The sequence below is a fragment of the Adiantum capillus-veneris genome, chromosome 9 (assembly GCF_014529385.1).
Source record: "Adiantum capillus-veneris isolate H3 chromosome 9, ASM1452938v2, whole genome shotgun sequence".
Lineage (NCBI taxonomy): Eukaryota > Viridiplantae > Streptophyta > Polypodiopsida > Polypodiales > Pteridaceae > Adiantum > Adiantum capillus-veneris.
The window spans coordinates 81178907-81323085 of NC_140939.1; the positions used below are offsets into that span (position 1 = coordinate 81178907).

The following is a 144179-nucleotide window of genomic DNA, read 5'->3' on the forward strand; positions in this document are numbered from 1 at the left end:
TTATAATCTTCTCACTCCACTCAGGCATGGTCTCAACTAGGAATAGGGAAGTATTGGGAAATTCATCATCGATTCCAGTGGGGGCTTCACTATTGGGTATACGAGATAAATGATCAGCCATGGCATGCCTTTTACCAGGTCTCACCACGACAGTAAAATCAAAATCAAGAATAATTAATAACCATCGTGTAATTCTTCCCATGGAACATGGTTTGTTTACTAGATACAACAACGCTTGATGATCCACATAAAAACAAACTTGCTGGCAAAAAGATAATAGCCAAAATTCTTTACTACATAAATCATAGCTAAACCTTTCCGCTCTATAGTGATGTAGTTCCTCTCAGCATCATTCAGTTGGCGACTTGCAAAGCTAATGGGGTAGTCCAATTCATGTTCTCCAGGTTGAGCTAAAACACAGCCTGTAGGGCAAAGTTCGATGCATCGATATGCACATGAAGGATTACATTCCAATCGGGCACTCGTAGGATTGAAGCACTTGTCAAGGCCCTTTCTAATAATTCATAAGCATGGTCACATTTTGTTGTCCAGTGAAACTCAATAAGAAGCTTGTACAATGGGCGGGCTATCTCGACAAAGTTTAAAATAAACCGTCGATAATAACCAACATGGCCCATGAACCTTTGAACTCCTTTATAGTTTGTAGGTGGTGGCAAATTGGAAATGGTTTTAATTTTGCTCTCATCTATGGAGATCCCATTCTTGACACTATATATCCTAAAATGACTCCATGTTTAACCCAAAATTGGCATTTGAAAGGATTTAATGAGATGCGATACAATCTTCACCTTTTAAACACTTTTTGTAAACATGATATATGTTCTTTCCATGAAGAATAAACACAAAGATCATTTAAAAAATCTTCGTAGAAATCCCTTAAATATTCCCTAAAAGCAGTGTTTATTAATCTTTCTTGTCCTCTAGCGCAATCGTGATTTGATTGTCACTAGAGTACCCATCTAAAAAGCTATAAGCTTCCTTTCCTGCAATTCGTTCAAGCACATGTTCTGAATATGATGGCAATGGATAGTGATCTCTCCTAATGGCTTCATTAACCTTCTTGAGATCTACACACACTCTGAGTTTCCCATTATTTTTTGGCTCAATAACTATTGGAGACACCCATTCTGAGTGCTTGATAGGGTATACAAATCCACATTTGATAAGTTTTTTGAGTTCTTCTTGGATAATCTTTGCATACTTAGGATTCATTGGGTAGGTTCTTTGTTGGATTGGTTTAGCAGTGCTAATCATTGGAATTGTTTGTTGCCCTACGGAAGGTGGAACGCCCTTCATGTCATGATACTTAGGCAATGAAAACATGTTTTGACTCCTCATCTGGGTCTGGTAACTCTATTTCTTTAACTATCGTCAGACCATCATAGACTCCATTACTTCCATTAGTAGGTGTTCTTTGGGCCTTTGTATACACAACCTTACGCTCCTCCATTGCGTAGGATTTAAAATTATGAATTGTGAGGTCTTGTTGTTTTGTGGACTATGATAATGCTTCCGCTTCCGTTAGTTGTCAAGCTAACTCTCGATTTTGGCATCTCCTTACAATATGGCTCAACTTTGGCTTCTCGATGACCTCTAGCTGTGCAATTTCAAGGGGTTGTGGACTGCACCACATGACGCTTCGAAGGTATTCACCCCAATTATCTACCAACTTTCGATGAGCGTCACATGCCCCCATATAACTGAGCCATTCTGCAGTAGATTTCTTTTCATTTATCCTAGCATGTATATTTGCTTGATATCACCACCTCTTATATCGCTTACTCTTCTTATATAATTTTTGATTATGGCCGATCTCTAGTGCAGAGTAGGCTAGAGTCGCTACTTGTGTCTTCTCCTCTCCAAGATAGATCGTCATCTTGGGTACCACTGGCCTTGAATGGTTTGTCCCCACATTTGTACCAATATTTAACTCAGATTCTTCATCCTAAGATTCAATGTTAACTAATGATTCCAACTCCAAATTATGTGGGCTATAGTCTTCTTAGACGCTACTCGTTCCACTATTAGTCAAACCTTCATGTTGTAGGTCATCAAAAGCTATATGTACTGCTCCTATCATATTTAAAGGTACGAGTTGTGGCACTTCGTCCCCCTCAGGTGTTACGCAAGTCCTCCCTCTATTTCTCCAAGTGTCTATAATTGCCGCTAGGTGGATCCAGTCTACGTTGTGAGACTCAACCATTCCAGGTAGAACATCCATATAAGGGGTATCTTTCCCAACATCAGTGTCCTTTTTACACTGTAACAATACTGCAAGGGGGCTGAGTGAATTGTGGTGTCAGATCGATGGTCAATTATAAATCTGTTCCCTAGAGGATGTGCTTGACCAGTCACAAGATCAACTCAAATGATAGAGTCTTGGAACTATAAGTAGACATGGTTTTTAAACCATTCATGCACCATCTTTTCTTCTCTCATGAAAGGACGTTCTAATATCATCTCAGATGACATAGTGTGCTTGGAAAATCCATAATAATGAAGGTGTGCCTTACCTTGTGTCCAAGAACCTTGATCTTGAGATCTTCCAACATCCCAATAGGTTTAATGATGGTCCCATTGGCCATCTGTACCACTATGTTTGTAGACCCAAGGTGGGTCTTCCCATAGATTCCCGAAAATTTTTAGTTACAATGCTAACCCCAATGCCACCATCAAGGATTCCCTTCACAATTAATCCTTTGGTAGTGATTGGTAGGGTTGCATTGGATTCATCGCCTTCAAAGTATTGTCCCAACTTGTTGACATGTATTTCAAGAATAGAGTTGTCATCCAAGTTAGGTTGCGGATCTAAGGTTCCTCCTCTACTAGCACTTCATTGGACCTATCCATCGGCACAAATTGTGGTAACCCGGCTTTCGGTCCTCCATTGAGGAAAGCTCGAAGAGCTAGTAATAGCTCGGGGTCTCCATATACTTTAGACATTGGTGGTTCTAACTTTTGAAGCCATGAAATCCATCAATTTGGCAATATTTAATGGAATGTTCCTTGAGATGGGGGAAGATGGAATCTCGATTTATTCAATCGGGTCAGGTAATCCCTCGTTAAACATCCTCTCCAGCAAGAAGGGAGTACGCCCACTTCTCAATGACTTAAAGTCAATTTCTTCTTGGATGACACTAGGTATGACTAGTGTTCTATGGTCTTTGTGCGGTTGATTATGTTAGGAAACATTGTGTCTGTAATTTGGATCTTCTTAGGTGTTGGTTCACGCCCCATTTACCAAACTCCTTAATTGCTTGACGCGCTCGATCTCCTCTAAGGGTTTGGGTAAGTTATGATCTTTTTCCTATGTTCCATGGGTTGTGTCCATTGTGGCTCATCATGATCCTCCTTGTTTTTTTCTTTTCTAATGGTCTTTTTAGTCTCCATGGAATTAGAATCAATTCCAACGTCGTTCATATACACGGGGTCGTCACCAATTTCTGTGTTAGTCTTTGAACTAGGGTTTGACTTCGTTCCATTTTTTGATCTCTTCCTTCGTGTGTTCTTCCTCTTCTTGGACAAGGCGATTGATGCCACTTCTCTTTCTTCAAGAATATAATTTTAATTTTGAAGCATCGATCATGTGAGTACATTTACTGGTACCACTGTACTTTGTGATGGCGCCTCAGTAATCTCAATTAAGTTCAATGACGTGATCCTTGGTGCATTAAAATTATTAGGACATTGTGTTGGGGAACAGCTATGGTGGATGCCATCTCATACAACCATGGCGAAAGAGGAAGCTGCACCAAGAGAGTATACGAGAAGGAGAGAGCAGATCGACACCAGTTTTTTTTTTAAAAAAAAAACCACGTTGTATTGTATTGAAAGCCTTACAATATAAAAGGTAACCTTGCCATGCATAACTTGGAGTCCAAGTGAAGTCACTTGCATGCTCCATAAAGGGAATTTCCCATAGGCTAGACACTCAATATAACTGATCGAGCGCTTGAACCCAACAATCCCCCCCTCAAGCCCGAACTAGATAATACCTCTCATGATACCTCGAGTTTTTGGTGTACTCGTCAACTGTGAGTTTTAGGTTTTCTCACAACCAAGGATTTCTGGTGTATCCATAACCTGGTGCTAGAACAGTAACCCCCTCCTTGAACAGATAGGGTGTAGGTCAAAAAAGTTAGCTACCAAAAATGGAGTTTTTGGTTCACTGCCAAACCTTGGGTTTAAGGTGTACCCAGTAACCTCATGAAAAGTGATAACAAAAATGGGCTGAGAACAAATACTTTTTGGGAGGTCTTACCACATGATTGTCATGGCAGTGTCTATAGCCCGTACAAGGCTGTAAGTGACATTTGATAAGCTAAAATAAGGCTTTTGACAGGAAATTTATGATTGTTTTTGACAATAGACAAAAGCATAACAAACCTATGACAACAAAAAGAAATGACAGAGCATGACTTTTGACCAGAACAACTTGATTGAAGAACCTTTGAAGAATATTGCCAGTAGAAAGCCCAAAAAACCATTTGAAAGTCACCGGTTCGAACTTGCTTCTTTTGTGAATCCTTTTCTGTGTGACTGCTTCCTTTCCCTTTGTGCCGATTCTTATAGTCATTCTTGGGATGATGATGATGACGATGATGATGCCGCTGGCGATTTTGGCTACTCGTATGAGATGTGCAAGTACATGGTGGATCATAAACATCTTCAGCCCAAGTGACATGCTTCTGGGGCCGGTGTCCAAGGCCATACTTTTCAGAACCACCTCGTAATGCTGATCTTACCTTAGCAAGACCATGATGACAACCTTCAGTTGAAACTGCAAGCTCTGGCAGCTCAAGAGGCAAAGAGCCTTTGTTGCCTTCTGCATGTAACGACGAGGAGATCTTTGAAAAATTTCGAGCTTCAAAACTAAAAGCTGTATTTGCCGATCTACTACTGAGCATCGAGGGCATGAATAAGCTCTTAATTAAATCCAAGGGCTCAAAAATAAGATGGATACTTAAAACAGTATGCAAGAAATTGCTTGCAGACAGCAGCGCAGTCGACAGCGCCGAACTTGACGAGGTTACACAGGGCTATAGAGTTGAAAATGGGATCAAGCCACAGTGTCAAAACTTGCTTTGCATGCCAGGGCGACCTGTTTGATGGCGTTTATGATGAGATCTGAGCAGGTCGATGTCCCTTTGTTCTCTTCTAGAAGCAATTGTTCCCGCGGATTCGAGTCGAGCACAAGCGTCAAGGTTGTGGCAGCCGGCCTGGGCTCTGCGGCCTGGGCTCTGATACCATTTGTTGGGGAACAGCTATGGTGGATGCCATCTCATACAAGCCATGGCGAAAGAGGAAGCTGTAGCAAGAGAGTATACGAGAAGGATAGAGCAGATCGACACCAGTAAAAAAAAAAAAAAAAAAAACCACGTTGTATTGTATTGAAAGCCTTACAATATAAAAGGTATAAAAGGTAACCTTGTCATGCATAACTTGGAGTCCAAGTGAAGTCACCTGCATGCTCCATAAAGGGAATTTCACATAGGCTAGACACTCAATATAACTGACCGAGGGCTTGAACCCAACACATTGGGCAATCAAATGATTTATGCCACATCGATTACACATGAGTATCGGCATTGTAGATGTGCTCCCTTGATTGGTATGTACTAGTGTGGAACTAATAGGGCACTCATCTACACGATGTGGGCCCCCACACTCGTAGCATTGAAGAGGTGGTCTCTTGGCAGTGAAATTGATATTTGGCCTCTTGTTGCAAGAGCAGCTCTTTGATAGTAGACAGGTTTGACTTGTCGCCAACAATCTTCCATTTAGTATAAAGGACACTCTTCAAGAGTATCCTCCCATAGGCAATATTAGTGTCTATTCCTTCCTCATAGCCATTGAAACAAGCACTAGATGGCTTGCAACCCATATGATTCACATTGGTGACTCTTGAATGTGGGGGCTACGGTCCTAGTACTGGAGGTGGTAGCGGTGTAGCTTGAACAACATTTTGGGCTCTAGGAACCATATGTTGCAACATTTGTTCAACAGGTGGGGCAAGCATCAATGCAGAAACTCGAGGTGAATCTGTCCAGGCCAAAGGTGGTCTATTCACCATCACACGTTTGAACATTATGCAATCCTTAGCTTGGTGCTCGTACCTACCACATGCATTGCAATTCTCTTTGAATTTTACCATAAATGTAGGACATTCACAAGCACTATGTGGACCAAAGAAAATTGAGCACCATTGTTGTTCCCTTCTTGGATACGTATGATTGTTTTGTGGAGCACGATTATCTCTAAGACTTTCTTGAATGACCTTGGTGAGATCGTCCAAATTCATCTCGGATATCTTTGGCTCTTTAACAATAGTCTTTATGGTCATTGGCCCATGCCCTGATGCTTGCGTGCTACTAGAGTTTGGCTCAGAAGACACTCTTTCACCTACAATTTTTCAATTGTCTTCCAATTTGATTGCATTGGTAGTGATTGTCTCCAAAGTAGTAGTACCTCTAATGACTAGGCCATTATAGATATTTTCATGTTGCAATCCTCGAAGGAATCTATCGAGTAGTTGGTTATTGTTGAAACGCTCATTTAAAGGACAATGAGAGTTTAAGTGATTTAGACGACTGATAAAGCCTCTCACTGACTCGCCTTCCTCATGTTCGGCCTTTTGTAGCTAAGATGCTACACCCCAAAGCACACCTTTTTGTATATACTCTTTTAGGAACAATCTCCGAAGAGTAGGGTAAATCGTTTTCTCCTCTATCCTTAAGGTCATATACCAATCCCCAGCCTTCCCACTCAAAGTCAGGCTTAAAGCATTGCACTTATGTAGTTCATTGTGCTCTCCCAGGGAATCACATACTTGTTCAAATACTTCAATGTGCCTTTGAGCATCTTCATCTCCATCAAATTTTTGCATAAGCTTTGCAATTTGTACCGCTTTACTCCTAGGTTCTCTTTCAGGCGCGTGCCGCATATTCTCCGCAATAGATTGACCTATCATTTGAGCAAATGCTGCCGAATCACCTAGTGAGGAGGTATGGGAGGCACTCCTTCTCGAATCATATGTGGGACAGGGGTGGTTACTGGCCATGGCATATATGTAACCGATGTAGGATATGGAATATGCCTTGGCATAGGTCCACTCGGATAAGAGCTTGAGAATGGCACTCGTGGAGTATATGTTGTCGGTACAATCGGAGGTGTAGGAGCCATGTGTGCATAAGTGGCTACATGCACATATGCTCGAGGCCCAGTGGTAGGTACCACGCCACTAGGTAGCGGTAATGCACTAGCCCTAGAGGCCATAGGTGCATTCTCTATTAGGTTCATCACTGGAGTAGGCGCTGCGGTTTCTCTGCGAGGAGGTTAAGCCAAACTAGGAAAACTTAAGTTTTTGTTCGTGGACTCGGACTGCATTCCAGGAAAAACCACATATGAGGGGTCCATGGGACTCATCATAGGAGTCTCCATTTGTGATAGAGTAGGTTGTTTGGCTTTGCTCTTATCTAGAAATCTCATGGGGCCAGTTGAGGGTACATTTACGCATCAATTTTACCTCTCCGAGTGGATGATGCCATGGAAGACATCACATATCAGTCTTTGTTGTTCCTCAATATTAACAGGGTTAGATGTGCATTGTATAATCTCTATCCACCCTACATGGTAGGAGCGGCCAAAGTATAGATCCATAAACATCTCAGTGTGGAGGTCATATCTCCAATTTTCATTAAGGAATACCCCTTCCAGACTTCACGTGTTAGAGGTCCCTTGTGAGGTGGAAGTAATGTTGCTCCCCGAGGTTTTGCCTTTTGTGGTTGGTGCTTTAGAGGGAACTTCCGAGGGAGGTAGCTCGGTAGGGCCTACATTAAAGGAGGTAGGCAAAATATCCACATGGACACTCTTAGGGGTTGTGGGGTCCATGTAAGATGTGAACATAGAATCTACTTCCCCACCCTCTTCCTACACTTCATTGGCCTCGAGTTCGGAGCGAGTAGCTCTACTAAATGTCTCCATAAAACGGCTAAACATGCTAGCACTAGGTTGTGGAGACCTGGTGGATGCGTGTCCTACTTCCTCAGAGTTTTGTATAGGATAACCTTCCATCACGTTCGAGTCAGAGGAAGATTCACTAGCCACTAGGTGGGGGTCTTGAGTAGTACTACCTTGGGTTCTCGCTAAGAGCCTAGAGCCTACTGTGGAGGGATAATCGTGTAAACAAAGGCACTCTCTATATGCTCATGCTCTAGCACATGACCAGAGCGTAGGTGCATGTGACCTTAACAACCGAGAAGTATTGGTGAGTGCCAATGAAGGCCGCTCCCCTAGTTTTTTTGGGTGCTTTGCAAGCCTATTTTACTCTCAAGGTTTTGATTTTATTTATTTTTTGTCTTTTCTTCTGACCAAGCTAGCTAAAAAACGAGCGTCTCGGTTAGAGGGATGTTGCGTGCTTTACAACCCAAGATTTGGTTACTTTACATCCTCAAAATCCTCAAATGGTCTATTTCTCGTTGGAAACTAGGCTTAAAATAGAAAGTCCAAGGGTGCTACTGTAGAGGGGTGGATGGAGGACTTGTCCCACATGCCCTCACTCCCTCTTGTGGGGGTAGACTTTATATATAGGCTTGGGTCTATACTATGTAATAAGGGCTGAGGACTGAGGCTTGGGCATGGGCTTGGGCATGGGCTTGGGCTTGGGGAATGATCCCAATCCTTCTTTTCATATGCACTTTCCTTGTTTTTTATTTGATTTTTTATTTTTATTTTTAATTTTTAATTTTATAAATCTGAAGATAAGGGCCGCGTTGGTGCGAGCTGTGTATGGTTGTGGCCGCACCTTGAGCAACCGCTCGTGGGCCTTCCAAGATCGAGAATAAACCGTGCGAGACAGAACTAAAACAAAGGCTTGGATAACTTGATTGAACAAAAAAACAGAATAGAACTTAACAAGATAGAACAAAACGTTCCTTGATAGACTTACACCAAAAACACACACATGCACCACCTTTCTCTGAACCATGAAATGCCTTGATGAGACTTTATAAGTCAAAATCCAATGGCAGATGCCATGTTTAATGAAATCTCTCTTTTTCTACTCTCTTCCCTCCCATTTTTTCTCATGTGAAGTAATCGCATGATTGGATTTTATGATTAATAAAATCCACAAATAGTTCGTGTGTGTGTGTGTGTGTGTGTGTGTGTGTGCACGCGCACGCGTGCACACATGCATGTGTTGTACATGTGTTTGGTAAAGGTAAGGAAACAAAGTTAGAGAACATAGCAGAATGTTTCAAAAACAATTTGTCCTAGGTGACCATTAGTATCATAGTCACTATGAGCGTCATTATCACCATTGGTAATACTCATACATGTGCTGACGCCATCGGGCGACCCCAAAACCATCAAGGCCTAAGTGTTGGCACCTTTTGTGAGCTCTAGTAGTGGTTCTTAATACGAGTTTTTCGGGGATTTTCTCAAGATTTCACCAACATGCATTCAAGAACTTATTTGAAAACCCCGTGTTTTTAGATTTCTCATAGATATGCCACACCCTTTCTTACTTTAATCTGTGTATGTCTTCTTTGATTGGTACCCTCGTTAAAGAAGACAGGCTATGGTGGGTGCAAGCAGTGAGGCACCATAGCTAGTGAGAGAGAAGCTATAGAGAGAAGGCAGATGTGCAAACTATAAAAAACAAGGGCTTACATTTTCTTATTTAGAAATCCTTTATAATTAGGCTAGACTTCCATGTGGTGAAAGATTTGATTCTTGACCGGACTTGAAGAAGAAGGGTAGATAGTATTTTAGGAGAGAAGAAGAGGTTCACACGCTAGCAAACAAGGTATGCTTATCAAATAGCCATCCCCTTAAGCTTGACTTTAAGCATTTTTGTGACAAGCACTCAATAATACAGTTCTATAATTTTTTGTTGATGGGAACTTTTCAAATATATCGCAGTGGATCTCTTTAGATTTAACACTTCACACTTTCCTAGGATATATCATGGCAATTCTTAGAGAATTCAACAGGTCACAATTTCTTTCATGTGTCCATCACACATCAATAGATTGATCAAGAGTGCAAACAAAGTTTTTCATTAGGAAAGTCTTACCTCCAATTTATTTTGGTCGGGGCAATGTATAACCCCATACAACTTTTAATAGTCATGGAAGGTTTCAGATGTATAATACATTTTCCCTTGTAGATTTTCATCGCCTCTTTATGTTGTATTTTCAAAACACATGCCATGGGATAATATTCCTTGTAGGCATGCCTATGGCACGTAAGAAGGAAACATATCTAGTGAGGTTATATCATGTTGATAGAATTTTCATATGTTAGAAAACACATAAAAAGTGTGATGCTTGATTCATTGATATGAGTAATAACATCTTGGTGAATTATGATGGTTGTGCCTCAAAATAAAAGATCTGTGTGTGAAGGAGACTCAAGTGTGTGAACACACTTCAAAGCAAAACCATGAACCATTATACTTTGGAAATTAAAAAACGAGAAAACTAATGGTGCAAAGATAAGAAAATAGCAGCACCTTGATTTTGGATGACCCTTTATTCCATCTCTCGTGCTAGAAGGATGATGCAAGGTGAGTGCTTGTATATGTTTTGAAGATATGTGGGACTTGATTTGCATAATGGTGGATGGGCACTTGAGGTATGACATGCCTTTTGTGTGTGAGAAAGAGCCTCTCCTTTGCGCCCAAATTTCTCCACTAAAATCTCAACGGTCACCTTTAGTTGTAGCTAGTGTTTGGGAAAAGCATGTCTCAGCTTAATATGGTGCCACTTTGAAGTTTCAAAAAATGCCAATTGAGAGGAGGAGGGAAAGGACATATCCCATGTCCATTTTGAGGAAGATACTGTAAAATTGGTAGAAATAAGGGAATATCTCATGTAGATTTTGAGGAAAATACTGTAAAATTAGTAAAAACAAGGTCAATTTCTCAAAATTCTCTCTTAGAAAATCCATAAAAAGGAATTATATCTAGTTGGCAAAATGATTTTTACTAAACACTATTGTAGTTGAGTTGGCATTCTGTGTGTGTGTGTGTGCGCGCGCGCACGCATGTGCGTGCAAAAAGACTACAACTTGATGATGGTCCTTGTACTTTGTTGATAACACTATTGATTGCCGCTTGCTACTTCAACTCTCCGGTTTGTACTTGGTTTGAAGAATTAATATTGTGTTATTTGAGTGATTTCCTAGCCTTGGAGCTCACATCGTTTTTCATGTAGAAGCTTCAAATCTACTTCATAGCTCCACAAGCCCATATTGGAAGGGCTTCGATACCAATTGAAGAAGATGGGTTATGATGGGTCCAAATGATGAGGCTCAATAGCTAGTGAGATATGGAGAGTATAGAGAGATTTGAAGAGACAGAAGGCAAATGAACAAACTATAATGAACACAATGTGAGGACTCACATTGGCCTATAGAAGGAGACAGAGACATCTTGAAAGATCTTAAACTTTTAGAAGAAGATCTGTTTAAACACTATTCGTGCTTAACTGTTGAATAAGCTCAAAAAACCCTAAGGTTGGTCTAGTTAAATGAATGTGTGAAGATGGTATTTCACAAAGACATCTTAAAATCTAAAGGTTCTAGTAGAAGATAGGTTTAACAATGCCTATCTATTCATGCTTTGTTGCTAGTAGATAAGCTTTTAAAAATCCCTAAAGTGGGTCTAGTTAAATATGGTGAACTAGAAGATAGGTAACAATGCCTTTCTATTCGTGCTTTACAGCTAGATAAGCTTTAAAAATCCCTAAGAAGGTTGGCATGTGCACAAAAGAAGGAAATGAACCAAGAGCCTTCTTCTAGCAAACAAGAAGCCCGCACTTTGCCTCTAGTTAAAATAGCCCACATGCCGCAGCCAAGTTAAGCCTATTGTGCAATCAACACGCTCCAAGAGACAACATCCTAAGAAGGATTCCCATCAAGAAGTTTATGTGCCTTCATGAGGGCACCACAATTGGCATACATATCCATCAAAGTTCCATGAAGCACATCTTTGTCCACCAATAGCCCCTGACTAACAATCTCGCTGTGACTTCACATGTTTATGAAGGCCAGATCCCTTCAAGGTGCAATGAGTGAATGCGATTGGAGTAAGGTCTTCCCTCTGCATATGGTTGAAACCACCCATAGCTTCCTTGCCAGAGCCATCTTGGGAAAAGGTTGCAATCAACATGCTCCAAGTAATGCCATTCCAAAGATGATGCTCATCAAGAACTTCTCATGCTTTCCCAACAATGCCACAAAATAGCATACATATCACACAAAGCACATCCAAGCATGACGAATAGTCTTCTTTTGATCTGTAGTGTGTTCTACGGACACAAAACCAGTGTCGCTTTCAGGATATTCATCAACCATGAAGATTCAAAAAAAGAAGTGTGTGTGTGTGTGAGTGTGTGTGTGTGTGTGTGAGAGAGAGAGAGAGAGAGAGAGAGAGAGAGTGCACCTCATTCGCCAATTGGTCTGGGAAGTTAGCATAGCGCGATCTGAGATTTGTGAAGCCCATCAAGAACTTCTTGTGCTACTGTGAGGGTACCACATTTGGCACCAATGTGATCCTAAATATGCATCTTTTTGAATAGTAAGCATCTTAGGCTAGGTTCAGATGTTGCGGCTAAACGAAAGGGGCAGAAGCGTGTTCTCATGTGGCATGGAGGCATAGGCAAAGTGAACAGATTCTTTCTCTGGAAACACACTCAAAAACCCCCGCCCCCCTTTTTTTGGGAGAACAAGCTAGGCACCTCAGGCGATGATAAATTTTGAGCGCTTCTTCCACATTGAAAATTTAAAGATCAACAAAATCAATGACGACCGCTAGTGCCACATAGACACTAGCGCTCGAAATTTAACCGCACGGGGCGCCTTGTAGTCAGCGTGACTCGTGGGCTGGAGAAATGAACATGGGCCAGGCAACATGAAGCTTCAACGCCATTGGTTTCTATTATTTACCTTGTAGGAGTAGGAGAGAGAGAGAGAGAGAGAGAGAGAGAGAGAGAGAGAGAGAGAGAGAGAGAGAGTGAGAGAGAGGGAACCTAGCCTCCTACTATTTTGAAGTACCCACTATTGCGTGATTCATTGTGTATACTATTGTGCTCTTATAGAAGTGTGGTGCTCAGCTCAGGTTTGCTAAGAAAACTTTGAATTGTTTCCATTGGATGCAACTCGAAGAGTAGCTCTCAACTTCAATGACAAAGGTTCTATCGATAACATTGCATTGGTTACAACAATCAACAAATGAACTTTGAAATAAAAGGGTACGCAAAAGCCTTTTATTTGTTTACACATGACTAACAAAGCACTAAAACAAACACACTAAAATTTGCACGCTGTCATGGGAATGACACATTCCAACGTATTATAAAACTTTGGGGAGGGCTGTGCAAACTCCCCCATGCAAGGAAACTTGCAAATTTTCCTTTCTTTCATACAGAACAATATTTATTTAAAAAACATTAGTAGAAATGATCTAGAGTATTAATTAACGTAAACTACTTTTCTTATTGTTCTTTTGCGAGGTACATGTATCGAGATGGGGCATCACAATTCCAACGTATCAAACATGGTACCAAGTCAAAAACGACATAACATGCTTTGAAGAAACAAAGGAAAATCTCTCTTTCCCTCTCTCTCTCTCTCTCTCTCTCTCTCTCTCTCTCTCTCCATATTCTTCTTTTTGAAGCTTTTTTATTTGAATGTTGAATTGACACAAGCACAAATTAGTAAACATGTTTTTATACGATTGGCATGAATGATCTTGTCTATTACATTTGGTTCGACTTCAACTCAACACGACTACAACTAACACAACACTTTAGTTACAAACTCATATAAATATTGAGTCCTCTCTCTCTCTCTCTCTCTCAAGCTCAACGAAGGAATCAAATACATGAGTTTCTCAATATCCTTATCATGAGTTTAATGTGAGAAAGTACAACATCTCTAAAACCTATGAAACTATGTCAATGGAACTCTTGGACAAAGACAAAGTTCTAAGTTTGTTTCCTCAATATGTATTAGTAAATCAACGAGAGATTCTTGTTGAAGAAGAGGGCATTGATATTATTGAAAGAGGGAAACAAGAAGAAAGGGAATTTTTTGAACATGGTAAAAACAATCCCAAAGACCTGTAGATATATATATGAGAGAGAGAGAGAGAGAGAGAGAGAGAGAGAGAGAGAGAGAGTTTTGTTGTAACACTATTCATAACAATGTAAATACGTTAAAACAATTTCTCAACAAAGAGAGAGAGAGAGAGAGAGAGAGAGAGAGAGAGAGAGAGAGAGGTGTCAATCAGAGCATATGTATTATGGATCTCAATCTTGAAAAAACCTAGGTAGAGTGTAATCTCACCTTCAAATTTTGAAATTCACCTTTCAAGATAAAATTAGTAGGTGGAAAACCTACAAGATTTTTTTGGCAAACACCTCCTAATTTCGGCCAAAAACATATAAGATTTCCTGCTTCACGATTTTTCAAGCTTTTGGAGAAAAGGTTTTTTCGAGCCTTGATTATGATCTATGAGAGAGAGAGAGAGAGAGAGAGAGAGAGAGAGAGAGAGAGAGAGAGGATTGACAATGAGAGCAAAAGTACATACCAAAATCATTTTGTTTTAAATGTAAACATCCTTATAGCTACCATCTTAGCCTCGAGGCTCAATTATGGATACACATTTTACCCAACATTTTTATTTACTTCAACAACCCCGCTTCCTATCATATTTCACAAAAAAAATGTTTTTCCTCTCCTTCTCGCAAGCAAAAGGCATTGCGCTTCTTAGATTCGCCATCATCTTCTTCCTCACTCTCCTTCTCTTCAAAGTTTCTATGGGTTGTTTTTTACTTTCTTAGATCGATTTCCAAAAGTTGATTCCTTTACAATTCTTCCGGAGTTCCTATTTAGTGAGCATTATGCTTTGTTTTGAGAACTAACTAGGGGTGCCACCTCCACGTTAGTGCTACCTTTTCCATGAGAAACTAGGGGTGCCACCTCGACATGAGTGCTACCTTTTCCATGGGTTACACTCGAAACAAGAGAATCCCCTTTTTGCAACAATTATTATAATACAACTAGAGCCCACCTTAGGCCCATGTCACATTGGGACGGGTGTCCCTCGCTTTTGGTAGTGTGCCTGCCCTTTGTTGCTATTACATTGGGCCTAGTACAAAAGACTGCAGATATCCAACAACGAACCTCCCTTGACCAAGTGGTACGACGCCGGGTTTCTCGCTGCCACTCAGAGTTCAAAACCAATCCCATGCGCTCGCGCCATACCTTTTCGCAGATAGCCTCCCATTTCGAAAGTTGGTCGAGGTGGGAAGGCCGCCCCTCCGACAAACCCACGGGCCAACTTTCACTTTTCGGAGAGCCAATGAGAACGCGCCACTTCAACATGGCCATCCTCCCCCCGCCCCAGTGTCAAGTGTGACACACTTTAGCCACGTCTATATTTGATTATCAAGGTAAAGCCTCTTTGCACATTCCCAATCATTCCATGGTGTTCCATACAAAAACATGGGCACCAAGAGACTTAATAAAATCAAGTGTAATCTTTGCACGTAGATTCACGAGGTTTCCTTCTCCATCAATCAAGTATGGTTAGCAATCTAGCACAGATTGGTAACACATATGTGCCTCCTTAATTCACAAGGAGCATGGTTGACTTCGACGTACATCCATGGAAGTAGCTCGTCGTCTCAAACAATGAAGAGTAGGTTGTCCACTTATTGTCAATATAGCAACTACAAAAGGATGTAAGAGCAGACTCACTAATGTATCAAAATCCACATTCAAAAAGAGTGCGTTGTCTACACAGACTAGTCTTTACCAATTTAGTGTTCAAAACATTTCCAAATTCTATACAAGACAGCACTAAAGAGATTGATAATTACAGAGAGACCTAACATTGCCTCAATTGCGAGAATCAAATAAGGAGGCAAATCACGAGATTCCATACTTATACCATGTGTCCTAATTATACTACTCTGACAACACACATGTTCCAACACATTGTTATACCATGTGTCCTAATTATACTACTCTGACAACACACATGTTCCAACACATTGCTAAAAAAGATTTGAAGAAATACAATAAAGCAAAGAACCAATTTGCAATTAGAAATAGTAAAAGTAACATTTGCAAGACATTACATATTTCCAGAATTCCCAAAGCTTTAGCACCAAAATAGAATGCCACATCCGATGCAACATTAAATTATGACAATGGCCAGTTTGAAATGTAATCAAGGCTGCATTTTTGTTGCCCAATGCACATGCACCAGTGGGACTCTCTCACCTGCCTCTCTCGTTTGGCTGCACCCAGCATAAGACTATAAAAGAGGTATCTGCAAAGAAAATGAACCTCGTCAGGATTGGCTATACATGACATCAGCAACAACTTGTGAATCATACACATATTGAGCTTTTTATAATATTTAATCACAAGTCTCAATCAATTCTCAAGAAACTCATTGGGGACAAAGTTATAAAATGTTCAGTTTGAGGTATTTGGGATACATTCACTTATCTGAAAGCCTTTAATTTCTTTGGACTCTTGCTCTTTTTTCTTGTAGATAAAAAATTCACAAATTGATATTAAGACCACACTAAACCTCTAATTTTTCAAGCATTTTCTACAATCAAACCATTTTGGAAATTCCTTTTTGTAGAATCCAAAGTACATTTTTTGCATTACGCTTACTCAAGAAACATCTTTAACACTGTTTCCTTACACTTGTTATCCTTATGATTCTGTCTCTAAGAGGTACGCAAGCTTCCTCGTTCAACCCAAAGTGGTCCACCTCAAAAAGTGTGGCGCATGGATTACATGCACAAGAGGAGTTTAAAAATGGAAATTCGGAAAAAACAAAGTTAAACGGGGTCACTTTATTCATGGTGAAGTATGAGTGTAAAGGAATTTTATACGTACCCCTTGAATGCATGTGTTATACGTATTTTGGGAAGGTGAAACCCCGAGGTAGACGTAGTTTCATCAAAATTCCAAATCCAAATCCTCTGTTGCCTTTTACTTTTGAATAGAGCAGGTCATCTACACGAGTCATTACAATTTTGCCAGAAATATAGATAGTTTCTGCTTGCTCAAATTTAAACAAATAAGGATGGTTCTCTTTATATATACCTAGTCGAATCCAGGATAAGCGGAGATTCACCCTTGAAGGAAAGTGCAAGGTATAGACCCATGGTAGTCACCCACAAGACAATATAACCATCAGCTCCATCATGATAGTATTGACTAAATCCCCACTAACTGTTGGAATTAGGGTTGCAGAGAAATGCACACAGTTTGGAGAAGACGAAGGAAGCTCAAGGCACACAACTGAGTGTGTGTTACTTAGTGTGCAATGGAAAGATAGATAGCCCTCGAGTGATGGGCGTATATACAATGCACGGGGAAAAAACCTCCTAAAGAGGGAAAAAATGCCCCGGCGGTCCTAGTGTGTTCACACACATCACTACCACATGTATATGGTAACAAATCCTCCCTAGAGTGATGCGGTGAACAAGAGCTGGCACATGAGTAAAGGGAAGTGCCATGCCCTGAGGACATGATTAGTCCACGAAGGGGAGTAAGCCCAAAGCTTTGCGGAAAGCTTCGAGCTTCTCACGAGACATTGCCTTTGTGAAAAGATCTGCAAGGTTGTCTTGTGTTGGCACATAAGCCAAGCTGATCTCCCCTACTGAGAGACTCTCCCTGACATAGTGGTAATGCACCTCAATGTGCTTTGTGCGAGCATGAAAAACTGGGTTCCTCGCAACTGCCAATGCGCTCTGACTGTCAGTGTAGATAGTGTTAGTCGTGTCCTGTCCAACACCCAAATCAGCCATAAGGCGTCTGAGCAATACACACTCAACCGTAGCTGTGAAGACTTCCCTGTACTCAGCCTCACAACTAGAAGTGGCCACAATAGTTACGGCTTTTTATCATGCCATGCTTCATATGGAGTAATAGACTGCGAAGCTTTTGTAGGACACCTGTTAAGTATATAAGTGGCACACATGATGGCCTCAAGCCAAAAAGAATGCGGCAAAGCTTGACTTTTAACCATACATCGTGCCATTTCTGTAAGTCACTTGTTTTTCTTCTCAGCAACACCATTTTGCTGAGGTGTATAAGGCAATGTACATTGGTGTTTTATCCCACGACTAGCCAGAAATGCATTAAATTCATGAGACATATACTCCCCCCCTCGATCGGAACGGAGGGTGCCCATAGTACATTTCGATACATTTTCAGCCATAGCCAGAAATTGTTTGAAGCACATGAAAACTTCGGACTTCGCTTTAAGCGGAAATACCCATGCATGCCTGGAGTAATCATCAATGAAAGTCACGAAGTAAAGATAATTTCCAAAGGACAGAGTTTGCATGGGCCCACAAACATCACTATGTACAAGTTGTAACCTGCATGTGGCCCTAACTGAACCATCCTTCGGAAACTTAGAACGCTACATTTTACCCAAAATGCAGCCTTCACACACATGTTTGACAGGTGCTTCAAGAGGCGGCAAAGAAGCAACCATATCAGATTTTTGTAAACGCAACAAACTGGCAAAATTCAGATGCCCAAAACGTGCATGCCACATTTTTGCATCTGAAACATCCTTTGAATCTGCAACTGCATTTGCAAAATTTTGTCCACACTTGTCATACAAAGTGAGCTTATACAACCCACGCCACAAAAGGCCAGATGCAACAATTTCATCACCAAAACTGAGATCATGAACTGTACATCTGTTATCCACAAATTTGACTACAAGTCCAAGTCTAACAAGTGTAGATACAGACAAAAGATTCTTCTGGATCCCAGATACATAAAGTGCATCAACAAGTGTAAAATAACAGCCATTTGCAGCAGTAAGCACAATCTTTCCAACTGCCTGAACCAAATAAGAGGCATTGTTGGCACAAGTGAATGAATTCCCATGAGGAATAGACTCAAGAGAGGTGGACAATTCTCGATGTAAGGTAATGTGCTTTGTAGCACCACTATCAAAATACCACACATGTGAATCTGCAGCAACTAACATGCATGCGTCATGGACAACAGAATTGTAAGTGCACTCTGCACTAAAAGCCCATTCTGCATCAACATCAACGTCACAGTGTCCTTTCACACAAGACTCGACCATGGCTGCATTTGTAGTGGAACCAACATTTGCAGTGGAATCATCCTCTTTCTTCTTAGCCTCTTTTGCCTTCAACTTAGGACACTGCTTGATCAAGTGATCATTAGCTTTAAAATAATGGCAACGCATCTTCTTTTTGCCCTTATCACCACAGTTTCCAAACGAATTGCTACCAGCAAAAGCATTAGGAACAGAAGTTTTGCCACTCGCAATAGAACCATAAGAAGTGGTTGCATTGTTGTTACCACCCTTTATTTGAGAAGCAATAAAAGCCTGTTCAACTGCACGCTACCTAGTCCTGTTTTTTCTGGATAGTGACTCTTGCAACAGCAATGTGCATAATGCATCAAACTTGACAACTTCAGGATTTCCTTGGGTCATAAGTCTGCAAGTACTAGCAAAAGTCTGATAAGAATCTGGTAAGGCATCAAGAACAGTCTGCACAAGGGAACTATCTGAAATGACTTCAACTGCAGAAATAAGTTGCTCATTGATATCCTGACACCAGCAAGGAAAGCGTCCATATCATCTTCCTCATGCATAATCTTCGATTCCAACTCTTTACGCAACAAAGCAATTTTAGCCTCATTGCGGCTTGCATAAAGACCTGCTAGAATATCCCAAGCCTGTTTTGCAGATTTCGCGGAACGAATGTGAGGAGTAATGGTGCGCTTCACAGACAACGCAATCAACGCATGAGCCTGCGCATCTTTACATCCCAACGAGCTTGTTCTGCCATAGGCAAAACAACTCTAATAGCAGCAATCCTTGCAGCAAGACCTGCAACATCCTCAACATCGCCTACATCCTCAGAACCAGGACGTACATAGTGCCTTGCACAATATTCCAAACGCCCTTTGACACAAGAACATGTTGCATCATGTAAGCCCACATAGGGTAATTGTTCCCATCCAATCTGTCCTCAACAACAAACATCTTGAATGCATCTGTGTTGTTGTCAGCGATGGAAAATACTTGCACCTGGTGTGAAAACTGCTCGAAATAAGGAGAAATTGAGTGAGACCAGCACGTGCTATATAGCACAACCCGCAGCAGACTGTATGGGACCTGTTATGCAGTAATTGGCGCTGACAGAAATTATGCACAAAATGACGAAATTGCATGTGCAGACCTGGCTGTAGTAGAAACGGAGGCAGAAATGAGCCCAAATCAGAAATATGAGCAGATTGAGCTCTACGAGTTCTCCCGAAATTTTTGTCGACCTACGAACGCTCGCCAAAGCTCACAGAAATCGGAGAAAATGAGCAAGCGTGTGCTGGAGTTACTGGAGAATAAGCCCGGGAGAACGCAACCTGCTCTGATACCAATTGTTGGAATTAGGGCTGCAGAGAAACGCACAAGCTTGGAGAAGACGAAGGAAGCTCAAGAGAGTGTGTTACTCAATGTGCAATGAAAAGATAGATAGCCCTAGAGTGATGGACGTATATACAATGCACGGGGAAAAAACCTCCTAAAGAGGGAAAAAATACCCCGGCGGTCCTAGTGTGTTCACACATATCACTACCACATGTATATGGTAACACTAACGTCGTTAGTACACAATAGTAGGTGTAGAACTAGGTACTAACATATGCTCCCCAACACAACACACACCATACGCACACACATGAGCATACATCAACACAAAGTTCAGCGTACTGAGTTTCTATCATGACTCCGGAGATCAAGGGCAGACTCGGTCATAATGAAGCCTAGCAGTAAAAGAAGCATTAAATCGAAAAAATTAGCACAAAAATGAGGTGGTTGATAGGGCATACGCACCACAAAAGATAGAAAGAATTAGCACAATATCAACCGGTCGTAACTTGGACGAAAACTTCACAATGTGAAGTCTGCATGTCCGATATACGACTAAAAAATGTACCTAGATGAATCCAAGATAAGCCGAGATTCACCCTTGAAGGAAAGTGCAAGGTATAGACCCATGGTAGTCACCCACAAGACAATATAACCATCAGCTCCATCATGGATAGTATTGACTAAATTCCCTGACATCCCCACTAACGTCGTCAGTGCCCAATAGTGGGTGTAGAACTAGGTACTAACATATGCTCTCCAACACAACACACACCACACACACACACACATGAGCATACATCAACACAATGTTCAGCGTACCGAGTTTCTGTCATGACTCCGGGGATCAAGGGCAGACTCAGCCATAATGAAGCCTAGGACAGCTTACGAAGTGTTATGGCACCCTTGTGAGCCTGTACGCAGGACCTGCATGTCCAGGAACTTTAGATTAGTTGTATACCCTCTTATTGCACATCAGCATAGCCAATGTCTGCGATGTGTAGGCACTCAGGAGTGTTCCCATACAATTGCATTAGTACCTAGACTAGGTATTTATCTGCATGTGAAGCACCTCTTATTAGTAATTCATCAACTTATTAATAAGTGACATTTTAGCATCATTTTAGAAGGTCGTGGGGTTCAATCTGACACTGCTCACCCAGCTATAATCCCCTATAAGTGATCCCAGGGGTCACTTGTCAAGCATAAGTCTGTACTCTCAGTACCAGTACCCAGTACCCGCAGTACCATCAGAATCCATGGCGTTTTTGCATCAGTGTTTTCAGCCATGACCAGCAGACCATCGGTGTTTTCAGCCATCAGTAGCAGATTGCATCGCTGTCAGTTTTCAGCCCTAGCATTTTTCAGAAGTTGCAGATTTCAGCCATAGTCCCAGCGTTTCCAGATTTCAGCCCTAGCCACATCATCAGATCAGACTACCATGTTACATCAGCCCTAGCGTTTTCAGTTTCCAGCCCTTAGCATCACAGATCCAAAGCGTCTACCGCAAGATTCCATCAGCATCTCAGTATCTAGGACCATTGTATCAGCATTCGTGCAATCTAAAGTGAATACCTCTCTAGCGATAGAGAGGGGGGGCCCTTGGAGGGGGGTTGAGACCCCATCTGGTGTTAGTCTTCTCTCCCTCTCCCTGTCTCTTAGCACTCACAAAACCTTCATTCACAGTATCATTCTAGTCTTTGCACATCTCTCATAAAGTGGAACCTTGAGTACGCACGGAGCATTCATCCTGAGCATTCATCATCAATCAAAACCGAAGCACATTACATTCGAAGGTCTGCATAAAGCTGGAAGCCAACAGCAACTGTTCTTACAAAGTGTTAGTAGAGTTCTTCATCGACCTCACCCAGAAGAGTCAAAAGCAGGAAATGTTTTCCGAAAACCTAAAAGATAATGGCACTGAGCTTCCTTAGCCAAAATTTTGCTCATCGTTGTTTTTCCCCCTAAAAGCAAGACAGCAGGCAAGGAGAAACACGCGCTTTCTGTCCCTAATAATAGAGGGAGAACCAAAGATCTGCAAAAGGAGCCTAAGCATGAGGCTAAGTTGAAAGAAGAGGGACAACACAAAAGCGGTGGTGATGGTAGAGATGATAGCAGAAGTAAACACGACACTCATCACGAGGGCAGAAGAGATGAAGATTGAGATCACGGTAGACACGATGATGGAAATCGCAGTAGACATGAGAAAAGGTATTAAAGAGACCATGACAATAGAGGATGAGTACATAAGGGTTAGTAATCACAAGGCTAGTGATTAAAGGACTAACAGAGAGCATCATGATCACAAGGATAAAAACAATGGATATGCTGGCAGTGACAATGATGATGGACGGAGAGACCGGAGCAATCAATTGCTTAAAATTGTTGGGGTGAGACAATGCCGATTCTCCACCATACTTCTAAAAGACACTTTTGTATGATGTGCACTATATGCAGTTTGTAGTTTGTGTCATTTCCTCGTTGCATGATGAAAAGTTAAACTACTCACATGGTTTACTTCTAGCTTGACAAAACAACACTCTCTGCACACTCAAATGAGACACCTACTTGATTATGAGGTCAGTAGTCCAATTTAAATTTTGCATTTCTCCACACTACAATCTACTATATCGAAACATATTGTTTCTAACTCACAACAACACATCTCGCATCAACGAATTTCTTTGGCAAGGCCAACCAAGCAAGACTGGTTGGCCTCTTAGGCTAGCATACTACCTTAAGGACTTACATAAGTACATAGAAATGTGTTTACGTCCTCCAAATACCACATCAACTTGTTGGACAATGTTTATAAATTTTATCATGGCCATTAGTGTCATCATAAGAGAAAATTAACAATTAATGCTCTTCCCTCCTCCTCAACAGCTATTAGAGTTGGCACACTCTCTTCAAGCCAGGTGACACACTTGCACGCTTTCCTTCCTGGAGTTTTGGCAGCAAAGAGTCAGATGGTATAATCGAAGACAATTGAACCATGATTGCGGACACTCTCGCATGCTACTCATTCTTTGGAAGAGAGGAAGCCATGCCTCAAACCACTTTGGACATAGTATTCTTGGGCAATATTATCCTTTGAGAGCGCACGACCGTCTATAAGATTCCCCTCATCTTGTTTATTCTCATAGATTTCAATTCCTCTCTTGCTTGCTCTAGTGTTTCGTTTAAAACATGTGATAAAATCACAAGGCCTGCCTAGAAGCATTGGTCATGAGAAAATTCAGAATGATTCAAATTTTTGAAAGGGAAAATTACCAAAATACCCCTCTAATTTGTGGAAATTCCCAAAATAGCCCTCAAATTTCAAAAATTCCCAACGTACCCTCAATATTTTGTCATAAGTTTCCAAAATACCCCTCAAATTTTCCAAAATTCCCAGATTAAATTTCTCCAAAGATAAATTTTTTGTAGCTTTTAATAAGAAGACTGATTGTCTTTCAATACAAGAAGCTAAAACTAGAATTTGGGTTGATTATGTAGGCTTTGAAGATGGATTGCTTCATTAATTTTAGACGTAATTGCCCTTTTTGCAAGGTAATTTGTGACAAATTACATGCTAACCACTCAAAAATGAATCTCAATTGTCAAAAGGGAATAAAATTAGAAAGTCTTGAACAATTCAACCAAATTAGATACAAGGGTATTTTGGGAATTTTCACAAATTAGAGGGGTATTTTGGTAATTTTCCTTTTTAAAAAGCAACTCTAATAAGTGGGCGTGTATTCATCAGCCACTACATGTGTTCATGGTATCAATGGTTAACGACCTTTACCAGGAACCGGCTAAGAGTGGGTGCGACTCTTACATACTAGACGACATATTTATATCATGGTCTTATTCCATCTTGCCAACTTGTGCATCGTGGCATGATGATGATATCATTATCTTGTATGACACTATATGAAAGAAAAAAAGAAAAAGATAGAGAGAGAGAGAGAGACCCACTCCAGCTAGGCCCAGCTCGCCATTAAGGTTGGAATGCTTCAGCGACAACTCTTTGTATGTGTGCACACAACACACAATACAACTGTGAAGTTGTGAACTTGGCTCTCCCCCCGCCCCCCACACACACGCGTGTGTAAAGAGAGAGAGAGAGAGAGAGAGAGAGAGAGAGAGAGAGAGAGAGAGAGAGAGAGAGAGAGAGAGCTGTCACTGAAGCATTCCAACCTTAATGGCGAGTTGGGCCTAGCTGGAGTGGGTCTCTCTCTCTCTTTCTTTTTCCTTTTTTCTTTCATATAGTGTCATACAAGATAGTGATATCATTCATCATGCCACGATGCACAAGTTTGGCAAGATGGAATAAGATCATGACATAAATATGTCGTCTAGTATGTAAGAGTCGCACCACCTTAGCCGGTTCTCGGTAAAGGTCGTTAACAATTGCTCCCGCCTAATTGATTACGAGCAGCCAATAGCTACCATTGTTTGGCAAAGGTTTGCCTCAGCTTAGCCTAGAGCCGGTTGAGATTGGGTAAAATCCTTTTGCTGCACTAGTCCATCTCTTTGCATCTGCTGAAAACAGCCCAGAGCTTCCTGGCCCTGTCCCTGTTGGGCAAATCCTGCAATCAATAATGCACTCCAGGAGACCACATTCCGGACAAGAAGCTCCTAGAGCAAGAACTGGTGGGGCCTTGACTAACAATATCATCATGAATATTATCAGTGTCACAATAAAATACTATGGAATCCTAAACTACTAGGTATGAACAGCAGCTAGCTGGGATAGCTAGATCACAAGAGATCCAACATCGGTCACTGGAGGATCTCATCAATCTCCTCCATGGTCAGTAGTCTGACCGGGCATCGTGCATGTCGAGCCAAAGTGATCCGAATCCTCTGATGCAGCCTCCGTCGATGCTGTGTAGTCCTCCACAGTCGTGGGTGTCTGGATCTTCCAAACTCAGTCGCTCGGTCGATCAGTGTTCCTCTGGTGTGAGAAGACGAGCTCTGCTGTGGTAGTAACTCCTCCGGGTGTCCAGTGGCAGCTCTAAAGAAATCTGTGATCTGTCTCTAGGACTGGCTAGCCTTCCCTCTCATCAGGCTCTCTCTGTGTCTGCGTAGCTCGAGCAAAAACAAACCCAAGCATCTCTGATCCTCGTACTGCATGACTCTGGAGAGAGAGAGAGAGAGAGAGAGAGAGAGAGAGAGAGAGAGAGAGAGAGAGAGAGAGAGAGAGAGAGAGAGAGAGCTGTCGCTGAAGCATTCCAACCTTAATGGCGAGTTGGGCCTCGCTGGAGTGGGTCTCTCTCTCTCTTTCTTTTTCATTTTTTCTTTCATATAGTGTCATACAAGATAGTGATATCATTCATCATGCCACGATGCACAAGTTGGCAAGATGGAATAAGATCATGACATAAATATGTCGTCTAGTATGTAAGAGTTACACCCCACTCTTGGCCGGTTCCTGGTAAAGGTCGTTAACCATTGTTCCCGCCTAATTGATTACGAGCAGCCAATAGCTACCATTGTTTGGCAAAGGTTTGCCTCAGCTTAGCCTAGAGCCGGTTGAAATTGGCGAAAATCCTTTTGCTGCACTAGTCCATCTCTTTGCATCTGCTGAAAACAGCCCAAAGCTTCCTGGCCCTGTCCCTGTAATCAATAATGCACTCCAGGAGACCACATTCCGGACAAGAAGCTCCTGGAGCAAGAACTGGTGGGGCCTTGACTAACAATATCATCATGAATATTATCAGTGTCTTGCATAGTGCCACATACCTTCAAAATGCAAGCGTGGGTGACTGCATCTGGAGAGATGCCCTCGCTTCTCATCCGCTGAAAACAGCCCAGAGCTTCTAGGCCCTGCCCTTCTTGGGCGTATCTTACAATCAAGTGTGTTCTAAGAGACGACGTTCCGGACAAGAGCCTCGAGCGGGTCATCCCGTTTCTGTATTCAACGAGAGCGGAATCATCGTGCTACATAAGACAAGGGAGAAGGCAAGCTTTCCATTAAAGTTGTGATCACTTGCACCCACTATTTACACACACAATAATTCACAATAAGCTTCAATTCAGCCCCATATCAAATTTGGGCGTCCCCTCTTGCTAATGAGTGGCAAATTCACTTGGAGCTTCCATGTGTCCTCTTTTGAGTTAATTTCCTAGTACCCACCAACTTATAAGTGTCGCGTGGGGCCTAAATGACTTGAACTGAGCCTAGACATACTTTTACTCCTTGGATTTTAGTGCCGACTAACCCAACCATTTCGTGGTGACCTGCCCTTCACTGCTATGGGTGAAACTCTCGACCGTCGGTCGTTTCACATTGGCCATAGAATGTCTAGCCATATGTGACTTCAAAAAAAGGGTCCCAAAAATTAAATTAAATACGAGGGAAAGAAACTAACAAGTAAGGTTAGTGGTTACCATAGCCTTGTGACATATCCCCCTCTTGAAATCGCAAACGTCCTTAATTGCATGCCAGATATACATGCCATAGATGATTTAGTGTGATTAGCACCCTTTTATCATCACATGTATCCGCAGGAAAGATCATACAACATAGATACAAATGACTTAATGAAACCTTCATACTTTTGCCATTTTTACCTACGATGGAAGTGAACGTTATACCTTTAACATTTGTAGAGGAGTGGCCACTTCTATTGCACTGAATCTGTATGTACATCTGATGTGCTGGCTCCATTATTACTGCTCTTTTGAACACGTTGAGTCGGGGCATATGTAGGTTGTAACCCAGAGGCCTCTTGCTTGCTGAACCTGCAAATAATGGTCCATATACCATCATTCCCTGTCGGCGTTCTTGGAAGATCAGAGATAAAATCCATAGCAATACTTTTCCATGGCTTATCTAAATAAAAGGCAGTGGTTGTAACAACCCTGGTGCCTTTTACCTATCAAACTTGACCTTTTGGCAAATCATGGATGCTCGCACACAGGCATCCATATCTCTCCTCAAAGTAGGCCTAGAAAAGAATGTCTCGACCGCTTTCACTGTCGCATCTATACCACGATTCCTTGCATACGGTGGGACATGGCTTTCTACCATAACCTTAAGTCCCAATGACCTAGTGACACATAGTTTTCCATGTATCATCATAAAACCGTCCCCGAGGAGATAGTGCTCATGGCATTGTTGTTAGATTTACACCACTTTGCTGCATCACAGGTCTTGGGCATGCATGTACAGCTAGTGTGCCTCCGAGTTGGCCACCCATAGCATAGGTTGTACCTTGTCCGGCCGCCCGAGTTTGGGGGTGGCCGTCCACTTTGTCCGGGCACCCTTATACTTCACTTGTTTCTTGTTGGGTCGTGGGGGATTTTTCCAGGCTTTGCCCTACCCTCCTTAGGTGCCTATTTATGGGGCCAGGGGGGTACCCACTCTCATCATCTGGTTGTTGTATTGGGTCTTTTGCTCATGGTAGTCGTGAGGGGATTGATCGCCCCCTCTTCACCACTCATAGCGTTTGTGTTCTTTGTGTGTCTCTCTCTCTCTCTCTCTCTCTCTCTCTCTCTCTCTCTCTCTCTCACGCTTCCGCACACTCGCACTCTCACATGGTATCAATCGCCAGTTCACATGGTATCAGCAACTTCTGCTTTCCATGGCCTAGGACCAGCGCTTCATCATCACATCAGGTACCCCTCCCAAGATCAAATCTGCCAGCGTTTTGCAAAAAGCTAGGCAAGTGGCGAAATTTGGAGTCTTTCATCACAGAGTACCCCCCTCCACCTGCGTTTTTGCAGATCAGGCCAGCGTTTTTGCTTTTGGTAGCAAGCATTACACTTTTTGGGCTCTTTCGTCGCGGAAAACCACCCCAACCTATCTGTGTTTTTGGGGAGCAGCTGCGTTTTTGGCAGGCTGCAGCGTTTTTGCATAAGAAGGGGCAGCACCAACATCAGCCCTCTACAGATCTTGTCTATCCTACCCAGCTTGGCATCCAGTGCTTTGCCGGCGACAATCCTCTTTATCTGCTACAGATTCAGTGCTGTTTTTTCTCTGTTTTCAGCCATCTGAGGTTGTGACATTGATTTCCCACCCTCCCCAGACCCTCTGCATTGCTCCAAACCCTGCCGGGAGTGTGCGAGCACGCTGAAAATCGCTGGACAGCAGCATTTTCATCACCTCGCAGTTGCGTTTTTGGGCGGACAGCAGCCACATGGTTTGTGTTTTTCACAGAGGATGAAGTTACCTCCTGCCAGTACCCCATCCGATGGTGGTCCGTACGGTCTCTCAATGACTGCTGCAGTACAGGGTATCTTCGACATCGGCTTGATCATCTACAAGGCGTACGATCCTTGGGAGATCCATTCATTCCAGCCATCATTCGGCGGTTGCGCACTCCAGATGGGGTGGTGACTCGTGGTTTGCTATGGACACACCTATGCACTCATCAAAGGAGTTCACACGAGATATGGCCATGCTCATGGCATATGGGATTCCGACATTCCCAGAGACAACACCACCATCTTGGGTGGACAGACACTTACCACTTGACCTCGACACGTCAGATCACTTGCTTACACATGAGCATCTACATGGACTCAGGGAGAGGATCTTGGATCTCTTCTTGGACAAGTTCATTGCTTGGATCTACAGACTTGAGTGGGACTTCAGTGCTTTTGGACTCTCTTGGAGAGTTTACCTTCAAGATGCGGGAGATCATGCATCATTATGCGACTACATCCGGAGTCACCCGGAGCTTGGCTTGGATGGTAGTGCAGTTGCTCTTCTACACTCCTGATCATTTGGATTGCTACCTTCAGAGTTGCTTACACTCACCCTCGGTAACCTTATAACAGACTTATCTCCCGACCTGGGCAATAGGCCACTCCCATCTCATTCACATTGAGAGCCACATCGAGTTGCGGTTTGGTGGAGTTGTTGGCGTGGATTCTGTTTTGGTTGACACCGGAGGATTGGAGGTAGGAGATAAAGGCAAGACGGCACAGACATCTTGGTCTAGCCACTTCACTTCTCAATGCATACTGCTCAGTCTGGCTTCCCTTCTTCATACAAGATGATTACGGTGCAGACAACTTGGTCTGACCACACCTCTTCTCAAAGGCCCTTCACAGTGCAAACTGTTGAGTATGGCTTTCCCCTCATCTTGGATTACCCTACCTACTGACAAGACACCATCCGGTGGTGGTCCGTGCGGTCTCCTGGTGACTGCTGCAGCTTATGGTAGCTTCTACAGTGCAAACTGTTTAGTCTGGCTTTCCTTGTTTCGGTGGACGTTTACGGCGCAGATTGCTACATCTGGCCTTCCTTGTCACGTGACACATCCCAACCCTATGTGTCCGTGGACAAGCTATACCACAACAGGGTTCAGTCAGTTCGATCAAGTTAGATTAGCAGTGATCTGGCACTTTTGTGAGTCTATTCGTAGACCGTGCATGCCCAGTCACTTAGCATAGATGCATATCCTCCGGTTGCACATAGCATGATCATCGGAATTCCCATCAGAATCCATTAGCATCAGTTAGGGGAATTTTCCAATGCATTTAGCCTATTTTCCTATTTATTGGGATTTCCACTTATTATTTTTAAGTGACTTTCCAACAAAAGTAGGTAGGGCAATTTTGCTAAGTTAATATATAAGCAAACCAAAGTTCACACTTTCTGGCAGAAGAGGCAGCAAGAGCTCCCCGCTCAACAGGCAACTTCTCAGCAGAACCCGCAGGACCCCCCCAACCTTGGCGTTTCCTCTCACAGCAGCAGGTAGCGTTTTGGTTTTCTCCAGCAGTACCTCCACAAGACTTGGCATTTCAGCAAATGCTTCATCGCCATCAACACAAAGCCCTAGCATTTTCACCTATGCATCCTCGCCAACACTCCAGACCAGCAGGAACCACTAACGCCAGGAGAGGGTATTAGCATTTTTCATTTGCAGCCCTAATTGTAGCAGATGCACTTAGCGTATTTGTTTCATCAGCAATTTCAGCAGCAGCATCAGCGTTTTTGATTCTCAGCCCTTACCGCAGAGGATACACGCAGATTTTCAGCATTATGAACAGTAGCAGATTCCCCCAAAGTTGGTTGCAGATGATCCCTCATTTTCAGCCATAAAAACGCAGCCAAAACAGTCATTTTCAGCCACCGAAACAGTCCCCGAATTCAGCGATTAGAAGATCCCAGATTTCAGCCATCAAGTCGTCGTCGTCACCACCGTCGTCGTCATCGGCATAGTCCAAGTTGCATAGTCCATTGCATTCGCATTGTACACCTTTGTGCAATCAAAGTAGACCACTCTCGCCGACGAGAGTGGGGCCTTTGGAGGAGGGTTTTACAGCCTCTCGAGTGTCGTATCTCTTCTCTCTCCTCTCTCAGTCTCATTCACTTGCACGCACAACGTCCACTCACTTTGTTCGTGACCACAACACTCTACAAGACGGAAAGCTCTCTCTTTCCCTAAGAACTAAAAGGAACCTTGAGCAATAAAGATCACTAATCTTGAGAAAATACAACATTCATTCTGTTGCACCTTACATTCCTGGAGTTTTTCATAGCTTAGCTACCTGGCCACACTTGGTTACAGGTTCATGCATTGACAGGCTTCCAGTCATTCTCATGACGGTTCATGGGCTTCCCTATTTTCTCCAGATGGTTTGACTACAGACACCTAGATCCTATTAGGCGGGACAATTGCAAGTCTATTGGCACTTCTTTTATGACAAGGAGTTGTTTTCACACTCAGTTCGGAACCTTTTACGCAGTATTTTCACCCTGTATCGGCGGAGTACAACAGTTTGCTACATTGCTCGTGACAACACTTTACCATGGAGATTTCTTGGCGATCAGGACACCCCAGACTGCTGCAGACATCGCAATAGACATCTTCATCATTTGCCTCACATCTTCGGCTTCATACGGTTTGTTCAAGCATCAGGTGCTGAGAGAGGGTGTTAGATTTACACCACTCTGCTGCTTCACAGGTCTAGTGCATGCATCTACGGCTCGTACGCCTCCGGGCTAGCCACCCATAGCATAGGTTGTACCTTGTCCGACCGCCCAAGTTTGGGGCCGGCCGTCCACTTTGTACGAGCGCCCTCATACTTCATTTATTTCTTGTTGGGTCGCGGGGGATTTTTCCAGGCTTTGCCCTACCCTTCCTTGGGCATCTATTTATGGGGCCAGGGGGGTACCCACTTCCATCATCTGGTTGGTGTATTGGGTCTTCTGCTCATGGTAGTCATGGGGGGCTGATCGCCCCCTCTTCACCACTCATAGCGTTTGTGTTCTTTCTCTCTCTCTTTCCTCTCCTCTCCTCTCCTCTCTCACGCTTCCGCACACGTGCACTCTCACAATTGTCCATCTTGCAATTGTTCAAAGATCCTTGCAAAATCTTCATCAGTAGTAGACTCTTCCTTCATGTCATCAAGCTCATGATGATAAGCAATTGACACAGCTGAAATTTGTGGCTTTCTTGATAACGCATCCAACATTCTTCTTACCTTCCACATGCATAATCTGAAAGTGGAACATAGAGAGTATGTTTGCCCATCGCATATGCTTTTCGGATAACTTTGACTGTGTCAAGAAGTATCGCAAGGTATGATGGTCTGTTTGGACAACAAAAGCAGCACCTAGCAGGTAGTGCTTCCGACAAGAAAGCGCATGAATCACGGTCAATAGCTCTTTCTCATAGATTTGCATAGTCTTTTCTGGCCTTTGCAATCTCGTAAGCTACTACCCGACCATCTTACATTAACACTGCCCCAATACTATTGCCACACGCATCACACTTGACCACAAATGACTTCGTGGTAAGACAATTACCGAATCCGAAGTCATCTTTTCCTTTAAGAGATTAAAGGCCGAAAATCTCTTTTTGTGTCCACTTGAACTTGACCTCTTTCTTTTGTAGAGCATGAAGGGGTGAGGCAATCTCGGCAAAGTTCCTGATAAACCTTTTGTAGTAAGAGCATAAGCCCAAGAAGCCACGGACATCATGCACATTCTTCAAATCTGGCCATGTCTCGATTGCTTCAACCTTGGCAGGATCCATCCGGACACCATCCTTTGACACCATGTGGCCAAGAAAGTGGATCTCTTCCAAGAAGAATTCACTTTTGTTAGGATTGACAAGCAACCTGTGATTGCGTAGCTCTTCAAAGACAATGGTCAATGACACTTATGCTCCTCTTTATTCTTTGAGTAGACTATTGTGTCATTGAAGAATGTGCCAACAAACTTTTGATGTGGGCGGAAGATCTGATCCATCATCTTATTAAACGTAGCAAGAGCATTTGTAAGACCAAACGACGTCACTAAGAACTCATACAGACCAAATATCGTCCTAAATGTCGTCCTAAACGTAGTCTTGTGCACATCCTCTAGCATGATACGAATCTGATGGTATCCACTCTTAAGCTCTATACTGCTAAAAATTGCAGCACCCCCCCTCTAATCGGTCAAGAATATCATCGATCCTTGGAATAGGAAACCTGCGCTTGATGGTATTCTTATTCAACGCACAGTGGTCAATACACATGCATCAAGAGCATAGGGAGCAAAAAAGGGTGAAGAACTAGGTTGAATTAGCCCTTTTTCTAACAGCTCCTCTACTTGCCCCATAATCTCTTTCTACTGAGCCGCACTAACCTTGTATGGAGGCCTATTTGGTGGGCTACAATCTGGCACCAAATTTATTGCATGAACCTCAAGCCTCTTCGGTAATGACTCAGAAAAATAGTCACTAAACTCTCGCAAAAATGTTGACCTTTCTTTATCTAACAGAGATACATTTGACTGACAATTATCTGAAACATCACATTCAAAAATCAAGTACGCAGAAAGATGATTCTCAATTATAGAAGTGATAGCTGAAGCATATACAACAGGGACAGACTCCCCTTTAAGCTTTACATCAAGGATGTGAGTTTTGCTCCTATGCTGAAGGGTGATCTTTTTGTTGAAGACATCCAACACTACATGTATACGGAACATTCAAGCGATTCTCAACAACACATAGCACCCTTGCAGTGGCATGATGTAGAATTCCTTAGTGTCCACATATGACTGAATATGCAGACGCAGCTTTCCAATGATAGGAGTAACACACTCTGAGTGGTCAGGACATGCCAACCTTGCCTCTGCTGTGTACCCCATCTCTTCAACTCTGATGCCCAGCTTGATGGCCAACTCGGGTGAGATAAAGTTTGCTTTAGCACCTGGATCAAAGAAGATAAGTGCAGTCTGATCTCTGACTTTACCCCACGCTTTGGATAACTAATTGGCATCTGATTTTGGCCTATCACCCACCATATCTGACACTAACCCGCCGTTGGTTTAGCTTCTTCCCTTTCCTGTCCTTTGAGGCAGCTGCCTCCTCCTCTAGGGACAATCTGCAGCAAAATGGCCAGATGGCTCGCATGTTAAGCATTTGTTCTCAGCCATTAAAGCCTTATTTTCCTCGAACGACTTGCGCACAAAAAGCTTTCTTTTCTTTTTCTTGGCATGTCCTTTAGACGTCTCGGCTGAGTCCTTGCCTTTACTAGTGTTTTTTGACCCCGGGAACGCTTTAGGATTCACTTTCACAAAGGGCTTCTTTGCTGAAATTTTCTTTTGCTGACCCCCTTTCACGTTGCCCTGAAACCCATTGTCCTCTCCCTTCAAGAAGGCATGACCAGTGTTGGCAACTTCCATAAGCTGCGTATGCGTAAGAGTCACCACTCTGTTCTTTGTACAGTAGTTTCGAAGCCCTTTAGGCAACCCACAACAATACTTCTCAATCTGCTTTGTCAATGGCACAAACCTATAGGAGGTTACTGAGAGCAACGCTTTATAGAACCTCCCATTGTACTCCTCTAGGCTCTTGCAAGTAGGCGCAATGAGTTGGTGCCAATCCGTCATGACATCGGCTTCAAATTCGTTTGATAGCCAAACATTTGCTTGAAGTAAACCCATGTGGCAGGTGTCTGTCCTTGCATCAATAGCGTTGCCCACCATGTACGTGCATTACCTTTCAAGAAAGTGGCAGCTTTCCTAACCTTGGAGGCTTCTATAAAATTCCCCCCTACATAAGCACTATCTGTAATGGAATTTGCCTATTCAATTTGAGAGTAGTGGAATTTAATGAGAGTACTTTCAAGAAATGATTTTGTGAGCATAGCGGGTTGACATAATTGAAGATAGCAACATAATCATAGCAATTAGTTAACTTGGCATAGACAATACTTTTGCAAGAGAGAGAGTTTAGAGAACATGACAACAGTTGAGGACCGGATTTATGTGGAGCCGGTCCCCCCTCCAATAGGCATTTGTATTATGATTTCTCCCATAAAGAGAGACTTGTTACAATACAGTCTTTGTGTTCCTTGTGACCTAGGTGATGCCATGAAGATGGAAGGCTTCATGCATCACAAACATAACATAAACATGAAGAAAGCTTTAACTATCCCAAGCCTCAGTCCCAAGACCTCAAACACCTTCGAAGGTGGAGAGAGCTAGCAGGGAATGAGGGTAGGGAAGAGGAAGAAGAAACATTTCGTAGGAGAAAGAATTAGTTCCTCACTTATCATACTCTTGTTGCTAGCATACATAATAGCATAGTAATGAAGAAGAAGGAGATGGCAAGCTTAAGCATTGAAGCATGGCTCTTGGTTGGATTTGCAATCCATAGCCAAGAGTGTTGGTGTAGGCTCTCAACCTCTACTTGCTTGGAGAAGGAGAGGGAGCTCTTGCACTTTGCATAGTACACAATGAGAGAGCTTGTGAGTGTGTGTGGGTGAGTATACCCCCTAAGCACCCCCCTAGCATGCTTGGGTCGACCCCCCCTTGTAGCTCATGCTTGAAGCTCATTGGACCCCTCCAAGCCTAGCCAATCACAAGCAGAAGCCATTACAAGCAACAGGGATAGCCTTGGGACAAGTGTCCCCCTTTCCCCTTTGAGAGAGAGGACTTGATAAATGCAAAAACAATTAGATAATTCAAGAAATTTATCATTGGACCCCTTTGAAGCCTAGCCAATAGGCTTCAAGCAACACATGAAGGTAACATGGGTAGGGACCTGACATGTGTCCTTGCTGCCTCTTCAAGCTGGGGCTTCCCTTGTGAGTGTGAGTGTGTGTTCTCTCTCTAATCCCTAGGAAAAGGGCTCGCCCCCCTCTTGTAGGGATGCTTTTGACTTTAGGAGCTCAAGCACCTTAGTCATCAAGCATGACAAAGCACTTGGACTAGGGGGTATTCCCACAAGCATCTCACGCAAGCATGTCAAGGCACCTCAAGCACCTTAATCAAGCGGCAAGTCAAGCACCTCAAGCACCTTAATCAAGCACCTCAAGCAGGACAAACACCTCAAGCACGACAAGCACCTCAAGCAGGTCAAGCACCTCGAGCTTGGGCCGGGTTCCCACCTCAAGCTCAGCCCAAGCTTACCTAAGGTCAAAGGACTTTTACACACATTATTGGAGGTCTTCAATGAAGCTAACCCTAAGGTCTTATGCTCCATTGGTTAGCCTTGCTCTTGATAGACCATCTCCCATTTGGGCCCCTTTACTATTGGCCCCGTGTTGAGATAGATCTATAAGCACATATCTATATCTTAACACTTGTTCCCGTTTATTCTCCCACATTAAGTGATCAATTTAATATGAGAAAATCATTTGGGTTGGTTAGATATTAGATTTTATGACACTATCAAACTGTTGGAGGAAAGTGAGAGCCTTCGTTTTATCCTCAAAGCTGCTGAAGGTATCAAACTTCACAACTACACCACCTTCTTTGTATGGTTTTGGCTTTTCCAGCGCTACCAAATGATCATAAGGAAGGGTCTGTAACATTGGCACTGTAATAGGGTTCATCGGTGTCCCTTGGCTATTGACATTCTGAGTCGCTGGTGCCATATGTGCCCGCTGGTCGGGAAAACCAGTGATGCCAAAATTGTCCTGTGGCACCCTAAACTAGCCATGATTGCATTGAAACCCTAATATTACCATACATGGGGTTTGGCATCATGCCTTGCATACTCCCAAAGACTGTTATTGGCATATATTGCTGGTTTCTAGGCGCATAACCAACCATGCTTGGAAACACAAATCCACCCCCAAAATACCCCGGATGTGTCGTGGGTGGGGGAAGAACCTGTTGCATAGCCTGGAAATTGATTCCTTGCCTATTTAATGCAACATTTGGACTCTGAAAGGTGGCCGACTGAAGTGGCAAAGCCTCTGGAATAGGCTATCTAACCACTTGTTCGTAGACTGAAGGAATTTGTCTTGGAACCCCAAGTGACTCCGCAACATGTGAGTGCTCCCTGCCCTTTTGACGCATGAGGGACCTGGGCTTGAGCTTCAACGAGCTCTCTTGCATGAGAAAATTGCCTTGTCTGTTGTGACACTGGTGGCGCTTGCAGAAATTCCATAAACCTAGGATTCTGCACCAAACAAGAAAACACATTCACAGTAGCAACCAACTGTGTTTTGAATGCATCCTCTTCTAGTTGCATAGTCATAAACCCTTGACCTTGTGGAGCATTCACATCAACAAAAGGTACAAACAGGGGTGACCGTGAACTTTTGCCAAGCTCGAACAATCAAGGAGGAACAACCTCTGTCCTGTAAAGAGGAACCCTTTTCCCTGGTGTCATCCACTCTGTCATCCATAGTGTAATTCCAAGTTCCTGTGCTCTGTGTCCTCGTCGAAAACCAACCAAGGCTCACTCTTTAAGGAAAAAGTGATTCTATCCGGGCGACAGAACCATGAAACCGGCTCGTAGGGCGGTGGACTTTACCTTTCACCTGATCTTTACACTGTTAAACCTTATGACACAGAGGAACTTCACGAATAAACGTGTGAATGAACACGGCTTGGGAGCTAGAGTGCTTCCAAGCAAACAACGACACCCTGCAAGCCCCAAAGACTGGCGCCCCTTTCGGTACTTCTTTATTGGCACTGCCGTTAGGCAAGGTCTATGGGGAGGAATTTTGTCGCCATGGCCATAGGGCCTCAGGCCAATGGGGAGTTGTCGAGCAAGGGTATGTTTTTTAGGTGGACGGCATGCATTGGATTGCTATTTTTGTTGTTAAGACTTGTTACCGTGCTGAGCTGCGCTTATCGGCCCCACACCGACTCCTTCCGCATCCACCACGTGGTCATTTTGTACGAACCCCTTGAGTGTGAAGAGTCCTTTAATTGCAGCTTCGACATGATTATCCGCGACGGGGATCGCCTCTTGCATGACGTGGAAGCCGCGTCAGCCAATGCAATGAGCAGCTGCAGCAGCCGGCTCAGCAACTGCATAGCAGGAAGCTCAAGGACTGCATTCAGTGCAGCACATACAGCATTCAGTCGCAGTAGTGTGGATTCTGAGGAGGGCCACTACAGCACGGCGTCCTCTGCAAGCTTTCAGGTAACACCAGGCCGGCAATGCAGCTGCTCGTCTTAAGACAGCTACAGCCAGTATAGCGCAAATCTGTCTGCAGGGCTTGATTACAGTGCAGATACAGATGGCATGAGCGAGATCATTGCAAATTCATGTGATGAGTCTGACTGTTGCGGCCACAGGACTGCAGGGCACAGCTTTGCACAGGCAGATGGCATCGCCGTAGCACAGGGTCATGCTGACAGAGCATGCGCCGAGGATGACGTGGATGCATGCCATGCATGTGACACAGGTGCCCATAACGATGATGATGAGGATGAGCATGTCATGTAGTATGGTGATGCAATGATGGATGCGGATGGCGCAAGCATGGTAGACGAGACATGCTATTCTGAGGACCTCCTGCTAGATTTCTAAGAGTCGATTGAAGAGCTGGTGCGGTGTCACCAGCTGATTGGACAGCACGATGAGCTACATGCATTGTACTGCCGCTACATCCAACTAAATCCTCCAACCGTTCACCCCACCATAGCCCTCGCCTTTTTCCAAGTTTTACAACGTCTTGAAGCTTAATTAAGCTGGTTAATTCCTCTTTGTAACATTATTGAGCCTAAGAGCTTTCTTGTAATGTAAATCTGCACACACCCTTAAATTTCAATTCAATTGTAACTCTTCCATTGAGTGCAAATTCAATTCATTGTGTGGAATAAAGGCGATGCCCTCACCTAACTTAATTATAAGCCTCAATCTTGGTTCTCCATCATGTGAGATTCTCTCCCTTTAGCTAATTTGTCTCACGTATGGTGGTTCATTTTTGGAAGGTCCACCAAGTGCTCACAAAATACATTTTTTTTCCAACCCATGCCCACACCTATCTTAATAAGCCTGCTGCCTCAATCCAGGTTCTCCATTGTCTCATACGGTCCTTCATTTTTGAAGGTCCACCAACTTCCAAGTGTTCACAAAAATATTGTACCAGTTGATCACAGTCCATTTCAAAATAGGAGCAACTCTGTGCACGTTAACATCAATCTGCTTTAGCAACTTTTGACGACCAGTAGAACTCTCATATTACTTGGGTGTTGTACCACTGTGAACACAATGCTATGTCTGTTAAGATCCATCTTTCCTGACTCCAAATCCTTTGCAATGCTTCGCGCTAGCAATACCTTTTGTGGTGCTTGTTCCTTGTTGCCACTACTGTCAAAACCTGGAATGACATCATCTGTCGATCGTCGCCTTTGAATTTCTTTCTCATCAATCGTAACTTTCTCGATCTGGCCACTTGGTCCCAAGTGTACTGTAAAGATAGGACTTGTACCATAACCCCATGTGTCAGAGTCCTCTTTAATTTGTAAGCATCGTAAACATCTTTCCACCAAGTCTTCAAGTTTGTCAATTGCTCTGTGAACTTCGTTGACCCAATGACCACAGAAGCAGACTGTTTAGAGCCTAATACATTCTGGGTTGATAAATGTACGGAATCGGTGGGCTTCTGGCTCACTTTCAGGACCTTTGACTTTTGCCCCTTCACTAAAAACCAAGGCGGGCTTGCATGGCATCGCTGAGCCTTGATTTGGTGATTCTCCATGTTGAGAATTGCCTTGGTTGGTTGCAGTGGAGAGGGCAGTAATGCTACCTACCATCAACTACATGTGAACCAATAACAAGGAAAAACTGACCATCCTCACGAAGGTTGAAATATCTCATTTCAAGCCCTTAAGGCAATGAATCAATACAAAGCAAATGCCTTGAGATTCAGATTTTATGATACCTATTATTCTATGTTAGAATTTGTTCATTTTGTAAGGTGTTTCTTTCGCCCAAAAAATATAGCTCGAGGTTAGGGGACATTCTATACTTTAGCTCAACATGTCAAAGTGTGAGACCATTACACACAGCCTCTCAAAGAGTTCAATACCTCGCGCCTTACGGGACTTGCCTTAAACTACTCGAGGAAAGTTAACTCAGTGTGACAATGCGAATTTCTGCTCATAGGTCGAATCATGCTTGAGTTACAGCAGCCAGCGCAACGGTGACCTTAGTGAACACGTAAAATGATAGGAAAAAGGTTTTCGATTGTAACCCTCGTAATGTGTATTTTTCTTCTTGCTGGGAAGGTTGCAAAATGTTAGGACACAATGCAATAAATAGTCATTTTGCAACACTGTTCTCAAGAAATTCTCTCAGCAAGAGTAACATACAACACCTGAGGAGTGGGTCATATTGGTTCAGATCTTGAATACTTCCTCTCCTGCACCACACTTTTCAGTAAGTTACTACTGTAAACCACATATCTTCCATAACCCAGATCACAATTTATATCATTTACTACTATGAATCGCCAAGCATAATTTAATAACGCTTTGAGCCAGTTAACTTTTACTTTAAGGCAGTGCCCTCGTCTACTGTAGACGACCTTGTTTATTAAACTTGGGAGAAAACCTGCAAATCCTACGAGTTGTCCTACTTTTACTAGACTGAAAATGACCTACTCTAGCCCGATTTTGGCACCATAACCGTAGTAGGAGGGTTCACGGATAAAATCCCCGTGCAAAAGGTGACTTTCCTAGCGCATTTGAGCACTTTCCCAAACTGGCGAGAATCTGCAGCACGCTGAATTCTCTGTTTTCTGCCCAAAAATGCACCAGATCACCCGTACAGTGATCCCCTAGCTTCTCCAAAGCTCCTGGGGGTATTAGGGATCAATTAGGGCCAAAACTGTAATCGGCCTGTACAACGTAGAGGGCGGTACTATTTCAATTACCTGTTAACTTTACACAGAGCACTGAGAAGGGAAGAGAACACAGTTGCGTCCAGCGACTAGAATGTCACTGCGCACACGAGACTGACACCCTGTAGGCCCCAAAGACTGGCGCCCCTTTCGGTATTTCTTTATTCAAATTAAAGTAGACGATCCGACCACTTCGCACAAGCTTTCACAAAGCTGTCCAAACCTAGCGAGGGCTGAAAACGCAGGTTTTCGACCTGATTTTGGCAACATAACAGCGCAAAAACCCCTGTAGGTCAAAAACACCTGTCTAGGACGGATTCCCTCGCTATCTGGAAGCTTTCTGGTGAGCTGTCACAGAATTTCAGCGGGCTGTAATTCCCTGTTTTTCACTGCCGGGTGCCCAAAAGCCTGTACACGCATCCCAAGGCTCTCACGAGGCTCCCCCGATGTTCCCTTGTAGTTTAGGTGCGAAACCCTAAACCTGTAGAAAAACACAGCAGGCTGTAATTCGCTGTTTCGGATCGTTTTTAGCGGAGCGAACACGCCTACGCGTGTCCCAAGGGCTCCCGCACGCAATGGGACAGTTCCCCTGTGAATTGGACGAGTTTTCACGCGAGAAAACTCTCCGAACTCGCAATCTTTCGCGATGGAACTGTGCGTACCTGTGGGGGATTAGCAATTAGCTAATCCGGTTCCTGTTCAGAAGGCTCTTGCCTTGGCAAACGCGCATAAACCCCCAGAATTGTACATGTTCAACTAAGTAGCCCACTAGTGGGGCATAACATATTGTACGTAGGGGAGAAAGAGAGCAGTATGTAGCGTGCGGGGCATCACTCCCGTCACCGTACTGTGCATAGAGGGCAAGGTAAGCATTCCATAGCTGTTGTACCTGCTACAATCCACCTGAGGCTGAAAATGGCGCCCCCTTTGTTGATATGCAACTCGTTTTTGCCTCCCAGAATGGCAGAATCGCTCACAGGCTGACACGTCGCCCAGTTTCCGAGTTTGGGCTTTCCCTGCTAAAAATATCTCAATTGGTGCGTCAGTTGACTTGGCAGCAGAGCAATAAAATGTTCCCCTTGTCATTCCAGAGCTAATGACGCGAACACATTTTTCGGTCAAAAATAGCAGTTCCCTAAATTTTAGGAGATGCTTCCATGGCGTCCCTATCGGTCTCCTGACCATCATTGAAGACTACCATTTTACCAACATCTACAATGTGGGTTAATTTACTAGCCCCTTTCAACTTATAAAGTTGTAGTGACTTGACGAGTGGCCCAGACTTCATTTGGCGCACACAGGCTTCCATACTCATCAGAATTCAGTGCTAACTGGCCCGACAAGTCCCAGACTGACCGACCCAGACTCCCGTTGTGAGAAACCTATTCGGCCACAGCCGTTTCACACTAGCCATGCAATGTCCACTTGCACCTTTTCAAGGGTTCCGGGGAAAACAAGTAAAAATAAAATAAACAAAAATATATAGTACTTATTTACAGAAGGCAACATAAAAAATACACCTCCTGGTGACACACCCCACCCTTGAAATACTGCAAGCGACCTCGCTTGCATGCCAATAATACATGCAGTATCTCCTGATATCACATATATGCTATGATGGGAATCCAAGATATACATGCTTCCGGAAATGTAGCGTTGGACGATTAAACAATCCCACCAACCTGGCTACGACACATATATCAAGCATAGAAGCCTTCTGTGTACTCTGAAGCACAAACTTCTCTAGCTAGATTCTGTATGGAAAGAGTAGATACAATTGCTTAACTACTCTCTTGAGCATCATGAACCATGCTCTTGCCTTGCTCCAAAAAGTCTACATCAAGTCACTGTGGGTTCCATCTGAAAGACTTCAAGATACAATTGCAATAGCTGAGGTGAATCAAGCAATTCAGACTCTTCCATCCATTTGGCATCCAACGATGGATAGTTCTTGAACTTCACCAAATAGCGTCTTGCAACCTTTCCTCTAACCTTTCTTTTTTTATGTGCCAATATTTGTTCAGGAACAAGGATTTCATCCAATTCTTCCACTTCGGGTTGTTCCTCATCAAGCATATTCTCTGGCACATCACCAACAAAGGGTCTTAGAAGGCTGACATGAAAAGCATTATGTATTTTCCAGCCTTCTGGAAGCTTTAACCTGTAAGCTACATCGTTGATCTTTTCTGAAATCTGAAAAGGACCATAATATCGCATACTGAGCTTAGGAAACAAGCGTTCCTTGCCTTTCCTTTTCCTTAACCTGGCCTTTTCAAAGCGCAAAAGCACCCAATCACCAAGTGAAAATACAAGTTCACGACGGTGACGATTAGCAGCTTTCTTTTTCTTAGCCTGAGTCTTCTCAAGAGCAATCTTTATCTTCCTGTATGTTTCATCCATATCTTGGACATACTTGTCTGCCTCAAAAATCTTGTCCTTAGTCTGCAAAATGGGCGGGACTTTCTTCCCTCCTCTGACACATAACATTTGAGCAGGTCCAGAACAGTAGAATTTGCCTCTTCTGACTGTTCATCAGTTTGCGGATGAAACGAAGAAGAGAACTTTAGCGTAGTGCCCATGTTCTCAAACAATGCCTTCCAACAAAGACTCGTCATACGTGGATCCCTGCCACTGACAATTGACTGGGGCATCCCGTGATATTTAAAGATATTGAATATCTTGACCATGTGTTCTGGCTTTATCTTCTTCCTCACAGAAATGAAATGGGCCTGCTTACTGAACCTACAAATGATAGTCCAAATCCCATCATTGCCTATTTGCGTCCTTGGAAGATCAAAGATAAAGTCCATTGCTATGCTTTCCCATGGCCTATCTGGGATCGGCAATGGCTGCAACAATCCCGGTTGCTTTTGTCTGTCAAATTTGACTTTTTGGCATACTAAGCATGATCTTACAAATGTGTCAACATCTTGACGTAAAGTTGGCCAATAGAAGAATGCCTCAACCCCTTTCATTGTCGCATCAATTCCACGATGCCCAGCATAAGGTGGAGCATGACTTTCCATCAAAATCTTTGGCCGTAACTGTTTAGTAACGCATAACTTTCCATGCATCATGAGAAAGTCATTCTTAAGCATATAGTGCTCATGATGTTGCCCATCAACAAGCTGGTCATAGATCCTTGCAAAATCTGAATCTTCAGCATATTGGGTCTTCATTTCGCCTAGTTCACAATGGTACGGAATTGACACTGCTGAAATTTGGGGCTTTCGTGACAACGCATCAGCCACCACGTTCTTTTTCCCTTGTACATGCACAATCTGAAAATGGAACATTGACAAGATGTTTGCCCATCGCATGTGCTTCTCAGACAACTTCATCTGTGTGAGAAAATATCGCAAGGTTTGATGATCCGTTTGGACAACAAAATCAGCCCCTAGCAAATAGTGTTTCCAACTAGTGAGAGCATGAATTACTGCCAGCAATTCTTTCTCATAGACTTGCAAGTTCCTTTCAGTCTTCAAAAGAATTATGCTCTCATATGCGACTACTCGGCCATTCTGCATTAGAACTGCACCAAGACTATGGCCACACGCATCACACTGAACCACAAAAGGTTTAGAAAGATCTGGCAAAATAATTACCGGATTTGAAGTCAGCTTCTCTTTCAAGTGTTTGAACGCTAAAATTTCCTTGGCTGTCCACTTGAAAGTAACTCCTTTTCCTTGGAGTGCATGGAGTGGAGAAGCAATCTCAGCAAAATTTCGGATGAACCTCCTGTAATAGGAACATAAGCCTAGAAAGCTTCGAATGTCATGTACGGACTTCAAGTCTGGCCATGACCTAATTGCTTCCACTTTAGCGGGATCCATGCGTACCCCATCCTTTGAAACAATGTGCCCAAGGAAGTAAATTTCTTGCAAAAAGAATTCACTCTTCTTCGCATTAATGAGTAGCCTGTTCTTACGAAACTCATTGAAAACTGCAATCAAGTGATCCCTATGCTCCTCTTCGGACTTCGAATAGACAATCATGTCATCAAAGAAGGTACCCACGAAGTTTCTATGTGGTCTAAAAATTCTGTCCATCATTCTATTAAACGTGGCAGGAGCATTTGTGAGACCAAATGGCATGACAAGAAACTCATAGAGAACAAATGTTGTCCTAAACGCAGTCTTATGGACATCTTCTAGCCTAATGCGTATCTGATGGTACCCACTCTTTAGGTCTATTCTTGTAAACAATGACACTCCCTCAAGCCGATCAAGAATGTCATCTATCCTCGGTATGGGGAACCTGTTCTTGATGGTATTCTTATTCAAGGCGCGATAGTCAATGCACATGCGCCATGAACCATCCTTCTTCTGCACTAAGAGTACAGGCGAACAAAAAGGGGATGAACTGGGCTGAATCAGCCCCTTCTCTAAAAGCTCGTTGACCTGACTCATAATCTCTTTCTGCCGGGCTGCACTAACCCTGTATGGTGGTCTATTCGGTGGACTAGAACCTGGCACAAGATCTATAGTATGATCCTCAGGTCTCTCAGGAGGTAACTCCCCTGGCAAAGAGTCCGAAAAACAATCACTGAAACCACTCAAAAAAGTTGACCTGTCTTTATCTAAGGTAGACAAATTAGATACAACTTGAGGTACTTCTTTTGCAAAGATCAAGTACGCAGAAAGATGATTCTTTATTACAGATGAATTAGCAGAAGCAGAAACAACTGTAACAGACTCGCCTTTAAGCTTTACATCAAGGACATGAGTCTTTCCTCTATGTACAAGGGTAATCTTTTTGTTGTAAGTATCCACCATAGCATGCAACCTGTAACACCATGGGATACCCAGTAACACATCACAGCCCTCAAGTGGCATAATATGAAACTCTTCCGCATCGACATAACTCTGAATGTGCAGACGAAGCTTTCCCAGAATGGGAGTAACAAGCTCTGAATGTCCTAGGCATGCCAAACCTGCTTCGCCTGTCATACCCATCTCCTCTGCACGAATGCCCAACTTTGATGCCAATTCTGGTGATATGAAATTTGCACGGGCTCCTGGATCAAAGAAAACCAGCACTGTCTGGTCTCTAACTTTGCCCCAAGCTCTGCACAGCTCCGTGGCATCTGTGTTTGGCTGGTCTCCAACCAAATCTGGAACAAGTCTTGCACTTGGCTTTGGCTTCTTCCCTTTATGGTCTGACTTGTCATCCTTATCCTGTGACTTCTTCTGTGGGCATTCATTTGCAAAATGTCCTTCCTGTTCACAAATGTAGCATTTCTTGGCCTCTCTAAGAGCTTTCCGTTCTTCAAAAGTTTTGCCAGAAAAATGCCTCTTTTGTCCTTGTCCTCGTCCCGAAGAAGATTTAGACTGCTTCTTGGACATATCACCTTCTTCAGTGGAGGGTTTCTTTGTGGGAGGCTCAGAAGGCTTTGCTGCAACATTGCCCTTGGCTGAAAACTGTTTGCCCTGGGACCCTTTCTTGTGGCTATTAAATCCATCGGAATCTCCCTTTGACAGATTGCTGGCCACTCTCGCATTCTCTATCAACTGAAACATATTCATGACAGTAGTCTTTGTGCAATAGTCCCTGATTTTCTTGGGCAATCCGCAACAGTACTTCTCAATTTGTTCTGACAATGGCACAAACCTGTAAGAGGTGACTGGCAACAGTGCGGCCCAAAACTGTTTATTGTACTCTTCCAAGTTCGCACACTGTTTAGCATTCAACTCGTGCCATTCTGTCATCACATCCACTTCAAAAGTGTTTGTCAACCATGCAAGCGCAAAAAGTTGTTTGAATTGGACCCACGTTGTTGGGGCTTGACCCTGGTTCAACAATGCGGTCCACCATTGAAGCGCATTCCCTTTCAAGAAAGTGGCAGCCTTGCGTATCTTTGAAGATTCCGTGAAGTTTCCTCCAGCATAAGCTGCATCGAACTGCTGTATGAAGGTCAAAGCCTTCAATTGATCCTCAGTTCCTCTGAAAGTTTCAAACTTCACTCCCTGCCCACCTTCCTTGTAATCCTTAAGTTGAGTCAAAGGAGCCACATTATCATAAACAAGTGCTTGTAACAGTGGTGCTCCATGAGTGTTCATTCCAGCACTCGCATCAACTGTTTTCCCTGTCATATCTGCATTTTGTACGTATGGCTGCGAAAAACTAGCCATACCAAATTGTGTTCCAGGCACTCGAAACTGGCCATAGGCACCCTGAAAATTTGGTTGGACACCCATGTTCGCGTACATAGGGTTACCCATGCCTGTTTGCATTGTCCCGAACACATTCCCTGGCATATAACCTGTGGAAGGTCCAGCCATAGCTTGAAACACTGAACCACCTCCAAAATAACCAGGATAAGTATTAGGTAATGGAAGGGTCTGACGCATAGCCTGTTCATTGCTCCTTTGACCATTCACAAAAGGTTCCTGTCCAGCTAAAGCAAGTTGCTTTGGATCATTGGACACCGCTAGTTGCTCAACCACATGGGCTTTCCCTCGAGCATCATGAGTCCTCTGCGCATTGGAAATCTCCTTTTCTTGCAACGGCTCAGTCATGCCCTGTGTAGGAGGCTGAAAACCCTGTGTCGGAGCCTGTAAGAATTCCTGCATCCTTGGGTTGTTAGCCAACTGCTGAAACATGTCCATGCAACAACGCAGTTGAGTTCTAAACAACCTGTCCTCTTCTTGAAGAGTCGAAGGAACTTTCTCCGTGCCATGTGAGGAAGATCCCTCTTCAGGTACTTGGTCTCTCTTCTCTGCCATAACGACAAGCTCTGTGTTGCTTTCACCCACAACAATCCACGCTGCACTTTTTGAAGAAAAAGTGACTATCCCGTCGATGGAACCATGTAACCGGCCTGTACAACGTAGAGGGCGGTACTATTTCAATTACCTGTTAACTTTACACAGAGCACTGAGAAGGGAAGAGAACACAGTTGCGTCCAGCGACTAGAATGTCACTGCGCACACGAGACCGACACCCTGTAGGCCCCAAAGACTGGCGCCCCTTTCGGTCTTTCTTTATTCGAATTAAAGTAGACGATCCAACCACTTCGCACAAGCTTTCACAAAGCTGTCCAAACCTGGCGAGGGCTGAAAACGCAGGTTTTCGACCTGATTTTGGCAACATAACGGCGCAAAAACCCCTGTAGGTCAAAAACACCTGTCTAGGACGGATTCCCTCGCTATCTGGAAGCTTTCTGGTGAGCTGTCACAGAATTTCAGCGGGCTGTAATTCCCTGTTTTTCACTGCCGGGTGCCCAAAAGCTTGTACACGCATCCCAAGGCTCTCACGAGGCTCCCCCAGTGTTCCCTTGCAGTTTAGGTGCGAAACCCTAAACCTGCAGAAAAACACAGCAGGCTGTAATTCGCTGTTTCGGATCTTTTTTAGCGGAGCGAACACGCCTACGCGTGTCCCAAGGGCTCCCGCACGCAATGGGACAGTTCCCCTGTGAATTGGACGAGTTTTCACGCGAGAAAACTCTCCGAACTCGCAATCTTTCGCGATGGAACTGTGCGTACCTGTGGGGGATTAGCAATTAGCTAATCCGGTTCCTGTTCAGAAGGCTCTTGCCTTGGCAAACGCGCATAAACCCCCAGAACTGTACATGTTCAACTGAGTAGCCCACTAGTGAGGCATAACATACTGTACGTAGGGGAGAAAGAGAGCAGTATGTAGCGTGCGGGGCATCACTCCCGTCACCGTACTGTGCATAGAGGGCAAGGTAAGCATTCCATAGCTGTTGTACCTGCTACAATCCACCTGAGGCTGAAAATGGCGCCCCCTTTGTTGATATGCAACTCGTTTTTGCCTCCCAGAATGGCAGAATCGCTCACAGGCTGACACGTCGCCCAGTTTCCGAGTTTGGGCTTTCCCTGCTAAAAATATCTCAATTGGTGCGTCAGTTGACTTGGCAGCAGAGCAATAAAATGTTCCCCTTGTCATTCCAGAGCTAATGACGCGAACACATTTTTCGGTCAAAAATAGCAGTTCCCTAAATTTTAGGAGATGCTTCCATGGCGTCCCTATCGGTCTCCTGACCATCATTGAAGACTACCATTTTACCAACATCTACAATGTGGGTTAATTTACTGGCCCCTTTCAACTTATAAAGTTGTAGTGACTTGACGAGTGGCCCAGACTTCATTTGGCGCACACAGGCTTCCATACTCATCAGAATTCAGTGCTAACTGGCCCGACAAGTCCCAGACTGACCGACCCAGACTCCCGATGTGAGAAACCTATTCGGCCGTAGCCGTTTCACACTGGCCATGCAATGTCCACTTGCACCTTTTCAAGGGTTCCGGGGAAAACAAGTAAAAATAAAATAAATAAAAATATATAGTACTTATTTACGGAAGGCAACAGAAAAAATACACCTCCCGGTGACAAAAACCCTAAACTTGCAAATACATAGCAAGCTATAATTTACTGTTTTGGGCTCCATTTCACATGTCGGTCACATTTGTAGCAAGCCCTCGAGCTTGGCACTTGTAGGGCTATTTGCCCTTTGAATTGGACGAGATTTCTCGCGTGAAATCTCTCCGAGTTCACCTGTACCTATGGGGGATTAGCAATTAGCGATCCAGTACCTGCGCAAGAGGCTCTTGCCTTGACAATCGCGCATGAACCCACACAATTACTGTACACGCAAATGAAAATCCCGCGGGGCATCATGTTTCTATATTCAAAGGAGCAGAGAGGTGCACGAGAGCGGAATCATTGTGCTACATAAGACAAGGGAGAAGGTAAGCTTTCCATTGAAGCTGTGATCACCTGCACCCACTACACACACACAGTAGTTCATAAGGAGCTTCAATTCAGCCCCATATCAAATTTGGGCATCCCCGCTTGCTGATGAGTGTGGCAAATTCACGTGGAGCTGCCATGTGTCCACTTTGCCTCTTTTGAGTTAATTTCCTAGTACCCACCAACTTATAAGTGTCGCATGGGGCCTAAATGACTTGAACTGAGCCTAGACATAATTTAGTCTTTCACTGCTCGGATTTTAGTGCCGATTGGCCCGACTATCTCGTGGTGACCTGCCCTTCACTGCTGCGGGTGAAACTCTTGGCCGTAGGCCGTTTCACATTGGCCATACAATGTTCGACCATTTGTGACTTCAAAAAGAGGGTCCCAAAAATTAAATAAAAATCAAGGAAAAGGAACCAAAAACTAAGGTTAGTGGTTGCCACAGCCTCATGACATCGGACTTGTCAATAGGAATATAATGATGTGCATAGTCCCTCTTTCTATTGCTTTATTGACGAGCAATGTAACGATAGGAGTAAGGGTTCCTGCTATGTGGATGGTGTGCTCGCTCTATAATTCTCCTCATGCATGGCTAATGTCTACGCCCTGAAGGAGGAGAATATTTTCTTTGGAGCTTTGTGTGCCCTCATCTACAAGGAATGAAATTTCTCTTTGGAGCTTTATGTGGCCTCATCTAGGAGGGTTTTTGGCCTCCCCCAAAGGGGGGAGGCCCTAGTGATGGTTTCCCTTTTTGCTAATGAAAAAGAGAAGATTTTTTAAAAAAAATATAACATTTTATTTTTAGATGTTTTTGGCCTGCCCAAAGGGCTAAGGCCATAGTGATGTGTTCCCTTTTTGTTAGTGAAAAACGTTATATGTATTTTAAAAAATAAAATATAAAATGAAAATGTTTGATTAGTGAGTGATGTAGTGAGCATGAGAAGGTTACGAGTGACAGTTAGTCATGTTTTCTCTCAAAAGATATTGAGATAAGATTTTTCCAAGATTTTATTATTGAATGTGGTCATAATTTGAGTCTGGCTCCTCTTTTCTCGTGCAACCTCCATGACCAAGTGTCCGGTTTGTAAAAAGTTTAGAGGTTTTCAGTGATTGGTTTCTTAAGTTCGTGAATCGTGCAGATAGAGATAATGTCGAGCGAATGATGGAGGGGGACAGCAGTTAAACCCGAGGAGGGGGCAGACTGTTTCCCACTCGAAAGGAAAATCTTTAATCTTTAATCTCCTGTTGAGGTGCACTCTCTCATGTTGAGTAGTTTGCACCATGTTTGGATGAGGACCGAGGTGCTTCTTGTGTCGATCGTTGCCCTCAGTTTCATGAAGCCAGGGGACGTATGCAAAGCATGAGCAAGGAGCAGCATTAGCAGCAAATGGAGCTGTGCATGCAGGAGCACTAGGCAATGTGGCAGTAAATGGTCCACAAGGGGGTCAGAGCAGGAATGATCCATAGCTGAAGGCATACTATAATGACTGTTAAATTTATTAGCAAGAGAGAAGCCGAACCACTTGCTATCGATACTAGGTGAAGTAGTAGCCGTTATAGTAATACCCTGAATTTCTAGCTGCATCAGACTCACTTCTATAATGTTGTGCAGGCACTGACCTCGATCTTACACTCAGCGAGCATGGCTCATGACGATTCACGCAAGGGCTGAGCCTGTAGATTCTATAACAGGCAGTACTATTACCTAATTGTTGTATAAGCAGGAGTAGTATGCCAATGGATTACGGGGCATCTGCCTTGGACTTCCAGGTTATATTCTCTCGAGTCTCGCAGTCTCCATTTCTAGAAAGGGGGGCCTGGGCCTCGGCCACAGCTGCCTGCTAATTCTATCAGTTTGTTGGCGCCGACGCTCCTGATCCTATATAGCCACCCGGCCTGTACCAATGATCTCGCCTCTGATCCACACTTAAATGGGCGCCTCTGCCTTGCGATAATAAATTAGGGCCTGCTTAATTTTCTGATTGCCTTTCTTTTCCCTGCTTAAAAGTCCCCTCTCACCCTTCTCTCTTTTGCGATTTCTTCTTGCAGGCCAGGGGCAGCAGCAATACGAAGAGAGATGCACTCACTCTTTATAGAACCGTTGTCTCTCTCTCTCTCGCATGGTTGATCTCCGACTCTCCGGAGGGGATGCAACGTCACTTAGATGCTTTGCATAGGTTTGCCCAGGAAAGTGGTTTGTCTGTCAACCTTGGTAAAACCAAGGTCATGGTATTTAATACCACCCCACAGTGGATCAAGAGGTCAGCGCCCGCATTCACATACAGCCAGGAGAAAGTGGAGTATATAGATGCTTACACTTACCTTGGAGTGGTTTTTAGTGGGCCATCATTTTCATTGAGGAGGAGAGCAGAGTCTAGATTGACCAGAGCCCATGCAGCATTGGGTAGATTGGAAAGGATGTGTTCACAGGTTCAGTTTCAGGAGCCTCGGACGAAGCTCTGGCTCTTTAACACTTTGGTGGCTTCTACATTGCTTTATGGAGCTGAGATTTGGGGACCTTCATTGGATCATCACGGGAGGACAGGCCGCACTGATGGATGGTGGGACATGGAGAAGCCTCTGGTCTCTATGATCTCGCGGCTCATTAGAGCTAAGGCTTCAGTACCACGTGCTATTGTCCGAGCAGAGCTAGCTGCCCCCCCACTAGTGGTTGAGGCGCTCACCAGATCTGTCTCCTTCATACACCGCATGTGGGAACTTCCCAGAGACAGATATGCCCGCCTTGCACTTGAGTCCTCTTGACAGCTAGCCATGCAGGGAGATACAGCATGCTGGTATGGGGAGATGACATCATGGTTTCAGGCGCATGGGTTCAGCATAGACAGATTGCCTCCCTTCCAGTACTCACTGGATGCACCCTCTCTGACTCTTACACAGTCCGAGATCACCAGGCTCATCCGCCAGGACCTGACTCAGCTAGACACCAGGAGGACATGGATAATGCCAGCACAGGAGCTGGGCACGAAGATGGCTTTCTACAGAGAGCATCTTCTCCAGCTTGCGGAGGACAGTTTTGTGACGAGGCCCAGATACATGGACAACCACTTGTCTCATGGGATACGATGTGCTATTGGCTAGATAAGCACATCTTCACACCAGCTGCGAATCGAGACTGGGAGATACAGCGGAGTACCAGCAGAGGCCAGGACATGCCCCCTGTGTGACATCGAGCCTGAGACAAAGTTGCACTACACATGCCACTGCCCCGTCTACTACGAGATGCGAGGCCGCTTCCATTGCTTGTTCAGAGAGGGCTTTGGACCAGTCTCCAAAGTCATGTGGTATGAGGATCAGAGATGCCTGGGTTTGTTTTTGCTCGAGCTACACAGACACACAGAGAGCTTGATGAGAGGAGAGGCTAGCCAGTCTCAGAGACAAATCACAGACTTCTTTAGAGCTACCACTGGACACCCGGAGGAGCTACTACCACAGCAGAGCTCGTCGCCTCACACCAGAGGCACATTGATCAACCGAGCGACCGAGCTGGGGAGATCCAGACGCCCACGACTGCGGAGGATTACACAGCATTGACGGAGGCTGCATTAGAGGATTCGGATCACTTTGGCCCGACATGCACGACACCCGGTCAGACTACTGACCATGGAGGAGATGATGAGATCCGCCAGCAACCGATGCTGAATCTCTTGTGATTTTGTCATCTTGTTACTCTGACTTTGTATCAGATCCACCACATTGTAACTTTTTGGTCTCATAGGTTACTTTGGCCTTTTGAAGACGTTAATATAACATTTCATTTCATTTCATCTCTCTCTCTCTCTCTCTCTCTCTCTCTCTCTCTCTCTCTCTCTCTCTCTCTCTCTCTCTCTCTCTCTCTCTCCGTGTCTGTGCTTTAATCTGGCAATTCTATCGGTTTCAATTTTAATCTACCTAGCCTAGAACCTGCGCACGAATTGTTCCACGATTTAATTAAATGGCCCGTCGCATTGATGAGACCACACTCAAAGAGACACTGAACCTAGGACACATCACACCCAGCTAAACCAACGCTCTAATGCCGTGCTTGTTTGCCTCTTGTAGGCTTGGGATGGATGGGCTATGTTTGTGTTGACTCCTGGCCCGGACCTGGATGGTTATGCGGGAGGAGTATTAAGAAGTCTGAGCAATGGTTACTCTTAGCACCTCCAAACGATGCAGGCTACGGTCTTGGGGGGCGTTTGGTTGTAAAAGGCCTCTATATCTCCCGGCCCGGACCTTTTTAGGTTATGCGGGAGGAGTGATGAGGGAGTCGTTGAATATCTCCCAGGCCGAACCTTGTTAGGTTATGCGGGAGGAGTGTTCATCGGCGATTTATGTTTCTATGTCTTCTAACATGCATATGTAAGCATTTGTGTTGCATTGTGATGTGCCCGCTACTACTGAATATTCCTAATTGGATGAGATTGCCTAGGTATGTAATTTTTTAGTGCATCAAGACACCCGTGGAACATCAGTACGGTCTGGGTGTGATGGCTAATTTTACTACGCCGGAATATCAAGTGTAACAGACTTGGACACTCCAAGTCAAGAATCAATCGCAACAGCACCAAATAACCACTTCAAAACAATTCACAGATCACAATAGATTTGCACTGGCCCGGCGGAGTTCCGTGCCTAGAGATATTGGCCCCAAAGACTGGCGCCCCTTTCGGTATTTCTTTTTATATTAATCAAATCAAAGTACAAGAGTGTGGCTAGGGTTTCACTCTCAAACTCTGCATCCAGATGCCCTGAGAAGTGAAGCCCTCTCCACATATTTAAAGGTACAAGGGGCGCCCAAAAGCAGAGCCCCAAAAGCTTTCAAAATCAAAAGCATCAGTTCTCTCTCTTAGAGAGAGTCTCTTTTTTTTTTATAAAAAAAAACAAGTTCTCTCTTTTTCATGCAAAAAGCAACGCCCAAAAGCTGCCAACGCAAATTGCGGCGCAATTTGCGGAAAATCCGTACAGCCCTGCCACGTGGCACTGGCGCTAGAAATTAGGGTTTCAGCCAGCAGTTAGGGTTTCCAAAAATTAGGGCTTGCTGCGAATTAGGGTTTCTGGCAGATTTTAGGGTTTGCAGGAATTCTAGGGTTTCTGGCAGAAATTAGGGTTTCTGCTGTCCGCCATGTCATCACTTTGTGACATACCCCCCTCTTGAAAGCATTGTAATCGACCGATTACGCCTGCAAAACCGACAAAAGCCATAAACCGTCTTAGCAGACACTGACTGTTAGTACCTACGTACTAGGAACACACATCTAGCACATGTACAAAATCGACAGTCACATCACAGGACATCACCAGACATCAGAGGACATCACATGACATTCAACATTCACTCGGATCTTAGACCATGATTTATCGGCAATGTAGCTAGCAATCACATCTAGGTCCAATCGGGACCTCATCGATGTCCGATTGACTAACCCCTATTGCAACCATGTCTATTCGAGATCAATCAGACCAAAATGCTGCAGTCATTTCGGCTATCAGTTCTTGCACTCACAAGAAGTCAAGAACAAATCAGTATCATTATTAGGAATTCCATTTCATAAAGCATACAGCAAAATACTGTCAGCTCTCAGTATCCCTGAAGCTCAAAGAGACATCAGTGACTCTAGTATCTAAACCAAAGCATCTGTTGACAAAGGAGTGGAGTGACTCCCCTCTTGTGCATCCCACTGCACCAGATCTCCGACCAAGCTGAATTCTGGGTTCCATTTGGAGTAGACTATGCTAAACCAAAAGCATCGAGGTAAAGTTTCACAATCTGAGGAGTATCTGCTAGGTCCTCCTCCTCCATCCACTTGGCATCAAGTGCAGGATAATTCTTGAACTTAACCAAGAACCGCCTTCGGACTTTACCCTTATTCTTCGTATCCTTATGTGCCAAAATCTGTTCAGGAACAAGGATCTCCTCGTTTTCTTCCACTTCGGGTTGCTCATCAGGCTCCCCATCATCAGGCACATCACCTTTAAAAGGTTTCAAGAGACTCACATGAAATGCATTGTGAATCCTCCAAGTATCTGGCAGTTTCAGTCGGAGACTTCATTTATCTTTTCAATAATCTGGAAAGGGCCGTAGTATCGCATACTAAGCTTTGGAAAAAGCCTCTCCTTTCCCTTTTTCTTTCGTAGGCGTGCCTTCTCAAAACGTAAGAGCACCCAATCATCCTCCTTCAATTTCAAGTCGCGACGATGGCGATCCGCTGCCTTTTTGTGTCGTTCTTGAGACTTCTGCAAAGTCTCGCGAACCTTGGCAAAAGCCGTATCCAGATCTCGCGTATATTCATTCGCTTCAAAGATCTTATCTTTCGTGCTCAGGAAGGGTGGAACCTTCGCAGCACCTTCAACAATCTCAAATGGCACCTTCCCCGTCGACGAGTGTATCGTGTTATTGTAGGCAAATTCCACCAAAGGTAAATATCTTTCCCATTGAGTCTTCTGATCTGAGATATAAGACTTCAATAAATCTAGAACCACTGAATTGGCAATCTCGGATTGCCCATCAATCTGCGGGTGGAACGATGATGAGAACTGCAACCGCGTGCCAATGTTCTCCCAAATTGCCTTCCAAAACAAACTTGTAAATCTGGGGTCTCTGTCGGAGACAATTGTCTTAGGCATGCCATGTAATCTGAAAATCTGGGCCACAAGCAGTCTCGCTAAGTGATCCGGCTTGACTGTTTTCTTCACTGGAATGAAATGAGCCTGTTTGCTAAATCTGTCAATAACAGTCCGGATACCATCGTGACCACTCTGTGTTCTCGGGAGATCAAAAATGAAATCCATCGCTATATTTTCCCAAGGGCGGGTGGGTATGGGTAAAGGCTGTAACAATCCCTGTGCTTTAGGCCCGTCAAACTTGACCTTCTGGCATACCAAGCAACTGCGCACAAACTCTTCCACATCTTTCTTGAGTCTCGGCCAAAAGAAATATCTCTCTACCCCTTTCATGGTGGTAGCAATGCCGCGGTGACCCGTAAAAGGTGGACAGTGGCATTCAGTCATAACCTTCTCCCTCAACGGCTGTGTAACGCACAACATAGTCTTTTTCATCAAGAAGCCTTCCCGAAGGGAGTATCCAGCTACTGTCTCTCCATCCCGTAGCCGTGTGAAAATATCTCCAAAATCTGTATCTGTGGCATACTGATCGACCATATCCTCGAAGCTCCTATGATGTATCGCGGAAATAGCCAGAACCAACGGTTTCCGAGACAAAGCATCTGCCACCACATTCTTTTGTCCCTGCACATGGACAATCTAGAAGTGGAACTGTGACAAGATGTTCGCCCGCCGCATCTACTTTTCCGAAAGCTGCTTCTGTGACAAGAAGTAGCGCAAACTCTGATGGTCTATAAAGACAGTGAAATCCGCTCCGAGTAGGTAATGCCGCCATTGAGTAAGAGCATGGATAATCGCCAAAAGCTCTTTCTCATAAATCTATGCTGTCATCTCCGGCCTAGAGAACAAACGGCTCTCGTAAGCTATGACATGGCCTTCTTGCATCAAGACCGCACCCAGACTACGACCACAAGCATCACAATATACTTCGAATGACTTCTGCAAGTCCGGCAAAGTCAAAATAGGTCCTGTAGTTAATTTCTCTTTCAATGTCTGAAAGGCAGTCACCTCTGTGGGTCCCCACGAAAAAGGTACTCCTTTCTGTGTCAAGATATGCAAAGGGGAAGCAACCTCTGCAAACTTTCGTATGAACCGCCTGTAGTACGAACATAGTCCCAAGAAGCTTCTAACTTCATGGACATTCTTCAAGTCGGGCCAATCACGGATAGTCTCTATCTTGGCCGGATCCATTTGCACTCTGCTGCTGACACAATGTGTCCCAAAAAGTGTATCTCTGGTAGGAAAAATTCACTTTTCTTTGCATTAATCACTAACTTGTGATCTCGTAATGCCTGAAAGACCTGAAGTAGATGATCTCTGTGTTCTGCCTCATTCTTGGAGAAAACAATGATGTCGTCAAAGAAAGTGCCAACAAATAGCCTGTACTCTCGAAAAATCCGATCCATCATCCAGTTAAATGTCGCAGGAGCATTGGTTAAGCCAAAAGGCATCACCAAAAACTCAAATAACCCAAAAGTCGTCCGAAAAGCTGTCTTGTAGACGTCTCCCGGCGCTATCCTGATCTGATGATATCCACTCTTCAAGTCAATCCTGCTAAAGCACGAGGATCCCTGTAACCTGTCGAGTATATCATCGATCCTAGGAATCGGAAATCTGTTCTTGATGGTGATTTTGTTGAGAGCTCTATAATCGATGCACATTCTCCAAGATCCGTCTTTCTTCAAAACCAACAACACTTGAGAGCAATACGGTGAAGTACTAGGCTGGACAAGACCCTTTTCCAAGAGGTCTTTCACTTGGTTCATAATCTCTTCATTCTGTGCTCGGCTCACACGGTAGGGTGGCCGGTTCGGTGGTGTACTACCAGGTATCAGATCAATGGTATGATCTTCAGGACGAGCAAGTGGTAACTCTCCTGGCAGACCTCTTGAGAAGCAATCGGCATGAGAGTGTAGAAAATCTTGGCGTTCTTTATCAAGTTTAGACATATTTGTCCGATCATCATCACTCAACTCTTTCATAAAGATCGAGTAAACAAACAGACTGGATTTCATTAATTTTGAAATGGCCGAAGCCGATACAATAGGGACAGACTCGCCCTTCAGTTTAATATCAAGTACAATTGTTCTGCCCTTTTCTGTAGTCAAAGTCGCTTTTCTCGCCCGATAATCGACCACGGCGTTGTTCTTGTGGTACCAGGGAATCCCTAAGAGAACATCACAACCCTCCAAAGGCATTGTGAAGAAGTCCTCATGCCCCAAATACCCCTGACAATGCAACCGAAGTTTGCCAATGACAGGTGTAATGGCTACGTCCCTGCCGGGTGCCGCTAGAACTGCCTCTGCAAGTGGTCCCATCCAATCGGGAGTAATCTCAAGCCGCGCCGCCAATTCTCGTGAAATGAAGTTGGCCTTGGCTCCTCCATCAAAGAAAATCAAGGCCTCTTGATCTTTCACTTTGCCCCAAGCTCAGCAAAGTTCTGTACTTTCATCCATGGTGTCGGGATCAGTACCCACACAATCTGGAGCCAGTCCTGTTTTCATCTTGCCTTTTCGTACACGGTCCTCAGCTGCTCTCGAACTCTCAGGCCTTTCGTCGTCCTTGTCATTCTGTTCTTTCTCTCCCTTTTTAGGGCACTTCCCGGAGATATGTCCAATTTCCCCGCATCCAAAGCACTTCCCCTCCCTGATGTAGCGAGTCCGCTCCTGAGGAGTAAGTCTAGGTCGTGCATCCTTTTTCTCTGGGTTGCTTTCTTTTTCTACTTTCATTCCCAGAAGTCTGTCCGGTTCGTTGTGTCGTGACCTCATCTGTGGGGTAGGTCAGACTGCCAAAGTGAATTGCAAAGCCCCGCTTCGCATGACTCATCAACTCCTGAATAGAAGCTGACTTCTGTTCCAAGCAGTGGTCTCGGATCTCTGTAGGTAGACCCAATGTAAACCGCTCAATCTGTTCTCTGAACGAGATCTTCTTGAATGAAGAGGCAGGTAGAAAAGAGTTCCAAAATCTTTCACAGTAAGAATTCACTGTATCACTCTTGGTCATCCGGAGATGGTTCAAGCAGCTCGTATATCTCGCTCAAACTCTTGAGTCAACCAAGAAGAAATAAAAAGCCTCTTGAATTTCAGCCATGTAACTGGCACAGTCTTGCTTAATAGAAGCGTGGACCACCAAGTGCGAGCATTCCCCTTAAAATAAGAGGCAGCTCTCCGAATCTTGGAGTGCTCTGAATAGCGTCATCCCGCGAAAGCGATGTCAAACTGCTGTATAAAAGACAAGGCCTTCGAAGCATCGGAGTATCCCGAAAAAGTATCAAACTTAAGTGCTTGACCACCTTCCTTAAACTCTCGGACTTTCTTGCTTTTATCTTTGAGAAAGTCATAATGGTTGGCTTTGTAAAGATTCTTCTTGTTCACATAAAAGTTCCCATTGTCAGAGTCTGAACTGCCCATAGACGAGTCCTCTGTAGAAGTGTCACTCACTGGGCGAGACTTAGACTTCCTTGCCTTTTTCTTGCCCTTTCCGAAGCGTTGTCTTGCTTCGCTTTTTGCTTTTCCTGTCTTCTTCGCTCGAGTCTGAAGAGCTAGAAGAACTGTCAGAAGAAGAAGAAGAAGAAGAATTGGGTAGGCCTTCAAACTTGACACGCTTCTTCAGTTTCTTTGCCTTGTCGAATGTCGACCGACGACCCAAATATCCCGGGAAGTCAGTGCCTTTCTTGTGCTTTTTGCCGTGCTTTTTGTCCTTCTTTTGCACGTCGAAAAGCTGAGCAATTCGTGCATCAACCACGTTCTCCAGTTCCTTCTCCGTATATTTCTTGGAGACAAAAGATTTCTTGAGAGCAGGCTTCGGGAGTGGTGTTGTGGTTCTTTGCCACTCTGTCTGTACCTCTTCCAAAGAGGTCTGGTTCATATATTTTGCCATCTTCGGGTCCCTAGCAAAATTGAGCATCATCTTTGTTGCATCATCAATCAATTTTCGACGCTCCATCTCTTGCTGCTCCGCTGGAGTAGGCCTAGGCGGGCCATACTCCGTGCCGGAATCTTCGTTGTGATCCCTGCCCGCATCTCTAGATGCATAGGGAGTCGACTGATCATTGCCTGAAGCCATAGGTGCTGCGGAAAAAAAATTCGGGGATCGGATTTCCCGTAGAAGAGAAATCGGCCGTGCTCTAATACCACTGTAACAGACTTGGACACTCCAAGTCAAGAATCAATCGCAACAGCACCAAATAACCACTTCAAAGCAATTCACATATCACAATAGATTTGCATTGGCCCGGCGGAGTTCCGTGCCTAGAGATATTGGCCCCAAAGACTGGCGCCCCTTTCGGTATTTCTTTTTATATTAATCAAATCAAAGTACAAGAGTGTGGCTAGGGTTTCACTCTCAGACTCTGCGTCCAGATGCCCTGAGAAGTGAAGCCCTCTCCACATATTTAAAGGTACAAGGGGTGCCCAAAAGCAGAGCCCCAAAAGCTTTCAAAATCAAAAGCATCAGTTCTCTCTCTTAGAGAGAGTCTCTTTTTTTTTATTAAAAAAAAGCAAGTTCTCTCGTTTTCATGCAAAAAGCAACGCCCAAAATCTGCCAGCGCAAATTGCGGCGCAATTTCCGGAAAATCCGTACAGCCCTGCCACGTGGCACTGGCGCTAGAAATTAGGGTTTCAGCCAGCAGTTAGGGTTTCCAGAAATTAGGGTTTGCTGCGAATTAGGGTTTCTGGCAGATTTAGGGTTTGCAGGAATTTTAGGGTTTCTGGCAGAAATTAGGGTTTCTGCTGTCCGCCACATCATCACTTTGTGACATCAAGAGTTCCAATCTGGACGAAAGGAGAAGCTAACTCCTTGATCAAAGGAGCAGAAAGGAGAAGCTAACTCATTGATCAAAACAGCCGAAAGGAGAAGTTGACTCCTTGATCAAAGAGCAGACAGGAGAAGCTAACTCCTTAATAAAAAGAGCAAATCGATTGTCCCTCGTAATGTCCCTCGGAAATTTTTGAGGTAATTTGAGTTGTTTTGCAGATATGCTGTAATCGCGGACGATTACTCTCTTTCAAGAAGGGGAGATGTAACAAACTGCTGACGTGTCAAAGCCCTGAAGTTGCAAATGTCAGCCGAGGGGCCTAAACCCTAAGAAGAACAAGTAACAGAAGAAGAAGTCCTACCAACTTATGGAGACCCTCTTCAATGGGGCCCCAAGTGACAGATTAAAATAAAGCAGGACCTACACACACATACACAAATTGATGACATGGCAGATTTTTGAAAATTGCGCTGACATGATGATGTGGCAAGTTGTACAGATTTCCGCGTTTTGCGCTGCTGATGACGTGGCAGGCTGTACGAATTTCCGTAAATTGCACTGGCAGCTTTTTGGCTTTGCTTTTGGACTGGATGCTTTTAAGTTTGAAGGGTCTTCACAATAATTGCTTTTTAGGCCAAGGGCCTTTAAATATGAAGCTAGGGCTCATTCTTTGGCATGCTTCCTGGAGAAGATGCAGAGTCTGGAGTACCGGCTTGAACTATGTTGATGAAATATAAAGAAAGGGGCACCAAGGTTTGGGATCAATACTCTCTGGGGTGGAATTCCGCCACTCCGTGTCGCGTGTCGTCTCTCTCTCTCTCTTAGTTCTGTATTTATTGAAGTACTAAAAGTCTGTTCAATCTGTTCTTTTCTATCGGCATGTGGTGCCCGTCTTGTCTCTCCAAGATAATGTCCAACTCCTCTAACAATGCACAAATACCCCTTAGGAGATGATAGAAAATTTATTTGCAAGTTAGTGTGCTTGGATGCGATTCTTTTGTTATTAATAATGGGAGAGAGAGAGAGAGAGAGAGAGAGAGAGAGGGAGGGAACACTTTCTTTCTTAGTGAAGCTCCTCTTCACAATCTTTAGTTGCTTTGGAATGTTTTTGAAAACCTTTGGAAACCTCCAAAGAGAAATGCCCTTGTTGACTTGGATGCGCTTCCTTGAAGCTTGATGTAGCTCCCCTTTGGATGGCTTTGAAGCTCAAATGAAAAGACCGTTGAAGGATTTTTGAAAGAATTGGTTGTTCTTTGACTTCTCAGCTTATGGGAAGAAGTTGCTAGAGGCCCAAGGGAAATGCACCTACTCTGTCATTTCTGCCTGCTGCTAGCCGTGGGAAAAAGGCCCTTATATTGCCTAAGCTTTTGGGGAGCTCCAACTCTTGGGGAGAGGTTGATGGCCATGGGAAGGTAGCCTTAGCAAGGATGATTAAGTGCCTCTTGAGCCGAGCTGGGCCGCGGGAAGGGGGGCCTCTCTGAGGCGGACCCGAAAAAAAATGAGTTGACTTTACGGCCGCATTGAAGTCCGTCAGTGCCTCAAAAAGGTTGTGATGCCGCAGAACTGCACCCCTACGGACCCGACCGAAGCAATAAACCCATTTGAGGGAGTCACTACACGTCTACCCACGTTGCCCTCCTTCCGAAAATTTCGGTTGGGGGATTTGAACCACCCTCCACACTCCCAAATATAGTGTGCTAGAGCTAGCCACTTGGACCCAACCCCTTGTGTGGAAATAGCCGAAGACAGAGATGTATTAAATTATGCAGAGGCACTCACACACACACACAAAACTCTACACACATTTAATAATAGTAAATCAAATTAGATGGGCTCGGAATGGGGCAATCGAGGGCTCTATGGAGAGCTTGCGAGGAGACCTTCGAGATGAGATTATTAATGTTTGATGAATGCAAGAAGGGAAAGACTAATTGAATGTGCAAGCCACAAAAAAAAAACACAAAACAACCTAAATGCAAACACAAAATTGGATACTAATCCTCTCCCTAACCAAGCCTACCTAGCCATGGAGGGTAGTGGCCTCTTGGGTGTGCCAAGGACATGCCCACACATGGCTCACATAGCTAGATTAGGGCTTAAGTAGTGAGAGATGCAACTAGTTATGGACAATGCCAATAGACAGTAACGATGATTAAGAAATACGAATTACTCTAATGAAGGTTCTAATTACTAACACACAAAAGCATAACAACAAACCTAGCTAGCACACCATAGCTCTGATACAACTTGATGGATGGGAGCGTGCTAGCTAAGGTGGGTGATAGAAAACATTGTGCACACAAGTGAGTGTGTGTAGGCTAGATTGTTACTCAAGCAAATTAGGTTCCAAGATAGATTAACCTGGACTCATAAACACGATCTTGAGTAGTTTGCTAACCCATCACAAGCTCACCATAAACAAGAGACATGTAATGCAAACTTGGAATGGTTTTTTATTCATGAAAGGAGCTTTAAGTAGCTCTACAGGCTCACACCTTTACATGTGGGATAATTTCGCCTCTTCTCTCATTCACTTACACTCTAGTGACTCTAGGACAAAGCTCATACCTTACATGAATATACTCTTTATTAGATGAAATTTTTCTAGAAAACCAACGACCCAAGATATCAAGAGCTCCAATCTGGAATGAGACTCCTTATTGGATGAGATTTTTATGGGAAGCCAACGACCCAAGATATCAAGAGCTCCAATCTGGATTGAGAAAACTGATTGTCTGTCAGATTGTCCCTCGAAACGTCCCTCGAAAATTTTTGAGCTAACTTCAGTTGTTTTGCAGATATGTAGTAATCGCGCACGATTAAATTCTTTCAAGAAGGGGGGATGTCACAAACTGCTCTCGTATCAAGCCACTGAAGAACGGAGCCAACCTACAAATCCCGGTCGAGGGGTCTCAAGCCTAGAAGAAGCAGAGCATCAGTAGAAGAAGAAGTCCTACCAGCTTATGGAGCCCTGTCTGATGGGGCCCACGGTACCTAAAGATATTAAAATAAAGCAAGACGACCACACATAGACACTCAATTTCTTGCGAGCAGATAATGATGTGGCACTGCTGTACGGACGCTCACATTTTGCGCTGACAGTGCCACATGGCAAACTGTACGGAATTCCGCAATTCGCGTTGACATGCTGACATGGCAGTTGTATGGATTTCCATATTTTTCGCTGACTGATTTGAGCGCCAGCTTTTGGACTAGATGCTTTTGAGTTTGATGCTTTTCATGTACTGATTTTCATAGGCCAAGGGCCTTTAAATATGAGCCAAGGGCTCATTCTATGGTATGCTCTTCTGGGTAAAGGTGCAGAGGATGGAGTGCCGGCGATGTACTGAGTTCAAGCAATATAAAGAAATACCAAAAGGGCGCCAACATTTGGGGCTAGTGTTCTCTTGGGAAGTTGGGATGGAACTCTGTCACTCCCCATCTCATGTGTTGTGCATCTCTTTCTGTCAAGTTGTTATTTGAAGTGCTTAAAGTTGTTTAGTTTGTTCTTTCCCGTTGGCACATGGTGCTCGTTCCCGTGACAAATCCCATGTCCCTTGGGAGTCAGCTAGGTCCTTAAGGACTCGTTTTCTAGTTTTATAACCGAGGATATTGCTGAGCACGGCAATTAAAAATAAGGGGGAAGTGTTACGTCCCCAGACATCAAGATGGGTGCCTACAGTATGTCCGGCTAGTGTGAACCTGCCCTTTGATTATGAAGTCCTATAAATAGGACATGAGTCTCATTTGTGACACATCTTGTGTGATCACCACACTTGGACTCTTGGCCCTTGGCAGCTCTGCCCCAGGGTTGTCCACGTTCGACGTACGGGACGTTCCGTACTGTACCGTACGACTCGTACGTTCCGTACATGACTCGTCCGGGGGGGTTTTTTTTTTTTTTTTTTTCGGGGGCGATTTGTGGTGGGGAATTGTTTTGCATCTCGACTGCATTTGACCAAGAGCCCAATGGCTGCATTGGCTCAAACAATCATGACCTATGTGCGGCGAGGCTCGGGTAGCGTATCTACTATGGCCGCCACCACTTTGGAGATCATGATTCTTCTTTCTTCAAACATTGCCGTTTCCAATGTCTATGGACAGATCTTTCATGTTCTAATTTGTAAGACTTAAGTTATAAGTATTTAGTACTAAGTAATAAGATCTATCATCTATGTCATGACTCATATGATCTATCATGTTCTAACTTCTGAGTATGAAAACTTCTTGGTTTAGTCTCTCTTGTAGTGTGTAAGATGCATGATTTTCTTTTTGCATCGTACGTTACATCTATCATCTATGTCTATGGACAGATCTTTCATGTTCTAATTTGTAAGACTTAAGTTACAAGTATTTAGTACTAAGTAATAAGATCTATCATCTATGTCATGACTCATATGATCTATCATGTTCTAACTTCTGAGTATGAAAACTTCTTGGTTTAGTCTCTCTTGTAGTGTGTAAGACGCATGATTTTTTTTTTGCATCGTACGTTACGTCACCATACGTCTAATTTTTTTTAGTTTGATTAGTACCGCACGTCTTCGTACGTGTACCCATCGTACGTGACCGTATGTGTCAACCCTGCTCTGCCCGCACACCCATACTAGTGTGGGCTTGGTGATATGGGACATTGGCCCTTGTGATAGAGGCTTGCCCGCTTGGTTGCACGCTCGCGGGAGAGACCATATTGGCTCTATGGCTGGGAAGTGAGACTGATGTCCGCTCACTACGTATCTTTAGTTGTGAGTTTGGCATGTGTCATGTCATGTGTGTAGGATGGATCCGGCTAGGGACTAATCATTACTTTATGTGCAAAGGGGAGAGAGAGATGCACGAGAGCAAATCATCGCGCTACATGAGACAAGGGAAAAGGCAAGCTTTCCATTAGAGCTATGATAACCTGCACCCACTACTCACACACACATTACAGTTCACAATGAATAAAAATCAGCCTCCTCTCTCAATTTTGGGCGCCCTCTCTTGGGATAAGATATTCTGGAGTGTGTGTTGGCCTGCAAGTTGCTCTCTGTCTATCGTAGAAGTGAGCATTATACACTTTAACACTTGTTAAGCAATGTACACTTCTATTGCACTGAATCTATATGTACATAAGATGTGCTAGCTTCAGCATCACCCCTCTTTTGAGCACATTGACTTGGGGCATACGCGGGTTGCAAACCAAAGGCTTCCAGGTAAAGCTGCAATACATTTGGTGACACTGCTAGTTCACTTTCTTCCATCCACTTTATCCTCTGAGCGAGTTGGTCTCTTCTTTTGTGGACAATCTGCAACAAAGTGACAGGCTGCTCGCAAATAAAACATTTATTCTCAGTCATTAAAGATGTCTTCTCTTCAAAAGACCTACGCACAAAAGGCTTCTTCTGTTTCTCTGGGAAGCTTTAGGAACCGCTTTTGCAAAGGCCTTTGTTGCTGAATTTTTCTTTGATTGGCCCCCTTTCGCGTTGCCCTAGAATCCACTGTCTTCTCCCTTCAACAAAACATGACAAGTGTTGGCAACCTCCATAAGTTGAGTAAGGGTAGCCACTCTGTTCTTTGTACAATAATTCCTAAGCCCTTTAGGCAGCCCACAACAACAATGGTACAAATCTGTAGAAAGTTCCGAAAGCAACGCTTTACAAAACTTTCAATTGTACCTATCTAAGTTCTTGCAAGAAGCCGCATTGGGTTGGTCCCAATCTGTCAGAGATCAACTTCAAACTCATTTGATAGCCATGCAAATGCAAACATCTATTTGAACCCATGTGGGAGGTGTTTGTCCTTGCATCAATAATGTCGTCCACTATGAACGCGCACTTCCTTTCAAGAAAGTCGCAGCTTTACGGATCTTTCGAAGCCTCAATAAAATTCCCCCCTGCATAGGCAGTATCAAACTGTTGGAGGAAAGTGAGAACCTTCGTCTTGCCTTTGAAACCACTCAAAGTGTCAAACTTCATAGGTGCACCACCTTCTTTGTATGGTTTCGGCTTGTCTAGCACTGTCATATTATCAATAGGCACGTGTCTGTAACATAGGTACAGTGCTAGGGATCATCTGTGCTCCTTGGGCATTAGCATTGTTTGTGTGGATAACTTCACTTATACTTATCAATGGCCCGAGGTAGCAGAGTACAAGGATCATCACCAATAGTGATACATGTGAACTTCACCGAGATGGTCTACCTATGCAAGCGAGGGGTAATCAAGTGCTTGTTTGATTTTGTTTGTCGGTGATTCCATGCTGAAATTTTCAGTCTATACATTGATTGAGAGAGATATATATGTGTTTAGAGATATAGCAAATTAGTTGCGTATAGATGTGGATAACTTGAGAGACTAAGAGAGATAAATTAGAGAGTTAGGGAGAGAAGATTGGGAGTGACACAATGTTGACCCGGAACGGCTGGCCCTTTGACATTCTTCTACCATGAAGTATAGTTACCACTCACTACACTCCACTTTGTAATTCCTCTAGGAGATAGGCCCATTGAGCATCCCATAGCTTCATTTTCCAAAAAAAAACAGCTATTTTCACGGCCATTCTATCACTATATCATCCAGCAACTACATACAAAAGCAATCCTCTTTCTGTAAGTGAGTTTATAAGAGCTATTGGCAATTCGTCTGTTTACAAAAAAAAAAAAATCATGCATCTTTCAAAAGTGAATTAGCCCTTTCTTATCCTTCATTACAGTTTCTAGTTTCTGTAAACAAACTCATTCAGTTTACAGAATTTGCAGTGAAACACCATAGAAACAGACACTAGGCAAAGAACAAAATGAGGAGGCCAAACATGGAGCCTCAGGCAAAAAATGGAGCCTTAAGACAGTGAAGTCCAAAAATCACCGTACTCGGAGGCATCCAGGAGTATGATTCCCCAATCAAATGCATCCGGAAAAAAACTATGCTCTCTGTAACTATCTAATACCACCTGATGTCTTCAAGTTTTAGCAATCAGAGTAACCAAGTACAAACTAAGGCAACACAGAGACATGGGTGACAAATCTTGCAAAAGTTAGCACGTCAATGTCGTGAAAGCCAATCCTGAGCGAGGAAAAGATTCCTAACCTGTCTCAGAATAAAGTGTCGCAATGCCGGCCACCCGACGTAGTCGGTTGTAAGCCTCTGACGTTTGAACTCCTCACTTCTTTGCAACTTCAGCTGCCACGTGCTGAAATCTCACGCGTTCCTCAGAGCACGCATCCGACGCAGCCGTTGTAGGTCAGTTTGTTGTAGAGCAACCCAGGCACAAGCTCACAAGCAGAGTCACAACAGTTTCCTCCAATATCTCATTAAAAGTTAACTCCCCGGCTCCTATTCCAATTGGCATAGTTGGGGAGTTGCATGCATAGTAGTACATAGTTATTTACGTGTGACCATTGTACAACTATGCGTCATGTCACCATTGCCTCACTAAGTCCCGAAAAAGCTAACCAGTGTGTCCCACTCTGGCGTCCAAGTCGGTTTATAGATACAGAGTTGAGGGACAAAAACAAGGAAGATATAGATCCTAATCTTGGATACATAAACACATGAAGGACCCAAACGTACACATGCAATTTTCATTTCATCTACCTCGCTTCCCATGGTGTTGCATCTCTACATAAATACTATTCCCCTCCCAATCTCCTTGCTCATGTCTTGTAAGACTCCTATATAGTGATGATTCCATAGCCTTACAAAACATTAGCTCTTATCAACCGGCATGTGACATTAACTTGTACTCTTTTTGCACTACGACTACTATGTGTGTGTGTATGTACGCACGTGCGGGCGCTTGTGTGCACATGATCTATGTATGTTTTAAATAAAATACTTAAACACAAAGGAACCCCACGTTCAAAAGACAGTTGGCTCCAGACAACAAAGAATTATCTACACAAAAACACCTATGTATTAAAAATCTTTTTGTATATTTTAGTCAATATGAGGATTCATTCTAACTATTGTATAGATTAGGACAAGAAGTAGGTCATCATCAAGGTCGGATTACAATTAACCTAAAAATCTTTAAGCAAGGATAGAACTCTTACTTTCATCCATATAAACAAGACAACAGATTTATTAGCTTTAGATAGGTATTACAAGTCTCAAAGAGCCTATTAGTTGTTATCCATGTCATCACTTAAACATAACTAGTTTAACTACTATTCTGCGAGTTTGTGAAATTTTAATTTATACATAGTTATTTACGCGTGACCACTCTCGAGGCATAGTTATCAAGCCAAATGACTGACAACTATGCATGGTCTCACCATTGCCTCACTAAGTCCCGAAAAAACTAACCAGTTTGTCCCACTCTGGCGTCGAAGTCGGTTTATAGATACAGAGTTGAGGGACAAAAACAAGGAAGATATAGATCCTAATCTTGGATACATAAACACATGAAGGACCCAAACTTACACATGCAATTTTCATTTCATCTACCTCGCTTCCCATGGTGTTGCATCTCAGCATAAATACTATTCCCCTCCCAATCTCCTTGCGCCTCTCTTGTAAGACTCCTATATAGTGATGATTCCATAGCCTTACAAAACATTAGCTCTTAGCAACCCGCATGTGACATTAACTCGTACTCTTTTTGCACTACGACTACTATGTGTGTGTGTGTATGTATGCACGTGTGCACGCCTGTGTGCACATGAGCTATCTATGTTTTAAATAAAATACTTAAACACAAAGGAACCCTACGTTCAAAAGACGGTTGGCTCCAGACAACAAAGAAGTATCTACATAAAAACACCTATGTATTAAAAATCTTTTAGTATATTTTAGTCAATATGAGGATTCATTCTAACTATTGTATAGATTAGCAAGAAGTAGGCCATCATCAAGTTTGGATTACAATTAACCTAAAAATCTTTAAGCAAGGATAGAACTCGTACTTTCATCCATATAAAAAAGACAACCGATTCATTAGCTTTAGATAGGTATTACAAGTCTCAAAGAGCCTATTAATTGTTATCCATGTCATCACTTTAAACATAACTAGTTTAACTACTATTCTGTGAGTTTGTGAAAAAGTAATTTGTAAGAGTAAAGGCCTAAAGAAAGGTAGGCAATAGCCTCCTCAAAATTCCAATGAGCTGTTTTTTCTATATCATTCTTTTTCTTTTTTTCATATAGTTTCAAGTATTTAAGAAAAAAAACCTCTTGGTTTCCAGCAACAGGCCATGACCCCTTTTGATGCTCAAGGCAAAAATTTCAAAATTTTATGTTCAAAAAAGGTATTCTAACATAAGTAATTTTAACAAATTCTTGAGCCATAACACCCTTTTGTAGACAAAAGGACCTAACATAATCATAGCTAATGGCATTCCTAATGGCTTCAAAAAAAATTAATGCACTACCTTACACTTACATGGTGCAAGGAAACTAAATGCTTAATAAAAGGTAAGGATGAAGAAATGGATACTAGGCCAATTCTTTATATGAATTTATATGGAGATGAAAAATCTTTTGACTTTCCATTTCCATTGGAATTTTCATTACCTACTCACCTTTCACTTATGCATTTGAGATTTTTTGAAAGTATTTTTATTTTTCTGAGATTGGGAGACCCTACTCAAGCTTACCACTATTCCCCAAGCCAAAAGGAATCAACCTATACATTTTTGGCACGCTAAAGGCCTTATATCCATGTAGGTGAAGGTCGTCCAAATTTATTTGCTTGACATTTGTCCCTTTTAGAATTGAAGAGAAAGAAAGCAATTCCTTTCAAACACTATTTCCCAAAGCTGCTTTCATTTTTTTGGCATGTCGAAAAAGACTTCAAAGAACAAAGGATTAAAGAGTATTCATAGGAGTTCGATCCATAATATGACGTATTGATTCACTATTTTTTGGCCTGCTAAAGGCCTTAGTATCCATATGGGTGAAGGTCATTCAAATTTGTTTTCTTAACACGTGGTCCCTTTAAAAATTGAAGAGAAAGAAGGCATTTCCTTTCAAATGCTATTTCCCAAAGCTACTTTCATTTTTTTCTTGGCATGCCGAAAAAGACTAAAGAGCAAAGGGTTAAAGAGTCTCCGTAGGAGTTTGATTCATATATCATGTGAAGTATTGATTCATTTTTCTTTTAATACTCTCACTTGTGAAGAGTCCTTTTCTTTAAAAACTTCACCAAGATTATTTTTGTAATTCATGGAGTACAAGTGTTTGAATTGCAAGGTACTTGTTATTGAGGTCTGAATTGCAAAGTACTTGTTATTGAGGTCCACTTAGTACAATCAATAGTGATGTATGTATGCTTTCACCTCTATGTGGAGGCTATGGCAGCTTGTTGAGATTGTTATGTTTATGGGCCAACAAGTATGTCCTCAAGTTTTTAGTTTTGTGGATTCACAACCATTGTCTTTAAGTAGTATTGTAGTTGATGTGCCATGGTAGAGTGGGGGAGTGGGAAAGTGGCGATGTGCTTTGTGTCCCACAGAGGAACACAGAGGGATGTGACCTTCTTGCATGCATTTTGATGATGTAGACTTGATGTCTCATGGCATGCAAGTATTCTTTTGGTAGTGGAATAAATAAGTCCCCATCAGCCTTCATTGTAAGTGAATTTGATTTGAAGGTACTATATAGTACAAGGGAGCTATCCCATGGTGTGATATTTAAGATAGGAAATTTTACAAAGTAGGAGTGGCTATCTATGGTGAGCTCTATATGGGGATATGGTGTGTGAAACAACCCTCCATCCTTCTCTCACTAGGTGGTGGTATTCCAAGGGGACAGCCCCCTTATGGACCTAGTGCCTTCCATCTAACAAGTTGTGTCAAGGGACGACACACGCGAGGAGGGGGGGAATGTTAGCAACAAGCAAACATGGACACCATTTTTTGGAGTTCTCTTTGTAAAACAATTATTATTTTGATAAATCGGAAATATTGTAACTCCTATTTTCTCGGATAAACTTTGTAATTAATGAGCCGGGGCTACAAGCTTCCAGATTGTATCAGCAATTCATTTCCCAACTTTGGTAGAACTCCAGCTTATTAGTTTTGACCACCCAAAAACCTTGGATAAGGTATAAAAGCCAATTTTTGTAAGTTTTTTTATAAGTTTTGGATAAGAAATACACAGCGTGAGCTAACGGCGCTCACTTCTCTCCTTCTCGTGCTTCCTACTCCCTCTCCAATTGTCACATTGCGATTGCGTTTGTTGCCTTGCAACCGCAGGTAAGAGCTCTACGCATTGACGTAAGCCATTCACAGTATTTTGTAGCTTTTGGCATCGCCGACCCGCGGCCTAACGACCCGCGGCCTAATTTCATCATAACTAAGAATTTACACTTTTAAATCAAAAACTAAGCATAGGTGGGGTATTGGGGCATCATTGCTAAGCATTTAGATGCATTCTTGGTCAAAAATGACTAGGTCAAAAATCCACTGCTGTTAATAATCGCGATTTTGGAACTTGACCTAAAGTGGGATTTGAGACCATAGGCATGTGTGCTTAGGTCTTATAAACTTGTCCTAGAAGTTTTGTTACATTTGGATGTCATTTGATGTTGTAACGGATGTGATTTGTTTGCCGATGAGCGATTGGCTTTTCGTGATTTCAGTCACTTGAGTGTAGCTTGAGTTAGATGCGAGTTGTTAGTTGTTTTTCGAGAGATTGACAAGCTCTTGTAGCCTCTATGCACTAGTCGAGTCAGCTTCATCCCATGGTTTGACAAATTAATCGTGGTTCTCACTAATACTGCAATAAGATAGGATGGTGAGGTTAGACATGCGTCCCACAATCCTTCAGTTTGAGTGTACCATTCGTAAATATGCAATCTACCTCATATGGTCCTGACCATGCTATTTTTAGATAATGTTTATTTGTGCCTTATTTCAACTAATATTGTAAGACCAAGTCCCCTTTCTTGAAGTCCTTGACCTTTAGATTACTGTCATGCCAATATTTTCTTCTCGGTTTGACCACTTCTAGTTTTAGCATTGCTCTCTACCTGATCTCATCTAGCTTTACCAACTCATCTAGCCTCTTCTTTAGTGTTGAATTGTAGTCCATATAATGTTCAATGGTCATTCTGAGGCTAGGAAAAACAAATTCCATAGGCACTACTGCCTTTGTGTCATGCACCATTTCAAATGGAGTCATCCCAGTTGTGATCTCATCCTAGTCTCATCCTAGTTATGTAGTCTTTTAAAAATTATCTTGGTTGGAATGGTCTTTATGGTCTTGTCACTGCTCTCAGCATGTCCATTGCATCTAGGATAATATCATGTCAATTTTCAATGCTTGATTGCAAAAATCTCATTTAGAACTAGATTGTTTCATGGATAAAATGGGTTCCTTGATCTAAAACTATCTCACTAAGACAAGACAACCATACCTACACACAACTTGCTCAAGAACCACAATGTTGACTTTGCTGTGTTGTTGGGCAAGGCCTTCACCTCCACCCATTTGTGCTAACATAACATGTGGCCATCACTATGTACTTATTCTTCCTTGGAGTCACCTTCTGGAATGGACCGATGAATTCTAGACCTTGCTCCATGTGGTTTTACGGTTGTTAGAGGCATTATATCTATTCCCATTGGTCTACTCATCCTCTGTCCCAAATCAATGTTTTGCAAAAATCCCTAACATCTATCATCACACTCTCCCAACCTACTTGTAAGATTTTCTTGTAAGTGATGTCAGTGGAATTTCAGAATCCAGTTATGATAGTGCTTTTAGGCTCTTAATGATTAGTGCTTTCTTGCTAGACTGGGACCATTCCTTTGAAAAAAATCCTTTGAACTAAAGAAAATCAAACACATTGTATCACTTTGATATGGCCCACCCATTTCCTTAGTGACATAGATGAAATTCCTTCATTACTTTTGGACAAGAAGTCAACACTTTTGAACAAAAAGTCAACCCATAGTGAGTCTTCTATTGCTCATGGAAGATCTTAAAGTCAAACTCCAACAAAAAGAACATCCATTTGATTAAGCGCCCTGAATCACCACCAAAAGAGATCTGCTTGATGATCTATATAAAGGCGGAATAATTTTCTCAAAAAATAATTTTTGAACTTTGTTGTGCTAAAACACCATATCCAATGTATCCGATCTTAGTCATGGAGTACCCTTGCTTATCTGTGGGACTAGCAAAATATAATGGGTAGTTTGTCTTTCCATTAGGTTGAGCCAATATTTCTCCCATCACCATAGCCAAATGTATTGAATCTACGGGACTAAATTTGCGAGATTAGCAAAATATACTGGGTAGTCTTTCGTTCCATCAGGTTGAGCCAAAATTGCCCCCATCTCCATACTAAATGCATCCACATGGACATGGAATGTAGCTTCCCAATTACTCCAACAAAGAATCTTCTTGCTAATGCCCTCTTTCAGACACTGGAAATTTAAATCTACACTAAATCTACGAGACTAGGAAATTATACCGGGTAGTCTATCTTTCCATAAGGTTGAGCCAAAATTTCCCCCATCGACATACCATATGCATCCACATGGACGTGGAATGTAATCTCCCAGTTAGTCTAACAGAGAATTGGCTTCCTGCTAATGCGCTATTTCAAACACTGGAAACGTGCCTCACATTTTGGAGTTCATACAAACTTCACTCACTTCTGGGTCAATTTATATTGTGGCATTGCCTTTGTTGCTCCATGAATGACCTCAACTTAAACACGTTCACTAGTGATCTTGCCTATTGGATGCATTAGTCTTTGTCTCTTCAACCATTTTAATTCCATTTCTAGACACAATATGCCCCAAAAGTTGTCCCTTCCAAACTATAAAATTTGATTTTTCTTTACATCTCTCAAGCACCATTTCCAAGAAGACAAGATGCATACCTTCAGTTGAAAACATAGTGAAGTCATCTACAAATATCTCCATAAACTTGTATAGAAGCTTATTGAAATTTTCCATAATGCATCAATGAAAGGTTGTTGGTTTTTTAATACGAATCGCATAATCAAGTACATAAAAGCTCCCCTTTAGTGATAAATGTCATTTTGGCTATGTCTTGTGATGTTATCCTTAACTAATTGCATTAGCCACTTTATCCATCTATGAAATTGTACATTCATCCAGCATCATATCAAACAAAAGAGGAAATGGATCATTGATGGTCTAAGCATTGAGCTTTTGATAATCAACACACACCCTCATCTTCCCATTCTTCTTTGAGACAACCATATTGAAAACAACTAGTCCACTTCTCGCTACTTCATTGATGAATCCCACTTTAAGAAAAAAAAATCTTTCTTTCTTCCCCTTCGTAGCATAATTCAGATTTATTATGTACCCCTAGAGCCTCATTGGTACTATGTCTGGTTTCAGTAGAATGATTTTCCTTTGAGCATCTGTTTGGTCCATTTTGCCATCTCCTGCTTAATAGAGTTTACAAGTGTGCCTTCAAATTTAAACTCTAATGGTCATTCCATTCCAGACGTATTGGGCAGATTATGTGCTACTTTTGTCTATTGGCATAGTCCTAGAGAGAAGACTATGAATTCCCGCTAGGATGTGGAGGATTTTATGATAATGTCTATTGTAATCTTTACTTTGATAGTTTCCCCATCCTTGGCAATAGTTCTTGCTTCATCATTGTATTAAATGAAGCTCATAAGCTCATGGGCTCTTTGGAAATCCATCCCCCATGTTGGCAATTTGAAGTACTTATCTAACTAAACCCTCTTGATGACCTTGAGCGCCTCTTTCAATGGGTGTAGCAGCTACAGTTCTTGAGGGAAAATGGTTGCTTTGACCATATTTCCATCTTTGTATTTGAAAGGGCTAAGGTGGATTAGCCAATGAAGCATTCGTACTAATTGCATAAGTAGGAGCATAGGAATGCTATAATCACACAAATAATCAATGCACATAAGAGAACATTGTAAGCATACAATGATTATTTTTTCATTATTGAGTGTATACACAAGCTAAATTTATAGCCTTGAGCTAGGCATATTTGCACACACAGGTGACAATGTCACAGAGATTTCCATGTAAGCTATACATTGGGATTTACCACATGGTTATTACATGGTTTGTCACATGCCATAAGTTGACTAGGCTTCCACATGTAAAAGGGCTTACACACATTAAGTGCTACAAAACCTGCACACTAGAAACCCTCCTTGTGTGGGTTTTGTCTGCACTAAAGCACTCACACTACCTTCCCTCAAAACACACTAGGGGTAGGTACGAGGTAGGTACATAGGATGCAATCCTCCCCTTAAGGGAAGGGATGCATAAAATCCCCTAGACACAAGGTGGATTACACAAAATAGCTCTTCATCTAATATGTGGGATTGCTCATGGGATATAAGACTTTGGCCTCTTATGGAGTTGCTTTCCACTCCCTCTAAGCTCTAGTCTTTTGTAGAGGCATCCTAAAATTTCAAGAAGGCTGTCAAAACCTATCGCAAAGTAGAGTATGAACTAATATCTTTGCAAAATATTTGAACCCTCCAAAAATAAGAACACAGTCCTACAAAGCTCCTTGCATCATGTACATTTTACAAAGGTGGAAAATTGTAAATAGCAGGAACCGTAGCTGGATCCTTGCTAACACCCTCACGCATAACAATATGTCCCAAGAATTGTATCGTGCACATAAGAGGTCACTTTATTGCCTTTGAGCACCACCTATATGCTTCCTTAATGCTCATAAACTTGTGTTAGATGCTCTTAGTACTCTACTTTCGGCACGTCGTAAATCAAGAGCAAACACACATCAAAACTTGAAAACTATCAATACTTTAACTTTAATTCAAATTGAGTCAGGACTTAGCAAGGCAAAGATCTCTAAATGGATGCACTAAACCCTAAGTTGGGCTCCCCTTTTGGTATTTCTTTTATATTAATCAGTCACAAAGCACAATTGTTAGGGAGTCCACTCGACAACCACACAACCATGAATAGATCCACCATAGACGACCCCTAAGGCACACTTATATAGGATTTGGACCCAAAAGCAACTAATTACATATCAAGCACCCAAAAGCAACAACTACTAAAAAACATGGCCCGTCCGAGCACTCTATAAAAGTTAATTGCTCTAAGAATCAACAACTCAGCCTGCCACGTTAGCACCCAAAAGAAGATAATGCATTTTGTGGTGGAATTCTTATATTCATGCAGTGTCACATCGTCATGCTTGTACATTCTCATGTCATGATCCAATCGGTCCATCTCTCTCTCTCTCTCTCTCTCTCTCTCTCTCTCTCTCTCTCTCTCTCTCTCTCTCTCTCTCTCTCTCTCTCTCTCTCTCTCTCTCTCTCTCTCTCTCTCTCTCTCTCTCCCCCCCACAAGAGGTTGTGTGCACTTGTGACGTTTTTAGCGACAAAAATACATTGGGTTTTTATACTCCCTGGTGTCGCTAAGACCATCACTAATAGCGTCGCTACAGGAACGTGCTATATGCATCTCTATTTGCATCACTATTTGCATTGCTATCTTCATCGCTATATAGCAACACAGATAGCGATGATTGCAAGCTTCCTATAGTGACGCGCTTAGCGACGTTGCAGAGCCTTATATAGCGACGCCCGAGAGTAAAATTTTTTGGGTGGCAGGGCATTCACCCATCAACCGTATTGAATGTTTCAATAATAGAGTAAACCTAAATGAATCCAAGATAAGCCCAGATTCACCTTTGAAAGAAAGTGCAAGGTATAGACCCAAATTAGTCACCCACAAGACAATATAACCATTAACTCCATCATGCATAGTATTGTTTGAAGAATATGTTGGAATTAGGGTTGGAGAGAAACACACACAGCTTGGAGAAGACGAAGGAAGCTCAATGCACACAATAGAGAGTGTGTTACTTAGTGTGCAATGGAAGGATAGATAGCCCTAGAGTGATGGGCATATATACAATGCTCGGGGGAAAAAACCTCCTAAAGAGAGAAAAAATGCCCCGGCGGTCCTTGTGTGTTCACACACATCACTACCACATGTATATGGTAACAAATCCCCCCTGGAGTGATGCGGTGAACGAGAGCTGGCACATGAGTAAAGGGAAGTGCCATGCCCTGAGGACAGGATTAGTCCACAAAGGGGAGTAAGCCCAAAGCTTTGCGGAAAGCTTCAAGATTCTCACGAGACAATGCCTTTGTGAAAAGATCTGCAAGGTTGTCCTGTGTTGGCACATAAGCCAAGCTGATCTCTCCTGCTGAGAGCCTCTCCCTGACATAGTGATAATGCACCTCAATGTGCTTTGTGCGAGCGTGAAAAACTGGGTTCCTCGCAACTGCCAGTGCGCTCTGACTGTCAGTGTAGATAGTGTTGGCAGTGTCTTGTCCAACACCCAAATCAGCCATAAGGCGTCTGAGCCATACACACTCAACCGTAGCTGTGAAGACTGCCCTGTACTCAGCCTCACAACTCGAAGTGGCCATAGTAGGTTGCTTCTTGCTCAACCATGATATACATGAACTGTCAAGCATGAAACAAAAACCACTTGTGGACACTCGCGTATCAAAACAACCAGCCCAATCTGAGTCCGAAAAAGCATGTAAGTCTGGCGGCAATGATCCCCCCTTGGGATAAAACAAGCCAAGATGTAAAGTGCCACTAAGGTAGCGGAAAATCCTCTTAACAGCCTGCCAATGCTTAGACCCTGAAGCTATGCATAAACCTGCTCACCTGTGAGACTGCAAACTGAATATCCGGCCTCGTGTTGCATACATGAATGAGGCAGCCAACAACAATTTGGTAAAGAGTGACATTAGCAGGATCGCCAGCATCATGTAGACTCAACTTCAAACCTGTTTCCATGGGAGTGGCAATAGGTTTGCAGTCCTCAAGTCCAAACTTCCATAGCAATGTCTCTATGTAACTTTTCTGACACAAGGAAATACCACCATCCCACTGCTTAAATTGTATACCCAAGTAATGATGCAACAGTCCCAAATCTTTCATCTTGAAAGTAGCATTCAAATCCGTCTTAAATTCAGCAATATGTCTCTCATTTGGTCCAGTGATCAACAAATCATCGACATAGAGAACCACAATGAGAAATACATCATCCTCACGTTTTACATACAATGTGCTTTCTGTTGGACTGTCATGAAATCCTCGTTTAACCAAATGAGTGTCAGCTTTCTCATACCAAGCGCGAGGAGATTGCTTCAATCCATACAAAGCCTTCTTACATTTGCACACTTTGTCCTCTTGTCCTTTTATGACAAAACCGCGAGGCTGTGTTACATAAACTTCCTCAAATATGTCACCATTCAAGAAAGCAGTAACAATGTCTGATTGATGTACATACCAACCAAAATGAGCTACCAATGCACATAGAAAATGCACAGTAGTCATACGACAAGTGGGAGCAAAAGTCTCTTCATAATCTATGCCTTTTTGCTGTGCATAACCCTTTGCAACAAGTCGAGCCTTATGGCGATCAATCTCACCATCCGGCTTGCATTTCAACTTGTAAAGGCACTTCGTACCAATGGCCTTTTTTCCAGGAGGCAAATCACATAAAGTCCATGTGTCATTTTCTATGAGTGCATCATATTCTGATTGCATGGCAGCCATCCAATTTTCTAAATTCTGTGCTTCATCAAAAGCCAAAGGCTCCTCAACATCATGTAAAGTAGACACAACCAAAGCATAACAATCTGATGCATAAGATGCATGGCTAGAGCCTGAACGAGTACGACTAGACAAAGGTGCATCCAATTTACCAGCCATTTTTGCATACCTCTAGCCTGCTCATTTTCAGCCCTTTCCTCATCAAGTACATCATGTACATCTGCATCAGTAATAGGCTGATCTAAAACATTTTCAGAAACCCCCATAGGCTGTACATTTGCCTCATTGGAACTTACATTCGTATTTTCACCACTGAAAAGAGGCAACAAAGTGTCATAAATGTCCTGTGAGCTTACATTACTGTCCCTAGTACATGACAGCAAGGGCTGAACAGAATCTTCCACAAACACTACATCCCGAGAAACCAGAATACGTTTTGTTTGTGGATGATACAACCTGTAACCTTTGCTTTTAGCACTATAACAAACAAAAATACATTTGACAGCCTTATCATCCAATTTTCTGCGCTGCACTTGTGGCACCAAAGCATATGCCAAACAGCCAAAAACACGCATGTGCTCAATAGAAGGCTTTCTATCATGCCATGCTTCATATGGAGTAATAGACTGCAAAGATTTTGTAGGACACCTGTTAAGCACATAAGTGGCACACATGATGGCCTCAAGCCAAAAAGAATGCGGCAAAGCTTGACTTTTGACCATACATCGTGCCATTTCCGTCAGTGACCTGTTTTTCCTCTCAGCAACACCATTTTGCTGAGGTGTATAAGGCACTGTACATTGGTGTTTTATCCCACGACTAGCCAGAAATGCATTAAATTCATGAGACATATACTCCCCCCCTTGATCGGAACGGAGGGTGCCCATAGTACATTTCGAGACATTTTCAGCCATAGCCAGAAATTGTTTGAAGCACATAAAAACTTCGGACTTCACTTTAAGCGAAAATACCCATGCATGCCTGGAGTAATCATCAATGAAAGTCACGAAGTACAAGTAATTGCCCAAGGATGGAGTTTGCATGGGCGCACAAACATCACTATGCACAAGCTGCAACTGCATGTGGCCCGAACTGAACCATCCTTTGGAAACTTAGAACGCTACATCTTACCCAAAATACAGCCTTCACAAACATGTTTGACAGGTGCTTCAAGAGGCGGCAAAGAAGCAACCATATCAGATTTCTGCAAACGTAGCAAACTGGTAAAATTCAGACGACTAAAACGTGCATGCCAAAGTTTTGCATCTGAAATAGCCCTTGAATCTGCAACATCATTTGCAAAATTTTGTCCACACTTGTCATAAAAAGTGAGATTGTACAACCCACGGCACAAAAGCCCAGATGCAACAATTTCATCACCAAAACTGAGATCATGAACTATACATGTGTCATTCACAAATTTGACTACAAGTCGAAGTCTATCAAGTGCGGATACAGACAAGAGATTCTTCTTGATCCCAGGGACATAAAGTGCATCAACAAGTGTGAAGGAGCTGCCATTAGCAACAGTGAGCGCAATCTTTCCAACTCCCTGAACTAGATAAGAGGCGTTGTTGGCACAAGTGATTGAATTCCCATGAGGGACAGACTCGAGAGAGGTACACAATTCACGATGTGAGGTAACGTGCTTTGTAGCACCACTGTCAAAATACCACACATGTGAATCTGCAGCAACTGACAAGCATGCATCATGGACAGCAGGATTGTAAGTGCACTCTGCGCTAAAAGCCCATTCTGCATCAACATCAGCATTACAGTCTCCTTTCACAGAAGGCTCAACAATGGCTGCATTTGTAGTGGAACCAGCATTTGCAGTGGAACCACCCTCTTTCTTCTTAGCCTCTTTGGCCTTCAACTTAGGACACGACTTGATCAAGTGATCATTAGCTTTACAATAATGGCAACGCATCTTCTTTTTGCCCTTGTCACCAAAATTTCTAGACGAATTGCTGCCAGCAGAAGCATTAGGAACATAATTTTTTTCACTCGCAGCAGAACCATAAGAAGTGGCTGCATTACTGTTACCACCCTTTCTTTGAGAAGCAATAAAAGCCTGTTCAACTGCACGCTGCCTAGTCCTGTTTTTTCTGGAAAGTGACTCTTGCAACAGCAATGTGCATAATGCATCAAACTTGACAACTTTTGGATTTCCTTGGGTCATAAGTCTCCAAGTACTAGCAAAAGTCTGGTAAGAATCTGGTAAGGCATCAAGAACAGTTTGCACAAGGGAACTGTCTGAAATGACTTCTCCTACAGAAATAAGTTGCTCATTGATATCCTTGACACTAGCAAGGAAAGTGTCCATATCATCTTCCTCATGCATAATCTTCGACTCCAACTCTTTACGCAACAAAGCAATCTTAGCCTCATTGCGACTTGCATAAAGACCAGCCAAAATATCCCAAGCCTGTTTTGCAGATTTTGCTGAACGGATGTGAGGAACAATGGTGCGCTTCACAGACAACACAATCAATGCATGAGCCTGCGCATCCTTAACATCCCAACGAGCTTGTTTTGCCCTAGGCAAAACAACTCTAACAGTTGCAATCCTTGCAGCAAGACCTGCAACATCATCAACATCGCCTACATCCTCAGAATTAGGACGTACATCAATGCGCTACACAATGTTCCAGACACCCTTTGACACAAGAATATGTTGCATCATATAAGCCCACATAGGGTAGTTGTCCCCATCCAACCTGTCCTAAATAGCAAACATCTTGAACACATCTGTGTTGTTATTGTCAGCCATGGTAAATGCTGCACCTGATGTGAAAACTGCCCGAAAATAGGAGAAACCGAACGGGAACAACCTGTGCTATGTAGCACAAACCGTAGAAGACTATAAGGTACTTGTTATGCAGAAAACGGCACTGACATAAATTTTCAACAAAATGACAAAATAGCATGTGCAATATTGCTTGTAATGGAAACGGAGGCCAAAATGAGCCCAAATCAAAATTCTGAGCAGACTGAGCTCATCGAGCTCGCCCAAAATAGCTATTGACTTGCGAACGCTTGCCAAATCTCGCTGAAATCGGAGAAAGTGAGCAGGCGTGTGCTGGAGCAGCTGGCGACTAAGCCCGGGAGGGTGCAACCTGCTCTGATACCAATTGTTGGAATTAGGGTTGCAGAGAAACACACACAGCTTGGAGAAGACGAAGGAAGCTCAAGGCACACAATAGAGAGTGTGTTACTTAGTGTCCAATGGAAGGATAGATAGCCCTAGAGTGATGGGCATGTATACAATGATCGGGGGAAAAAACCTCCTAAAGAGGGAAAAAATGTCCCGGCGGTCCTAGTGTGTTCACACACATCACTACCACATGTATATGGTAACAAATGAATAAATATACAAAATTGGCAAAAGTAAATTGACGAAAGTAAATCAATGACAATTGTACACATCATAGGCAAAATCACTTGATTGTTAAGCTTTGCAAATGTAATAGTTACAACACCATTGTCATTATTTACAAAATACATGGTTTTCCAATAGTTACAAAAAGAAGTACACACGTCATCTCATTATACATGCTATGACAAAAGGAAACTAATGCTATCTGGCTCGGCTAAACTGACGTCGTCTAATCAAATGTCTCATCGCGTTGGTGCATCCAATTTGTGTCGACAAAGGGAGAAGCCAGCAGCAGGTGCACGACATTAGGCAGGTTGATGGTATCGAACTTTGGCAGGACTCAGGTCTCACAGTGCTGTGTATGCCAGATGTGGAAATTAACAGGTCAAGCAGTGATTTTTGGTCTCTAATAGTCGAGATGTTTGCAGGTACATGAAGTATGGTCTCCATTTATTCTATGACTCGGTTATTGGGTTTGTCACTCAGGGTTTTTTTGGAGGTTCATTTCAAATTGAAGCTTGAATGTGGTCATCTATCACGATCGCATCGCGTTTGAGGTGGCCAATGTTTGGTGCGGCCGCAATTATTGGTAAATATTAGGGCGCCCGGGATCAGATTCTTGAAGGGTCAATTGTGCCTACGTACGATTGTGAAGGCGTTGGTTCGAGAGCATCAACTTCAAGTCGTGGTAAAGTATAGGGTGTCGGCAGCGGATCACGTCCGATGGGAACGTCGGGTAGATTGTAAGTTAATAAAAAATTAAACTTCTAAAATATTGCCATGCTAAAAATACTATGGTGAGCGACTTGCAATCCTGAGGTAATGCGCCACCTGTTGTGATCAGAGAACAAAGGCATGCACAGGGCGGCAGGGGACAGTACCAAAGAAGGCAAGATTGACCACGTGGTGATATGCAAATGATGATAACACGAGGTCAAGTTGCCAAGGCTGCAAGGTGCATAGGGTGCTACTGAGAACACGAGAAGAAGGGCCAATTGAAGCCATGGGGCAGTCATGCCGTGAGCAGGAGACTAAGCCAGGGCGCCACTTGCTGCTGCATGGAGGATTGCCAGAAGGGGTTGTTGGAGGTGCTAAACAAAGGAGGGGCCGCCGGGGGCGGTGGATAAAAGACAATTGGAGGCGGGTTGCCTTTATCTTTTTGGGTTGCAGTTGGTGAAGGCACATAGCCGCCAGGTCGTAAAGGGAGAGGGCAGGCCAAGCCAATGGAATGGTTGGTGCAGAGCTACAGTTTTCAAGGGGTTGGAAGCCACGAGGTGGCGCTGCTTATAAGAAATGCGCCTCAAGAGGGCAGTCACATAGCATGAAAGTGGTCGCCAAATGTTGGCCGAACAGGGAATTGCATAACGAAAGCCAAGGGCAGCCGGGAGCCGGCAAAGGGAGGAGACCAGAGTGTTTTCAAAGTTCTTTAACACCGCCATTGTACCCCAAATTCGTGTTATGCAATCATTATGGCTTTGTTGGAATCTTTGGTGTAAATTTGTTCCCTCGTCTTATCTGGTGCTAGTCCGTGGTAGCGTTGGCTCCGGACCACATGGGTGTGTGTGTGTGCACAGAGAGAGAGAGAGAGAGAGAGAGAGAGAGAGAGAGAGGGAGAGAGTCATTGTGGTTGCAGATTGGGTGTGGGTTTGTGTGCGGTCGAGGTGTGTGAGGCCTCCCGATGTGAGTGTGTTTACAAGATTTGGTGAGGGTATGCATTAATGTGTGGGATACGGGGTGATGGTTTGTTGATGGGTCTATTGTGCTGAAGTGCTCATGTGTGAGTGTGTATAGCCGATGGTGTTCAAAGGCGAGTAGGTGCAATTGTAGTTTGTAAATTGTGTATCGGTGTGTGTGATTTTGTGTGGTTAGGGGTGCGGGTTAATCCCTGGGCTATAGAGAGGCAAGCTTGGAGTGTGCTGGGTTTGTTCCCCCTTCCCCCTTTCCATCAGTGGTGTCCCCATACTAATTGCTCCTCGGCGAAGATTTAAAGCTTGAAGATGATGCACGATATCAAATTGGTGCTTTCTAGAGAAGAAGAGGCTGAAGATTGGTTTTCCGATCTGGAGCTATACCTATTGCAGTTGAGAATTTTTGGAGATGAAGCCAAATTGAAGGCACTACCATTGGTTCTACAAGGATGAGCCAAAGCTTGGTTTGAAGGATTGAAGGTTGCAGATCTAATCGTTGAGGGAGATTCGCAAGCGGTTTGTTGAAGCTTTCGAGAAGCGGGTTACTCCATCGAACTTGGGTGAACAATTGAGCAAGCTGAAGCAGGATGTAAGTGAAGATTTTGCTTTGTTTTTGGATAAATTTGAGTCTATTTGGGAGAGACTATCTGATGCTACATGTGTGTGAAATGGAGATCATTTCAAGCGAGAGCAGTTTCTAGCCTCCTTGCATCCACGAATCAAGGAGAAGGTTGAGTGTGGTGGTGCAGAGGACTATGTGCAAATGGTTTGCTTGGCGAGGGTAAAGATAAGGAAAGCAAAGAGGAAGCTGGAGATGGGCTTGTTAAAGCCTGCAATTTATGGGTATAGCTCGACAACGGAGCTTCATCATGTGCCAAGAGAAAGGTAAGAGTCAAAGAGGTAGCTGCTTTGCCATTGGTAAGCCATTTTGGTCATTCGTTTTGATTTGTACCTCCAAATTGGTGTGCTATTGTACAAGAGTCTATTAGCTTGGTTAGCAAAGATGTGGTCCTAGCCAAAGTGTGTATGCATGAAGAAGCAAATGAAGATGTGAAAAGCTCACAGGACAAGCTTGAAGTTGTTGGCAAAGCGATGGTCGAAGCTGTGCAAGGAGAAGCTAGCGAGGGGGTTGGGCAACCGTATCCAAAAGATTGTGTTGAAGAGCGGCAGTGCATTCCAGAAGGTGGGGATGATGTCAACATACCAGAGAACGAGGTAATAGATCATGGCTTTCTCTTTTGCTTTGCAGATGATATGGTTATAGAAGCGGTCCTAGAAGAGCAGGTTAATGTTCAAGCAAAGGTGGTCGAGCAATCCGATTTGCTCTCGCATGAAGTGACGAATATTGGCATGGTGAGTCAGGTATGGAGTGTATGCCATTTGAAGGACCTACAACAGAGGGTATGCTTGAGAAGTAGGTAGGCTTGGTTCTCCAAGAAGAAGCACCATTGGAAGACATGTTCCCAAAGGTTTGTGCCATGTTGCTGGTGGTCATGTTTTTGACGGTTGCTTTACAAGCAGTTTTGCACCGTTTGCAAAGCTGTTTCGATGCAGATTATGGTATAGAGAACCCTCTAGCAGGTAAGAGCATAATGATGTATGGTGCAGATGCTTTGGAGGTGGGTGAATAGACTCATTTTGTGTACCAGGAAGGCTTGTGGATCTAGATTGTTCAAGGTTTATGGTGCGACAGCTACATGCATGGTTGGCTTACATATTTACAGGTGCAAAGCGGGAATGGTTTGTATATGTTTTACAGATGGGTGGTAATGCTCAAAATCATCAATTTGGCCTAGGAGGGGCCTATGTAGCTGATAAAATCTCTCTCTATCTATCTATACAGTTGTACATACTACATATAGCTTCTTATTATGCTATCATGTTCTCGCTTCTTATGCAGTTTTCTAATACCTAAATAATGCTATGGTTGAGCACGAATGCTCAACGAGGGGGTGGGCAATGATGGTGCACCCAATTTGTGTCGACAAAGGGAGAAGCCATTAGCAGATGCACGACATTAGGCAGGTTGATGGTATCGGACTTTGGTAGGACTCAGATGCATTTTGGAGCGGGTCTCACAGTGATGTGTATGCCAGATGTGGCAATTAACAAGTCAAGCGGTGATTTTTGGTCTCTAATAGTCGAGATGTTTGCAGGTACATGAAGTATGGTCTCCCTTTATTCTATGACTCGGTTATTGGGCTTGTCACTCGAGGTTTTTTTGGAGGTTCATTTCAAATTAAAACTTGAATGTGGTCATCTATCGCGATTGCATTCGGTTCGAGGTGGCCAATGTTTGGTGCGGCCGCCATTATTGGTAGATATCAAGGCACTCGGGATCAAATTCTTAAAGGGTCAATTGTGCCTACATACGGTCATGAAGGTGTTGGTTTGAGAGCATCAGCTTCAAGTTGTGGTAAAGCCTTAGGGTGTCGACAGAGCGGATCGCGTCCGGTGGGAACGTTGGGTAGATTGTAAGTTAATAAAAAAATCAAACTTCTGAAATATTTCCATGCTAAAATTACCATGGCGGGCAACTTGCAATCCCGAGGTATTTCACTGCGTGTTGTGTGATCAGAGAACGAAGGCATGCAGAGGGCGGCAGGGGACAGTACCAAAGAAGGCAAGATTGACCGCGTGGTGCTATGCAGATGATGATAACATGAGGCCGAGTTGCTAGGGCCACAAGGTGCATAGGGTGCTTCTGCTGAGAACAAGAGAAGAAGCGCCAGTTGAAGCCACGAGGCAGTCATGCCGTGAGCAGGAGACCAAGCCAGGGCGCCACTTGCTGCTGCATGGAGGATTGCCAGAAGGGGTTGTTGGAGGTGCCAAACAAAGAAGGGGCCGCCAGGGGCGCTGGATAAAAGACAGTTGGAGGCGGGTTGCCTTTGTTATTTTGGGCTGCAGTTGGTGAAGGCACATAGCCTCCAGGTCGTAAAGGGAGAGGGCAGGCCAAGCCAGTGGAAGGGTTGGTGCAGAGCTGCAATTTTTGAGGGGTTGGAAGCCACGAGGTGCTGCTGCTTATAAGGAGTGCACCTCAAGAGAGCAGTCACATAGCATGGAAGTGGTCGCCAAAGTGTTGGCCGAACAGAGAATTGCATAAGGAAAGCCAAGGGTAGCCGAGAGCCAGCAAAGGGAGGAGATTAGAGTGTTTTCAAAGTTCTTTAACACCGCCATTGTACCCCAAATTCGTGTTATGCAATCATTATGTTTTTGTTGAAATGTTTGGTGTAAATTTGTTCCCTCATCTTATCTGGTGCTAGTGCGTGGTAGCGTTGGCTCCGGACCAATGGGGGTGTGTGTGTGCAGAGAGAGAGATGGAGAGAGTGATTGTGGTTGCAGATTGGGTGTGGGTTTGTGTGCAATCGAGGTGTGTGAGGCCTCCCGATGTGAGTGTTTTTACAGGATTTGGTGAGGGTATGCATCAATGTGTGGGATACGGGTGATGTTTTGTTGATGGGTCTATTGTGTTGAACTGCTCATGTGTATAGCCAGTGATGTTCGAAGGCGAGTAGGTGCAATTGCAGTTTGTAAATTGTGTATCGGTGTGTGTGATTTTGTGTGGTTAGGGGTGCGGGTTAATCCCTGGGCTATAGAGAGGCAAGCTTGGAGTGTGCTGGGTGTTCCCCCTTCTCCCTTTCCAACGTCCAAGCGGTGTATTTGTCGGATTCTGCAAAAAAAAACAATAAGACTTTTTGTAAGTATAAACATATAATTTACAAAACAATCTATTGTCTTAGCTTATCATTAAAATACAACAAATGTAAAAGAGTAAAGTGAAATACTAACCATGCCGCCACGAGAACTCAAAATGTCCATCAGGGCGTTTAATCGCTTTTTGCCTATGTACTCGCGCTCGTACGGTGTGGGGTCACGTCCTTTCATCAACCACTGTTCAAAACATACAAATAATCCATTATGTTAGAATTTAAAAGTACAAATAGAAGTAACTACCAAACCTAAAGAGCAATGCAAAAACACTTACAAAATCGGCCTCAAATGATGCCCACCCGCCGCTCCCCAAATGGTGTGAGCTCCCCGCCTCTACTCGCGCTTTGGCTGCCTCCTTTTGTTGCTTCCACTTTTCAGGATTCTCACGTGCTTCTCACTTCACATTCTTCCAATCTTCTTTGACCAGCCAATCTGTTATATTCCACCCATGCTTTATTGCTTTTTGTACTTCAGAATGCTTGTGCTTGCAGTATTCGCCCATTCGAACCTTCATCAAGTCTTCATTGAAGCGCTCATCCCGACTTGACACAGGAAAATCGTCATGTAGCATGCTGATGACTCTGTCTTTTAATTCACTTGGCACTTCACTCCAGGTTTTTAGTATGTAGTGTCTAAACACCTGAGAGCAAAGACCACGCATGCACGAGATCACCTTCTTGCCTACGTCATCCAAGATATTGCCACCGCTGATGTCGACCCCGAGTACGGCAAGCCCTCTCGCCTGTGACGCGTGAACCTGTGTGTCTCAACAAGGGTCTCTAACAACGTCTCGATGGGGGTACGGACGTCAGGTGTCTCCACTGGAGTCTGGGCCCCGAAGCGAGGAGTGTCAACTGGGGTGACTCTCGGAGGAGTAGCTAGTGGTGTGTAGCCAGGATAGGCCGATAATCGCACAAAACCTGGCATAGATGGCGATGTCGTGGCTGGTATGGGGACGGGCAAAGAAGAGGAAGGTAAGGAGACTTGTCAAACACGAGGCACTGTCGAGGCATCAACGGTGGCATCCCCATAGCAACTGCCACCACCATCACTAGAGCGTCGGTGCCTAGACGAGTGTGAAGATCGTCTCCTCGACACCGAAGCTTCAGAGCGTGCTGAATACTCCGAAACAGAGGGAGATGCTGAAGGAGTAGAACGACATGGTAGTGCTCCAGAGCGATGACGCTCCTCATACCACCTCCACTGTTGGGGTGACAAAAAGGAAAGAAACTCATCATCATCCATACCTGCATTAAACACACGAACATTTAATCTTAATATTGAATGGAGAAGAAAACATGGACAAGTAGAGAGAGAGAGAGAGAGAGAGAGAGAGAGAGAGAGAGAGAGAGAGAGAGAGAGAGAGAGAGAGAGAGGACTCATAAAGGAGGAGGGATTCGTGTGTAGAGAGATTCTTGTGAAGTTCTTGTGAATTTGTCTCCCGTGTGCATTCTACGTATCTTGTAAAAGTACTGCGCTCCGAGTGCAATGGAGACTGAGGCTGCAATCGCGAAGGAGGTGATCCGTCTCTGCTCATAGATGCTGCTCGTCCCTCCACTAGATCTAGTTGATCGGGTGAAAGAGACGCTAAGAAAAATTAGTAGTGATTCTTAGTGTCTCTTTCACCCGATCAACTAGATCTAGTGGAGGGACAAGCAACATCTATGAGCAGAGATGGATCATCTCTTTCGTGATTGCAACCTCAGTCTCCATCCATCGCACTCAGAGCATAGTGCTGCGTCAGCGTATCAGACTTTCATGAGACACCGAGGAGTGTCCCTGCTTGTGAGAACATACTTGGAGCATACGTACCTGGAGTGGACACAATGACGATTAAACACAATTTAAATTTCTCAAGTATAGTATATAGACAGGAATGGACAAAAAGCCACGTGAATACAATATATATTATAAAACGGAGCAAAATTGTTCAAAATACAATGTTTATGGATTTAAGAGGTCTCTCTCTCATCCTCACATAGCTCAACATAACTCCCTATATCTATATAGAACTCTCCATTTAGGCAGATGTCCTCCGTTTCATTTTGTAGATCCTCTGCATGCACCCCATAGAGAATAGCAGCTTGATCGTTGTCTGGAACCACCTCAGCGACTTCTGATTGAGTATCTTCTCCGATCTCCTCCATTGATGCGGCTGTGATTGGCACATGGTAGCCCTCATACATCCATGCACTACGAGGGGCTACCTCTATGACGTACCACCAATTTGATGCACACTTTGTAGGATGAAATATCTGCTGCCAAAGCCACATAACTTACTGAGAGCTTCCAAGCACATAACTTCTAAAATTGGATGTTAACTATTTACATACTTACTTGTTCACAATGCTCGGGTAGTACGAAAGTCTAATTAGGTCGGTCCATTTTTTAGTTGAATCCACCTCAAGGAAACCAGACTCTCCTCTACGCATAGTAGCGTTGCGATCCTCCATGTTTATCTTGAGCCATTGCACATCGAACAAGTCGACAAAAAATCCTCTATAATTGATCCTCAAAATCTCTTGTAGCGTGCCGAAGTAAGTGAGTTCCGCCACCACAGGATCTGCATCAAAGGACCGTCATTGACTAGACTGTTCAAATTTTGCCACGATTCCACAATCTTGGGTAAAACGTTTTTTGTCGATCCGTTCCACCCTAAAATGTCAACCTTTACACCATGCTACTGTGTATGACTTATACTACAACCAACAAAGATTATGAGTGGCCGTTCAAACATCTAGAAAGTCGCTAGTCGTGCATTGCAAACTTACCTTGATCATGCAACCCCGAGATTGCTCCCACTCCTCCTCAATCACTTCTTCATCGCACTGTTGTGCACTTTTCAATTGGTTGTGTGACCATCTTAAGCTCATGAATGTTGGTAGGCTCTACAGACCCGCCGGATAATGCATCGACGGTCGTCTTTCCCATCTCCACTCGATTCGTGCCCTTTGTCACTATTGCTTTGCATCCTCGTATTGTGAAATCCACTTTTGTATCACTGGATTGTGAAGCATGCAAAATCGGTTGATTTTAGCCTCTAGATCTTCCGTCATTTTCTTCTCAACACCGAGATTGCACATGACAGTACCAGATATGCGCTCATCATCTATGGTTCGCCACAGCGTATCCCGGGCTTTATCAAATCCGTCTAGCCACTCTCCAATGTAAACTAGGGACTCTGATACCAGCCAACCTTCTGCCATGCTACCCTCCGAGCGTGCCTTCTGATGCACATATCCCTTGAGCGTTTCCATGAAAGGTTCTGAAAAGAACATCCATCTTGAATGTACCGTGCCAGCTATTTCCACCTCATCAACTATGTGAACAAGAAGATGCACCTGAATGGTTAGCATGGTAGTAGGAAAGTGTTTCTCAAACATGCACACAACCTCCGCAGCGTTTAGTTTGGTGAATGATATGGAGTCTACATTGATCTCCTTGTGTGAGATTCATTGCACCAACTTTGCAAGTTTGTAGATTGTGTTACGGACGTTAGGAGATAACCATCCCTCAATGGCCACCGGTAAAATAAACTACAAAACACGTCTAGCAATGATATTAAAGTCCACACACAAATTTGTTACGTCATTCCCACTATGATATATTCCACTTTAAACATACCTGACACATTTTATGCTAGTCGTCTTTAGTGAAACACATTCAGAGCGAGTGCATCACGCCAGTGGGGGTCCGTGCAGATCGAATGGTCTCTTTTACTTTGCATTCTTGGGCTCCTATCAAAATCCATGGCGTTTTAGAGAGTTTTATCAATCCATCGGATGCTGTCTGCGACCAATATTGCTCCATACGATCCACATTTCTTAGGTCAACCCTGACTCTCAAAGTATCTTTCTTGCTGGTCAGATGGTCGCACAACAGATTACCCACATTCTTGAATATGTGCATTGAATTGAGCAAGTGATTGATCATGAGTCTGGGCCAATATGGTAACTCATATCATAGAGAGAGTCTCTTCATCCCTAGGGGCAAACCGTCATCACACATCTCCTTCTCCTCTAACCATGCTTGTTCAGACATCCTCGGTGGCTCTCTTCCCAAAAAGCCGGAGCGTAACACATGATTCTCTAGAAGATACACTTTATGACCTTCATAGATTTGCTTCTTCAATGAGGGCGCTCGACGTGCATTAAGTCTAGGTCGTAATGTGACACATGCTCTGTATCTGCTTGTTTGAAGCCCTGCATGTATACACATGACAATACATAAGCTTGAGAAAAACCAAGATTTATAGTGTTTGGGTTTGAGTGTAAATCACCTGAGCATTCTGTTAGTCCGGGATAGTCATGCATGGTCCACATTAGAATGCCTCTGATCAAAGCATTCCGTTGACCTGTGTATCGGCTCATATCCACCACTTCTATGCCAATCCACAATTGTTGTAACTCTTCCAATAGTGGACGAAGATACACATCCATATTCTTCACTTTATAGCGCCCCAACACAATCAGGCTTAGCCACCATAGGTGCCCCTTCTTAGTAGTCAACCACGGGGGAATATTGTAGTTGACGATGACAACGGGCCATACACTGTAAGACATAGCCAGGCCTATGCACAAATTTTGAGCTTCCCTGGCAAAATTTGACCATGTATTGTCTATATGTTTCCAGGCTGCGCAATCTGCAGGAATTCGTAGCACACCGTTCGAAGATCTATTCTCCTCGTGCCATGATGCTAGGGCGGCCATGGACTTACATTTGAAGAAATGCTTGATGCAAGGAAGCAGAGGAAAATGTCGCAAAACCTTTTGTGGAATTTTTGTTCCGTGGAGATCTACTCGATATCTCTCGGAATCACATTTCGGGCACTTCTCCATGTCTATGTATTCCCCTTTGAAAAGAATGCAGTCGTTAGGACAAGCGTGAATCAAATTGTAAGCCATCCCCAAGTTTCATAAGATCTTTCTTGCTTTCTCTCTAGAATGTGGCATCACATTATCAACTGGCAGTATGTGCTCTTTGAGCAATCTACACAGCGAAAAAAATGTGATACACTTGTGTAAGTAATCTATCAGATCATATACATCTATAGTTTTTATTGAAGTAAACACATTGTAATAGATCACCTGAAAAGAGCTATGACGCTAGTGTCACTCCATCCAAACTTTGCCTGCATGTTGAGAGAAGAACCAGGAGCACCTTCAATCTAGACACACGTGGTCCATCATACAATGGCGTATCGGCTTCACTTTTCATATCATCATAGATAAGCCTTTCTGAATCCATGATCATCTCGATCATTTCATCGATCTTGGGCTCAAACATTGCCTCATTGGGAATTGGTCTGCATGATCATCCTCCGAACTGTCAGAGGCTACATCTTGTGGCCTCACATATGCTACTTGACCAAAGCGCCTGCGAACACGTTTATTGGGTTGCAAGATTGATGCTTATTGGCCAGCGTCAGAGTCCGACGAGTTATAATTGGCAACAACTCGATCTATAATAGATGGATCAAACACGCCAAATTCGCGAACGTGCTGTAAAGAAATGCGTCTTGTCCGTCACACAGCATGCTTGCATTGATTACAAGGACATAAGATCCTTGTTGAGAGATATGTGTTTCGGTTGGACGGCCCCACATCCTCATCACTACTAATAATGAATGTAAAAACCTTATAACCTGGACATAAATTTAATCTTCTATTGGCATCCTCCGTCTTTTCTCTCTCTCTCTCTCTCTCTCTCTGTCCACACTGTAAACTACCTCACATTCTCTAGTCATGTCCGATCCCCGCACACCTTGGTCTAGAGGTTCACGGAGATCAGAACCACCAGGTTATAATCTCGTCTTGATTGGTTAATGCTTATATTTGTGGGTACGATAAATCTACACACCTACGTCTACATGATAGTGCATGTAGTGGACAAAACCCCTTTGCCTCTTCTCTAGCTGTAGCAATTCACAACATCTTAACATCTCTTCACAACAGATCTTTGTTCGAGGGATTTCTTAGCACATTACATGTTGGCCTCCAATTTGAGTATCATAATGTTGTAAGCTTTCCAACTTAAGGTCGCATCCGTAGAGAGGAAGAGAGGGATCACCGTTCGCCTCACTCTAATTTTTTTTGTAATCCCGAAGGTAGACTTTAATATAAAAACTAAATCCAAAATCTAATCTTAAATCTAACCTAATTGAACATATGGTGATTCTGAGCTAATTGAACATGGTTAATGGGTGAGTTAATAGGTGTCAGATTCTAATGGGAATATACATATTGTTGTGTAACTAGTGTTTGCTCTTTGGACAAAGCTTCATTGACATGCCCTAAAATCTAACCTAAATCTAATCTAATCTAATTTAACCTTAAATCATAAATCTAGATCTAATCTAATCTTAAACTCAACATAGACTTAAATCTAATTTAATCTTAAATCTAACCTAAATTTAAATGTAATCTAACTTAAATCTAAATTTAATCTAATCTTAAATCTTGTCTTAATTTTAAATCTAAATCTAATTTATTCTTAAACTCAACATACACCTAAATCTAATCCAATCTTAAATCCTAAACCTAAATGTAATCTAACTTAAATCTAATCTAGCTAATCTTAAATCTTGCCCTAATTTTAAATCTAACCTAATCTTAAACTCAACATAAATATAAATATAATGTAATCTAACATAATCTTAAATCTAATTTAAATCTTAACCTAATCTAAAGTCTAACTTAATTTTAAATTTAGCATAAATTTTAAATATAATTTAAATGTAATCTAACTTAATCTTAGATCTTAATCTAACCTAATTTTAATTTAATATAATTTTAAATCTAACCTAACCCTAAATCTTAATATAACATTTCAGTTCATATTTTCTCTACTTTTTTAATCTATCTATCTCTCTCTCTCTCTCTCTCTCTCTCTCTCTCTCTCTCTCTCTCTCTTTGTTTTCTCCCCTTACCTCTCTCTTTGTCTTCTCCCCCTCTCTCTCTCTCTCTTTGGTACTTCATCCGAACTCCGATTTGGGTGATCTATAGCCTCAATCGAAGAGCACGAAGTCCTCTACGCATTGATGCAAAGACAAAAACTTTCAGAGAGTTTCAGAGTTATGGAAGGCGTTTCTGTAGCAGCATTTCCGAAGTGAACAGGTTCAACAAAATTGATTCTCATCTCCTATTTTACATACAATGTCTTCCGCCACTCGCAAGGGTTCTTCTTCTTCAACAAGGTCCACAAGCATTGTGGAAAATGATCCAAAATCTCCTAAGTGTGGAGATAGCAACACAACCACCCAACCAACGACATCGGAAACCATGATCATGACGTACTTGGTATCATTGCAAGAGACCGTAAACAAACAAGGCGAAGACCTACGAGCACTTGCAATGGAAAATGGCACACTAAGGGTACTTGTGGTTGAGAATGAGAATCTCAAAAGGACACTTGAGATGCAAACAACACGTTTGATGCAACTTGAAGAGGAAGTCAAGGAATGTAAACGCTCTCTTGTGGACTTGAATGCTTTGAAGGAGCGGATGAGCAAAGTAGAGCATGACCATGTATTGAAAGAGGAGAAATTTGACACTATGAGCCGGGATGTATGCGACATGAAAAATGTATGCACAAACAAGTCTTGGGCTGATGTATGTGGTAGCAATGTGGTTTCTAATTCCTCACTCATGCAAGCTATGGTTCAAACAAAGAATGTTGAGAATGTGGATGTGAAGGAGTTGAAGGAACGGGAGCGACGTTCCAAGAACATTGTTATTCGTGGAATTCCCGAAGAGAAGTTAGAGACACCTCCTTCTCTTGCCATTGTTATTGAAGCATCCGAATGGTGTGGTGTGCTAGTGGTTTTGGTTTTGTCCAAATCATGTCTTGCATTGCCACATAGTAGACCAGAACATTGAGCCGCAACCTCAACATCCACCACACATTTGGCTCGTGCATGTGGGTACCAACCTGTCTGAGGATGGGGTGAAAATATTGCACAAAGGGGGGTATCAAGTGGAGTTTAGGAAAGAAGGTATCTCTATTGTAATGTCGGTTTTTCCTACACAAAATACAACCAATTCTCCTTTGAAGTCAAAAGATACATCCACTCCTCAAGGCAGTGCATGAGCCACATTGCGAGATGGTGTGCGTGTACGATACCGGACTTCCATTTTCGCTGCTCACAAGATTAGTCTAACGCTAGCGCTGAGAGCTAAGGTCGTAGAAGAGATATCTGGGGAAGATGGTGTTGTGAGGTCTTCAAAGTAGAGACCAAAGGTGAAGATGGTCATATCGGGTTGTACAATGTTTGTATTTGCAACCAACCATTGTGTACATGTCCAGACTTCATGGACCGGGTGACAAAGCAAAAACCATATCTTGCATATAAACATTTGTATTTTATTTATCTGCGTGTGCTAGGGTTAAGCCAAAATGAGAACATGTTTATCCATCAACCAATTTGGGCAGATGCTGATATATTCAGGGCACTGAGCCGAGGCAGGACCTATCCAAGCATGGATGCATAGCGTTCACCATTTGAATTTTTTGTATGTCAGTTCACAAAATGGACAATACTACCAGGCTCTAATTTTATCTTATGATGGCCACATTTCGGTGCATTGTTTTGCAGTTCTTTTCAAACAATTTTCAAATTTGGAAGGCGATTGTTTATGTGTCACATCGTGAATAAAGAAATAATTTAATATTCCCACAATTGCTATAAATTGGTATTGCTTTTATTATTTTTGTGAAATCGTTCACTAGCTACCGTAGCGCACTTCTCTTTCTTTTCACGATGACTGACGATCTTGAGAATAGAATGAAGTTTGTGGGGGATTCCATGGAAGCCTGTGCACGTATGTCGCACATGTCAATGCAAGGAACTTGCCGATACACTACGTGCGAGCCACAAATGGCTCCAAGCACACAACAAGCCTAAACTAGCAAGCTCAAAGATGGCGTTGGTGTGTCACTCACCGCTCTACGCTTCCTGTCGCGGAGGATTCCTCGCCGCGAAGAAGAGGGAGACGCCGCTACGCCACGCTCAACCGTCGTGCCACCGCAATGCTCGATCGCACTCTCTCTCTCTCTCATGCATACACACACACATACACACAAGGAGATGATAAAGAAGAAGATGGAGATGGAGCAAGAGCGCTCTTCAATTGAACAAATGAGAGAATGAGTGAATTACTTGGGAACCCATGCTTAGCCAACTAATCCCTTGAATGTTCCAGTTAGAGTATGCCTCTCATGGGCGATCTCTCTTACCCTTTTCCTATTGGACCGACAAGCCCGGTACCTGACTCTACCAAGTAAATAATACAACGTCCATCGTAGGTGATATGGTGTCCGTGAGCTGTAGCCCGTGAGGGTTAACATGTCCCCCTTCCTGATGTAGATTCCATCCTCGGAAGCTATTGAGTTGAAGCTCATTCGTCGAAGTGGAAGAGCATTTGAGATGAATGTGCTTAGCCTTCATCAGTCACTGCAAAATCAAACAACATTGGCACAGTAATTGCATTCTCATATAGAATTTAAAAGCATATGCAGTTGTAGGCAGACAATGTGATTGGTAACATAATTTTAAACCATTTGTCAACAATAAACATTAAATTGCAATATAATTAAATGCATAAACAGATGTAAAGGTAAAAAATTAAACAAGTTTGGGGTCGCTAATTTAATGGTCGAAAGGCACCAGAGATTGACTATTAATACCATGGGTAAGCTTCTTAATTTTCTCTGGTCAATTAAGTTGTTTAATCGCGAGAGCCAAGTATTTCATGTTCGAGGACTGACTAGAGGCTATACCTAGAAGACCTTGTAGTTAAGCTACGATAAAAGGAATTTCTCATGAAATCATCGCCTGACTGATTACCTTTTCTTTGACCCCCCAAAGTCGTTTCACAATGATTCAATTTTGATGTGTGTGCTTATTTTGTATGCCTTGGGTTTTTTGCTTTTCAAGGAAAAGCGCCCACACTGGGAACCTCTAGGGCTCTAGTACCATAGGCGATACATGTGAGTGAAGTACCAAATCAAGCTGAGATTTCTCTTCCAGCTTAAGATTTTACATTGTGGCATTTTGAATTTTTGTTTGTTCGTTTTCAGCATTTTAATTTTGTAACTTTAGGGGGTCATATAACACTGTTACCCTCCCCAGGCTCATCACACTAGTAAACTCCCTTTATAATACTTAAGCTAAAGATTAATAGGGACTAAACCCACTAGAAAGCCCTAGTACATTTCACACAATGCTGCCTGAATCGGATTAAGAACCTAAGTAACCATTGATTATTAGGAAGGAATTCCCCAGGGTATTAAGAGAAGATCTGTAACACCTAGCTTGGTCAAACTAGCTTAGTCGGACTGCTTGATTGTTAAATCTAGACAAGTGATTATGACAAAAAATTACATTGAATTTAATGTTGGTACTAAGCAAATGCGATGAATATTATGCTACCAATCACAATCAAAGCAGACAAACATGGATGCAAAAAAGATAAAGGGCAATGCTAATTGACAAGAAACACCTGTTTGTGTTGATGGTCGCACTTGATTTGAAGTGTGAATGAGAGAAAGATTCCATGAAGGTCCAAATCCTAACCACAGCAACACGTTCCTATACACACGAGAAAACACAAAGAATACCTCTAGGAGGCACATCAGTGGGAAAAGGTACTTTGCTAATCACTAAACTCTAAAACAGAAACACTCCTATCGTACTAATCTTGCCTACCCTCCATTACGTGAGAGATGAGGATCAAAGGTGTTTTATGACATAGGTTTCTGTTTCAGTGTACCGGATGCGAATGTGTAGGTCTGAGTCAATGTTTTGACTTTTATTGTGCATACTTGTTTGCTAATTGCTCTTGCTCTTTATTATTTTTGTTTTTTGTGAGTATAAGTCTTTATATATACATTCCCTAAGATTGGGAGATTGAGAGGTCAGGGAGGAAGGTTGAGAGGGGAGTAAGTGAATGATGACTGTCAGCAAACACTCCCCCCTTTCTTGGGTAGATCATATCATTTGAAATGTGTTGGTCACCCTTTGAAACCACTTGTTCCAGTTGGTACTAGGTGAGGATTTTTGCCAGTAGTTTTCTATTACCTTAGGTGCCCCGTCGAGTTGCAAGGGTGGTAAGGTACTCTCCCAGGATCGAACCTGAAGTGGTTCAACAGGTGATTCTTGAAAACTGGGAGGTGTGTATTCCTTTGAGCTATATGGAGGTCCACTATTGTAGGTGGAGGCTCTGGAGAAGCTTTTACCTCTATGGATGCATTACATAAGGAGCTAGAAGCTTCATGGGACTCCCCCTTTCTGAGCTAGGTGGAACAAATTGTTCTTTCTTCTGTACCCAAACTAGCTCTGGAGCGGGTGTATAGCATTCTATGATTTTTTTCTTTCCACGATAGTTGATTTGTTTTGGAGCTACGGGATTGGGCTCACATGGGTCAGGTGACAAGTAAGAACACAATCTACGTTCTGGCACCCAGATTTGATCATTTCCTTTATAGTAGCCTTGGGCTTCCAATAGTCGTTTAGGAATCCATCGCAACATTTTCTTACTTTTCTTGGAGCGAGTGGTATGTTTATTACAAGACTTCTATTTTTTAGCACTAGCTATGGTTGCTAAAGAAGATTTAGGGACCCACTTGTATGTTTTCTTTGTTATATTAGGATGAGTCTTGTCAAAAGTTATATGCATTGCTTCTAGCATATTTAAGGGTAGAAGTGGTGGCATTTCATCCCCCTCAGGTTTTACCGAGGTTGTCCCCCTATTTCATCAAGTGTCTATGGTTGCTGCTAGGTGGACCCAATCCACATTGTCCGACTCAGTCATCCCAGGTAGTACATCCATATAAGGAGAATCTTCCCCAACATCAGTGTTCGCTTTACACGTGTAACAATACTGCAATGGGGCCGAGTAAACTATGGTGTCAGATCTATGATCAATTATAAACCTGTTCCCTAGAGGATGTGCTCGACCCGTCACAAGATCGAATCGAATGATAGAATCTTGGAACTGCAGGTAGACATGGTTCTTAGACCAGTCATGCACCATTTTTTCTTCCCTCATGAAAGGACGTCCTAAGATCATCTCCGATGCCATAGTGTGTTTGGAGAAATCCATAACTATGAAGGTAATCCTTATTTTATGTCCAAAGACCTTGATCTTGAGATCTTCTAGCATCCCAATAGGTTTAACAATAGACCCATTGGCCATCTTCACTACTATGGTTGTGGTCACAAGGTGAGGTCTTCCCATAGTTTCCCAACAATTTTTAGTCACAATGCTAACCCCAGCGCCACCATCAAGGATTCCCTTCACAGTTAATCCCTTAGTAGTGATTGGTATGGTCGCATTGGATTCATCACCCTCAAAGTATTGTCCCAACTTGTTAACAGGCATTTCTATAACAAGGTTCTCATTTAGGTTGGGTTGTGGATCTAAGTGTTCCTCCTCTATTGGCATCTCCCCAGCTCCATCCATCTGTGCAAATTGTGGTAGCCTAAACTTCAGTTCTCCATTGAGGAAGGCTCGAAGAGCTGAGACTAGCTTAGGGTCTTTATATAGTTTGGACATAATGGTGGTTCTAACTTCTGAAGACATGAAATCCAACAATTTGGCAATGTTTAACGGCACCTTTTGGCCTTGAGTCCCTTGACGTGGGGAAGATGGGATCTCCATTTCTTCGATAGGATCAAGTAGTCCCTCTGTAAACATTCTTTCCATCAAGAAGTGAGTACGCCCACTTTCCCATGACTTTAAGTCACTTTCTTCTTGGATGACACTAGGTATGGCTAAGGGTCTATGGTCTTGGTGAGGTTTTTGTTGCGTAGGGAACACGGTCTCTGTAATCTGGATCTTCCTAGGTGTTGGTTCTAGATCCCTTTGGGTATCTTCTACCAAGCTCCTTAATTGCTTGACTCGCTCGATCTCCTCTGTAGGGTTTGGATAAGTTCCTATCTTCTTCTTGGATCCTGGCCATTGTGGCTCATGAAGATCTTCCTTGTTAGTTTCTATCTTAGTGGTCATTTTGGTCTCCATGGTTTCTCCTGAATCCGAATCCTCTTCATCGTCGTTCATATATACGGGGTCGTCACCAGTCCCTATGTTGGTCTTTGAACTGGGGTCTTACTTAGCTTCTTTTTGCGATCTCTTCCTTCGTGTTTTTTTTTGTTTTTGATATTGGGCAATTGATGCCGTGTCTCTTTCCTCAAGAATATAATTTTGTTTTTTGGCGCATCGATCGTGTGAGTATGTTTACTAGTACCACAGGTGTACGTGGTGATGGCTCCTCGGTAACTTGAATCAAGTTTAATGGCGTGATCTTTAGTGCATTTGGATTATTTGGACATTGGGCAATCAAATGATCTATGCCACATCGATTACACATGAGTATCAGCATTGTAGACGTGCTGGCTTGATTGGTTTGCATTAGTGTGGCGTTCTTTTGTAGTCTGATAGGACACTCGGCTACACGATGTGGGCCTCCACACTCATAGCATTGAAGAGGTGGTCTCTTAGGGGTGTAATTGATATTTTGGCCTCTTACCACAAGAGTAGTTACTTGATAGACAAGTTTGACTTGACCCCAATAGTCCTCCATGTAGTATTGTGGACTTTCTTCAAGCACATCCATCCCATAGGCAATGTTAGGATCTATATCTTCCTCATAGCCTTCCAAACAAGAAATAGATGACTCACAACCCACTGGATTCACAGAAGTGATTCTCGGATGTGGTGGTTGCGGTCCTAGCACTAGAGGTGGTAAAGGTGTTTTTTGAACAACATTTTGGGCCCTAGGGACTATGTGTTGTGATTTTTGTTCAAGAGGTGGGGCGACATCAATGTAGGCACTCGAGGTGTGTCTGTCCATGCTAAGGTTGGTCTATTGGCCACCGAGCGCTTAAATACTATGAAATCCTTAGCTTGATGACCATACCTCCCACAGGCATTGCGGTTCCCATTGAATTTTACTCTAAAAGTAGGGCATTCACTGGTACTATGCAGTCCATAGCATAATGAGCACCATTGCTGCTCCCTTCTTGCATACATATGATTGTTTTGTGGAGCACGATTGTCTCTAAGACTCTCTTGAGTAGCCTTGGTGAGATCTGCTAAAGTGATCTCAGATATCTTTGGCTCCTTAGCAATAGGCTTTAGGGTCATTGGCTGATGCCCTGATGCTTGTGAGCTAATAGATTTAGACTCAACAGACACTCTTTCTCCTTGAATCATTAAATTATCCTCCAATTGGATCGCATTGGTAGTGACTACTTCCCAAGTGGTGATACCTCTAATGACTAGACCATTGTAGATATCCTCATGTCGTAATCCCCTAATGAATCTATCAAGCAATTGGTTATTGTTGAAGCACTCATTTGGATTACATCGAGAATTCAAATGCTTCAAGCGACTAATAAAGTCTCTCACCGACTCTCCTTCCTCTCGTTGGGCTTTCTGTAGCTGAGAGGCTACACCCCAAAGTACTCCCTCTCGTATGTATTCTTTTAAGAACAGTCTCCTAAGAGTAGGGTAAATCGTTTTTTCTTCCACCCTTAGGGTTCTATACCAATCCCCAGCCTTTCCACTTAAGGTTAGGCTTGAAGCATTGCTCTTGTGTAGGTCATTGTGTTCTCCTCGAGAATCGCATATTTGTTCAAACACTTCGATATGCTTTCTCACATCCCCGTCTCCACTAAATTTTTGTGTGAGCTTTGCTATTTGTACTGCCTTACTTCTAGGCTCTCTATCAGGCGCGTTACGCATATTCTCAGCAATAGACGTCGGATGTGACATGCTAATGCTAGCCGGTATAGTCCCATGGAAATAAGAACTTGGGTATTGTGGTTGTGGAGCATAGGTTGTTGAAACAATGGGAGGAGTAGAGACTACATGAGTATGAGGACCCATGGGTGTATACGATTGGTACACACTTGTAAGTACTGTTGCAGGCATTGAGCTACCATGTAGCGGTGCTTTACTAACAAATGAGGTCCATGGCGTGTTTCTCGGCATGCCCATCATTGGGGTAGGCATGGTAGCCGTGGTGTCATCAAGGGAAAGATGAGCTAGACTTGGAAAGGTGAAGCTATCACTTGTGGGCTCAGATTGCACTGAGACCCCTGAAGAAACAACATATGGGGGATCCACCGGACTTACCGAGGGAGTCTCCATTTGCGATAAGGTCGGTTGTTTAGCCTTTCCCGTATCTAAGAATCTCATGAGACCCGTTGAAGGCATGTTGATCCCCTTGTTCTGTCTCTCTAACTCAATGACCCTATGGATTGACCTCACAAACTCTTTGTTGTTGATCCTCCACACTAGTAGCACCCATTGTGGATTGTAGGACATCTAACCAACCCATGTGATAGGTGTGACCTGTGTATAGGTTGGTCAAAGTTTCCGTTTGTAGTTCGTACTCCCAGTTCTCATTTAAGAACACTCTATCTAGGATTGAGGTGCTAGGGGTGTCCTTAGAACCAGATGCAATGTGGCTTTCTAGGGGTTGGCCCTTAGCGGTTGCTAAGTCAAGAGCACTTGATTGCTCTCTTAGCAAGGATATTGACATAGGGGCTTTCGCTTTTAACTCTCTTCGTTGCTCCGCCTTGCGTAAGCTCTCAACTTCCTTTTCCCTTGCTGCAAGGATATATCGCTCAACCTCTTGCACTTCGGCAAGGCTTCTACCATCGGGTAATATGACCTCGGAGGGAAATAACTCTGAAGAGTCAGGAGGTGCAGTGAACGATGTATTCACATGCACATTGTCTAAGGGCATAGGGTCTACGTTGGTCACGAATGGAGAATTTACTTCTCCACCCCCCTCATTTACATCATTAGCTCCATGTTCGGAGCGAGTGGCTCTACTAAAGGTTTCCTTCAGGCGGCTAAGCACGCTCGGTCCGAATCGAGGACCCATGGCATGCATGTCTTGGCTTGAGCTATCAAGATTAGGCATTGGGAAACCCTCCATGACGTTGTAGTCAGAGGAAGAGACTAGCAGCTATGTTCGGGTCTTGATTTGTACTACCTTGGGTCCCCGCCGAGGGCCCGGAACCTAAAGTAGGTGGATATTGAGAACTCGCGTAAGTCAAAATTCTGTTTAGTTGCTTCGTCTCTAGCACACGACCAGAGCGCAGATGCATGTGTCTTTGACACCCTACAAGCGTCGGCGAATAACTTCGAAGGTTAACCACTTACTTTTTTAAGCGTCCGTTTTCACTCATTTTTTTACATTTTTAATGTTTTTTAATGTTTGTTTTTTTTGATTAAAGTGTGTGATAGCTCAAAACGAGCATATCATTTAGAGGGTCTCCGTGTGCTTTACAGCACAATTTTCGGGCATCTGAAGTTCCGTTGGGCCTCAAAAAATCAATTTTTAGCTACGTGTGAAGCTAAAATTCGTAATTTTAAAAGGCGACTGAGGCCTAGGCCTGAGCATGAGCTTGGGCTTGGGTCTGGGAGATATTCGTGATCCCGGTCCTACCTTTAAATTTTTTTTATTTTTTTTATTTTTATTTAATTAAAAAAAAGGATAAGGTCACCGCGGCCTGCGCGAGAGCACACACACACACACACACACACACACACACACACTCTATCTACCTACTGTTACACACTAACACACTCTATTAGATCTCATAGATCTACTTCCTACTTACTGTACACAAAAAACTAACAACCTTAATACACAGAGAATAAACACAGTAACTTTGAAAACTCCATTAACAAAAAAAATACACAGTACAACACCAAATCCTTCTTCTCAATACACACACACACACACACACTCCTTCCCTACCTTTCCTACAATTGAAATTGCACCACAAAAGAAGCACAAAGTGCCATTCAAGCTTAGTGTATGGCATCCCTCGGAAACGGAGCCAAAAATGTGCGCGTATGTCGCACGTGTCAATGCAAGGAACTTGCCGATACACTGCGTGTGAGCCACAAATGGCTCCAAGCACACAACAAGCCTAAACTAGCAAGCTCAAAGATGGCGTTGGTGTGTCACTCACCGCTCTACTCTTCCTGTCGTGGAGGATTCCTTGTCGCGAAGAAGAGGGAGACGCCGCTATGCCGCGCTCAACCGCCTCGCTGCCGTCGTGCCGCCGCAATGCTCGATCGCACACTCTCTCTCTCTCTCTCACACATACACACACACACACACACACACACATGGAGATGAAGAAGAAGAAGATGGAGATGGAGCAAGAGCACTCTTCAATTGCACAAATGAGAGAATGAGTGAATTTTAGGTTTAGTTGACTTTTATATGAGCTCACCCCATTCACACTTGGGCGCCCATGCTTAGCCAACTAATCCCTTGAATGTTCCAGTTAGAGTGCGCCTCTCATCGGTTACCCTTTTCCTATTGGACCGACAAGCCCGGTACTTGACTCTACCAAGTAAATAATACAACGTCCATCGTAGGTGATATGGTGTCCGTGAGCCGTGAGGGTTAACAAAGCCATTCCCAACGGAGAGGCATTGTATGGAGCCGAATGGTTTAAGGAGGCTCTGAAGGCAACAATCAATGTGTATCACCTCTATCATTGCCACACAAACCTCAATATGCGGTCCTTGCGCAGCTTGAACGAGAAGGGACGATTCGCTTTCTCTTGTTGGAAGAAGATTCGGCTCATAATAGAGGAGGATGAGGAGCGAATGACGAAACAGCTAGGGAACGTGGTGAATCTTCTTTTGCCACTTGTGGGCATCACTACTGCGACTCCTGGGCCTACCACCCGCCTACCAAAAGATGAACGCTTCATGCCTATGTAATGCAAGTGCAATAAAATGTCACCTTTCTATGATTAGTGGATGTTCTTCTTTCAATATCCCCCTTGACAACCCACCTTGGCTTAGTGCAACCTATCCCTTTTGGGCCCAGGTCACGTCTCTCAAAAGTCATGTCTTTGTCAACCTTTGGTCTATGGAAACTGGTTTTGAGTATCCTAAAAGTTTGGAATTAGGAAACCTAAAAACAATTGGCTTTAAAACTAAAACAAGCTTTCTTCTTGGATTTACTTGACTCGATTTGGCATTGTGTATCAAAAGTCAGAGAAATTTTGGTGAATTGCACTTGAAACAACACTCAAAATAGTCTTTAAACTAGGAAACATGAATTTTTGCTAGTATCTTGGTCTCTAAAAGGTATTTTTAGCTCAAAATTGAGATTAGAGATGTACTCAAGTATATCTATAAGCTCATCAGGTTAGATACCATACTCAAGTATATCTATAAGCTCATCAGGGCATTGTGTATCAAAAGTTAGAGAAATTTTGGTGAACTGCACTTGAAACAACACTCAAAATAGTCTTTGGACTAGGACACAGGAACTTTGGATGGTATCTTAGTCTCTAAAATGTATTTTTAGCTCAAATTTGAGATTAGAGATGTACTCAAGTATATCTATAAGTTCATCAGGTCAGATACCCCCACAATGAAGAGGTACATGGATAACGATCCATGTTCCTCTGTCAAAATTTGACTCCAAATTCTGACAATATCTCGAAAAGGTCATGCACAAGCTCCGTACCAATTTCCAACAGTTTCTGAGGTTGGGGTACATGGATCGTGATCCATGTTCCACCACTTTTGGACTTGATATCTGGGGATCTTGTTACACTCTATGTTCACAAGGTATATCTCAAATCTTTTTGGATTTGGAATTGTTTTGATAGGTCAACTGCCCAACCCTAGGTCTGCTCTTCGATTTTCAATCTATCTTCTATTTTGATGCCTTTTGACCCAAATTTCTTGATTTTTTCTAAAATTGAGCTTGGGAATATGTTTTGTTACGTATGCACTACAGTCTGGGAAAGTTTCAAGTCAAAGGTGTCACCATACATACATGGATCTAATCCATGTTTGGATGCCAAATTGACTTTTCTTGGTACCATTAGGATCAACATGACTAGTAGATGCTATGGTAGCAAATTTTTTGGGTTTGGACCTCTCGATTAGAAACTCAATGTTTGAACTTGCTTAGAGTACTAGGACAATTTTGGGCTTTTGACTTGGTATTTGATGTTCAAATGAGATGAAATTTTGGGATTAGGCAAGAAATAACATATAGAACACAGTGGCTAAGTTTTGGTTTTGAAATTTGCAAAAGGTACATGGATCACAATCTATGTTTGGAGAGCTTTTGACTCCAAATTTGAACCACTCCTAGATAAAGGTATTTCTAGGTTATCCCCAAAATCTTTTTGGATTTGGACAAGTTTTGGTAACCAAAAGTGAAACCCTAGGTTTGTTTTAGCAATTTTTTGTTGGAGTATTTTTGGCCCTTTTGACCCACTTTTTGAACTTTTTTGAGAACCCTTTTTTTGAAAGTTTTTTTCATAATTGTCTCTGCTATAGGTTGGTATAGTTTCTGCCTCAAGACTCTGATGAGGTACACGGGTCGCGATCCATGTTCCATCATATCTAGAGTGGAAATTTGGTGAGTTGAGAGATTATGACATTTGTAGCCTGCTCTCGAAACCTTTTTGAATTTGGATCAATTTTTGCCTACCAAAAGTGAAATCTTGAGTCTATTGTGGCAATTTTCTACAATGTTCTATTTTTGGCTATTTTGACCAATTTTTTCAACTTTTTTGCCAATGAGTCTTTTAGGAAAAGTGTTTGGATCTCAAAATCTCAAGATATGTCCAATTTTGTGTGTGAAACCTCTATTTTGGTTGTATTTGTCGTATCAGCCAATATTGATGTGATTTTTAAATTTTTCTTGCACACAAATTTTCTCAGAGTAATGTTTTTCTGATGCACAGTGTCACTAACAACTTTTTTGCAAAGAAGGCCAGATCGCAATCTATGTTCCTCCACAAATTGTGCTCAAACTTTCCAAATTGCTTTTAGTGAGTTTTCTGAGGCCCTTGGACACCAAATTTTTGGTTTTGGATCAGCTTTTAGGTCTCTACCATCAAATTTTTAGAATTTCAGAGTTATGGTCATTTCGTTTAAATTATGGTTTTCAACAGTTTTGCCCTTGATCTTTCAGCCCAAATTTGATAGTATTGATTTCTACTTACCCTACTCATATGTACTAAAAAGAAACTAGAAAAAAAAATAAACAAAACAACGTAAATGAAAGTCATAGCGAAAAATAAAACAGCACTCTGAAAGCATAGAGAAAATCAAAGAATGAAATGCTTTTGACTATCTCACTCACAACTCTCTTTACCTATACATAATAGATTTAGCAAGTCCTTGACCTCTAGACTCTATCAAGCACTAAACCCCGTGTCTAGCTGCTTCACTGCTAAGGTGTAAATGGAATGGTTTGGAAAAGAACGCTCTAAACGCGCACTATTTCACTCACCGTCTAAGGGTCATTCTCGGACAACAACACCAATGTTAGTGGGTCGCCGTGATCAGACGTCTGTAGCATAGCTGTTTGGCACTAACATAATGTCAATACTCAGGGAAGAGACTCAAATGGGGCACGTAGACTCTTTGAGGTTGTCAGTCCTCAAGAAGTGTACCTAACAAGCAAACACCACTCAATGATTGGAAAATCGGCCTATGTCCCTTCTTACTGCTCTAGGTCATCACGCCATTTCATTGACTAAACAGACTTGAATCGTCACAAAACTTTGAGGGAAGCTTCCCTAGGCCTAAAGGGACAAGTCTAAGTCTCATCCAATTCTGGCAAGTACATGGATCGCGATCCATCATGACCCAAGTCACAAAAACTGCAACAAAATTATCCAAAAAGGTCGCCCTAATGTCTAATAACACTCTCCTATGGTCAAAACGTCAAAAAACAATGATTTAAGCACTCAAATACGAAGAGTAGGCTTGTAGACACATAGTCATGGACCACAACAGAATCTGTAATGCTTACACTAGAATGAAAGAGCAAAGAAAGAGAAACACAATGCAAGTTTTAGAGTCCAAATCGGATTACCCAATCACAAAACACGCTGATTACAAGTTGGAGATGAGAAGCTGCTTGAGCGTACGTACAATAGAGCTCTTTCTTCTCCAAAAGATAAGCTTCCTTTCACATTAAAGTTATTGTCTTTTATACCTAGGACTTTCTAAATGGCCAATGGCTGACTCACATGGGCCTTTACAGATATCATGACTTAACTACAACTTAGGGAGTCGACTGCTACTATGGAATCAGGATTTACACCCAATTGAGCTACAATAGATCTGAAAAATAATAGAGTACAAATGCATTAAAAGCGTGTTTTCTAGCTAGGTGAGTGCCCGTTTAGTGAGTCCACCAACAAAGTGCCAATAGAGTTGCATGAGACAGCTGGGCAACACAATTGGAGATAGAGATCACCAAAAGAGATAGAACCTTAGCACATGACTTGGACAAAAGATAGGGAGAAAGAGTATGGGGAATATGAACATGGGAAGAACTTGGAGAATGTTTGTCTATTCCACCTACCATGGAGGAATTTCTTTACAAATCCACTAAAGAGTTCTTTATAATTCATAGCAAGGCAAGAAGAGTGGCAACAATACATCAAGCAAAGGATGCACAAATTGTGTTAATCACTTTATGCAATATGCTAGATAAAAAATTTGACCCAAAAGTACTTGATAAAAGTAAAGGTAGAAAGAGATATGCCATTGTATAAAATAAAAAACCCAAAGTAATTGATCAAAGTAAAGGTAGAGAGAAAGGGCTGATTGGAAGCCAATAATCAAAAACTTATGAGAGTTGTTTATGGTTGCCTCCCATTGAAAAGTACATGATGACAAGGGAGTTTATGGAATTAACCACATTGCAGAATGCATAGTTACGTATCATCAAGGGAGTATGGATTGATTTTAACCACCTACCCTTGTGATAGAAGGTGCTCATGGTATGATCATGAATATGCTTTGAGGGCCAATCCTTAGGATATCAGTTTCCCAAACATTCCCCACCATTAGGGGAGCCTTGTAGTCGACATCCAATAATCATCTTTACAAATATTGTAGAAGTTCATGAAAGTGCTCTACTTTATGATAAGCTTTGAGTATGTTAGGTATTCCCATCCTAAAATCTATGGATGATTGCTTGCTTTATGCCTATTTTTTGTGGTGCATGTATGCGCCTATGGGCTACATTCGAAGACCTAGGAAAAAAGTTAGAGTTTCTGTTTATAATGATACTTGGGGGAGCCAACGCATTCAACCACACCTCTCTTCCCATGTAAAGGTACACAGAGCATGGGCAACTAGCTGATGCCATGCCTATTGCTTTATGGACATAAACTCCAGATCGGACACAAAGATAGAAGGAAATATGAAGGGCCATTTGTAGCTCTTGAAAGAACATGCCTGAAGTAGTCCAAGTGTCAACACTTGTAGTCCATGATATATAGTCCCATTTTATAGAGGCAAGGTAGGAGTACACTAGGCAAGCAACCAAACATTAATAGAATCATTCATCCCCCAAGACCTCTTTACCTGCCTTATCACCAATGGGGTCAACAATGAGGTTGCAAGTGGGGTGGGCATTACGCAACCTCTTGAAAAAATAAAAGAAATACCACAAAAAAAGTGTCTAAGGATGGGGCACCAACTCAATAAGGGGGTTGTGTGGTCAAGAGAGGGAGTGAATAGGGTTGGGGAATTGGGGAAATATCGATGTACATTGTGATTCCTATTCTTCTCTCTTATGTAGAAAAATATGATTTCCGTAGCTAATCGTACGATCACTAGCCTTGCATTGAAAATCAAAGGATGCACGCCAAATCCAATGGTGCTATGATGCATGGCCGACAACCCCCTAGGGAGGGATGGAAACAAAGAGAGAAGAAGAACAAGCAAAGTATAAACATTGTAGGAAATAAATTGGGCTTGATGGATAACCTTGGCTATCTCCCGCCTATGATCCTACTTTCCTTGCTTTTGAAAGGTTCTTAACACTTAAATGGCCCATTATTTTGATCCCACGAGCCTTGTCAAAATCTTGGAGGAATGTTGAGAAGCTTGTGAAATTTTTGTATGACTTTTGGCATTTTCAAAGCTTTGCATTACCCTTCCAAGTAGATTCATTGCTAAATTGCATTTTTTTTAGCATTTCTCCTTTTATCCCAGACCGAGCAACTCATACTGTAAGGTCTACACCAAAGATGGTCTTCTTTGTTACAGGCTATCAATCACTCACCAGAGCTTGTGCCCCCCTCCCCCCCTTTACTATGAGGCAAGATTCCCTTTTGTAGACTCTTGGAGCCCCACGCTTTGTCAAGAAATAGATCTTCACCCCAGCCTTCTTGAGCACATCTTTGCTAGTAGGTAGGATCTAGGAGCTAGTTGCTAGGCTGGAACGCCAAGGTGGGGCATGTAACGTGGCACTAAATGACCCCCTTGATAACTGAATGCTGGGGAATTGGGCTTCATACATTGCACATGGGCTATGGTGATGGAGCCGTTGCTCTCCCTCCAAAAATGATAACTATCCGAACCTATCTTCTACACTACCTTATATGGGCCAAACTAGGGATGCTTGTGTTGAGGATTTTCCTTTAACACTAGGTTGGTAATGGGACACTTTTATGTCGTGTTAAGTGACCATTTTTCTTGAATTATGTCAAGAGTTTCAAAATGGATTTTGAGGTGCTATCTGTCTACAAAGTTGTCTCATGAGCTGAAAAAAACTCGACATTTTTTTGGAATATCAATTCCATCTTTAACCTTGTCCTTTGCACAACATTTCACAACCTAAACTGTGTGAAAAAACGGGTCCTGTTTTTGGCTTTTTTCAATTTTTTGTAGCTATACCACTCTAGAATTCATGTTTGTGAGGTCTATAATGCTAGAGAACTATCTTTAGTAGTCCTCAACATGTCCTGATGCTTCTAGGGAGAAATAAATGTTAAAGTTGTAAGTTATGACCAAATTACAAAAATTGTCAAATCCTGTTTTTTAGCCAATTTTAGCTCTTCTATGATTTTTTTGGTGGCTTTCATGATATTTAAATGCATTTTTTATTTTCTATGTCGCATATTGTAACATAAAGCTAATATTCCTTGAGTTTTGGGGCACCTAATACCCTATTTTGCATAGTAGACAACGATGGTTGATTTTTTCAAATATAGAAGAAAACAAAACATTCTAGTATATCAAGTATAGCTTTTTCAATATTGTTAGTTTCTTGTGACAACTACATGCATTTTTGTAGGTAGTAACCATATCTAGTCATAAGGATCAAATTTAGCTAGATACTGAATAGTTTTTATGGGATTCTACAACTCATAATGTTGAACCCAGTTTTTTCATGTTTGCTGTATTTAGTACTTCATCTTTGTCCCCAAGATTCCCCTTGGTAAGATATGTATTATTCTTTTGACATGCTCCATGGCTCCTTATAAACCTAAAGGACAATAGGGAACTGAGAAAACATGCATATATTATTTGTATTGAGCGTGGCTAAAGAAACTTTGATAATAGGTTTGCAGAATGGTAAAAATTCAACTTTTTTGTACCTATTTATTTTGGCAAAACAAAAAATAGTGAGTGAGAAGCAATCATATATTCTGATCACCAACCCATTGAAGTTAACTAGGGAATTTATCTCAAGTCCTACAAAAATCCCTAATCTTATTTTTATGCAACGAAACGTAGGAAATTACTGTTTTGATGAAAATGTACTGGTCCATCAACTTTGGAGGCTTGGTGTGACCAAAAGATGAGAAATTTTACAAGTTTCTTATTTTTTCCATGTGTAGTAGGCCTTGAACTATAACCTCATGAAAGGATTTTACAAAATGAGTGGATCTACTATGGTTTTGGAGGTTTTTTTCAAAACCGTGAAAGGACACTTTTATGTCCTGTTAGGTTACCAACCTAGTGTTAAAGAGGGTAGTAAACAATGACCTATGCATAATCTCGATAATGAAAATGACTGCATCTCTCATTATAGGAGGCATGTGTATGAGTCAATAACATGACCTCAACTAGGCTAAGGGGGACTTTAGGATCTCTACCATACAATGCTTTAGACGTGCTTATTCTTGTAGAGGATTGAGAAGATGTATTGTATGCATGTGTTGCATATGGTAGGATTTCATTTAGTGCTAATTCAATGGGACTCAACATATGCAACAACGACTTAAATTTGATTGTCCTTACGAGTATTGTGAGCCATTTGTTTGGGTTGATAGGGAGATGTGAAGAGCTATTTACTAACAAATAATTTTGTAAGTAATTGCATCACTTCACTCTTATAGCAATTGTTGGTGATAGATGTGCCTATAGGCTAGGGGACTTTAGGATCTCTACCATACAATGCTTTAAATGGCTTTATTCTTGTAGAGCATTAAGTAGATGTATTGTATGCATGTGTTGCATATGGTAGGGTTTCATCCCAATGATAATGCAATAGATCAACATAGGCAATCGTCACTTATTTAATTGTCCAATACAAGATTTTTGTGAGCCCATTTGTTTAGGGGTGATAGGGAGATGTGAAGAGCCATTGAATGCCAAAGCATTTTGTAAGTAATTGCATCATTTCACGCTTCTAGCAATGTACGTATGTGTACCAACCTTTGAATGCATGCCGCCCTGAATGTTACCGCCTACGTGCATGCGTAGTCGGAGCTAGCTTCCACACACAACATGCTGCCTTCTAGGCTTGCCAATATGTGATATCATGGATCCACTCTGTGCCACCGTGTTGCACCTGTCTGGGCAGCTTCTTGTTGCCCCTGTGCGGGTTGTTGCGTGCCACACCTGCATGGGCTGGTGTAGGGCGTTGCACTACCTCTACCCTTATTACTTGTGCCTAACACCTTAGCATCACCCAAAATTATGGGAGATCTTTGCTACTGCTCAACATGCATGAACCACAAGGTGCAGCGTGTATGAAAGTATCCCATATAGCCCTATTTTGCACCCGTGGCTAATCACAATAGAAGACTAACTCCATGGGCTACAATAACAAACACTAGCTCCATGGGCTGCAATTCCCTATGGCTAGCATTTAAAAATGGAAAAAATGGCCCTTTTTTAGACTCGACCCAGAAAACACACTCCAAAAAAAAATCCTTCTCACTGCAACACACACACTTGAAGGTGCTACCCTATTTGTGGAGTGATAACTCCCAACGAGACTATCCTAGCACAACTGGCACTGGAGAGGATAAGATAACATACAAAACATCTATGTGACAAAAACTAGCATCAATCTCCACACACAAGAATTTGGACAATAAAATTTCACCATCGATTCCCACCATCGGCTTGCATGTGCCCCCCTTGCGCTCCTCTCTTGCTAGTAGCATCCCATACCACCCTATGCGAGAGGGTAGAGAGCATGTCAAGCTAGGCCATCATGGCCTCAAGAGCTCTAATGGATTTCTGTATGCTACCATGGCATCTGTATGACCAAGAAGAGGACTAATACTAATGTTAGTCCCATACTAGATCCATCCTGCACACATGACATGACACAATCCATACTCATGCATAACGAGTGTAGAGAGAAGACATCTGATTCACCTTCTAGCCAAAAAGACAAGATAGGCTCACCCCCAAGCCTAAGAGCCTATAGCTAATGAGCTAGCCTCTACACCAAGGACTTGATGCCCCATACCTCCAAGCTCACACTAATACGGGTGTACAAGTAGAGCTCTCAAGGGCCTAGAGTACAAGTGTGGTCATCACACAAGATAGCTAAAAAATGACCCTAGGGTCTTATTAATAGTATTCCTTAATTGCCCTAACCATAGGGCCATGTTCACACTTGGTCGGACATAGCTGAGGTGCCCATCCTGATATGTGTGTACATAACAACTTGTGTGGTCAAGATACGAAATGATGAGGGTAAAGAAATGTTGATATACATTGTGAGTATGTCTTAGCTTCCTATCCTTCTTTTTGTAGAAGAGTGAAAATTCCATAGCTAATCATATGGTCACTAGCCTCGCATTTACAAATGAAGTATGCAGGCTAGATCCAATGGTTCTATACCACCTGGGGAGGGATAGAAACAAAACGGAGAAGAAGAAGAAGAAGAAAAGTATAAACATTGTAGGAGGAAAATTGATCCCACGAGCCTTGTCAAAATCCTAGAACACTGCTTAGGAGCTTGCAAATCTTTTGTATGACTTTTGGCTTTCCCAAGCTTTGCGTTGTCCTTCCAAGAGATCCATTGCTAAGTTGCATTTATTAGCATTTCTCTTTTATCCCAAGGCCATATTAGAGTACGCAGATTCTTGGAGGTTGGTGACGAGGGTGATGTGATTGTGCCTATAAGCTCCCAAAAGTCTCCTTTATCTTGTTGTTGTAAGGTGGCTTCCTATGCTGTATATGCCATGCATGTGATAAGCAATCAGCGACATAGTTAGTGATGCCCTTCGATATTTGATAGTGAAACCACACTCTTGTAGTGCTAAAAGCCAGCTAGCAGGTGGGTGTGATTTGTTTAGCAAAGGAATGATTGGCTGGTAGTCAGCTTTGACCTGGATTGAATTGCCATGAAGGTGCAGGCGGAATTTTACAAACGTCCATACAATTGCTAGGAGCTCTTTCTCTGTGGTGGAGTAGTTTAGTCCAGGCTTGGTGGGAGTGCGACTAATAAAAGAGACCGGTTCCTACGTGTTTTCTTCATCTTGTTGCAGTAGCATCAGTCTGTACTAAAAATGGCTTTTGAAAATTTGCGTAAGCGAACTTGGTAGGCCTTTGTATTGGTATTTTCAACTTTGTAAAACTATCCTCACAAGCTGTGTCCCATTGGTACTTAACACCTTTAGTTTTGTTAGAGGTGCTGCTAAATGAGGGAAGAATCCCAACGATAAAGTGAATAAACCAAGAAAACTTTGTAAACTTTTGAAATCGGTTGGTGCAAGGTATGCTTGTTTTGCCATGACCTTTGCTGAGCTGATATGATATGATACATCCTAGGAACTTGAGCTACAGTGGCTCCCCATTCACTATTGCATTGTTGACTTTAAGGAGGTTCCTCGACTGTTAAAAAAGAATGTCAACGACAACCTAAATCTTGAGCCTTAGGTACCAATTGGTGGGAGGGTTTAGGCAAAAGCGTAGGATCATGGTTAGGCACCTAATGATATGCATTAGGCCATAAGCGTGAGAAGGAATTGGTGGATATACTACGGCAATCAACGAGGCTGGCATAATCATTCCATACACAACAACGAAAGTGAGAAAGGAAGCCGAAGAGAATATTCCACTAATAACTGCCACATGTGAAGTGAGGCGACGCACGCTACCAGTATATCCTATAAGGACACTACAAGAGGCTATTCATATTAGCGACGCTCACACAGCGACGCTAAAAAAAAATATTCCCGGCGTCGCTATGAGCGTCGCAAATTTCTTTGTAAATTTGCGACGCTCATAGCGACGCCGGCTGGGCTAAAAAAATAACAGAGCGCGCCCAAAAACTCAGATCTGAGATCTGAGTTTTTGGGCGCCCTCAAGCAAGGAGCAGGTAACGCTCTCCCTCTCTCTCTCTCTCTCTCTCTCTCTCAAAAACACTATGTGTGTGTGTGTGAGAGAGAGAGAGAGAGGGAGAGAGAAAGAGGGGAAGGGAACATGAGAATGAGAAGAGGGAAGAAGCATACCTGGCTCTCCTTCCTCTCCTCGTGTGTGTGTGTGTGAGAGAGAGAGAGAGAGAGAGAGAGAGGGAGAGAGAAATAGGGGAAGGGAACATGAGAATGAGGAGAGGGAAGGAGCATACATGGCTCTCCCTCTCTCTCTCTCTCTCTCTTTTTCTTCTCCACACACACACACACACACACACACACACACACACACGAGGAGAGGAAGGAGAGCCAGGTATGCTCCTTCCCTCTCCTCATTCTCATGTTCCCTTCCCCTCTTTCTCTCTCCCTCTCTCTCTCTCTCTCACACACACACATACACACACACATAGTGTTTTTGAGAGAGAGAGAGAGAGAGAGAGAGAGAGAGAGAGAGAGAGAGAGAGAGAGAGAGTACAAACATAAACAAAAATGCACACACACATACATAAACAAAGAATGCACACACACATTGAGAGAGGAAAAGAGAGAGAGAGCATGCATAAACAAAAAACGCACGCATTGAGAGAGGAAAAGAGAGAGAGAACATGCATAAACAAAAAACGCACACATTGAGAGAGGAAAAGAGAGAGAAAACATGCATATGATCCAAAAAAACGCACACACATTGAGAGAGAAACTAATTTAACATCGTAGGAAACTAATTAAAATTAAAAGACCTAAAGATCTAGCCGACGAGGAGTTGAACTCAAGACCTATTATTCAAGAGGGAAACGGCATAATCAATCTATCATACGTGGCATGGGTGATAGAAAGGTTATACCATTTATCTCTTTTTATTGGCACACACATCCACACACGCGCACACACACAAGAAGAAGAGAGTTATAACGTCGTAGGAAACTATCCTAAAAGACTGTTAAAGATTAGGTTAGATGTAGACTTACGTTAAATTAGATTTAGGTTTATTTAAGTTAAATTAGATTAGATTTAGGTTTATTTTTAATTAGATTTACGTTTATTTACGCTAGATTTAGATTTACGTTATATTAAATTAGATTTAGGTCTCCATAGACTGCGATGCCTGCATAAAGCGGGTGAAGAAAGCCCTCAATGGAATATAGGGTATTGCTGCCTTCACTCATGGTGGGCTCCGTCGATCCAAAAGTATTGGTGAAATGTTCTTATAATCCCTGTTAGTTTAGTTCTTTGTTTTTAATATAACATAATTTACGTTAGATTTAGATTTATGTTATATTAGATTAGACTTAGGTTTATTTAGGTTTACCGACACACACACACACACACACAAGAAGAAGAGAGTTTTAACGTCATAGGAAACTATCCCAAAAGACGTTAAAGATTAGGTTAGATGTAGACTTACGTTAAATTAGATTTAGGTTTATTTTTAGTTAGATTTACGTTTATTTAGATTTACGCTTATTTACGTTAGATCGAGTCCACGCAAGAATTACTTACGATTTAGGGTTTAGAGTTAGACGAACAGTGAAAAGATCTACTGTGAAAAGATGTTAAGATGCTGTGAAGTGCTACAGCTAGAGAAGAGGCAAAGGGGTTTTGTCCACTACATGCAGTATCATGTAGACGTGGGTCTGTAGATTTCTTGTACCCACAAATATAGGTATTGACCAATAAAGACGAGATTATAACCCGGTGGTTCTGATCTCCGTGCACCTCTAGACCGGCACCTCTAGACCGAGGTGTGCGGGGATTGGACATGACTAGAGAATGTGAGGTAAAGAGAGAGAGAGAGAGAGAGAGAGAGAGAGAGAGAGATAAGACGAAGAATGCCAATAGAATATTAAATTTGTTGTCCAGGTTATAAGATTTTTATCCTCATTATGAGTAGTGATGAGGATGTGGGACCGTCCAACCGAAACACCTATCTCTCAACGAGGGTCTTATGTCCTTGTAATCAATGCAAGCATGCTGTGCGACGGACAAGACGTGTTTATTTGCAGCACGTTCGCGAATTTGGCGAGTTCGATCCATCTATTATAGATCGAGTTGTTGCCAATTATAACTCGTCGGACTCTGACGCTGGCCAACAAGCAGCAATCTTGCAACCCAATAGACGTGTTCGCAGGCGCTTTGGTCAAGCAGCATATGTGAGGCCACAAGATGTAGCCTCTGACAGCTCGGGGGATGATCATGCAGACCACATTTAGGGTTTAGGGGAATACATAGACATGGAGAAGTGTCCGAAATGTGATTCCGAAAGATATCGAGTAGATCTCCATGGGACAAAAATTCCACAAAAGGTTTTGCGACATTTTCCTCTGCTTCCTCGCATCAAGCATTTCTTCGAATGTAAGTCCATGGCCGCCCTAGCATCATGGCATGAGGAGAATAAATCTTCGGATGGTGTGCTACGAATTCCTGCAGATTGCGCAGCCTGGAAACATATAGATGGAACATGGTCGGATTTTGCCAGGGAAGCTCGAAATTTGCGCTTAGGCCTGGCTATGGATGGCGTAAATCCATTTGGTCAAAGATCAACATCTTACAGTGCATGGCCCGTTGTCATCGTCAACTACAACATTCCCCCGTGGTTGACTACGAAGAAGGGGCACCTATGGCTAAGCTTGATTGTGCCAGGGCGATATAAAGTGGGGAATATAGATGTGTATCTTCGTCCACTATTGGAAGAGCTACAACAATTGTGGATTGGCATAGAGGTGGTGGATATGAGCCGACACACAGGACGACGGAATGCTTTGATCAGAGGCATTCTAATGTGGACCATGCATGACTATCCCGGGCTAACATAATGCTCAGGTGATCTATTGACACTCCTCACTCAGACACTGTAAATCTTGTTTTTTCCCATAGTTGATCTATTATCATGTGTATACATGCAGGGCTTCAAACAAGCGGATACAGAGCATGTGTCACATGTGGACCTAGACTGAATGCACGTAGGGCGCCCTCACTGAAGAAGCAAATCTACGAAGGTCATCAAGCGTATCTTCCAGAGAATCATGTGTTACGTGACGGCGTTTTGGGAAGAGAGCCACCAAGGATGTCTGCACAAGCATGGTTAGAGCAGAAGGAGATGTGCGATGACGGATTGCCTCCAGGGATGAAGCGACTATCTCTATGGTACGAGTTACCATACTGGCCCCGACTCATGATCAATCACTTGCTCGATCCAATGCACATATTCAAGAATGTGGGTAATCTACTATGGGACCATCTGACCGGCAAGAAAGATACTTTGGGAGCCAGAGTTGACCTTAGAAATGTGGATCGTATGGAGCAATATTGGCCGCAAACAGCGTCTGATGGATCGATAAAACTCCCTAAAGCACCATGGATTTTCACAGGAGCCCAAGAACGCAAAGTAAAAGAGACCATTCGATCTTTGCGGACCCCCACTGGCGTAATGCACTCGCTCCGAACGTGTTTTACTAAAGAAGGAAAGCTTACCGGTTTGATGTCACACGATTGGCATAAAATGTGTCAGGTACGTTCATAGTGGACTTTAATATCATTGCATAAAATGTGGACTTTAATATCATTGCTGCACATACTTTACAGTTTATTTTACCGGTTGCCATTGAGGGATGTTTGTCTCTCGACATCCGTAACACAATCTACAAACTTGCAAAGCTGGTGCAATGGATCTCACAAAAGGAGATCAACGTAGACTCCATACCATTCGCCAAACTAAATGCTGCGGAGCTTGTGTGCATGTTTGAGAAACATTTTCCTACTACCATGCTAACCATTCAGGTGCATCTTCTTGTTCACATAGTTTATGAGGTGGAAATAGCTGGCACAGTTCATTCCAGATGGATGTTCTTCTTAGAACGTTTCATGAAAACGCTTAAGGGATATGTGTGTCAAAAGGTACGTCCGGAGGGTAGCATGGCAGAAGGTTGGTTGGTATCAGAGTCCCTAGTGTACATTGGAGAGTGGCTAGACGGATTTGATAAAGCCCGGGACACGCTATGGCGAACCATAGATGATGAGCGCATATCTGGGATTGTCATGTGCAATCTCGGTGTTGAGAAGAAGATGACGGAAGATCTAGAGGCTAAAATCAACCGATTTTGCATGCTTCACAATCCAGTGATGCAAAAGTGGATTTCACAATATGAGGATGCAAAGCAAGAGCGACAAAGGGCACGAATCGAGTGGAGACGGGGAAGACGATCACCGATGCACTATCCGACGGTTCTGGAGAGCCTACCAACATTCATGAGCTTAAGATGGTTGCACAACCAATTGAAAAGCGCACAACAATGCGGTGACGAAGTGACTGAGGAAGAGTGGGAGTACTCTCGGGGTTGCGCGACCAAGGTAAGTTTGCAATGTACGACTAGCAAGTGACTTTATTTATAAACGTTTGAACGGCCACTCATAATCTTTGTTCGTTGTAGTATAAGTCATACACAGCAGCATGGTGTAAAGGTCGACATTTTAGGGTGGAACGAATCGACAAAAAGCGTTTTACTCAAGATTGTGGAATCATGGCAAAATTTGAACAGTCTAGTCGACGACGTTCCTCTGATGCAGATCCTGTGGTGGCGGAACTCACTTACTTCGGCACGCTGCAAGAGATTTTGAGGATCGATTACAGAGGATTTTTTTTCGACTTGTTCGACGTGCAATGGTTCAAGATAATCATGGAGGGTCGCAACGCTACTGTGCGTAGAGGAGAGTCTGGTTTTCTTGAGGTGGATTCTACTAAGAAATGGACTGACCTAAGAGACACTTTCGTACTACCCGAGCATTGTGAACAAGTAAGTATGTAAATAGTTAACATCCCCCTTTTACAAGTTATGTGCTTGAAAGCTCTCATGTAAGTTATGTGGCTCTGGCAGGTAATATTTCATCCTACAAAGTCTACATCAAACTGGTGGTACGTCATAGAGGTGGCCCCTCGTAGTGCAAGGACGTATGAAGGCTACCATGTGCCAATCACAACGGCATCAATGGAGGAGATCAGAGAAGATGCTCAATCAGAAGCCGCTGCGGTGGTGCCAGACGAGCATCAAGATGCTACTACTCTATATGGGATGCATGTAGAGGAGCTACAAAATGAAACAGAGGATATGTGTTTAAACGGAGAGCTCTATATAGATATAGGAAGTTATGCTGAGTTATGCGAGGATGAGAGAGAGATCTCTTAAAGCCACAAATATTGTATTTGAACAATTTTGCTCCGTGTTGTAAAAGCTCTGGCTCTCTAAGTACCTTCCATGGTGTATAACGCTCTTTTCTACTCGCGCTCACATCTTTTGATTGAAAATTCAGAGTTTTCGACTTGCCTCTTCTATCACTCAATTCATTGCGTCATTGTATTTATATGCGTCATTACGTCATTGTATTTAATGGTCTTTGCATCATTGTCTACTCTATTCATTCAATATTAAGTTTAAATATTCGTGTGTTTAATGCAGGTATGGATGATGAGGAGTTTCTTTCTTCTTTGTCACCGCAGCAGAGACAGTGGTACGTGGAGCGTCATCGCTCTGGCGCATCATTGCGCGTTCCTACTCCATCCGCATCTCCCTCTCTTTCGGAGCATTCGGCGCGCTCCGAAGCTTCGGCGTCGACGAGACGAGCTTCACACTCGTCTAGAAACCGGTGCTCTAGTGGTGGCGGTGGCAGTTGTTGTGGGGATTTCGCCACCGATGCCTCCACACTGCCTCGTGTTCGACGAGGCTCTTTACCCTCCCCTTCTTTGCCCGCCCCCACACCAGCCACAACATCGCCATCTACGCCAGGTTTTGCACGGCTGACTGTTCCTAGCAGCTACACACCTCTACCTACTCCGCCAGGAGCCACCCCACTCGACAGTCCTCGCTTCGAGGCCCAGACGCCGGTGGAGACACCTGACGTCCGTACCCCCATCGACACACTGCTAGAGACCCCTACCGGGACACCCAGGTTCACGCGTCGCCGGCCAGAGGGCTTGTCTTACTCCGTCGACTTCAGCGGCGGCATCATCATGGATGATGACGGCAAGAAGGTGATCTCGCGCATGCGTGGTCTTTGCTCTTAGCTGTTTAGACACTACATACTAAACAAATGGAGTGAAGTACCAAGTGATTTAAAAAACAGAGTCATCAGTATACTTCATGATGAGTTTCCCGTTCCAACATGGGATCAGCGCTTCAATGAAGACCTGATGAAGATTCGAATGCGCGAATACTGCAAACACAAGCGTTCCGAAGTGCAAAAAGCAATCAAGAATGGGTGGAACAGGCCAGATTGGCTGGCCAAAGAAGATTGGAAGAATGTGAAGAAAGCAGCACGCGAGAATCCCGACAAGTGGAAGCAACAAAAGGATGCAGCCAGAGCGCGAGTAGAGGCAGGGAGCTCGCACCACTTGGGGAGCGGTGGATGGGCATCATTTGAGGCCGATTTTGTAAGTGTTTTCGCATTGCTCTTTATGTTCGATAGTTTAGGGTTTATGAGTTTTTTAATTCTAACATAATGAAATCTTTGTATGTTTTGACAGTGGTCGATGACAAGACGTGATCCCACACCGTACGAGCGCGAGTACGTAGGCAGGAAGGGATTAAACGCCCTGATGGACATTCTCAGTTCTCGCGACGGCATGGTTAGTATTAGGGTTTACTCTTTTCTATTTTTTGTATTGTTTTATAAATGTCGTTATATGTTTATACTTACTGAAAGCTGTCTTATTGTCTTTTTTTGCAGAATCCGACAGATACGCCGCTTGGACGCGATGAGACGTCTGACTAGACGACGTCAGTTTAGCCGTAGCTAGATAGCATTAGTTTAGGGTTTCTCATAGCTTATGTATCATGAGACGGATTTTATACGTCTTTTTGAACCATGTATATTATTACATTTGTCACCGCAGTTCCTTTTGCCAATCAATTCTTTATGCCTATGATGTTGTACAATTGTCATTATTACATTTTTCAATCAATTCATTTTGCCTATGATGTGTACAATTGTCAATTTTGCAAACAATGCGTCTTGTGGGTGACTATTTTGGGTCTATTATCTACCCTTACACTTTTTTTAAAAAGTGAATCAAGTACAATATGGTTGATGGGTGGCAGGGTATTCAATGCCCTGTCACCAAAAAAAAATTCTCTCAGGCGTCGCTATAACCGTCGCTATTTATGGCTCTGTAGCGTCGCTATGAGCATCGCTATAGTCTTCTGTGTAAACGTCGCTATAACCGTCGCTATGAGCGTCGCTATATAGAGACGCTTATAGCGACGCATATAGCGACGCTCTCGTAGCGACGCTCGTAGCGACGGTTTTAGCAACGCCGGGGGTTATAAAAACCCAGTGTATTTCCGTCGCTAACAGCGTCACAAGAGCACACAACCTCTTGTAGTGGGAGTGCCTTTTTCGGGCGCACGTATATAAAGCGGCGCGGGCGGATGGGAAGGCATACTTACCTGGGTGGGGTCAATCGGTGAGCAAGAAGGCCGATGGCCTAGGGTCGGCCCCTCCATTGCTCTGCGGATGTGGGCCGCACCCTAGCATCTCCCTCTGCGGGAGAGTGCATGTCATAATTTGTGGCAGCGGGGGCTCGCGTTCGCGCGGCCCCCATTTCAATCTTGAGTAACGTTTATCGTGCGTAATGTCTGTGCCCTACAGATGTGTCTATCCCGCGCAGCCCCCTAGGTCTCCGCTCATCGATCATCGTCTGCATGTGTTTGCGCTGCAGGTTTGTCGTTCTCTCTCACACTCCCCTCCACTGAAAGATTTGAAGTTTTAAGTCTGCGCTCTGTAGGCAGATTGTGAAACCTCCTGACAACATTTAAGAGCTGCAATCCTGGAATTAGGATATGTGATTATGCATGAGCTTGCAACTGAAAGGTGGGTTAATAATCAATCTACCATCACCAACGTCTGAAAAAAACCGGGGTTGTGTGTAAAATTACCGGCTAGAATTCACTAAAACCGGGTCTCGTAGGACCTTTTCTTTAGAGCAAACCGGTTAACAAATAGGGGAAATCTTTAAAATACTGGTTTGAAAAAAAGTGGGCTTTGAGATAAAGTTTTACACTAGGGATAGGCTTAAAAAGAAAAAAAGGAATATTAGATATATAAGGAGATATATATAAGTGGTTTGTGACTCTGTGGACTTTGGAGATACGTATAAGTTATAACTTTATAAGTGTTTGGAAATCGAAATAGGCAAAGGGCCATTAAGGCCCAACTTTTAAGTGGCACGAGGCAGCAAGAAATTGGAATCAAATTATCAAACTTCCAAAATGGTCCTTGGGGCTTGGCGGAGCAGATTCTAGAAATTAACACATAGTATGATCATGCACCTAATACTTCTGGCTCTAGTCTCTGACTCCTGAGTATTAACTGTGAGCTACTTGCATGCAAATGCATGCCCATTGCCGCGCATCACATTCATCCAAATTCCACACAGGCACGCACACACACTCACAACTCACGCGTCGCACACTGCCACAAACACTCTCGTGTGAACACTGAGCGCAATACACAGTCACCCACCAATTTGATGCAAAAAGGTTCCGAAAGTTCGAAGTAGAAGAGGAGGAAGGGCATGCAGGAGAAGCCCTAAGCTTCCGTTGTATCTGCATGATTGGAGAGCCAGCCGAATCTGCAGATTTTGGTGCACTCACAACAAAGAGGCCTCAGGCAACAATCAACTCCAGCTTGCACACCATTAGCTCTCGATATTCCGTATTCGCACGAAAGGACAAAGGTGAGGGTCTCTCCTCACTCAGAACTCACAAAGACTTTATTTTTTAAGGTATGTGATTGAGATTAACCAATATGCGATCTCTGTTATCGGCCCTTCTTGTGGTTGATTTATGGCTTTTAACAAAATTTTAAAATGGAAGTTGTGTGCCGCTCAATATGTTTAAGAATCAGGATCATGCTCTTCTTTACCCAATATGTTTGTATGTATTTCTACTTCTATGAATCTAAATGTACAATAATGTTTGGGAGAAGTCATGTTTCTAACGACACACAGTTCCTTTTTAAGATTTTGGAAAAGGAAAACTTAGCCATGGAGTGGCTGTAAATGTTTTTGAACTTATGTGTCTCAATTTTAGAGGAATTTTTTAAATCCCCTCTCTTCCAACAGGCATTCTTGAATTTTGAAGTGGCATAGCTTTGAGGTAAGATACTTCTTTGGAAGGCTCAATTATACAATGTTCATGCATAGTTAGAGGGGATATTTTATGTATGTGCACACATACTTTGCGTGTGTGTGTGTGTATGTGAGAAGAGAGAGAGAGAGAGAGAGAGAGAGAGAGAGTTATGATATCTTATTAAAATGATTTCTCTTTTATGCTAGGATGTCTCAAAGAACGTTGTTTGCGATGCCACGCTTCACAAGGGAGCAACCACCTGTCAAGAAATCAAAGAAGAGGCGTCGTGCAAAAGACGGTTCCTCTATTGAACAAGTGGTGGAGCTTCAAGTGGAGGACAACATAACAGGTAGTAGTAATGATGGCTCTAATGCTTCCAAGGTTGTTGACTGAGGTAAAAAAGGAACTTCGTAGGCTTGCATGGAACCCTTCTTGGGCTGGAAGTAGGGGTGCATTTGAATGGGCTGAATTTGATCCTGTTAGTGCTAGGATGTTTTGTAAATATTGCAAGCAGGTCAATAACTCGCGCAGTGAGTTTGGTAAGAACGGATCTGCTAATGTCCAGCATAGTGCCCTAACTGAGCATGCAGGTACTAAAGCACATCGAGATGCACACTATATGTTTGGAAAAAATAAGATAACCATCGAAGATGGGGTTGAAAAGTGTCAAGATGTTGCGATGGTAAGTAGTAAATGACTGTTTGTTGCTAGCAGCCTACCATGTTGCCAAGGAGGATTTGGCTTTTAGTAAGGTTACTTCTACTCTGGATTTACTTGAGTTTTGTGATTGTCCAAACTTGGTGAGAGATTTGTATCAAAATGATAAAGCATGCAGCTCTTTTGTGCGTTATATTAGTGAGGACTTGCTGACAAAAAATATTGTTGCATCTAAATGCTTCAAACTTTTATAGCATAATGATGGATGAATCAACAGATATAGCCACAGGCCAGCATATGATTGTCTATGCGTCCTTCATCGAGGATTCAGATCTTGTTACAGTTTTTTTGGGACTCTTGGAGGTTGCAGAAGGTACATCTGAGCATTTGCATGAACGTGCAAGTTTCTTTTTGGCTGAGTTGCAACTTGATAGATAAAAAATGATATGTATTGGGACCGATGGTGCATCTGCAATGATAGGAAGGCACAATGGGGTGGTTACTTGTTTTAAACGAGAAAACCCTTACATGACTTCTATTCATTGTATTGCACATTGAGCTAGTCTATGCTTGGTTGATGCAGTGAAAGGCAATGCTTATGCACAATATATTGATCAAATTGTGAATGAGATTGCATCCACCTTTAGTAAGATCTCGATTAGAAGTGCTAAATTGGCAGATCTTGAAGCTGAATTTGGATGCGCAATGTTGCAAATGAGCCGCATTCATAAAGTGCACTGGTTAAGTAGATCTATGTGTGTGCACAAGGTATGCGAGTCTCTTGAAGCGCTACTCGTCTTTTTGAAGGAGAATAACTCTTCTCTCTTTGACAAGGTAAAAGATTTTCAGTTTGTATATAGCTTGCACTTTATGGCTGACATCTTGCAGCGGTTAGCGATGTTGTCAAAGATATTCCAGAGCACTTTTGTTGATATAACCGATGTAGTTGGTTTGATTGAAGCAGAGATGCGGCTAATTACTTCACAATTTATAGAAGTTCCTGTCATTGATATTAATGCTTTTGTGCTTGATGGCTTGGATTATCCTATGATTCCAGATTATGGACCGCGTAATGGACAGCTTGCAGCTCTCCGCGCCCTATTCGGGGAAACATGTATAGATCTGTTGAGCTTGAAAGAGAAAAATGTGGTAAGGATATGGATGCTGCTATTTATTTTCAAAAGCAATTTTCAGAATTCATTGTTGCTAATTTGCGACAACGCTTTCCCGATATGGGTTTATTGAGTTCTTTCAAAGCTTTATCTCCATGTTGTTTTCCAACTGGCATTGCATATCGGAACTTTGGATATGATATGATTGATAACCTTTTGTCATTTTATGGTGAGCCAAAGGTCTTGCACGGGGAGATTATAGACCCTCTAGTTAGTAAAGTAAATGAAAAAAGAGAGTATGATGTTTTTAGAGAGCAAGCACCTTATGAGTGGAAGGGCAGGGGTTTAAAATATGTATTTCTCTCTATTGGTAGAAATCCTACCACTAGAGAGAAATATCCAACCCTCTTGAAACTAGCAGAGCTTTCCATGCTACAATGTGCAAGTACAGCTGCTTGCGAACGTGGTTTCAGTGTCTAGAATCTTATCAAGACTCGATTGCGTAGCCATTTGAGCACTCGCAACTTAGACGCTCTAATGCGCGTATCCATTGAAGGGCCACCATTGAGAGCTTATGCATTTGAGGATGCCATTAAGTTGTGGAGAAATGGAGCAAAGACAAGTCGCCATCTCTTCAGCGAGTCCAAAAGGTAGTGTCTTAAATGTGTTCTTGGTTATTCACATACGTGATCAGCTAACAACGTGCATTGATTGAACCAATCTTACTATCCATTGTTCTTATGTAGGATGAATGGAGTGTTTATGGAGGATTGATGCATATCTCTTGGAGGTTGATGCTTCATTGTTTGTGAGATTGCTTGTCATGGTTAGTTTTGGTTATTCCAAGAAACTTTATGGTTGGACAATGATGGTTATGTATGACTCCCAGTGTGTGGCAGCTTATGATGCTTTATGGCAGGTTTTTGTTGGTTAATCATGTGGTTAGTTTTGGTTATTAGAGGAGAATTTATGGTTGGACAACCATGGTTATGTATAACAAAGCGTGTGGTAGCTTATGATGCTTTATGGAAGAGTATGTGGCAGCTTTTTGTTGGCTAAACATGTGGTTAGTTTTGGTTATTTCAGGAGACTTTATCGTTGGACAACCATGGTTATGTATGGAAAAGCGTATGGCAGCTTATGATGCTTCATGACAGAGTTTGTGACAGGTTTTGGTTGCTTAAACATGTGGCAGGGTATGGTTTGGTTTGGTTTGTGTTCATGGTTTGATGATGCATGCACAAGATGATGCTCACTGCTTATCAATATTACGACTGATATACAATATTGTTGGTCATGGCTTGTCATGCGTATGTGCAAAATTGGTCATATTGAGGTTATGGTGGTTATGACTTCGCATGAGCAACATGATTTTGGGATTTTGTCACGGTTGGTTATAAGGAAGATGATGCTGGTTATTAGTGGATATATGTTGATGATAGTTTCTTATGGATAATAGCTTGTTATGGTTGCCATATCAAATAGGTAGATGCAGTAAGTTCAATGTTTTTTAAATTTGTTTTACTTATGGAATTGAATTTTTTCATATTCATACTGATGTTCTGACTTGTTTGTTTGGGGGGAGGATAGCTGGCTTCCTCTTTTTGCACATGTCTCGATTGAGCAATCAAAGGGAGCCAGCTATCTTCTTCCCGTAGAGAGCTCGGCTTAGCCCATGGATTTGTGTCCATGGTGATGGGGTTCGAATCCCCTACTCTCTTCTTACTTGGTTTGGTTGTAGTTTATGCAGGTTGACATACCAAGATCAAGTGGTCATTCAAGGTGCAAGTATTTGTTACTTTTCTTAAGCTATGTGGTATGAATGTAAATCTTGGCATTTGTTTTGATAAATTGTCCATCTAGATGACTTCTTTCAGAATGAGCAACGATTCTAGTGATATAATTATGAGCAATAGGTCAAACCAATAGAGGTATGCATTTAGTTTCTTGTTTTTCCATTATAAAACATATTTTTGTGGTCCATTTTCTCTATTTTGTCTTGCTTTAAAAAAAACGGTAATTTTTTTGGGCTTCTTTAAAAAACCGGTTAATCTTTCTTCTTTCCCTTTGAAACCGGTTAGAGATCTCAAAAACTGGCTAAGATTTTGGGACGCAGGTATTTTAGTTGGTTTACATATAGGTTTTGCGCAGACCCTGACCATCACCCACACCTTACTTACATCTTTGCAATTACATCTTGGAACAAAGAGGAAGAGGTTTCTTCTGCCCTTGCTTCTACGGGAAGGATCCCTCTCATCCTATTCTAGGCCGCTCAACACTCCTGTCAAGAGCAAGGACATGTTGGAAGAAACAGGCATGATGGGGGACATTCAAATCGATCGCATTTTGTTTAGCGCAGGGATCATTGGCTGGTAGCCAGTTTTGACTTGGACTTGAAGGTATGGGACGCTATGGGCAACGAGAAGATGTGGCAAGTGAGCCACAGCAAGAAATGGGACTGGGGTTGCTCTCAAATGGTATGCTCGGTTCGCCGAGCCAATGGCTAGAACGCGGGCTTTGGTAGCTAGAATCCCTATGACGGTCTCATGATTCAACAATGGGCGTTGAGAATGAGCGACACGGTGGCAGAAGCCGTCAGAGTCCTCGCAAGCCAGTTGCTTTTGGGCCACGATGCCTATAAAGCGTGCCCATGGGGTAGGCTTGCTATACGGTTTGACACTTTTTTGGTTTGGGCTTCAAGGATTCCCATCCAGCTCTTGCTTGCATACAACAGTTTGCACCACTTTCTTTGGGGGCAACTTCTTTCTAGCCTGCAAGGTACAAAAGGCAACATCTCTTCTCCAGGGCAATGCTCATACACCATAGTAAAGCTCTAAAAACATGAGTAAAGTTCAAGAGAGCGTTTACTTTGGCATGGTTGACTGAGCACTATGATCACGACGTGATTACGGCTTGGAAACATCTAAGGATGCGGAAAGACGATACCCTGGCTACAAATTGTCAACGATTTTGGGACACTTTTTTTCCTATTGCTTCTCCCTTTTCTGGAGGGATTTTGTAGCAGATTGTCTAAAGAGGTTTGGAGATGCAAGAGCATCCAGAACAGAAGCTCATGGAACACACAAATGATAGTTTCTTCATGCATTCATGCTCCTTGACTTACCCATCGGACAAGCCACTGTCAAAGTCAACGGGGAAAGAGTCTTCCAAGGAGAAGCAAAAGTGCAAGAAATAGAAGAAACACATGAAGGCTCAACCAACGAATACAATTTTCCGCCAATCAAGTCAAAGACCAAGATGAAGGATAAGTCAAAGACTTGCAAGCACTCAATTCTCCAGTTGGTGACAGAGTTAATGAAAGAAGCAGCATGTGATGGACGTGGGGCATTGGCTGAGCATGCGACATGAGAGGTTCCCAGCTATGTGGGCGCTTTGGGTCTTTTGATGCAGATATTGGTGCGTGTGGCCGTACAACATTGGTAGGGGTGCTTATAAACCGGTGCTTTTGGACATCACTACACTTGGATGACATGAATTGGTATCAAGCCTGGCATGAGGCATAGATGGCCGGGCAATATGAGCATGCCGTGGATGGAAAGCCACTATCTAATAGTTGGGTTGAGTTCAAAGACAAGCTCAAGGCTCATTTTATGCCACCGCAATACCTTGATCGCTTGAAAGAGGATTGACAAGGCCTCAAGCAAAATGGGATTTCTGTTATGTCTTTTTATTGCCGTATTTTGTAGATTCATGTGAAATTTAAATGAGAATTGCTAAGAGGCTTTCCTCTTTGGTTTGGACAAGTACATCAAATACGAATTAGAAGTCTTAGACCCTACTGATCACAATGCCACCGTCAGGATAACTCTTAAGCAAGAAACGAAGCACAACAAAGGTAAATCAAAGGAGAACAAGTCAAGTATCTTATAGAACAAACAAACTTAGCAGAGTGGTAAGAACAATGGTAAGAACCACAAGTCATCTCCTTCTCAATCTTCAACTACACCTAGAGCATAGAACTCTTTACCTAATAGTGATAAAAAAAACCTTCTCACTTTTGCACTACACCTAGAGCACATAACTCTGTACCTAATAACTTTAGAAAAAGGAAAGGCTAAAACTAAGAACCCCCCTTGTTGGGTTTCAAGATCTTACTATTGGGTCTACACCATGGGAAATACTCTTGTGATATATAGATATACACACCACTCCTTTTGTGATTCATGTATGCAAGTTGGAGTAGCTAATTTTAGTCGTTACATAATGTAAATGATTTATCAAGAAAAATATAGTGTGTGATTTGCTTTGAGCTATTGGGAATAGCCCATGGGAAACAGTCTTGTGATAGATATATATATATACACACCACTCCTTTTGTGATCCATGCATGCAAGTTGGAGTAGCTAATTTTAGTCGTTATATATTGTAAACGGTTTATCAAGAAAAATATAGTGTGTTATTTTCTTTGCGATCGGCCTCTCTCTCTCTCTCATTCTATTTCTTCTACTCACCCTCCTCTCATGGCTAAGCTTCACTTCCACCCACCATAGCCATGCCCCCTAATAGTGGTATCAGAGTGCTAGGTCGGTGGGTCCCTTGGTCGTCTTATTGGCAACAAGAATTGGTGCAACAAAAGCATTCTAAAACACAGCTTGATAGAGATTGCAACAAAGGTCGAGCATGGCAAACTAATATGAGCATGGCATTCTAAAATGCTGCAAGTTTTGAAAGTGGTGGCGGTCTTGCAAGAAGCACTGCAGTTGGTGGACTTGAAAGTATTTTTTGCATTCCAAAAAGCTGTTGCTTAAGCTCCAATAGAGGCAGCAAATCACATGAAGGCTCAACCAATGAATACAATTTTTCGGCAACGAAAAAAGGATCAAGTCAAAGACCAAGATGAACGTTAAGTCAAAGACCAAGATGAAGGTTAAAGCAAAGACTTGCAAGCATTCAATTCTCCAGTGATAGAGTTAATGAAAGAAGCAGCATGTGATGGACACAGGGCATTGTCTAAGCATGCGACATGAGAGGTCACCCTTTCCCAGCTATTTGGGTGCTTTGGGTATTTTGATGCAGATATTGGTGTGTGTGGCGGTACAACATTGGTAGGGGTGCTTATGGACCGGTGCTTTTGGACATTATGAGACTTGGATGGTGGTGCCAATGGAGCGAGGATGAAAGGGCCCATGTCAGGGATTATAAGGGGCTATGCCATGCATGTTAAGGATACTCTATATAAGGTATACCTTAAGTGCACGATGAAGGGATGCCTCCAATTTTTGGGACATCTTTTGATAGTGAGGATAACCACCTTATTACTTGCGTATGTATGATCATTTGATGCCTTGGAAGACAAAAAGGACTTTAAGGAAGGAGGCCAAAGGTCTGACAAGCGATACGCTTTCTGGGCTTTGAGGTGCAAGGAAAACTAAGCTTTTATTTAGCAATTTGATAAAGTTTATAACAAAGAAATTCTAGGTAAGATCCCAAAGATATGAAAGCTGCTTCTTTTCTGAAGCGGAATGCACAACAATGGTGGTCAATCTTCCTTTTATGTGGACAAGCACTCGTACCTTGGGTGGGGCCAACTATGGTAAAAAGCAAAACACTTCATGAGAGCTACTCAATTTGAAAACTTGAAAAAGAAGAATAAGAAGACCAAAGTGTTCAAGGATGCGGTCAAGCAATACAGTTTGATACTTTTTTCGGCTTCAAGAATTCCCATCAAGCTCTGGCTTACATACATTAGCTTGACACCACTTTCTCTCGGGGCAACTTCTCTGAAGCCTCCAAGATACAAAAACAAAAATGTTTCTTAACGTCAATGCTCAAACACAGTGGTTGAGCTTGCTTGTACAAAATCTATCCTATATATAATGCAACTTAAAATTTTAAGGAAGGAGGGGCATCCATGTGTCATGCGTTGGTTGACTTAAAAGAGAACCTTACAAAACCTTTCGTCTAAAATGCTAAGAAGAGGAATTGAAAAGACTTGGTAGTGGCAAGTCAAAAAACTTTCTCCTTTAAAGTGTACATAAAGTAAATGTACCAGCATAAGTGCACATAACAAAAAATGGTCAATTTTGATGGACCTTGATGAAAATCTTATTTTTGAAGATTTATTTCTCTTTATATTTTCAAAGGGCTTTTTTAAAGACCAATATTCATTTTTTTAAAAAAATTGTGCAAGTTTATATTTTAAAATTTTAAAAATAACTATAAAGAGGTGCTTCTATACCTTTTCTTAAAGTGCTTGAAAAATTGTTGAACATGAGGCACCTCCCCTCCCATTCATCGATTACTTCATTGAGTGTCTGTACGTACGTGCACATGGCAGACACTAATGAAAACTCAAACATTGAGTATGTTTTCATGAAGAGAGGGGCTTGCCTACTTATGACAAATTTGGGCCATCCATAGGCTAGCTCTAGATGTAGCTCAAGTATGTCAGGAGTGGGAAGAGAGAGAGAGAGAGAGAGAGAGAGAGAGAGAGAGAGAGAGATTAGAGGGGCACTGATCAACAAGAAGAAGAGAGTAGAGAGAGGTTATGTCTATGTGTGTGTGCATGTGCGTGTGAGTGAGTGAGTGTGTGTGTGTGTGTGTGTGTGTGTGAGAGAGAGAGAGAGAGAGAGAGAGAGAGAGAGAGAGAGAGAGAGAGAGAGAGAGATCAAAGAGGCACTTATCAATTAAAGGAAGATAAGGGGAGAGAGAAAGAGAGACACAAAGATCAAAGAGAGATCGGTTTTCAATAACTGTTCATGTCAAAGTATCCTCAGTTCTTAGAAAAGCTGATAACTAGGATTTTCCTTGTGATGAAAAAGTGGGTCAACTACACGCATAGATAGATAGATAGATAGATAGATGGAGGGAAAGAGAGAAGAAGAAAACAAGTTCTACCTTCAATAAATCGCAAATGTTGGACCTTTTCCTTAGAAGGAAATTTTGATGACCATTCTACTACATTTGGACAATAAAGGGATTTTTAAATCTGTGTCATGTGTGTGTGTGTGTGTGTGTGTGTGTGTGTGTTGGACGGATACGGCGCGACGGACGTCAGCACAACAAGAACTCACCTAACAAGATTTGTCAGCTAAGGACGAAGCTCAATCCGTAGGTGCGTGGAAGCTAGCATAGGGTGTTAACCTACACTCAACCGACTCCTAACTAATTCCTACAGAGGTCTCTGCCCAATGTCTAAGTCACAGCCTTCAAGAGTGCATAAGAGGAAACTTCCTACAACGCTTTCTAGAGCCGAATACACATCAAACAATCTCGAAACACCACAGAACTTGAAGGAGACCCTACTAACACCAATAGGTCGCTCTCCCTAAGGTCTATGAACCAAAATCCCAACCCAAAACACCTGGTGCAAAATCACATAGGATGTCTGGCCGAAATTTATAGGTCTTCATTTCCGAAATCTAAAGTGCCGAATGTGTATCTCTACTCAATGCGAACACGTGGATATGCTGCAATGCAAAATTGGACAACGTATGCTCACCGAATCACCTGATGAAGCTCGTAGATGGAGCTCGCAAAATCGGACCGTTCGCGCGCAATGTAGGTATTGGCGTGTAGCTCTCATCGGGGGCAACACGCTGCACTTCTTCGCACTTGATTCCGACCACCGGTGCACGCGTAGCATCAAGATGAAGCTCTCACTCTCTCTCGTACACAGTACGCTCACTCACAAACTTCAAAAACTTTTTTTACAATGACAAAAGGTTTTCCATTAACGTCAAAAAGTGGTATAAACACCTTACAATTCTCAAACCCTAATGTTCCAATTTAACCATCTACTCAATCTAAATGTCAAAACTGGGATACAATCTAGAAACTTCTGTAAGCCCCAATATTTACAAGGTGAAATATCAAATTTTTCTCAATAAATGAATAATTACAAAAAATAATAATCTACCGAGCCGTCATTTTCCGTAGGGTGTGTCCAGCTTCTAACACTCCCCCCATCCTTGCTCATGTCGTCCTCGACATGGTTGTTGAGCTGCTTCTTCATCTTAGGCTTTCTCTCATCTTGAGCAGCGACTTGTATCTTGCATGTTGAGCCAGTAGTGTTGGGCCAAATATGTCAGAGCTGATTGTGAAGAAGCTGGTGTAGAAAGCTTCTTCAAAGGCCTAGAGGTGGTAGGATGGCAAAAACACGATCCTTTGATACAATGCATGTATCACCTCCTTGGAAGGCTGACCAGACAGATTGTATGCACATCTGTATGTATCTTGAAAGAAGAAGATATTGTCTGTTGCCTGGCCTGGCTTGAACGTCTCAAAGACTGCCAAAAGGGTTTTGCAAATCTTTCTCATCATAATGCAAGATAGGCCAGGCGAGCCAGTGAACAATTTGATGGCGCCCGTTAGGGTTTTCACCATGTATTGAACACTTATTCTCTTGCCTACCTTCAAGCCTGGCAACTTCAGATAGTTTAGCCAAGTAGGTTGGCTTCTTTGTAGTAGCTCCTGGGCCTTCCACATCCGCATCCTTGGTAGAGGGTAGAAACTTAAGTTATCTCTGATGACTTTTGGTGCCTCTACCAGATGGATTAGGTACTGTGGATACTTTGTCAGCCATGACTTTTGGTGCCTCTACCAGATGGATTAGGTACTGTGGATACTTTGTCAGCCATGCCTTTCTCCACTTGGGCTAGGAGTCGACTACCAACTTTATCCCTTCAGGCTTGGAAATGTCTGATGTGTACAGTGGTACTGTTGTCTCTTCTCTGATTCTTTTGTTGATCGTGGTTGCTTCGTACTTTAGCAAAGGATATGGGAGAGAGGGCTGTAGCCATTCACGCCGAAGGTTGCTGGCGTCTATCTTTTGAATGGTCATTGATTTAAAAACCCTCTACTTCCATTCCAAGGCTTCTTTGGCCATTTCTCTGATTTCCGCTTCTATGGCCTTTCGCAACTTCTCTTCTTCTTCTTGTGTCAGATCTTGTGGCTCTTGAGAGGGTCCTACAAGGATTTCCTCTTGCATGGGTGTGTCCACAGGATCTGCCACATTCTCTAGGTCTATTCCTTCCATGGCTGCTGGCCCTGTGCTTAACTTCTCTTCTGCTTACTGGCCTCTCAGCTCTTCTAATTGCTTTTGGAATGTCTGATTTTTTGCTTCAGCTTGCTCTCCCATATTCACAAGGAGGTCGTTCAAATCGGCATTGATATTTTTTTCTTCTTCGAGCTTTCTCTTGATGTTTTTCAGCTCATCCTGCATTGCCTTGTGCTCTTCTTCCATGCGGGTTTGCATGACCACTGACCCCTCGGCCATCATCAGCCTTTGCTTCTTCTCTAAGGTCAACTCCTTCTGGAGCTCTTTCATTTGTTCTTCATAAATCTGACTCTCGGAAGTGGTGTGAGTCGAGCTAGTAGCTCTGACTCTGGCAGGAGATGCCCGTAACCGTTGGATGGTTTGATCTTTAACTTTAAGCTAGTCCTTGAGCTCGATGACCTCATCCTGGCTAGCCTCTTGCTCTATCTCTGCCTTCTCTTTGGCATTTCCCATGGCTTCCACTTCCTTGGACTCTTCAGCAAGTTGTAGGGTTAGGTTGTCCCTTTCCCTTTCTGCATCTATCAATGTTTTGCTGAGTTTTTTGTACTCTTCTTTGGCTTCTTGCAGTCTTTGAGCTGCTGCCTGATTTTCTCTTTCCATCGCCTGGCATCTTTGCAAAGCCTTTGCCAGACTGGCTCGCAGCTCTGCTTCTCTCTCTCTATGCCTTTGTCTTTGTTTTTGTAAAGTGTCGACTTCAGACTTGATCTGCACTTCAGTGGCTTTGAGAGTAGCCATTGCACTTTTCGTGGCCATTGATTGTGCCCTAAGCCCGGTTAGCTTGGTCATCACCACATCCCAATCATCAGTGGGTGGCTGATTTCTGCAGGTCCACTGTATCAGTGGCCATCTCTTTTAGCTCCACTAACCGCAGGCTTCACATCTGCTCTTTGGGCCCTGTGCTTGCCAAGTCAAATGCAACTGTGTCTGCCTCTTCTTTTGAATATCCAGCAGCTAGTAGATCAAGAAATGTGTTATACCTTGCTTCATTTAGCTCTGGCTGCTCACTTTTGGGCTTAGCTTCTTCTTTTTGCTCTTGTTCTTGGCTCTATTCTTGCCTTGAATCTTCTTGATGTTCAGGTTTGTCTAGCTCCTCCTTCTGTTGAGTTTGTGGAGGGCTACGAGGAGGTGGTGATGGCGGTGGGCTGGACTCACAGGGCTGGACGGTGGAGTTGCCGGCTTTTTCTTGAAATCCCTGTCTGCCTTTGTCTTTCTCTCTCTCTCTCTCTTGGCCTTCGTGCTCTTCTAGCAGTTGTTGTCGGACTTCCTCCACTTCTGCTTCTGTAAATGGTACATGTGGGATATTTTCCGCCGTGGCATCCATAATCTCAAAATTCTTAATATAGTCTTCAAATCTATCTCTATGCACCCTTCGGGATGATCCCGACATTGCTTCTAGTGACGGCTTCCATAGCTCGCTCAAATCTCCCTTCAGGGCTCTTTCGACTGTGAAACTTTCCATTAGCCGCTCTAGTCGTGCCGCTTTCTGTGATTTTGTCTCTTTGACCGACACTTGTACAGATTCCTTCTTTCCTTTTTTCAACTCTAGCTCCTCCTCTTGCATGGTCTCTAACCGGCGTTTCAACCTTGTGGCAACCCTTGGTGCTTTGGGCTGTTCCTCTTCCTTATCTTCCTTGAGCCTTAGCCAGTCATTTTGTGACGGAGTGTCAGGCCATCTTCCCTTGGCGTGCAATGCCCCATAAAACACTTTCGTGATTAGCTCGCCCGGCACAATGTAGGTGGGGTTCTTGTTGCCCATCTTCACCAGATTGTCATGTATATAAGCTGCATAGTTGATTACCTTTGGCTTGCTCTTGTGCATTGTCCAGGTGAAGGTTGTGGCAATTTCTCCAGGTGGCATTCTGTACTTTTGTGGCCGCTTTGTACACATATGGAAGTACTGGTTGTACAGTTGACTTATGATTGCCACTTTAGGGTTGGCAATGTCTTCAAAGGTGTAGTTGCCTTTCTTTTCTGTGTACATCTTTATTTCGTCTCTTCTTTTGGTTACACTATCCCCTTTGTTGGAGAGGTCTAGTGCACCTGCCACTTCTTTCTCTGTGACTACAATCTCCGTGTTTGGCTTGCCCTGCAGATCCGTAACTCTAGCCACTCCATCTTCTTTGATTGTTGTCACAAATTCCCATACTCTTTTGATGTCGATTCCTGCCGGCACAGGTTCAAAATGATTGTGGAGATATATCTTCTCTAGGTACTCTGCCATCTTGCTTCTGACAAACTCATTGAGCTCCCGCAGTAGCACGGGTAGCTCTATTACATTTCCTTCGGTGTCTTTGAACACGCCTTGGAAAATCTTCAGTTCATTTGACTCTAGCAAGTCATCTTGGATCCATGTGCTGGTTGGATTTAGAGTTCCTTTCGGTATGACGAGCGGCTCTACTTCTTCCAAGTAATCTTTTATGGTCATCCTCTTCTTCTTTGCTGGTGACTTTGTGGCTGCCATAGATCCTGTTGCACTCAGTAGTCCGAAGTTAGCGTTTTTTCCATATCAGTTGAGAAAATGAGTTTTAACTATCCAAATGACTTGAAAATTGAAAATAAAACTTAAAAGGAACTTGGGAAACTGTGCATGTGCTCACAGTACAATTCTGGCAAAAATTTATCAATTAGACATCCTACGCGTAGGATGTCTTTTTCATGAGATTTTGGTGATACTTGACATGCTGGTGGTCTTTGGCATGTGCAACATGGTGAGGCGGTCCGGGGCGGGCAGCAAGAGAGGTGACCTCTAAACACCCCTCAAGGATCCCGTGCTGCTCAATTGGGGCTGGGGGCAACCACAAGCATAACACAATAACTAACCCACAACCAAACCCAAACAAGATAGGGGCACCACCTAGTTAGAGAGCGAACTAGGACGCAAAAGAGGAGAATCCCTTAGCAATACAAACAGGAAGGAAGGGTACACTATCACTAATTTAAATGCTACCAATACACACACCAAAAAAAAAAAAGAGAGAGAGATGTTTGTGAAAGAATTTAGCTTCAATTTTAATGATTGACGTGGGTGTATGAGCAGCTTGGAGGAGAGTCAAGTGACACGATTAAGTTTGATGATGTTGCAATCTACACATTATCTTAGGGTTATGGGAGACCTCTGACCATACAACCCTCTTATAATGTTTTCCCAAGCAACAAAAACAAACACAAGAGCTCTTGAGTCACATACAAGCAGATACTACAAAAGAATCTCAAAATGAAAACGCATCACCTTAAACCAAACAAGATGAGGTTGCCAAGCGTGAATTGGAGATACTCAAGAGAGTTTTGACCCGCGATTTGCACCCAACTTATTGATTAAATTGATGCTCAAGAGTAGGTACAACTGTAATTGGAAGTTATGAATCACTCACTCCCTTGCAATGTTACAACTAGCTCAAAGAAGCTTTCCTATACACCACATGTAATGGTGCATAGAGAGCTCACTCTCACTCCCTAAAACTAAGGTGGTGAATGGCACGCTCAAAGTAGTGAGCAATAGTGTAGGGATCTTGCCTTTTACAAAGGGAGAAGGGCTCTATTTATAGGTGAGGAGAGCCCTAATTAGGATTATACCTAATCAACATTTTCATAGAAAACCATGTTTATGAAATTTTTTATATGTTCTTATGAGAGTGGGGCTCTCTTGTCTCTTGAGTCACATGGATGTGGGCTCAAGAGGTGAGAATTATTGAGGTGAAATAGAGAAGATTCTAGAGAGGTGAGTGATTTTTTGTGTGAGGTTGCCTACTCCACGGTAGAGTAGAGTGGGTGCAATTTACAAAAAAAGGGTTAGCAGTTAGTGTTAGTAGTTTGAAGTTAGTAGGATGGGGTAAAATTACATGGCATATGCACTCAAGGTGCATTATATGATTTATACAATGATAAAAAGTAAGAGAAGGATGAGAATATACACAATTTGGTGGAAACCACAAGATGTAAATGAAATTTTCCACCTTCTCTTCCAATGAATGAAGTGGTTGTAGAACTTTGTCGGTGCACTTCTTGTGTTAATAGTTGGCAGACTGGGGTCCACTCAAAAAATCCTATCTCACCGCTGGTAGCTCCAAAAATCATGAAAACATTTGAGGTGATTATTCAGATTGTGGGCTACATTTTCTTTGTTGATTACTTCTTCAAATTCCGAGCGGAGATAGGTGCCAAAATTGTCACCAAAAAGCCTGTTTTTTATGCCTGCAAAAGTCTTTTAGTAGCCCCCTCCTTTGTTGAATTTGTACAATGTATCCAAGAGTGAGCCCCTCCTTTGTCATATCATAATACAAAGCATCCAAGTTTCCCTTTACACATGCATGGAGAAGGATTATTGGTGAATAAAGCAATATATACATGGTGGGACTAGTGTATAGACTATTCATGGATTTTAGCTCAATGAGCACATGGTGTTAGAATAATGAGTAAAAAAGAATAAAAAAAATATGGAGGAATTATGGATATGGAAAGATATTGGAATCATATGATATGGCCCCTCTTTGTATTATTTTGGGTGAAAGAGGAAAAGGTATGCAAGTAAATGAACATAATATAATAGACATGACTAAGAAAGTAGAAATCAATTTTTTTGTTTTCATGAGGGTGAGGGTGAAAATGTGGGGGTGATTTGTATAAAAGAAAAATATGAGGTTAGAGTATGTACACATTGGCAAAAAATACACTTATGGTGGAAGAGGATGAAAGAAGGCATACATAAATTTAATAAAATACACACTAGGTATAAATATTTGAATAAAATATCAAAATAATTATAAAAATCCATATATTTAGGCCATATATATAATGAAATATTTACACACAAAGAGGCCATAATATACCTTTTTTAATTATTTTTTTATTTTTTTGGCTAAACTAGCCTAGTGACTAGCTAATTGAGGGTTTTTAAGAAAATATGGGAAAAGTTCCCTAACTCACACACGCCTATATACAGTGAAATGGTAGGGATAGCCATAGTGATTGGGTGAATTTGGTAGGGTGAGGTAGCTCACTATGACAATTTTGAATAGCTGAAAATCGGTTATCAATGGCTATATGATTGGAATTGGGTTTGGGTATCAAAAAGTGGATTTTTGGGCACATTCAGGCTTTAGGCTTACAAATTGGGTAGAAAGTCCACAACAGGTAGCAAATGATATCCAAATGGGTTGAAAATTGATATATGGTCTCCTTGCACCATGGTAATTGCTCCCATGATGTCATTTCTTGCACAGAAGTTCAAAAATGAGTTGGAGACATCCTACGTGTAGGATATCTATTTCATCAAAATTAGCTTGAGATTTGTTTTGTGGGCAGCTCTTGGTATGTGGAACATGGTCATGCTCTTGGATTTTGATTTGGAAAATATTTGATGTTGGTAAGACCATGTGTAGTGTTTTTGGGCTCAAAAAAGTGTATCCTGGAGGTGTTGTGGGTCAAAAATGATTAGAATGGCTTCAAACTTGATATATGAGCTCTTGAAGGTGATATAAAAAGATCTTGAATGGACAAACACCCTCTGTAGGCCAAAAATGTCAAATAGACATCCTACGCGTAGGATGTCTACTTCATCATTTTTGCAAGTAACCACACAGATTGGTTGGCAATGTGCTCATGAATGTATTGTGCAAGTTTCATATGATTTGGACAAGTTTTGGTAGGTCTATGGCCCATTATTGCCTCTATGCCCTGACTTTGCGTTTTTTCATACATATGAGGTCAATTTTGGTCCAAATGTGATGAAACTTGATGGCTAGCATGTAAAGGCTATTTAAAAACTTTGTGCACTGAAAAATGTTGGGTTTTGTGCCCAGAAATGGCCTTGAGACATCCTACACGTAGGATGTCTCTTGATGATTTTTTTATGAAAACTGCCATTGGTGCCTGCCCTTAGTCCCCCTGAGTCCCTTTTAAGCCTCATTTCAACAAACAAGTCAAACAGATAGAAAATAACTCACTGTGTGGATTTCAGAGCCTCCGAGCTGTTTTCTGACTTTTGGCGTGCTTTTGCCAATGAAATTTCTTGATGTTGGTCTCCATAGCTTCCCGATCCCTTGGGGATCCTTGCTGTATGGTTTTTGTTGACTTTGGCTTCATCGGAGCTCTGTTTGGCAATTTTGTCACTCTAGAAGCACCCGTGGTTGTGTTTACATGTCTTTGATGATGTGGTAGTCTACCACCATAGGACTTGGTTGTTGATGGTCTAGGAAAGCCGCTCGTGAAGTTTGGTGGCAAACGGACATGCGGTTTGGCTGCGAGAGCTATTGACGCTTTGTGTGTCTGATGACGTTTCTGAAGTTTAGTGTCATTTTGGGTCACCTTTTGGTCATGTGGGCTACATAGACTTGTCGAGCATGTCGAGATGCTCCTACCCATGAATTTTGGTAGCATTTGGACGTCTCTCCGCCGATTTTCCATTTGGTGGTCCCTTGCGGGGCTAGAAATTAGGGTTTTTCCCGATGGTTTTCTACTGCCTTTGGACATCCAAGACTGGTCTCCTATGCTAGGGTAAGCTGCCGATGAAGTCTCATTGCTTTTGGGTTCGCCGTTAGGTGTCCACTTCTACTTGTAGGTCTCTACCGCCCGCTTTCTGTGTGAACCCTATGCTAGTTTTCGCGACAAAACGACAAACATGCCCGAAAAGCTCAAGGTGGTGAGTCTACCTCTCATGTCTGAAGCCCGTCGGGTAGTCGTGCGCGTCGTAGAAGCTGCTGGAAGTTCCGTTCGCTCTAGGTGGCAGAAGCTCTTTCTCAAAGGTCAATAATGGAAATGAGCTAAAAATGAAGTGAAAAATTCTTATAATGGGGATCCCCGAACCACTTTTCATGAAATTTGACATGTGCTCCCAACTTCTTGCGAGATGCGGTTTAGGCTTAAAAGTTTTTTGATCTGGACTCCATTTGCCCAGTTTACGAGAAATTTGACGTTTCGGTCAAAATCTGACCAAAACACGCTTTTCGCTCCATTCACATAATTGCACCCCCAATGTACCATAGGTTGTCCTATAGTCACTGACCATCCCCATGTTTTTTTGTTTTCCATTACGACCGTTTTTCACCTGCTTTTTGTATTTTTGAAGTTTTTCTTTCGAAAATTAGTAAAAATAAAAGGAAAATAGCAAATCAAACCTAGAAGATCTCCAAAAATCATAATAAATCAAAAACATCATTGCAAAACACTATATACACTCACATGCAATTTTTATGGCCCGATTTCTTTGTTTTATCAATATTTTGCCCGAAAAATGGCTATTTTTACTTATAACACATACCTAGGGGCTTGATTTGGCGTTTGGCCCCATATACTTGTAGATTCATGCTGTATAAGGGCATATGTACTTGGGTTAGTCCAGAAAATTTTGCAATCAAACAACAACCGTTAAAAATAGTCAAAAGCCATGTCCTTTTTTGCTCTTTCTGCCATTGGGTCCGCATTTGAGAATGCCTCTCCCCCTCCTAGCCGGAGTCCTCCTGGACGACAAGGTATTGCCTCGGAGTATGTGCCGTGCACGGGTTGAAAAATTAATGCTGTGAAAGAGAAGGGTATAAGAAAGATGCTTATTGGCATTCGCCGTCGAGGTTTCCTGTTTTCTTTGCAACAAGTAAAAGCTGTAACTCGACTGCTCTTTGTTTGATTGTCTTTTTGAAAAAGTCGCTTGCTTTGTTGCTACTGTCGATATGGCCGTAGTCATCTCCTTGGAGAGAATTTTCATGGCTGAATTGGCCGTAGACCTTGTCTCTTTTGCTTTCCATTTGTAGCTTTGTTTTGCCGGTCTTTGTAGGTTTATGCTACTGCCTTCGTTGCCATTGTTTCGTTGCTGATGGGCATCCACATAAGTCTGTTTGTTGGTTTCATATGCAGTTGTATGACTTCCGATGTTTCTTGTACTAAAGGGAGTTCCTTTTGCTTCGGTTTCGGAATCCAAATGCGAGTCGCATTTGAGTTGTTGCTGAGCATTTTCTTTGGGA

General features: G+C 42.8%; 2 long non-coding RNA genes, 1 other non-coding gene and 2 pseudogenes across 3 annotated transcripts; 4 read left to right on the top strand and 1 right to left on the bottom strand.

Annotated features, from left to right (window-relative positions):
- Positions 1-16113: 16113 nt before the first annotated feature.
- On the bottom strand, positions 16114-68074 carry LOC147450722 (uncharacterized). Its single transcript, XR_015189295.1, has 2 exons — positions 67679-68074; positions 16114-16366 (listed from the first exon to the last, which is right to left on the bottom strand). It is a non-coding gene; the product is annotated as an uncharacterized LOC147450722 (long non-coding RNA).
- On the top strand, positions 37260-38118 carry LOC147450723 (uncharacterized; annotated as a pseudogene).
- Positions 68075-83377: 15303 nt separating the features above from the next.
- On the top strand, positions 83378-87430 carry LOC147450724 (uncharacterized). The gene is made up of 2 exons (XR_015189153.1): positions 83378-85074; positions 85439-87430. It is a non-coding gene; the product is annotated as an uncharacterized LOC147450724 (long non-coding RNA).
- A 36318-nt stretch (positions 87431-123748) lies between these two features.
- On the top strand, positions 123749-123911 carry LOC147450725 (U1 spliceosomal RNA). Its single transcript, XR_015189329.1, has one exon. It is a non-coding gene; the product is annotated as a U1 spliceosomal RNA (small nuclear RNA).
- A 1735-nt stretch (positions 123912-125646) lies between these two features.
- LOC147450726 (uncharacterized) lies at positions 125647-127341 on the top strand (annotated as a pseudogene).
- Positions 127342-144179: the final 16838 nt, after the last annotated feature.